A 144,179-nucleotide genomic window follows, 5' to 3' on the forward strand; every position below is an offset into this window, starting at 1 on the left:
AATGTGAGGTATAGATAGTGGTGATGGTTACACAACATTGTGAATATACTGAATGCCACTAAATTGTACACTTCAAAAAACATGAAATACTTGAAGATAAGTATGCACAAAATATGTATAAAACCTACACAATGAAAACCTTAAAACACTGCTGAGATAAATTAAGGACCTAATAATTGGAGGGTTATGCCATATCATAAATTTTAAAACTAAATATTGCTATGATGTAAATTATCCCCAAGATGATCTACATGATATAATGCAAATCCAATAAAAATGTCAGCAGACTTTTTTGTAAAAGTTGATAAGTTAATTCCAAAGTTTATGTGGAAATGGAAAAGACTAGAATAGCCAAAACTATTTTGAAAAACAAGAACAAAATTTGAAGGTTTACAATAACTGACTTTAAATCTTGCCATAAGCTTCAGTAATCGAGACAATGTGTTATGAGCATAAGGATAGACACAGAGGCTGGGCGCGGTGGCTCATGCCTGTAATCCCAGCACTTTGGGAGGCCAAGGAGGGTGGATCACTTGAGGTCAGGAGTTCGAGACCAACCTGGCCAACATGGCAAAACCCTGTCTCTATTAAAAATACAAAAATTAGCCAGGCATGGTGGCACATGCCTGTTGTCCCAGCTACTCAGATAGCCGAGGCACAAGAATCGCTTGAACCCAGGAGGCAGAGGTTGCAGTGAGCTGAGATCGCACCACTGCACTCCAGCCTGAGCAACAGAGCAAGACCCTGACTCAAAACAAAACAAAACAAACAAACAAACAAAAAAGAATAAAGACCAGTGGACAGAACAAAAGAACAGAAATAGACCTACACACCTATAGTCAATTGACTTTCTACAGACGTCTCAACATAATTCAATGCAGGAGAAATAGTCTTTGCAACAAATTGTGCTGGAATATCTAAACAGCCGTATGAGAAAAATAAAATAATCTTGACCCATACTTTACATCATGCACAAAACTTGAGCTGGAACATAGTGCTACACATAAAAACTAAAACTATAAATCTTTTAGAAGAAAACGTGATCTGGTAGTTGGCAAAGATTTTACACAGGACACAAGAAATCCATACAGCAAGTCCTCAGATAATGTTGTTTCATTCAACATCACTTTGTTATAACATTGATGAGAAAAAAAAAAAAAAACAAAACTGATTCCCGGCCAAGGCCACTGTCTATGTGAAGTTTGCACATTCTTCCCCTGTCTGTGTGGGTTTTCTCTGGAAACGCCGGTTTTCTCCCACATCCCAGAGAAGTGCACTCGGGTTCACTGCTGTGCCTAGATTGTCCCAGTCTGAGTGAGTGAGAGTAAGCGTAGGAGGGTGGGTGGGATTGTGTGAGTGCACCCTGCGATGGAATGCTACCCTGTCTGTCCACCCTGAGCTGCCTGGATAGGCTCCAGCCACCTACAACCCTGAGCTAGAATAAGTGGGTTGGAAAATAAATAAAGGAATGAATACAAATTATTGTAAAACAAAAATTCAGGCCGCACACAGTGGTTCACGCCTGTAATCCCAGCACTTTGGGAGACCGATGCAGGCGGATCACTTGAGGTCAGGAGTTTGACCAGCCTGACCAACATGGGGAAACCCCTTCTCTACTAAAAATACAAAAATTAGCCAGGCACAGTGGCACGTGCCTGTAATCCCAGCTACTAGGGAGGCTGAGGCAGAGGTTTCAGTGAACCGAGATTGCACCACTGCGCTTCAGCCTGGGCAACAGAACAAGACTCCATCTCAAAAAAAAAAAAAAAATTCATGAAGTCTGTGATCGTTATACAAATGCATGACAAACAATTGTAGAAAATCAATTGACTATACGTGTATAGGTCTATTTCTGTTCTCTTATTCTGTCCATTGGTCTTTATGTCTATTCTGGTTTTTTTGTTTGTTTTGTTTTGTTTTGAGTCAGGGTCTCGCTCTGCTGCCCAGGCTGGAAGTGGTGCAATCTCAGCTCACTGCAACCTCTGCCTCCTGGTTTCAAGGTCTGAAAGCACTCAGCAAACACTCGAGATTTGCTCTGGTTTGTTTCTGCACTGTGTGGCAGTAGGAGGTGCTCCTTCCAATGTTCACTTTGGAAACATTTATTTCTAAATTTAACCCTCCACCTAAGACAGCTATCACTCACTGATTCACGAGAAATTGGGTAAATAATGATCTTCCTTGTTTTTATTAATCTTTCTTAAATGTATGTATAGCTCACATTTATTTCAATGTTTAATACTAGAAGTGTTTGGTGTCTTTATTTAGAAGTTTAGTGATGTTTTCCTGTCTGGATATATGCTGTGGGAGCTTAACTCTTGTTTATATCAATTAGCCTATGGTAAAACTGATTTTATTTTATATCACTTTGCTTAAAGTAGAAGAACCTACCAACAACAGTAAGAACTAACATACTTTGAAAGGAAAAAACTGATTGAATCAGATTTTTTCAAATTGAATGTCTTATTCTTTGAAGGAAACTATTAAGAAAGGGTAAAGACAAGCCACAAACTGGGAGGTATTTATAATTTTTTTTAAATTTTATGTCCAGAATATACTCTAACAGCTCAATAAAAAACTCATTTTTTTAAAGGACAAAAGATTTTAACAGGCACTTAACAAAAGACAAAGTATAAAAGATCAATATGCACATGAAAGATGCTCAACATCATTAAATCACAGGGAGCTCGCGTTACATAAAATTAGAATGATTAAAACCTAAAAGTCTGACAACTGCCAAGTGTTGGCAAGGATGTGATACAACTGGATTTGCTATGTATCAGTGGTGGAAATGTAAAAGGGTCAACTACTGTGTAAAACAGCTTGGTAGTTTCTTTTTTTGTTGTTTTGGGGTTTTTTTGTTTGTTTGCTTTGTTTTGTTGCTTTTTTGTTTTGTGTGTTTGTTTTTGGTTTGTTTGTTTTGAGACAGAGCTTCACTCTTGTGGCCCAAGTTGGAGTGCAATGGCACCATCTCGGCTCACTGCAACCTCCGCCTCCTGGGTTCAAACGATTCTCGTGCCTCAGTCTCCCGAGTAGCTGGGATTACAGATGCCCGCCACCACACCCGACTAATTTTTGTATTTTTAGTAGAGATGGGGTTTTGCCATGCTGACCAGGCTGGTCTCGAACGCCTGACCTCAGATGATCCACCCATCTCCACCTCCCAAAATGCTAGGATTACAGGCGTGAGCCACCATGCCCAGCCTGGTAGTTTCTTATAAAGGTAAATGCACAATTTACACAGAAGCCAGCAATTCTACTCTTAGGTATTTTCCCAAGAGAAATGAAAACATATATGCACACACAGAGTTGTACATAAATGTTCACAGCGGATTCGTTTATAACAGGCAAAAAAAAAAAAAAGGAAATGATCCAAATTTGCATCAACTGGTGAATGAATAAAAAAAGTAATATATCTCTACAATGTAGTACTATTTACCAATGAAAAGGAATGAATGATACACACAACAATATTTATGAGTTAAAGAAGCCAGACACAAGACAATACATGCTATATGATGCTATTAATAAGAAACTCTAGAAAAGGCAAATCTACAATGTAGTGTTAGAAATCAGATCAGCCTTTTCCTGGAACCAGGACTGGGGGATCGACCGGAAAGAGCATAAGGGGACTTTTTGGGGTGATGACACCACTCATCACTTGGATAAACACACAAATAATGGACTCAAGGATAATCCTCAAGAGAAGGAATATGTCATTCCAGAAGGAGGCATAAGAGTAAAAGGGAAGCAGGCCAGGCGAGGTGGCTCACACCTGTAATCCCAGCACTTTGAGAGGCCAAGGTGGGAGGATTGCTTGAGGAGGGGTTCAAGACAAGCCTGGGCAACATAGCAAGACCCTGTCTCTACTAAAAATAAAAATTTTAAAAAAATTAGCTGGGTGTGGGGTGTGGGGCTGTAGTTCCAGCTACTCAGAAGTTTTAGGTGGGAGGATTGCTTGAGTCCAGGGGTTTGAGGCTGCAGTGAACTATGATCATACCACTGCACTCCAGCCTCAGGGGACAGAGTGAGACCCTGTGATATAGTTTGGCTGTGTCCCCACCAAATCTCATCTTGAATTGTAGTTCCCGCAATTCCCACATCTTGTGGGAGGGGAGGGACCCAGTGGGAGATAATTGAATCATGGGGGCAGTTTACCCCATATTATTCTCATGGTGGTGAATCAGTCTCATGAGATCTGATGGTTTTTTGAGATGGAGTCTCACTCTGCCACCAGGCTGGAGTGCAGTGGTGCGATCTCAGCTCACTGCAACCTCTACCTCCTGGTTCAAGTGATTCTCCTGCCTCAGCCTCCCAAGTAGCTGGGACTACAGGTGCACGACACCACACTCAGCTAATTTTTGTATTTTAGTAGAGATGGGGTTTCATCGTGTTGGCCAGGATGGTCTCGATCTCTTGAGCTTGTGATCTGCCCACCTCACCCTCCCAAACTGCTGGGATTACAGGCATGAGCCACTGTGCCCTGCCGGTCTGATGGTTTTAAAGGGGAAACCCTTTCACTAGGCTCTCATTCTCTCTTGTCTGCTGCCATGTAAGACGTGCCTTTCACCATGATGGTGAGGCCTCCCCAGCAACGTGGAACTGTGAGTCCATTAAACCTCTTTTTCTTTATAAATTACCCAGTCTTAGGTATGTCTTTATCAGCAGCATGAAAACGGACTAATACACCCTGTCTCAAAAACAAAGAAACAAACGAACAAAAAGAGAAGTGGGAATATCCATGAGAAGAAAATGTTCCCTGTGAGTGTTCATTGTCCTGGAGGGGTGAGTAATGAGAGGAATCACAGCATCCTAAAAGAGGAATCTGACTAGAGAGTTATGCCAGCAATTTTAACTGAAAAAGAGGAGAGGAAACAGAGGAGAAGTGAAAGAGAAAAGTGTGAGGGAAAAGGAAAGAAAAGTGGAGGAGATGACGGAGAAGAAGAAAAGAAGGAGGAAGAGGAAAAGGAAGAGAGAAGTGATGGGAGAAGAGAAAGAAATGGAGAATACACATCAAAAGAGACCAAGGTGCTCTCTTACACACTAAAAATCTCCCTCTCCTGAAGCCACAGTTGGTTTGGGCACAATTCAGTGTGGTGCTTTGAAATATTGTGTATCCCATTTTTTTTTAGAATTAAAAAAGAAGAAAAAAAGAGAAATATTGTGAAGCCTTCATTGGTTGATAATCTTTTCTTTTCAAATCTCTGAAGCATGGATTAATACTACTTAAAAGAGGTCTACCCAGCCATTGAATGCAACGAATCTCTAGGGATTTTGGTAGGAGTTCCAGTCCAACAAAGTGTGACAGTAGATGCTGTGACCCACCAGAGTCCCGGAACATGATGTTTGCTTGGCCCACTTGTTTGGGCTTTGGACTTAATTCTCATTTCCTGTGACTTTCACCCCACTCACCCTCAAGGTCTGTGTCCTGTGCTGAACGTCACCAGCTTGGCCATGTTCCGAATGCCTTTGTCAGCCCCCATCATTCCCCTGGGTGCCAAAGCTCACTGCCTATTTCCTGCCATCACCAGCCTTGGATGGGATACAGTCATGAATGTATGTGTATTCCAGAATCATGGCACAGTTCTAGCCAATGGCATGGTGTTGCCTGCTGTCTGGAACCTCCAGCTGCTGTACACCACCCTCTGGGTTAGATATCTGAGTTTTTGGTTCTTAGCAGAATCAAGCCAGAGCATGCCAAGCATCTGAAACCCGGCGTCTTAACCTCCGTGTCTATGTTTGGTGGAATGGCCTCTACAACTGGGCAGGTGCTCCTGCTGACCTATAAGCTATACCTGAGGAAATGGGGCACCTTCTACTCTAGCTCACCCTCACCTCTGTGGTCTTGCCATACTGTTCCAGTTTTGTTCTAGATCTCCCTCAAATTATGATAGCACAAGGGTTACATCTAAATTAAATGGTTTTAGCCAGTTGCAGTGGCCCACATCTATAATCCCAGCACTTTGGGAGGCTGAGGTGGGTGAATCACCCAAAGCCAGGAGTTTGAGACCAGCCTGGCCAACATGACAAAACCCTGTCTCTACTAAAAATACAAAAGTTAGCCAAGCACGGTGGTAGGCACCTGTAATCCCAGCTACTGAGGAGGCTGAAGCATGAGAATTGCTTGAACCCGGGAGGCGGAGGTTGCAGTGAGCCGAGATTGTGCCACTGTACTCCAGCCTGGGTGACAGAGTAAGACTCCATCTCAAAAAATAAATAAATAAAAATAAATTTTAAAAATAAATGACTTTTAAAAAACAATCTGAAAAGTCCAGTTTATTTCTAATTTAGTAGTCATTTCTGAGGATTAAAAAAATCTTCAGAAAAATAAACAAATGCAACTGATAGTGCTGTATTTTTTTCTGATGGGTGACACTTAATTTCAATTTGGCCAAGTGCATTGGCAAGAGAGCACCAGCTGGCAGAAAATGAGTTGCCTACCATGGAGGTGCAGAAAAATAAAATGCAGAGAGGATGGAATGACATCCATTACTGTTATTAGAGATGTTTGAGATTTCACAAGAACAAATTACTCTCATAAAAAAAAAAAAACAGGAAACAAGGTGAAGATACAAAATCATTTGGGAAAAATGATGTTGGTACCTTTTTGGAACAAATATATGAATACATTTTCAGGTGGACACCAATGCACTTGTTAGGACAGTATATAATTGAACTTTATACCACCTATTTTAAAGGCAAATGTGCTAATTATAAGTTAAAACCTCATAATAGTTCTTCTATAATTGTTCACAGGGATGAATCATAGTGGTTCTCAACTAGTGCACTTAAGGCCACATTTTTAAATAAGGGAGTTTGTTTTAAAATCCAAATTCCTTGTTTCTAATGCAGGAATTTGACTTCAATCATCTGGATTAGGGCCCAAAAATATACACTTTTAACAAGCACACTAAGTGATTCTATTGAGTGTGGTTTCTTTACAGGCTGAGAGAGATGCTTTAAGTCTCTGCAAGGTGCCACAGTTCCTTCTGAATCATTAAGGAAGAATGAAATTGTTTATCTTCAGATGACTTTTAAAGTTTGCAAAGCTAGTAATCCCTATATGAGTCACATATAAGAGCTCTTAGCAATCAGTGTACTTTATAAGAAAACAATTCAATCCCCAAGCATGTAGGGTGATTCTGCTGCCCTACCACAGGCACCTGTTACTAGGAACAGGTGTAGGGAGACTTGCTATTGCCTAATGTCTACCTGCCCACTATCCAAAGCAAGTCTCAGAACACGTGGGTTCTGGTTTCTCCTCTCACACGGAAACCACTAACCTCATCTGCTGGTTCAGTTCTGTGTCCTCCCCAACCAGACTCCAGACACCCTCAAAGGAGTACCCTAGCTCTAGCCGTCAGAGGAATGAGCCCTCCTGATATCTTTAAATGTCTTCCTAAGGCTTTCAGGAGCAAACTTGATTCTCTCCAAAGCAAACTGGTAACTCAGAAAGCACCAACTCTTGCCTTTTAGCTCAATTCCATCACGCCTTCTTCAGATAGGTATCTATAGCTAGACTCCAGCCCCTCCTTCTCAGCCATTTACAGCAGTGATTCTCAACCTTGGCTTCTATTAGAGTCATTATAGAAGAAGACCTACCTGGCTTGCTGCCACCAAAGACTGTGCTTCCACAAATTCTCCAATAAATCTCCGTCTACCAACAACAATAACAACAAAAAGAATCATTACAGAAGCTTTTAAAAATATCAATGCCTAACTCTCAACACAAACAAAAATTAACTCAAAATATCAAAGACCTAAATGTAAGAGTGAAAATTACAAAACTCTTAGAAGAAAACAAGGGTGTATGTTGAACTTAGCAATGGATTCTTAGATATGAGACCAAAAGCACAGTCAACAAAATTAAAAATACATAAATCAGACTTCATCAAAATTAAGAACTTTTGTGTATCAAAGAATACTAGCAAGAAAGCAAAAAGACAACCTACAGAATGGGAGAAAATATTTGCAACTTATACATCTGAGTGTATAAAGGTCTAGTATCCAGAATATATAAAAGAACTCTTACAACTCATTAAAAATGACAAGCAACTCAATTTAAAAATGGGCAAAGGATTTGAATAGACAGTTCCCCAAAGATACAGAAATAGCCAAGAAGCAGATGAAAAGATGTTCAACACTAGTCATTAAGAAAATGCAAATCACCATGCACAGTGGCTCACATATGTAATCCCAGTACTTTGGGAGGCCAAGGTGGGCGGATCACCTGAGGTCAGGAGTTCGAGACCAGCCTGGCCAACATGGTGAAACCCCATCTCTACTAAAAACACAAAAATTAGCCGGGCATGGTGGCTCACACCCGTAGTCCCAGCTACAGGCATGAGAATCACTTGAACCTGGGAGGCAGAGGTTGCAGTGAGCCAAGATCCTGCCACTGCACTCCAGCCTGGGCGACAGAGAAAGACACTGTTTCAAAAAAAAAATATATATATATATATATGCAAATTAAAATCACAATGAAATACCAACTTACATCCACTAGAATGCCATATTTAAAAAAAAAAAAGGAAAATCACAACTGTTGGCAAGGAGGTGGAGAAACAGGAACATTGCTGGTAGGGTTGTAAAATGGTGCAGCCACTGTAGAAAATAGCTTGGCAGTGCCACAAAAAGTTAAAGATAGAGTTACCATATGACCCAGCAACTCTACTCCTATGTATACAACCAAAGTAATTGAAACCAGGCATTAAAACAAAAATTTGTACATGAGGCTGGGCACGGTCGCTCACATCTGTAATTCTAGCACCGTGGCAAGCGGAAGCAGACAGATCACCTGAGGTCAGGAGTTCAAGACCAGCCTGGCCAACATGATGAAACCCCGTCTATACTACAAAATACAAAAACTAAGCTGGGAGCAGTGGCTCACACCTGTAATCCCAGCACTTTGGGAGGGCGGGGCGGGCGAATCGCTTGAGGTCAGGAGTTTGAGACCAGCCTGGCCAACATGGTGAAACCCTGTCTCTACTAAAAATACAAAAAAATAAGCCAGACGTGGTGGTGGGTACCTGTAATCCCAGCTACTCAGGAGGCTGAGGCAGGAGAATTGCTTGAACCTGGGAGGCGAAGGTTGCAGTGAGCCAAAATCGCACCACTGCACTCCAGCCTGGGCAACAGAGCGAGACTCTGTCTCAATAAAATAAAATAAAAATACCAATACAAAAATTAGCCAGGCCAAGTGGCACACACCTATAATCCCAGCTACTTGGGAGGTTGAGGTCAAGGGATCACCTAAGCCCAGGAAGGTCGCGGCTGCAGTGAGCCGAGATCGCGCCACTGCACTCCAACCTGGGTCACAGAGTGAGACTCTGCCTCAGGAAAAAAAAAAAAAAAAAAAAAAAGTACATGAATGTTCATAGCAGCATTCTGCATAGTAGCCAAAAAGTGGATACAATCCAAATGTCCATCAGCAAATGAAGGGATAAGCAAAATGTGGCATATCCATACAGTGGAGTATTATTCAGCCATGGAAAGGAATGAAGTGTTGATAGATGCTACAACATGGATAAACCTTGAAAACGCGCTATGAGAGACAGCAGACAAAAAGTCACATTTTGTGTATTATTCCATTTATATGAAATATCCAGAAGAGGTGAATTCATAGAAACAGAAAGCAGAATTTTTGTTGCTAGAAGCTCTAGGTGGAGATGGAGAGTGGCTTCTTAAGGGGTACAGACTACCCATCCCATAACTATGGAACTAGAGAGAGGTGATGGTTGCTCAACACTGTGAATGTATTAAATGCCACTGAATCGTTCACTTTAAAATGGTTCATTTTGTTATGTGAATTTTACAATTAAAAAAAAAAATCCCAGGCCTGACATGGCAGCTCACGCCTGGAATCCCAGGACTTTGGGAGGCTGAGGAGGAAGGATTGCTTGAGCCCAGGAGTTTAAGACCAGCCTGAGCAACATAGAGAGACCCTGTCCCTACAAAAAATGCAAAAATTAGCCTGGTATGTTGGTGTATGCCTGTAGTCTTAGCTACTCAGAAGGCTGAGATGGGAGGATCGCTTGAGTCGGGGAGGTGGAGGTTGCAGTGAGCAGTGATTGTGCTACTACACTCCAGTGTGGGTGACAGAGTGAGACCCTGTCTCAAAAAAAAAAAAAAAATCCCAGTGTGGAACCCCAGACCCATTAAATCTGAATTTCTGGAGTGGAGCCCAGGCATGAGTACATCTTAAAGCTGTCTGGGTGGTTTCAATATGCAGGCTAGGTTATGAGCCACAGATACAGTCGCTGGCTAGTATACATCCTGCCCTTCCGAGAGTCCAGTGGGATTTGAAATTGGTAGCATTTGTCTGGTGCATAGAAGTGTCCAGGCAACATTCTTTTTGTGTGTATACAACAGGCGTTTTGTCTGGCTTCCCGGCTTCTCCAGGCCTTGCCAATCCTCCCTCAAGGAGTTGATGTCATTGCAGAAATTTGCCTAATCTCCCCCGTCAGCTGCAGCCTGCTTTGTCCTATCACATCACCTCTTCCACCAGTCCTGAAGCCAGCACACAGATGAGTGACTATGGTCCTGATAGGCTTCTCTGCATTCTGCTCTGAAGGAATTCTTCTAGTGACCAGACTCTGCAGTCACTTCTCACATGGTCTCTGCCATTTGGCATTTATGTGGCTGCACAGAATCTAAGCCTTTTCCTTTCAGGAACTCCACACTTGTGAATCCTGAAAATGTCAGGACTGAAATGCTGGTAGCTGAAAATGCCAGGTACTCCCTTGCTGCTAGGGTAAGGGTGCGTCATTTGACTTGGCCAGTAATAGGAGACCACCCCAGACTTTGAAAAGAGCTAGTGATGCAGAGGTGCAACAAGAGCTGGAGGCCTCCCTGGGGGAAGTTGCTGGGGTCTCATTGGTTGGTGTTCAGTGCCAGCAAGATCAATGGTCCAAGCTCTGGGATCCTGTGCTCAGCAAGATGGCATCAATGTCCACCAGTTCAGTGCGTGATTGTGGGCTGAGATCTGACCACGTGGCCTCTGGTATTTTAATATGTTCATTTGATTCTGAAATTAGTCAGTGATATGGTTTGTTTCTGTGTTCCCACCCAAATCTTATGTGGAATTGTAATCCCCAGTGTTGGAGGAGGGGCCTGGTGGGAGATGACTGAATCATGGGGCCAGACGTCCCCCTTGCTGTTCTCATGATAGAGAGGTCTCACGAGATCTGGTTGTTTAAAAGTGTGTAGCAGCCAGGCACAGTGGCTCACACCTGTAATCCTAGCACTTTCAGAGGCTGAGGTGGGTGGATCACCTGAGGTCAGGAGTTCGAGACCAGCCTGGCCAACATGGCAAAACCCCGTTTGTACTAAAAATACAAAAATTAGCCAGGTGTGGTGGCACACACCTGTAATCCCAGCTACTCAAAAGGCTGATACAGGAGAATCACTTGAACCTAGGAGGTGGAGGTTGCAGTGAGCCAAGATTGTACCACTGCGCTCCAGCGTGGGTGACAGAGCAAGACTCCATCTCAAATGAATGAATGAATGAATAAATTAATAAATAAAAATGTTTAGCACCTCCGCCTTCTCGCTCTTCCTCCTGCTCTGGCCATGTAGGATGTGCCTGCTTCCCCTTTGCCTTCCCCATGATTGTAAGTTTCCTGAGGCCTCCCCAGCCATGCTTCCTGTACAGCCTGTGGAACTGTGAGTTGATTAAACCTCTTTTCTTCTTAAATTACCCAATCTCAGGTAGTTCCCTCTAGCAATGTGGGAACGGACTAATACAGTAAGTGCTGTATGTATGTAGACCTTTCTCTGTTCGTCTCCCTGACGTCTCCCCACTTTCCCACCTAACTTTGGCCTAGACTCTTTGGGCTTGGCCTTGGTGGTACAGGGCACAGAGAAATGCCCTCATGCTCTCTTGTGTCTCAGTTTCTGCCAGCTCTGAGTCTCATCAGGTGTGGCTTCCCCCTTGCTCTCAGCAAGCCACCTGTTCCTCACTAGGGGACACGTGGGGAACAAGAATACTAGCCTGAATGCCAGAGCCTTGGAGATCTTCGTGAAAACAGTGCTGCTGGTCAAACATCCTAATCCACTCAGCCCTCTGCTCACTTCTGTAACCCTTCATTCATTCAGTAGACGTTGTTGAGGCCCTACTGCATGTCACAGACTGTTCTAAGCCCTTGGATGAAACAGTGAACAAGACGAGGTCCCTGCTCACATACCAGTTAGATTTTAGGCAGGAAAGACAAATAGCCAAATTAATTCTGAATGTTGATGAGAGCACTGAAGACGAAGAGGAGAAACGGTGGCACATATGAGCGGGCAGAGGGGGCAAGCAGCACCCTGCCTACATACAATGGGCAGGGGCGCCATGTGAGCTGAGGCCTGCAGCATGAAGAAGCTAGGCAAGTGGAGACCTGGGAGAAGAGCATTTCAGACGACAGCTAACTGAAGGGGGCCACACGGTCTTTATTTTTTATTTTTATTTTTTGATTCAGGGTCTCGCTCTGTCACTGAAGGGCTAGGCTTCAGTGCAGTAGTGCGATCTCAGCTCACTGCAGCCTTGGACTCCTGGGCTCAAGCAATCCTCCCACCTCAGCCCCCTGAGTAGCTGAGACCACAGGCACACACTGTCACACCCAGCTAATTGTTTTTTTCTTGTAGACGCAGGGTCTCACTATGCTGCCCAGGCCAGTCTCAAACTCCTGGACTGAAGCAATCCTCCTGTCTGGCCTCCCAAAATGTCAGGATTACAGCCATAAGCCCCCATGCCTGGACTGCCACACATGCTTTGTCTCTTCCCATGGAGAGGTAGGTCTATGGTCAGCCTCTTGAATCTAGCTGGGCTCAACTGCCTTGACCAATAGAATATGGCAGGATTGACTCTGGGACAGTTTCTAGGCCATAAGAGACCAGCAGCTTCAACTTCCTGTCTCTGGGGACCCTACATCTGGGAACCCTGAGCCACCAGATGAGAAGTCTGACTCTCCTGCTGGAGAGAACACACACAGAGTACCCAAAACTGCCTGGAGAGGGCAAGGGGTCCAACCTTCCAGAACCTTCCGGACATCCCTATGGAGAGACTGGGATGTGAGTGGAACTGTCTTAGAACCTCCAGACCAGACCCCCACCCCCTGCTCAGTACCAGTCACGACTCACGTCCATGCCACATGGAATAGAAGTATTGCCCAGCTGATCCTTTCCCAAATTCCTGATCCTCAAAATCATCATGATAAATAATAAAATAGTTGTCATTTTAAGCCACTATATTGTGGGGTGATCTGTTCTGCATCAACAGAACACTGTGACACAGTCCAGGGGAACCACTGTGCAAAAGTCCCAAAGCAGAAATGAGTCTCAGATTATTCAAGGGATCAAAGTAAGACCAGTGTGGCTGAGGCTAATAAAAGGATGGAGAGGAGTAGGAGGTGAACTGGGCAGGCTGAGCGGGATGGAGGTCCGCAGCCTGGTAGCCATGCAGTGGGCAGCCATTGGAGGGATTTTAGGAAATGCATGCTGTCGTCTGCGGGGGTGCAAAAGTGAACAGGAGCAACCAATGAGGTTGTTGCAACTGGCGAATTTTCCGGGTTGGGAATTTGGCCCAGTGTTGGGAAACTTACCTTCCAACACTCACTGACTTCCTGACCTTTGTTGCAGCTCAAGCAGCTGGTCCTCTGCCTTGACTCTGTAACTTATCCTTTGCTTTGCATCTCAGTTCTGCCAATGGTGCCTCTGTCTGACTCAGCTTCCCAGCCTTCTTCTTTGGGGCCAGCCTGTCTGCAGACAGCACAAGCCCTGCTTCCCTTTCTTCCCTGTGATGAAATAGACCTGGTGCCCATGCAGGAGGCCCAGCGTGGCCCACTGTTGCTGTGAATGGGGATAGGTCCTCCTGATTTTGGGGTTCAGTATTAGGAAGCTCCCTCACCTCCAGACACCAGCCAAATCCTTCAATAGGAGCATTATCAATAAGAAAGATGATGTTTTGCCTCTGCTGCCTGATTCCTGTCTGTCAATTGAATTCAAACTTAGGTGGAGAAGGGCACTGTTTATTAGGACCTGAATCCCTAACACCTGAGATCCTGCAGTAATAATCAGCCTGGTAGCCACAGTGTTCCCGGAATTGCTTAACTCACGGGTTATTACCTGCCCCATGCCTCTCTGATGGTGACCACCTGGTCACCAACAGTATCCCAACTGGATTGTCACATCTTTCCTGTGTCTAGACTGTTCCTTTGTCATGTGACATCCACTTGTCCTGATGCCTGCCCTGTCACCTCTGGTTGGATTTCCTAACAGTGTTGCTGGCTTCACAGCCCAGCAGACATCACTTAAGTCTAAAAGTGGGTACTAGACTTCCTTTGATTAACACCGACTGGGCCAGCTCCTTTAGCTCTGTCTCCAGGTGGACTGCAGTGGTTGTGTCATTCACATGCCTGAGCCCCTCCCATTGGCCAAACCCACAGCCTGTTGACCTATGAGCTCCCAACCCCACAACACAGGCAGGAGACAGCAGCACAGAGTTCTCAAGTTCTACCAGGTCCCAACTCTGTGTTCTTTGGCTGGTCTCTTAACCTGTCTGTGCCTCATTTCCTTGTCTGTAAAATGGGGATAGTGATCATAGCATCTACCTCATGTTTCTGTGAGAATTGAAATAAGACCTGTAAAACACTCGGCATCATGCCTGGCACATACTAGGAACTCTGTAGACATCAGCTGATACTAGGCAAGCCCTCTCTGCCTGTACTTTCAGGATTGGCTTGGAATATGGGTGGAAGGAGGTGATAGAACAAGGAGGGCAACAGCTACGCACAAAGAACACAGATTTCACATTAGGACCAGAGACAACTTCATGGAGAGCAGAGGCTGTGACCTTTCATTTATTCTATCTCCAACACATAGCTTGATGCCTAGCACATAGTAGGTGCTCAATAAATGGTTGCTGAATCATCAGACAATTGGGCATGACTGGGGAGAGGCACCTCACAAAAATGCCAGGAATGGGACACCGACCAGAGATGAGGGCTTTAATACCCGGTCTCTTCCCTTTTCCCTTCTAAGCGCAGCTAGGGCAGACCCTCCAGGTCAGTGGGGCCCTGTATTTCCACAAGTGGCTGGAGCCTCGCCAAGCTCTCCAGGATGTCAGCCCCAGGCTGTGCACCCTCGAAGGCAGTAGGCAGTGCTGTTTTCCTGGAGGGCTGGGATGGGCATTGTAATGAGAAATAGAAACCTGCAAAAAAAATAAATAAATAAAGGTATGCCAGGCCTTCTTGTTTGGGGAGCTGGTGCCATTTCCAACGAGCAGTGTGGCAGTGGGAGATAAGGCAGAAATGTGAATTGCTATTGTGCTTCACTCCACAAGCAACTAGAGGGGTTTTCTGCAGGGTGCTTTGTAATACCAGGTGGCAACAATTATCATGAACTCAGAATGGGTGAACAATTAAGTTCTTCCTTTCTTGCTGGTTCCTGTTTTACTTGAACTTTCCTTCCATCCAACAATGCCCACCACTTGCTATCAACAAATCAACAAAAGCCTGCATGTATGAATGGAGAACACTGAGGACAGAGTCTCGGGCTGTGTGTTCTTGGCTCTACTGCCAGCCACTACTCTGGGTTCTGATCAAGCCATTCTCCCTGCCTCTGCCTCAGTTTCCCTCCTGGTGACCTTGTGAGTGGTCTCTGAGGCAGGTAGAGGCAAGGAGGGTTCTGTCACGGGGTGTGGCAAGGATCAGTTAATATTAATGCTATTTTTTTTTTTTGAGATAGAGTTTCACTCTTGTTGCCCAGGCTGGAGTGCAGTGATGTGATCTCGGCTCACTGCAACTTCTACCTCCCCGGTTCAAGCAATTCTCCTGCCTCAGCCTCCCAAGTAGCTGGGACTACAGGCATATGCCACCACGCCTGGCTAATTTTTTTTTTTTTTTTTTTTTTTTTTTTTTTTAGTAGAGATGGGGTTTCGCCATGTTGGCCAGCCTGGCCTCAAACTCCTGACCTCACATGATCCACCCACCTCAGCCTCCCAAAGTGCTGGGATTACAGGCGTGAGCCACTGCACCTGGCCTGATATTAATACTGTTTTTAAGCCCTGGATCTGCATGTCTCCTCCTCTGGGCGATTACCTCCTGCATGCTCTAACACTCTGCCTTCACCTCCTTACATCTCGAAGTCCTAGTAGAATGTCCCACACACAACATGTGTAATTACACATTTGTGGCTCATTAAGATGATAAGATTGTTCTCCTCCAAGAACCTTGCACCCACAATTTCATACCAGCTTCACAGTCTCCAAGCTGTTCACCAATGTCTTCTCCAGTTCTTGGTCTGAGTATGTTTCTTGTTTATTCTTCTCAACCACCCACTACCTCCATGCCTCTTACTCTTGCCTCAGGAAGTTCCACCAGTCCTTGTCACCTGGCAGTGACAGAGGCAGGAAAACAGCTCCTGCCCAAAGCTGGGGCAGTGCAGGAACTTCCCCTTCCAATGCTGTCAGCCAGGGGAGTGAGTGCAGAGTCACCCATAGCAGGTCGCATGTGGGAATTGGGGTGCGGTGTCAGGTGCTGGCCATGCACAGAATCTGGGGCTCTGCTTGCCCTGGAGTTGCTGATAGACGCGCAGGAAGTTGTGGCTGCAATGAGAGTGTCAGCTTTTCTCCCACTGATCGAGGACACAAACCAAGCCCACCGGTGAAAACTCTGCAGCCTCCATTCGAATGAACACAGATGTGGCAGCTTATCTTCCCTGGGGTCCCACAGGAGACTTAACAGGCTTCCCTCGGGCTGTGTCTACTGAAGTCAGTTTGCATGATGCTAGAACTGTCGACCCATCTCTGTAAAAACTGCTGTTTCTACGGGTAACTAACATCCCTCAAAAGTAAGCTCCTATCTAAAATGTTTAAATAACTTTTGTTTCATTATAAACGTTGAAAAACTACAAAAAGACAGAAGAAAAAAAATGTATCCAGAATCTCATCACCTGGAAACAGCCTCCTAGTAGATTTCTGTCTTTCTCTTCTTTCTGGTGGGTGCATTTCAATGCCATTAAGATTGTGCAGAAGCTGGACATGGTGGCACATGTCTCTGTAGTCCCAACCACTCAGGAGGCTGAGGTGGGATGATTGCTTGAGCCCAGGAGTTTGAGGCCAGGGCAACATAGTGAGACCCGTTTCTACAAAAATAAAAAATAAAAAATTACCTGGGTGTGGTGGTGCACACCTGTAGTCCCAGCTACTCAGGAGGCTGAGGCAGAAGGATCACTTGAGCCCAGGAGTTCAAGGCTGCAGTAAGCTATGATTGTGCCACTGCCCTCCAGACTTGGAGACGGAATGAGACCTTGTCTCAAAAAAAAAAACAAAACTTAAAATTTAAAAAAGATTATGCAGTATATAAAATTATACATCCTACATTTTAAACACCATTTCTCTAAATGTAAAAGTAATAGGCCGGGCGCGGTGGCTCACGCCTGTAATCCCAGCACTTTGGGAGGTCGAGACGGGTGGATCACGAGGTCAGGAGATCGAGACCGTCCTGGCTAACACGGTGAAACCCTGTCTCTACTAAAAAATACAAAAAAATTAGCCAGGCGTGGTGGCAGGCACCTGTAGTCCCAGCTACTCGGGAAGCTGAGGCAGGAGAATGGCGTGAACCTGGGAGGCGGAGCTTGCAGTGAGCCAAGATCGTGCCACTGCACTCCAGCCTGGGGGACAGAGAGAGACTCTGTCACAAAAAAAAAAAAAAAAAAAAAAAAAAAGTAATATACATTTACTATTTTAAAAGTTTGAAAAGCTTTTAAAATGCAAAGAAAAACCATAAGAGTTCTGCCCCCCTCCAGAGTTAATCACTGTTAACATTTTGGTTTATTGCCTTAAACTCTATTTTAATAATACAATGTTTACTTGTTTTTAAGTGAATGACATGGAAAGATCCACAAGTCCTAAGTGGACAATCATATAAATAGGGAGTTAGTTGCGTAGGAAAATACATATGTGAGTTGGTAAACTAAAATATGAACAGCGGCTGTCTCTTGGTGGTAGGATTATCTAGTGATTTTTACTTTCTTCTTTTGGCTTGTCAAAAGTTTCCAAATCTTCCACAATGAATATGAATTTAGTAGTAAGAAAAAAACCCACAAAATTATTTAAGACACAGATATCCAGATTCACAAGTGTGTTTCCGAGCTGGGTCTTCCTTGCCCCAAAATCTCATCTCTTCTCTTCTTACTCATGTCTGGAAGCCAGCCTTAGGTGAAGAGTTTGGCAAGGCTGATGCTGGCAGAGAGAGGAGGGCAGGACAGGCAGGGCAAAATCCCTTGGCTTCAGGGCACTTCACCCTACAAAATCTGAAGGGCTCCATGTCCCTCCAGCACACACAGGACCTGAGGGGCTGGAGCCGTCTCCACAGCAACCGTAGGATGGAGCGAGGATGCCAGAAGGATGGGCATAGGGGATGGAGTCACTGCGGAGACAATGGAGGGAAGGGCACATAGGGAGAATAAGCATTTCGATGCATAGGAGGAATGAACTCTGTAGGGACCTATGGCTGGGTAGATGAGGAAAGTAAATTCATATCTTATATCTCTGCACATCAGCTGTTTGTATAAAACAATAGCATGGTGGCTGGGTGCAGTGTCTCACACCTGTAATCCCAGCACTTTGGGAGGCCAAGGCAGGCAGATCACCTGAGGTCAGGAGTTCGAGAGCAGCCTGGCTAACATGGCGAAACCCCATCTCTACTAAAAATACAAAAATTTTCCGGGTGTGGTTGCACACGCCTGTAGTCCCAGCTACTCAGGAGGCTAAGGCAAGAGAATCACTTGAACCTGGGAGGTGGAGGTTGCAGTGAGTCAAAATCATGCCACTGCACCCCAGCCTGAGCGACAGAGTGAGACTCCATCTCAAAAAAAATAAAATAAAATAATAGCATAGTCACTAAATGTATTAACAATATTAAGAAAAAGAGGGACATGATGATATATTTGTCAATGATTTATTCATTTACTTTCCATGTCATTCTCTTGGCCTTGTTCTTAGAAAATCTTTCCAATTTCAGGCATTAGGCTGATTGTCAACACTAGTTTACGCTGATTGGTAAGTTTTTGTCTCGTTCTGTGTCTACATACATACAGGTATCATTATCTATACTTGTGCTACTCAGAAAATGTGCTGCTTTTTGCAAAAATATTCACGCAGAATTCACTGTTCACATCTGAAATCTGTGATTAGCCATATGCATGCCTGAACACTGAGCATATTAAGTAGCCCTGAGCCCAGGTTGCAGGATGGAGCATGCTAGACTGATTCTACTCGCTCCTAGAGATTAAGCCCTTCAGAGTTTCCATGTTACACTCCCCTGGGCACCTGGGGACACCAACATTCTGGGTCCCAGGACAGATAGAATCTTGAATACTTGTAACCTATTATTTTATTATTGACTCATTGCTGTACATGTTCACTGCCTGGTATCAAGAGAAAATGTAATTTGTAACTGATATCTCTCTATAATGTTGTGTACTTCCTACAAAGAGACCCACTGATGAGTTCATTAACTGTTATGTAACTGATGCTTTACATTGCTTTATTTTATTTAGAAATTCTTAGTGGGCTTTTATATGAGTGTTTTAAAGTATTTTAGTGTTTTTTTTTAAATTTTCAGAATAAAAATAGTTGAGGTTTTAGGCAGCCAAGAAAGCACTATTATTTTTCCCACTTAAAAAGATAAGGGTCCCAGGCTCCAAAAGATTGTTATTCGCACAATCTCAGGAAAGAATTAGATTGAGATATCAAGGGATGGCTGCATTTTAGTGAGAAATTGGAAACTGTATTAAGGCTTCCTGGTCAAATGGCATTTTCCCAACCCTTCTTGAGCTGTTTTTCTCTCTTCTTACTTCCTGGCTATTGCAGGAGGGTCCTCCCAGTTTTTATCTCTGTAATTTCTTGGGACTCTGGGGCTATATTACTGTCTACCTTGGTCCTTAATGGCTGATCCCTGAAAGTCCATTTGACTTCTAATGGAGGAGTCTACAGGCTAGACATGAGTAATAAATGGTGGTGGTTTGCACGTTGCATAACGAAGAACTGAGTGAGTGCCTGTGGGAAAGGAAAGGCAGCCCCTCCACTCTCCCACAGCTACCTTCTCCTCTCTCACACACACAAACATGTGCATACATGCACTCTTGTCTTTGTGCTACAAACAGCAGCATACGGAGTTAAATAGCATTAAAGAAACCAGTTGGCCAGGCGCAGTGGCTCATGCCTGTAATCCCAGCACTTTGGGAGGCCGAGGTGAGTGGATCACCTGAGGTCAGGAGTTCAAGACCAGCCTGACCAATATGGTGAAACCCATTCTCTACTAAATACGAAAAATTAGCCAGGTGTGGTGGCACACACCTGTAATCCCAGCTACTTGGGAAGCTGAGGCGGGAGAATCGATTGAACCTGGGAGGCAGAGGTTGCAGTGAGCCGAGATTGTGCCATTCATTGCACTCCAGCCTGGGCAGCAAGAGCGAAACTCCGTCTCAAGAAAAAAAAGAAAAGAAAAGAAACCAGTCAATCCTCCTGGCCACTGGTAAAGGTTGTTATCACAGGCATCATGTGTCAGTGATAACTGCAATGATCTCACTATTTTCTCATCAAAATAGAATGTTCTAACAACAACATGGGCAGAAATAGCCTTAAAAAAAAAATCACACTAATCCAACAACATCTGACTTACTTTTTAGTCAAATATTCATTTAGACCAAAACTAATAACATGATTTTTGTATCCCCTTTCCCCTGAAAAATCCCACCTTTCATCTTATTTTTGAAATATTATGTGTGTAATAAAGTGCATTCATTTCTATATAAAATGTTTGCATGTTATATGTTACTCCAGGCAGTGGCAAACTATAGCCTGTGGGCCAAATTCATTCCACTGACTGTTTTGGTACAGCCTTCAAGTTAAAAATAGTTTTTACATGTTTAAATGGCTGGGGGAAAAAATCAAAACAGGATTTTGTGACATATGCAAAATTATATAAAATTTAAATTTCAATGTCCATAAATAAAGTTTGGTTGGAAGACAGCTATGCCCATACATTTACATATTGTCTATGGCTGCTTTTGCACTACAATGCCACAATGGAATAGCTGCAACAAAGACTATGCGGCCCACAAACCTCAAATATATTTACCATCCGGTTCTTTCCAGGAAAAGTTTGCTAACTCCTATGTTAGTCCTTTGAAATATGCAACAACAAAAATCAAAATGTTGTTTGCATAATATTAGTAGAATACACGTGACCAAGGTAACCATGCCCCAGAGCATAAACAATCTTAAATCAAGAATCTGAGTGGCTGGGCACAATGGCTCACACCCATAATCCCAGCACTTTGGGAGGCTGAGGCGGGTGGATTGCTTGAACCCATGAGTTCAAGACCAGCCTGGGCATCATAGTGAGACCCTGTCTCTACAAAAAAAACATATTTTTAAATTAGCTGAATGTGGTGGCACACGCCTGTGGTCCCAGCTACTCAGGAGACTGGGGTGGGAAGATCCCTTGAGCCCAGACTTCAAGGCTGCAGTAAGCCATGTTCGGGCCACTGCCCTCCAGCCTGGGCAACAGAGTCAGACTCAAAACAGAAGAAAACAAATAATCTGAGAAATAATTACCCTCTCTCGATTTTGTTTACCTGCAAAGAAGCTTTCCTGTGGCAAAAGCTGGGGACAAAGCCTTACAGAACTCAGAAGAATTCACACACATGTCATAGTGATTTGAAAACTACGTCCAATGCATTGAGGTACCAGAAAAGGTTACTTCTTTGTTTCCTATAACTTTTACTTCACTGTTGCTTGAAGGAGAAAAGGGAAGAGGTCGGAGAGGAAGAGGTTACGAGCTTGCCAGGTGAATATAAATCAGTCTTTTCCAGTTTACCACTGCCTTAGTTGAGTTAGTGGTCTCTTTTTGGTAAAATCATCTTTCAAGATTTCTGTGTCCCTCCCATCCTCACCTGCCCTTCCATTCATGTAGGGAAAAGCTTCCATGAGCTTAGCCACAGGACAGGAGGTCTCGGATGCAACGGCAGGTCTCTTACACAGGAGTCAAAGTTTCTTGTCCCACCTGGTCGTGCCCTGCTCCCAACTCCACCATCCTGGCTCTGTCTGACTCCCACTGGTGTTGCAAATGCTCTGAATCTTGGCAATGTCCTCCCTCCTCCCCTGACCTGGTGTCTAACCACAGCCTCTGCCACAGGGTCACAGGTGCCCTGGGTGATGCCCTGGGTAGCCCCATAGCAAGTGTTCTGGCTCTCACTCAGCTCCTTTCTGCATTCTCCACTAGGAGCCCAGCAATACCTGCAGGATAGTGGCATCTCCATTCTCCCTGTCTTCCCCCTTCATTCCGCCCTTTCTAACCCACCACCTGGGTGGCATGTGCTGGATGCAGCAGTTCTCTGGGACTTGATATTTCCCCGGTCTATCCTGAAAAAGTAAGGAACAAAGCCGCTGCTCTGGGATTCCTCCAAACTGAAACAAAACAGAGACTGGATGAGTGCCTGTAGGAAAGGAAAGACAGCCCCTCTGCTCTCCCAAAGTCAGCTTCTCCTCTCTCTCTCACACACACATGTGCACACATGCACTCTTGTCTTTGTGCTACAAACAGCACAATAAGTACACTACAAACCAGGTACCTGGTTATTTTACCTCTTGCCTCCTCTTCCCATTCTGTCAGCGCCTCCCTTATGAAATAATCTGCATTGTCTCTACCAAAGGCTTATATGTCTAAACTCCAGCCCTAACTTTCCACCTATAAAGGGAGCTTTTAAAATTCAGAAAATAAACATTATCTCTCCCCATAAAGTCTGCATTTCAAAACTGTTATTTCAATATGGAGTCAATGAAGTCAGCTTTGCAAACCAAAGCCATCAATGACCTTTTTATTCCAGGCACTGCCCATCCTCACCTACCCTGCCGTTTATGGCTTAGCCCTAATGGCGGAAGGCTGTGGAAGAACAGGATTTATGGGGGTATGAAAAATGCGTCCATTCAATATTTCAAAATATTATTCCTGTTACCCTTGCTAAGTGAAAATTCTTTGTAACATTTTCATTCTTTTAAAAAAATTACATTTTGCCTCAGCATAACTCTTTGGTCTCAGCTGTTATCTTAGTTGTCTAGGGCTTTCATAGCAAAATACCACAGACAGGGCAGCTTAAACAACAGAAATGTGTTTTCTCACAGTTCTGGAGGCTGGAAGTCCAAGATCAAGGTGCCTGCAGGGCTGGTTTCCTCTAAGACCTTGCTCCCTGGTTTGCAGATGGCCGCCCTCTTGCTGTGTCCTCCCACGGTCCTTTCTCTGTGCCTGTATCCCTGGTGTTTCTCTATGTTTCTAAATTTCCTCTTGTTGTAAGCACAGTCAGATTGAATTAGGGCGCATCCTGGTGGCTCAATTTACCTTCATCACGTCTTCAAAGGCTCCATCTCCAAATACAATCACATTCTGAGGTAATGGGAGTTGACTTTAGTACATGAATTTAGGATGAGGGGAGCTGGAAGGGGGCACAATTCAGCCCAAAACACAGGTTACCTCTCATTTGGGTTGCTGCCCGTCTTCACGTTTAAATGGCACTCTCCCCGTGTGCTTGCCTGTATCCAAACTTCCTCTTCTTATAAAGACATCAGTCATATCAGACCACAGCCCACCAAATGACCTCATTTTAACTTGATTACCACTGTAAAGACCCTATAAGGTCACATTCTGAGGAGGTTGGGACTCCACATACCTTTTTTTTCCTTTGGTGGAGGAAGGGACGCAATTTGGCCCAACAGTGAGCCAAAGAGTACACAGTGTCTAATATTCCAGACAAAGTTGTTTGGGTTCTGGGCATAAACTTCTATTTCCTCAGAATAAAAGCAAAAACAAATAAGCCAAAAACATTTTTCAACATACCCAGGCTTTTATATGTTGCAGGGAAGGGAGTTTAGAGGCCCGGCAGCCAAAAGGGTCCTGCCCATGTCCACCCTCCACTGCCTGAAGGTGAGAGACAGTGAATAGAAACAAAGCAAAGCTCCCACAAAGTGGCCAAGAGCCACGAAGACACAGCTGTGGCCAGGAACCCAGGAGGCCAGATAATCTCAGAAAGAAGAGAGATTATCATCAGGCCTGGCACAGTGGCGCACACTTGTAATCCCAGCCACTCGGGAGGCTAAGGCACAAGAATTGCTTGAACCCAGGAAACACTGAGATGGTGCCACTGCACTCCAGCTTGGGTGACAGAGAAAGACTGTTTCAAAAGAAAGGAAGAAAGAAAGAGAGAGAGAGAAAGAAAGAAAGAGAGAGAGAGAAAGAAAGGAGAGAGAGAGAGGCAGGGAGGGAGGGAGGGAAGAAGGAAGGAAGGAAGGGGGAGGAGGAGGTGGAGGAGGAAGGAGGGAGGGAGGGAAGGAAGGAAGAAGAAAAGAAAGAAAGAAAGAAAAAGAAAAAGAAAGGAGATTATCAGCCTGGGTGACAGAGAGAGACTGTTTCAAAAAACAAAAAAAACAAAAAAGAAGGGAGATTATCATCAGAGCTTAGACAGAAAGAGAGTCCGACCCCATTAGACCTGCAGAATCAAAATGTCTCAGGAATCCAAGAGTTTCTAACCCCCAAGGAGATGCTGATGCTGCATTTTAGGACCACTCCATCACCTAAAGTGGAAAAAGGCACAGGTCACATCTGCTTCCTCTGTAATTGTTCAGCCCTAATCTCATTTAAATTCTTTCCCCATGTTAGCTCCCAAGATAGGGAACCTCCCAGAATACACTAACAATATAGTTGACCCCATTTTCAAAATGGCAAAATTGTGGCCATCTCTCCAACATTATGAATGAACTGTTTGGGAGAAGGGGGTGTCGCCTCTACACACTTTTTGAAATCTACACCAGTTTTTTTCTGATTGAACCGTTTCTCATAATCTAAAATTTTGCAAGATTTAAATATGTTTTCAATACAACTCTCTCACAAGTGATCATTTTTACAACATTTCCTGTGACCAAGAAATAACCGAGATATGCCTCACACTTGTGTTACATTCACTGATTTTTTTTTTATAACAAGGTGGTACTCGAAATGGGCAAACCAATCTTTCTTTTTTTTTTTTTCTTGTCTGAGATGGAGTCTCGCTGTGTCACCCAGGCTGGAGTGCGGTGGCATGATCGCAGCTCATTGCTGCAACCACTGCCTCCCAGGTTCAAGTGATTCTCCTGTCTCAGCCTTTCGAGTAGCTGGAATTGCAGGCACATGCCACCACACCCAACTAATTTTTTATATTTTTAGTAGAGACGAGGTTTCACCATGTTGGCCAGGCTGGTCTCGAACTTCTGATCTCAAGTGATCTGCTCACCTCAGCCTCCTAAAGTGCTGGGATTACAGGTGAGAGCCACTGCGCCCAGCCCAAACAATCTTTCTATATGTTCATCCCCGTAAACCTGCTCACAGCCAACATTCACCAACATCACACAGACATGACTTTTTTTTTCAACAGATCTAACTGACAGGTGAGTTCCAAAGGGTAACAGGCCTCTGTCTTAACATCTTCAGTGATTTTAAATGTGCATCTAAAGAACAAGACACAGCCAGTTGGATGAGCTGTGTGCATGGCCATAGTCTAGCAAATGCAAACACAAAGAGTGGTGCTTAGCTTCACTGATGACATAAGTTTAGCACTATGAACCAGAAGTAGCTTCAAAAACCACTGACTTTGCTCCCCAAGCCAGAGCATTGGCTTGATTACTATAATTACAGCAGGAGATAAAAATCAGTATAGTCTACCATATGATTCCATGTATATAATATTCTCAAAATGACAAAACTGTAGAGCTAGAAAACAGATTACCGGTTGTCCAAGGGTAGGGATGGTGAGGGGAGTGTGAGCAGGACCTTGAGGACAAGGCTTCCAGGGAGGCACTCTTGGGACCTCCACTGCTCTGCACCACCTCAAGCATCTGCTCCTGCATTCTAGCACGGTGCTCCTTGGCCATCCCAGCTGTAGGTTAAGCAGAACCAGGCGCATCGTGGGCTGCCACTCCAGAGAGCACAGGGCGTCCACATGGTGCTAATTCTGCAGGCTCACAGAGTTTAGAACTATGGGGCTATGGCAGCCACCTTCTAGATTTCAAAGGGTGCTATACACAGCTGGGGGTTCCAGGAAGAAACTTGCTGCAGGAGAGTAGCAGCCATGTGAAGTCCCCACTAGGGCAATGCCTAGCAGAGCTGTGGAGCGAGATGACCACTGAGGCCCCAGAATTGTAGAGCTCTCAGTGGGTAATGCCAGCCTGAGAGAGCTATTGGGTGGACTGAACCCAGTAAAGCCATTGGGGTGGGGCTGCCTCAGGCCTCGGGGGCCCAACTACTCCCTGAACGGTGCCCACAATGTGGGTCATGGAGTCCAAGGAGATTATTCTGGCACTTCAAAATGTAGTGTTGTTTTCCCTCTTGGGTCTTGGACAAACTGGGGAGCAGTTACCCTTTACTTCTTGTCTATTTCTCCCTTTTGGGATGGGAACATCTATCCTATGCCTGTCCCGCCATTGTATTTTGAAAGTAGATAACTCATTTGATGTCACAGGCTCGCAGCTAGAGAAAAATTTGCCTCAGGATGAGTGGTGCCTTGAGTCTCACCCACATGTGATTTAGATGAGACCATGGACTTTGGACTTGAGTTGATGCTGGAACACATTCATGTGTTGGAAACTTAATCCCCAATGCAACAGTGTTGAGAGGCGGGACCCTCAAGAGACGATGAAGTCATGAGGTCTCTGCCCTTATAAATGGACAATGTCCATGTGGCAAGAATGAGCTCATTATTTTAGGAGTGGCATCCTTGTGAAGAATGAATTAGGCCTTCCTCCCGAGCATGTTTTCTCTCTCTCTCACCATGTAATGCCTTCTACCATGTCATGATGCAGCAAGAAGGCCCTCACCAGATGCAGACCCTCAATCTTGGACTTCCCAGCCTCCAGATCTGTGAGCCAAATAAACTTCTCTTATCTGTAAATTACCCAGTCTGTGGTATTCTATTATAGCAGCACCAAATGAACTAAGAATGACATGACACTGAGCTTTCACTATGGTTTCTACTGGTCCTTGTTCAAGAACTTGAGTAGATTGACAGGGATGTGAGTGTATGTGTATGTTGTGTATGTGGGTTGTGTATGTACATGTATGGTGTATGTTTGCGTTGTGTGTGTGCACGATGTGTGTTTGTGTGCTCCTTTCTTGAGTCAGTGTAATTATTCCTGTCCCCTCTGTGGTCCACAGCTGTAAGAAAATACCCTCACACAGCATCACCATGTTGTGTTTTTCTAGTCCTTCTCTCACGCAAGACTTCAATCTCCTTGGGGCCAATGATTGTGTTCATCTATGTGGGTCAGCTCCAAGCACAGAGCTAGAAAGCATTTGAGTGAAGGAATATTGACATAGGGAGGAAGTGAAAAGACTACATTTTCCAAGCATGACATTACATCCTTCGCACAGTGCAACAAGCAGACAAACTCCAAGGCTCCATGTTAAACACACACACACACACACACACACACACACACGCACACCACACAATTGGTTTTAGCAACAAAATTTCAGCCCATTTAAAACCTTTGGTGTTATGTTCTCACTCATAAGTGGGAGTTGAACAACGAGAACACATAGACACAGGGAGGGGAACATCACACACTGGGGCCTGTTGGGAGGTGAGGGGCAAAGGGAGGGAGAGCATTAGGATAAATACCTAATGCATGTGGGGCTTAAAAACCTAGATGACAGCTTGATAGGTGCAGCAAACCACCATGGCACACGTATACCTATGTAATAAACCTGCGTATTCAGCACATGTATCCCAGAACTTAAAGTAAAAAAAAAAAAAAAAAAAAAAAACAAATCTTGTGGTGTTATATGTTCTCAAGAAAGACTTTGGGGCTGATCTAAGGAAGTGTGAATATTAAATAGGCAGTTGGTTAAAAAACAATATCTGTAATACTTCCTGCCTTTTTATTCAGAAGATATCAATATCTGAGTGCTCCCAGCCAGATTCAGGTCAGTCTGAAGCAAGAATGTGAAGTAAATACAGTGTGGTCCCAAATTCCCATTTATATGATGCTTAGGATTTGTGCTGGAATCAATCGTTTCCTTGAATGCTGAAAATATACCTTCAATTTTAGGTGATTGCCTAGAAACGATCTGATCTCAATTTGTTTGTTATGCCCGTGCCCATCATGAAAGCTAGAAAAAATTAGTATTAGGAAAATCCAACATTGCAGACAGGTGCAAACATCCCTGCCTGACTGCACTGACCAGACCTAACAGGCAGGTAGTGACCAAAGAGCCAACAGGTTCAGTGACTTGAGGATTCTTGTTTGAGGGAGGTGGGACTGGTCGCATAATGTTATAAAGGCAAGGCAATATTCACAGTCAGTCAACAGCACCTCACTTCCAAGGATATTCCCTCATGGCTGGTTATTTGTCTGTGACTATAGTAGATAAATGGCTCTCAGCTCCACTAAGCCCAATGCCCCCTTTCAATAATAAATGTTTTATATTACTCCCTTTCCTAACCTGAAATAAAATTAATAGCTTATTTATGCTACCTGCATATAATTTTTTTTTTTTTAGATGGAGTCTCACTCTGTCGCTCAGGCTGGAGTGTAGTGGCACGATCTCAGCTCGCTGCAACCTCGGCCTCCTGAGTTCAAGCAATTCTCCTGCCTCAGCCTCCCAAGTAGCTGGGATTACAGGCACCCACCACCAACATGCCCAGCTAATTTTTGTATTATTAGTAGAGATGGGGTTTCACCATATTGGCCAGGCTGGTCTCGAACTCCTGACCTCGAGATCTGCCTGCCTCAGCCTCCCAAAGTGCTGGGATTACAGGCGTGAGCCATCACGCCCGGCCCCTGCATATAATTGTTTAATCATAATGTCTTAATTGGGAATAAAAAGCAATGTAAAACATAAAAACATATAAACTCTTACAGTATGTAAAGATTTGAACACTCATTAGAAAACATATTAAAGTGTCAAGTGCTTATGGTCATGTTGAATGTGGCAGTTCTAAGTGCAGACCCATATATGCAAATTTCATTGATGATTCGAACACCTCATATGTGGCCTTGTCACTGGTGATGGTAATTTTCAATATGATGAACAGTTCTTAGTAAAGTTTTTGACGAAACAAAGGACAAATACTCTATGATTCCACTTATTTGAGGGACCTGGAATAGGCAAGTCTGAAGAGACACAAAGTAGATTAGAAGTTAGTGGTGTCTGGGAGGGGGAGGACGGAGAGTTATTGCTTAATGGGTACAGAATTTCTGTTTGGGGTAATGAAAAAGTTTTGGAATAGATAATGGTGATGGTTGCACAACATTGCAAATGTCATTAATGCCACTGAATTGAAGTGGTTGAAATGGTAAATTTTTGGTTATATAGATCTTATCATATTTTTGAAATACCAAAAAAAAACCTTGGAGAACCTTTGTGTTTATACATAAGATGGAGTTAGTTCTAGCTCAGAGAATGAATAAGAAATGGTCTTTCACCTACTGGAATATCCAACGGGATGTTTGAAAGCACGCAAGACAATTTCCTGCACTTCACGGGATATCTAGCATCTCTGGCCAATGCCGCTAAATGCCAGTAGGGCTACCCTTTATTGATAAAAATGCCCTACCAAGTTCCAGCCATTCCCAGGAGGGAAATATTGCCCATCTTGAGAACCACTGAGACACAGAAAGTGAGAGCCAGGTAGGTGTCTGGGTTCTGGTCAAGTGAACGCCTGCAGTCCTCGTGGGAATTAGAGTGCTCTGCAAGGAACCAGCAGAAATGTAGTTCTTTGAGGGATCAACGTGGAGGACGAGGAGATGGGGAGGAAGGATACAGCAATGTCGCATGAAAGCCGCTTCCAGTTCCCATCCCTGGTCCCTGGTTTCTTGGGCAGCAAGACTCATTGCAGTCCCCTGCCAGAGGGTGAAGCTAGAGAGCCTTGCACATTTGCCAGTCCTGTCAGTTGGCTCAGGATTGAGGCAGGGCTGACTCAGCCCTTAGAGATGACACAGCAGTGCAGCTGACTATGACAATGACAATAACAGCTACTATTTATTAAATAATTGGCAAGGCTTTACTATTTTTTTTTCATTTAATTTTAGCAACCAATTATAGGTGTGAAAACAGGTTCACACAAATGCAAGGAGCCTGGTCAATCAAAAATCATTGACACCTGGCAGGGCACCACCGTCACAGAGATTCCCAACCAAGAAATGCAAATCTCCCGCTGTTGCTGAAGTCTCACTTGGCAGCTTTCCCAGTCCAGTGGCCACAGAGCTCCTTCTCCCCTCTGCGTGGCTTGTGGGGATTTCAGCTGGGAGGCTGAGTGCAGTCACAGGGCAGTAGGTTTACCACTTCCCCATCAGCCACTGCCCTCCCTGCACCCTCTCCTCTTTCTTCCCACCACAAGGATGAGTTTGATAGAGTCGCACTCAACCCACCCCATGATGCCATCTCAAGGGTTTAAAGCCTGACCTAAGAAGTAGGGACTTCTCACGAGATGCTTGGCAACCCCAGCTGCAGGGCCTGGGATCTCATACTGTGGCTGCCAGAATGAATGTGCTGACAGAGCTCCCCCTCCACTGCATATAGGGCTTACTTCTTTTTGTTTGTGTTTCTTGAGATGCAGTTTTAGCCTGTCGCCGAGGCTGGAGTGCAACGGCCCAAGTTCAGCTCACTGCAACCTCCGCTGCCTGAATTCAAGCGATTCTCCTGCCTCAGTCTCCTGAGTAGCTGGGATTACAGGCACGTGCCACCATGCCTGGCTAATTTTTGTTTTGTTTTGTTTTGTTTTTCTTTTTTAGTAGAGATGGGTTTTACCATGTTGGTCAGGCTGGTCTCGAACTCCTGATCTCAGGTGATCCGCCCACCTCAACCTCCCAAAGTGTTGGGATTACAGGCGTGAGCCACTGAGCCTGGCCTGGCTTACTTCTTTTTGTATTCCTGAGGCTTTTTGCTGACAGCTGGCTTGGGATCTCAGGCACAGAAGCAGGACTCAATGTCCCTACTGTTACTCTTTCTACCCCTTTACAGGGTCCCTAAGTGCCCACCCGATGCTAGTTTCTTTGCCTCTCCACCACCCCAGAGGACCCTTTGATGTTGTCCCATACCTTTAACCCTTCTTCTGCCACACCCTCAACTCCTAGCCCTTATAGAACTCTACTGCCAACGGCACTGGCTGCTCCCTCAGTTATTTTCTTTCTGTGCATGAAATCTTCATGAGCAGAACCAAGTCTTCTGTGTTCTTTAAGCCCTTGCCCATTCTCCACTGTAATTAATGCAATAATGGGTACACGACACACAATAATTAGGGCAATTGCCTTTCGTTCACACTTTCACAGCATCTCCTTTGATCCTCACCACAACCTCGTCAGGCAGGTATTATTGTTGTTCCTATTCCACAGAGGAGGAAATGTGAGACCTGAGTCACAACCTGGAATGAGGCAGAACCAGGTCTTGACTTCGGTCCTCTCACCCAAGCTGCAGTGCCCTCAGCAAGGGACCGGAGCACCTGCTGGGGAAGCCTCTGAGTGAGTCTCCTAACAAATCATCATATTGAAAAGCACAGTGTCCAAAGTACTTTAGCAGTTCCTTTAAAAAGTAACAAGATTTGTACTTTCTCCCAAAGTATTTAAATAACTTCACATCCATGAACAGTTGGAGGTATAGGATTTCAGTAAGTCTCACAGAGCAGGTGTTATGTTTCCTATTTAACCCAGGGAGCAACGGAGAAGATCATTGCTCTCTAAGGGTCCCATTCTGCGTCTCTAGACAGGAAAGAATGAGAGAGGCCCTGCTAGAGGTGGCCCATACCCCTTCATGCCCCTGTGTAGTAGTTGGAGCCAAGGAACAATTACAAAAGGTACAAGAGGCTGGGCGTGGTGGCACACACCAGCAATCCCAGCACTTTGGGAGGCTGAGGTGGGAGGATCGCTTGAGCCCAGGAAATCGAGATCATCTTGGGCAATATAAGGAGACCCTGCCTCTACATGAAATTGAAAACTTAGCCAGCTGTGGTGGCGCTAGCCTGCAGTCGTGGCTACCAATCGCTTGAGCCCAGGAGGTTGAGGCTGCACAACCTCCTGGGCTCAAGTGATCACACCATTGCACTCCAGCCTGGGCAACAGAGTGAGACCCCATCTCAAAAAAAAAATAAAATAAAAATAAAAGATACAAGACACAGAGTTCAGAGGCAGATACACAGATCCAAATAAACAAAGTGGAATCAAAATAAAACAATGTAGACATTTATAGCTATAGGAATTCCTGGAGTCAGCAGCCAGGAGTTTGGGAGTCCAGTTCCTGGTGGGTGAGATTCAGTGTTCTTCAGGTCCAGGCTAACATGGCCATCCACACTGCTACCAGGGGCTTTCTGTGTCAAAATGCAGAGGCTGAACCACCAGGATCATCACAGAGAGCAATGCACAGAACCAAGTGGAAAGTCCAAAGCAAATCATGAGTCGAAACGGGCCCAGTGAACAGGAAAATCCAGATGTGGATTTGGCAAACCAATGGAGCAAGCAGAGCCCTAGCAAGTGGAAGAGAAGTAGGGCTTGGAGTCATCACCAATGCCCAGCTCCTGGGCAACGTTGTGTCTCATTTCTCTTCCTGTCCATAGGGTAAGGCTTTGTTAGCCAGGATTCAGGGGCCAGCACTGTGGATGAGAAGTTTTAGTAGCTGACTCCAGGAGGACAGAGAGCAAGTTCACACAACAAACAGGTGATGGCACCTGCAAAAGAGCGCTAGCTTCAAAAATCAGTTAGATTCCTTTCTCTTCAGCCAGTTTTGAAGAGGGCAATTATCAAATGTCAACATTCTAATTGGTCTCCAACACTCCTGCTGTGGTCTGAATGTTGGTGTCCCAAAAAAATTCCTATGTTGGGACATAACCCCCAGTGTGAAGGTATAAATAGGTGGGGCTATCTACAGCTATACCAACCTGAATGCATCTGATCTCACCTGGTCTTGGAAGCTAAGCAAGATAAAGCCTGGTTAGTCCTTAGATGGAAGACTGCCTGGGAATACTGGGTGCTGTAGGCTTAAAAAGAAAAAAAGAAGTGAGGCCTTTGGAAAGTTCTTAGGTCATAAGACCTCTGCTCTAATAACTGGGATTAGTGACCGTATAAAAGGGGCAAAAGGGTGTGTTTTTGACCCTTTCACCATGTGAGGATGCAACAAGAGGCACCATCTTGAAGCAGAGGCGCTGAATCCGCTAGCCCCTTGATCTTGGACTTCCCAGCCTCCAGAACCATGAGCAATAAATTTCTGTTATTAGGCTAGTCATGGTGGCTCACACCTGTAATCTCAGCACTTTGAGAGGCCAAGGCAGGAGGATCACTTAAGGCCAGGAGTTTGAGACCAGCCTGGGCAACATGGTGAAACCCTATCTCTACAAAAAATACCAAAAAAATTAGCTAGGTGTTGTAATGCCTGTAGTCCAAGCTACTCAGGAGCCTGAGGTGGGAGGATTGTTTGAGCCCAGGAGGTGAAGGTTGCAGTGAGCCAAGATCCTACCATTGCACTCCAGTTTGGGCAACAGAGTGAGACTCTGTCTCAAAAAAATGATAGTAAAATAAAAATACATTTTGGTTGTTTATAAATTATCTAGTATAAGGTTTTGTTTGTTTGTTTGTTTGTTTTTTGTTTTGTTGTTGTTATAGCAGCCCAAATGGACTAAAGGCAACTCCACAATGAGGCACGATTACTCTTCCTTCCTGAAACCTTGGGATTATACATTGCCACTATAGAAAAGAAGCACCTTTGTACAGCTTCTAGAAATTCAAGCTGGAAATGCTCCCAGAGAGAATAGTAGGGTCAACCTCATATCCCTGGTCAGGCTGACCCCCATCCCCCTCCCAGCTCAAATACAACCTGAGTTATGTTCAAAGGAGATCTCAAAGCAGGATCAAGCCTTTTATTACTTTCTTCCAGTATTTTTTATTCTTATTAAATACATGATATTATAAATAAACTAATAGGACTCTAAAGGAACGGAAAAATTTGTCCCACACTATCAACACTCCAAGTTGAACTGCTTTTTGTTGGTTCAAGTTCATTTTCGTTTCATTTCATTGGCATGTATCATTTTTATGTAGTTGAAGTCAATGTCATGTACAGTAAAATGTATTCTCTTTATCACTTACAATTAAATCCTAAGCACTTTTTTATGTTATATGGGGTCCTCACAATTGTTATTGGCTCTGTATATCTCACAAGAGGTTATACTGCATAATTCACCCAGTCACCCAGCAATCCTTTTAGATTGCTTTCCGTTTTTCAATGTTGGACCTAATGTTACAGTGAACAGTTTAGTGCATTACTCAGATCACCACTCTTGAAAAGAGTCTGGGAGCCTAAAAGAAGGTTGAAGGTGAAGTACTGGCAATTTTTCAGGCACCTCTTTCCACAAGATGATATGCAATGGGCATGGGCTGGTTCTGGCCTAGTAGGGAGAGAGACAGGGGCAGCAAGAAAAATGGACGATGCTGGGTTTGTTCTACAGTTGACCTCAGACAGTGGTACTCATCTTTTTTAGAGAGAAGTGAATGGGCAGCAGTAGTTGTCTTTTTGAGGAAAGGTCTTACGAGGCCTGGGGCAAAGATGGGTCACTTCCTGGTCCAGGCGTGAAAACCACAGTAGACAGGAGTCGGGGAAATACAAAAATGGCCCATAAGTAGCATTTTCATGCAGATGGGGCAGCAGAGGCAGAGTGAGGGGCAACCCGCTAATGGCTGAGGCCCCACGAGCAGGCTGGAGCAGGGCAGAAGGAGACTTGGTCCTTCCCACATGCAAGACACTGGCAGAGACCTCCCAGAACTGATGGAGGGACTCTGAGGCAAGGGCTTAGCTCCTCCAGTTATGTAGTTGACCCAGTGAGCGTGTGGACTATAGGCATCAATGTTAATGGGTTCTCATCTGTACCCACAAGCCAGACAGGCTGGAAAGAGTCAAGGGTTTGGATAGTTTTCCTTTTGGGTTATTTTCCTAGGATAGCTTCCCAGAAGCAGGATCACTGGGTTAAAGGGCACCAAAGCTTTTTTCCTGTGGAATTCCCATAGTCAGTTCTCAGGCCCAGCTTCCATGTTCTTCTTGTCTTCCCTGCCCTAGTACCAGGAACTCAACCCCATTTTGGTTTTTATTTTGTTTTTTGTTTGTTTGCTTTGTGTTTCTTTGTTTGTTTTGTTTGTTTGTTTTTTGAGACGGAGTCTTGCTCTGTCACCAGGCCGGAGTGCAGTGGCATGATCTTGGCTCACTGTAACCTCTGCCTCCAAGGTTCAAGCGATCCTCCTGCCTCAGCCTCCCGAGTAGCTGGGACTACAGGCATGCGCCACCACGCCCAGCTAATTTTTTGTATTTTTAGTAGAGACAGGGTTTTGCCATGTTGGCCAGGATGGTCCCGATCTCTTGACCTTGTGATCCACCTGCCTCAGCCTCCCAAAGTGCTGGGATTGCAGACGTGAGCCACTATGCCTGGCCTGTTTCTTTGCTTTTAAGGCAGAGTCTCACTCTGTCACCCAGGCTGGAGTGCAGTGGAGCTATCTTGGCTCAGTACAACCTCCGCCTCCTGGGTTTGAACAATTCTCATGCCTTAGCCTCCCAAATAGCTAGGATTACAGGCATGTGCCACAACGCCCGGCTAATTTTTTTGAATTTTTAGTAGAGACTGGGTTTCACCATGTTGGCCAGGCTGGTCTTGAACTCCTGACCTCAGGTGATCAGCCTGCTTCGGCCTCCCAAAGTGCTGGGATTAGGGGCGTGAGCCACCGCGTCTGACCTCGACCACTTTTATTTTCTCTTTAGTGCTGCCCCCTCCCTCTTCCCCATGGGGAGCTTCTCCATCCAAGACCACCTCTGACCCTCACGCTTGAAATATCTGCAGCAACTCTGTGTTATGAAAGTATTAGTAACAGAGTTGCATGTACTGCTAATACTACTGTGATTTTCTTTATTTTAGCCTATGTGCATAAGGAAAGGAAATGCTAGATCTCTGAGAGAGGTTAATAAAAAGAAGATGTTGTTCCCCACCTCACTTCCCTTGCTGGTTATTAAGCCAGTCCCCCATTTTCTCACTTCTCCTAAAGACAAATTCTGAGTCCATTTCATTTTAAGTATTACTGCAAGGGCACAATACAGTTGTAACTGAGATGTTTAAAACAAGGGGAAAAGCACACAAACATGAAAATCTTACTAAGTTTTGAGGGGCTCGCTTCTGTTTTTGTTTCTGAGGTGAGGTCTTACTTTGTCATTCAGGCTGGATTGCAGTGGTGCATTCACAGCTCACTGTGGCCTCAAACCCCCCTGGTTCAAGTGAACCTTCTGCCTCAGCCTCCTGAGTAGTTGGGACTACAGGTGCTGTATTAGTCTGTTCTCATGCTGCTAATAAAGACATCCCTGAGACCGGGTAATTTATAAAGGAAAGAGGTTTAATTGGCTCACAGTTTCACAAGGCTGGGGAGGACTCACAATCACAGCGGGAGGCAAGGAGCAAAGTCACATCTTACAATGTGCCAGGCAAGAGAAGCACTGAGCAAAAGGGGAAAAAGCCCCTTATAAAACTATCAGATCTCATGAGAACTCACTCACTGTCATGAGAACAGCAGCATGGTGGTAACCACCCCCATGAGTCAATTAACTCCCACCAGGTCCCTCCCACAACACGTGGGGATTATGGGAACTACAAGATGAGATTTGGGTGGGGACACAGCCAAACCATTTCAGGCACACACCACAATACCTGACTAATTTTTAAAATTTTTTTGTAGACACAAGATCCCGCTATGCTGCCCAGGCTGATCTCGAACTCCTGGGCTCAAGCAATACTTCCACCCCAGCATTCCAAAGTGCTAGGATTACAGGTGTGAGCCACTGTGCCTGGCAATCTTACTAAGTTTTGATAGTCACAAACCCTCGCTTATGATCCCTGATTCTTTCTCAAGATGGGTACTAGCTAACTATCTGAGACATCAGATGCTGTTAACCTAGGGTCCATGTTGAAGATTCAAGGAGTCTATATTGGTCAGGGTCTGGCTTGGAAAACTAAACACCACCAGTTACGTTAACAGAAAGAATAAAGGAACTGATTAATTGGATATTGGAGGACTGAAAGACAAATGAGAGATACCACTTCTATCAGAAATCATAACTGCAGGTTGGGTGTGGTGGCTCATGCCTGTGATCCCAGCACTTTGGGAGGCCTAAGTGGGTGGATTACTTGAGGTCAGGAGTTTGAGACCAGCCTGTCCAACATGGGGAAACCCTGTCTCTGCTAAAAAATACACAAATTAGCTAGGTGTGGTGGCACACGCCTCTAATCCCAGCTAAGGCACAGGAATCACTTGAACCTGGGAGGCAGAGGTTGCAGTGAGCTGAGATTGCACCACTCTGCTCCAGCCTGGGGGATAGAGTGAGACTCTGTCTCAAAAAAAAAAAAAAAAAAAAAAAAGAGAGAGAGAGAAATAGAGAGAGTTTGAAAACTACAGCTCTTGCATTTAGCATCTATATGCAGACACAGGAAGTGCACTCAGCAGGCATTCCTACTAGACTGAGTATGCCCGGCTTTTGCATTAGTCAGAAGGAACCAGCTAATACTCACTCAGATGAGTTTTTAGAGAAGAGTGTTATGTATGGGGCTATTGATGTAGGTAGGATTTAGGGAACCCAGGGAGAGATACTATGGCACCTGGGTCCATTACCATCCATAGATTTGTATATAGTTTGGATATTAGTCCCCCCAAATCTCACATTGAAATGTAATCCCTAGTATAGGAGATGGGGCCTGGTGGGAGATATTTGGGTTATGGGGGCAGATCCCTTATGGCTTGGTGTTGTCCTCGCAATAGTGAGTTTCATAAGATCTGTCTTAAAGTGTGGCACCTCCCGCCACCCCTTGCTCCCTCTCTGGCCATGTGAGATGCCTGCTTCCCTTCACCTTCAGTAATGATTGGAAGCTTCCTGAGGCCTCCCCAGAAGCTGAGCAGATGCCAGCACCATGCTTCCTGTAACAGCCTACAGAACTGTGAACCTCTTCTTTATTAATTACTCAGCCTCAGGTGTTTCTTCATAGCAATGCAAGAATGGCCTAATACAGACGTCAAGAAGGAAAGGGAAGGAGTATCCAGAATCCAGAGACGATGGGTTTATTGAGTGGGTGCTTGACCACAGCTGAAGCCTTTGGAGAGGGATTCAGCCAATCTGAGAATGTGTTAGGGAGGCCAGGAGAGTCGATTCTCTTACCATGCTCTATTCAATTCCTTGCAAGTACCACCCAGTGGCCAAACCCAAGCAGAAGCCAGAGGCAAGGAATATACTGATGTTGCCCCAGTGGTCAGCTAGTAAATAAATATTTAACAACAAGCTCTGAGACATGTATGTGTGCATGCATGCTTACTTGTAGTATTTGCCAGTGTCCATAGTGTAAATATTCCTACCACAGTCACCAAACACGGAGTTAGGAGGAGATGCATACAATCAGTTCTTGCAGGCTCTAGTGCTCCACTGAAGTAAACAGATGGGGTCAGCCTCCCACAGCACAGACAGAGTAGAGAAGGATGGAGAGTGGATCTGGAAGGGCAAACAAAACAACCAGTGCTGCTGCAGCTGCCGACATCAGGCCAATGGTTCTGACATCTGGAGCTAGGACATCAGGGCCTCCACCTTCACCATCAACATATCTGTCATTTCCAAGGCTAATAGAGGATGGTTAAGGAAAATAAGGACTCAGCAGGTTAGTAATGTAGGAGAGAAAGGAGATGAGACAGGGAGAGAAAGAGGGACAGATGTCAATTCCATTCTAAGCTAAGGCTGGGAAAGACCTGCATTCTTCACAGATACCATGCTGTAAGCACAGAGAGGTGAAGGGTAGGGAGTTGTGCTTCTCCAACTTCAATTAACTGGTAGCTCAATAGTATCTTTCAGACAGCTAGGGGTGGATCCCATGGTGAGAGAAAGAGTGGCATGTTAGAAATGGTGTTCCAAGCAGAGCCAGGACATAATATACCATCTGGCACTGAGCCCAGGTCTCAGGAAGAGTGGCACACTAGAAATGGTGTCCCAGGGTGGGGCCAGGATATAATATGCCATCTGGTACTGAGCTCCAGGTCTCAGAGGTCATAATATCCTCCTGTTACCTGCTGGCTTACAAGTGGCACGGAGCCATTAAACCAATGGTTCATGACCTCGTGTGGGCCCATGTTGGCTGAGCCATTGCTGAAGAGACTGGGATTCTGTGATGCTTAGGACCAGCTCTCTGGGTCCTAGTGCTGTTCTTCTGTATGTAGAAGCACACCCAAGTCTCTGGGTAAAAAGCATTGTGACATAAGAGCCCCACAGCCACCCCCTGCCCACCAGCACAATCACGACTGATCTGCCTGCCACCACCATTCTCCATGTCAATGTCGCAAGTTCTCCTTCCAAGACTAGAAGAACTGGCTCTGTAAATTCTTCTTATCGTATGGCAGCCTCCTCATCCTAGCCTCAAGGCGCAAGTTCATAGAGATTGGAGCACAGATAATCTAAGTGAGAAGCACTGAGCTATCCTCCAGATAACCTCCCCTTCCCAGGTCCCACCCCCAGCTTTCATGTGGTAATTAGGAAAACAGGTACCTGGATGGGGTGACAGGGGTTTGGGCTTGATGTCCCAGGCAACAGCACCATGATCTTGCCACGCAAAACTACAGGTGTAGAAACTGGCCCAAACAGAGCCAGGTGCAAAAGACGACCCCTTAACCATTAAAATTTTACTTTTAATGGACAAAAGTAAAATGCCCCCCCTCTCTCCCACCTACCGTAGCTTTAACAGTCTCCATTTTCCTCTCAGAATTATGCACTGCTGAACTGGTGATGGGTATTTCTATTGACAACTTCCCCACCTTAAGATCCGAGGAGGTTTCTAAAGCATCTTTCCCTACTGTTTACATGAAACCAAGGACACTGGGCAGACCTCCCATCAGAGCATTGTTAAAGAGAATACAAGTGTCATAGCACCTATGAAAATATTCTGGGCTGGGCGCAGTGGCTCATGTCCATAATCCCAGCACAGTGGGAGGCCAAAACGGGTGGATCACTTGAGGCCAGGAGTTCGAGATCAGCCTAGGCAACATGGCAAAACCCAATCTCTACTAAAAATACAAAAATTAGCCGGGCATGGTGGCTTGCACCTGTAATCCCAAAGTGCTGGGATTACAGGTGTGAGCCACTGCACCCGGCCTATGGCAGTTATGTTTTATAAAGCCACTAAAACATGACGCTGCAAGTACTGAGCCATTGCTGCTAAATGGAAAAAAACAAAAACAAAAACCAAAAACAGCATTACATGCTTATAAACCTCTTTCTGGTCATATGTTCATCAACTGATCAGTATATAACCTTGCTTTATGTGTGTTTCTGTTTGGAGACACCTTATTTAATATATGTTGCTGATTCATTAACCTTGAACTCATGGTTAAAAGCACTGTAACTTATGCCTGAGTGAAGCTTATCTGACACATGTATTTTCTCAATAAGGTACAGCACAGCCTTCTTGTGCTTAGGAACACTAGACATCTCCTCAGTGCTATGCTTGGGGACCATCTGAAACAGTGAAATCACCAACAAAAGACACAAAAATGCAAAAAAAAATACGGAACTAAATAGACTACAAAAAGCGTCCTTGTTTACCGTGTGAGAGCTGAAACAAGAGGCAGATTATTGTCTTGGTCCACCACAGCTGGGAACATGGGTGTCAGGTTACCCAAATGTTTCACCACTCTGCACATATCTGAGTATGACCATGGAAGCACCATGAGTATTGACTGATTTCGAAGTTACAAATACATGTTAGTTAGTAGGTGAATTTGCAAGTACAGAATCCACAAATAATGAGGACCAACTGAACATACAATAAGACAGTAAATAAAGCATTTAAAAAGAAAATAAAAATAAAATACACATTTAAGATATTCAGTGTTTTCAAAGGCAAATGCAAATTACTGTGATAGCATTAATCACCTATCAAATCATCAGAATAGATTAGAATGTTGGTAAGCATGCAAATATCCGCTAATTCTCTTGAGAGAAAAGTCACAGTGAATAACCAAAAGCCTTAAAAATGTTCAGATTCCTTGACCTACCATTGGAAATCTAGGAATTCTAACCTAAATTAATAGGCAGAGATGTACCCCAATATTTAATTACAAGAATATTTATCTCACAAAATGTATAATAGCTAAAGAGAAATTATAATTAGCTTAAAAGTCCTGTAATAGAGAATTGGTTAACTAAATTATGATAGCTCTAAAATGAAATACCATGCAGTCTTCAGGCAGGGCACGGTGGCTCACACCTATTATCCCAGCACTTTGGGTGGCTGAGGCAGGCAGATCACTTGAGGCCAGGAGTTCGAGACCAGCCTGGCCAATATGGTGAAATCCTGACTCTATGAAAAATACAAAAATTAGCTGGATGTGGTGGCACATGCCTGTAGTCCCAGCTACTTGGGAGGCTAAGGCCCAAGAAGTGCTTGAACCCAGGAGGCAGAGGTTGCAGTGAGCCGAGATTGCACCACTGCACTCCAGCCTGGACAACAGAGCAAGACTCTGTCTAAAAAAGAAAGAAAAGAGAAAGAAATATTATGCAGTCTTCAATCAGAATGTTGTAGAATGATATTAAACACTTGGCAAGTTGCTCACTCTAAAAGGCTAAGTTCACTTTTAAAAATTAGACCATAGTTTATAGATTTGATTCTATTTTTATGTGTAAAAAGGGGAAAAGGTAAGACTCCTAATTATTTAAATAATTGTGAAAAAAGACACGTAACTACTTTAAAGGTAAACTTCTTAACAAAATCATAGCAAATTAGGATGGAATACAAGTCTATTTAAAGAATTAATACTATAATGCCAATATCTTATTTTGATACTAAATCAACTATGTTAGTCAGCAAAAAGACAGATACCAGTATTATTTGAGTTCTCACCCATGAGATTGGATAAAGAAAAAAGTAACCAAGACATGATTATTCAAAGGAAATAAATATCATTACTTATATGTTATTTATTTGTGTACCTACAAAATCCAACTGAATCAATAAAAATCTTATAGAAATAATTAGAAAGTTAGATTTCTGACAAAACTAAATACAATAAGCACACAGTATGAGAGCTGAAACAAGAAGGCAGATTGGAAATCTAGGAATTTTAGTCTAAATGGTCAATGATGTAACTCCAAGATTTAATTATACAAATAGTTATCTCAACAAAATTTATAATAGCCAAAGAGAAATCATAAGCAGCCAAAAAGTCCTATTCTAAAGAATTGGTTAACTAAATTGTGATGCCTCTAAAATGAAACACTATGCAGTCTTCAATCGTAATGTTGTAGAATGATATTAAATGCCAGAAGGATGAAAAGATGTGCAGCATGCCTGGTCATTAAGGAAACGCAAATTAAATCTGCAATGGTATATGTGATGGTTAATACTGAGTGTCAACTTGATTGGGTGGAAGGATGCAAAGTATTGATCCTGCGTGTGTCTGTGAGGGTCTTGCCAAAGGAGAATAACATTTGAGTCAGTGGTCTGGGAAAGACAGACCCACCCTTAATCTGGGTGGACACCACCTAATCAGCTGCCAGAATGGCCAGAATATGAAACAGGCAGAAAAACGTGGAAAGACTACACTGGCCTAGCCTCCCAGCCTACATGTTTCTCCCACACCAGATGCTTCCTGCCCTCGAACACTGGACTCCAAGTTCCTCAGCTTTGGGCCTTGGACTGGTTTTCTTGCTCCTCAGTTTGCAGATGGCCTATTGAGAGACCTTGTGATCAAGTGAATTAATACTCTTTAATAAACTCATATATATATATATCTCCTATTAGTTCTGTCCCTCTAGAGAACCCTGACTAATACAGTAGGCTAAACTATGATGTTTGGAAGGTAGGTGTGTTAAATGTATTTTCAACTTATCATATTTTCAACTTACAATGGATTTGTTGGGGTGTAACCCATTGAACCTTGAGGAGTATCTGTATATACATTTTTTCTACAGTTATCATAGAGCAATACAATTGTTTTATATTTAAGGTTAGCAGTGCATTAGATTCTTCTTATTTTTCTACATAACTTTTATAAAAATAGATGTTACGGCCATAGAAAATGCCTTTAAAACCTTGAGCCTTGGCCAGGTGCAGTGACTCACACCTGTAATCCCAGCAATTTGGGAGGCCAAGGCAGGTGGAACACTTGGGTCCAGGAGTTCAAGACCAACCTGGACAACATGGCAAAACCTTGTTTCTACAAAAAAAAAAAAAAAAAAAAAAAAAAAAAAAAAAAATATTCTGATATGGTGGCAAGTACCTGTACTTCTAGCTACTCAGGAGACCAAGGTGGGAGGATCACTTGAGTCCAGAGTCCAGGAGGTCAAGTCTGCAGTGAGCCATGATTGCACCACTGCACTCCAGCCTGGGTGACAGAATGAGACCCTGTCTCAAAAAAAAAAAAAGATAGTCTTAATTTACTCTTAGCTATTTCTGTTGTTTCCAACTATTCCCAAATAGATAATGCTGGTAGAAACCTTTTCATGACTATAGTTTTTCTGGTCTGCTAGATTGCTTTTTGGATGATGCCTAGGAGAAGGATTTTGAGGCTGCAGGACATGAATGCTCTTATGCCTCTTGGCTATGTGCACAAACACTTACCAAAGGTTCAAGCACCTAGTAGGTGCTCAATAAATGCTTGTTGAATCCCAATAGGCATGCTGGTTTCCAAATGACCATGCTGACAGCAGTATTTGAGGTGTGTTTGTTTTCCTCTTCAACAACTGGATTGGTTTGGGCAGGTTGTTTAACATTTTTAAGCTTCAGTTTCCTCAGCTGTAAAAAGAGTAATCACAGTCTAATTTTATTTTGAACTTCCCATCCCTTCTCTCTGGAATATCAGGGAAATACCTTGGCCAAACATGGCAGAGGAAGGTCCCTCTCTGCTTAGTCCCACTCAGACCCTGTCCAGTGCCCCTGGTTTTGCATTGCCCACACAACATCCCCTTTGTCCTTCACCTTCATTTCCTGGCGTTATTGCTCTAAATCCTAATGGCAAAGTTCTCACAACACAGTCACTGCCTGCTTTGCCTCCATACAGCCAGGGTTGACATGGACTCATCTCTCTGTTCTGCTCTGTGGTAGATGAGGAGGGCTGGATGTTGCTCTGGATGGGTGGGATGGAATGGAAGCATATTCCAGTTCAGGGAGAACCTAATTGGATTGAGGGACCAGGACCTTCAAAGGACCTCTTCAACATGTAGAAGCCAGGACTCTATACCACTTGCTGCACTGCATTATCAAACATCTTCCTCTGCACTTACTAGCCTGAGAGTTTGTTCATGTGAATGATGCTCTTTTAATGGTTCCCATAAACCTTTTTTTATTTTATTAGAAAAATATATTTTTTAAATATATGTATATAGGATAAAAAGTCATCTAGTACTACCAGGTTTTCTTGTTTGTTTGTTTCTCATTTTGCTTTGTTTCTTTGAGACAGAGTCTCACTCTGTTGCCCAGGTTGGAGTGCAGTGGCGTGATCTCGGCTCACTGCAGCCTCCACCTCCCAGGTTCAAGCGATTCTCCTACCTCAGCCTCCCAAGTAGCTGGGATTACAGGCGCGTGCCACCATGCCTGGCTAATTTTTGTATTTTTTGTAGAGATGGGGTTTTGCCATGTTGGCTAAGCTGATCTCGAGCTCCTGACCTCAGGTGATCTGCCTGTCTCAGCGTCCAAAAGTGCTGGAATTACAGGCATGAGCCACCACACCCAGCTGTACTACCAGGTTTTTAACAAAAAATGTCAACTATGTCCATCCTTCCTTATTCTCGACTGCTGCTTCTCTGAAGCAGCCGCTCTGAACTCTTTTAACCATTGTTTCCCTAACAGTTGCCTCTATATTTCTAAATAAGCTTTTAAGAATTATAGAATGTCTTGGATCTGGTTTTCAGCAAGGCCAGTATTATTTGTTAGGAAGAAAACAAATTTATTAGAGGATTTTAAGTAGCTTACAGTATTTTGGACATTCTGAAAAAAGAAAAAAAAGATTTGAAGCTGAACTTCCAGAAATAATGCCCCAAGTCATGCCACATATTAGCCTGGCAGGGAAACTGCAGCTACTGATACCAAACCCACAACGCCAGGTCATCCTTAGATGGAGCCCAGAGGTATCTCAATCAATGTCTGTGTAGGAGCCCTATCAAGGTATATGTCTATGTAATACACAGGTAAACTCAAAGTCTTATGGCACAATGCCCTATAGCATCCCTTCAAATTACTTCTGCCACCTCCTGTACCAGCCTCTCACCCAGTGCATTTCCTTTTCTTTCTTTCTTTTTTATTTTCTTGAGACAGGGTTTTGCTTTGTCACCCAGGCTGGAGTGCATTGGCACAATCACAGCTCACTGCAGCCTTGACCTCCCAGGCTCAAGTGATCCTCCCACCTCAGCCTCCCCTGTAGCACGGATTACAGGCATGTGCCACGATGCCCAGCTAATTAAAACAAATTTTTTTTTGTACAGACAGGGATCTCACTATTTTGCACAGGCTGGACTCGAACTCCTGGGCTCAAGAAATCTTCCTGCCTCTGCCTCCCAAAGTGCTGGGATTACAGGCATGAGCCACCACACCCACCCACATTTTCTTTTCTTGCTCACTTTTCCCAAGTGTGTATGTATATTGGTATTACCTAGCTGTAAGCTGAAATGTGACATGCAAAGAATTATTACCTTCTCACAAAGAGCTTTACAAGCCAGGGTGTGGCTTACATACTGTCTACTGTTAATGTATTAATCATTGTTATTTTAAATTGCTGCTCAGATAATGCCAACCTTCTTATACCTGTCTGGTTCTGATGCTCATTCTGTATACTCAAACTGTGGGTGGGTGGGGGGGTTTGTTTGTTTGTTTTTTGTTTTGTTTTGCCTTTTCGTGTGCCTTGCAATTTTTTGTTGAAAGTAGACATGCTATACTGGGTTAAAAAAAAAAAAAACCTGCTGTAAGTCGATCTTTAGTGGTATGGTGGTAAGGTGTGGAGGGAGGGGAAGCACTCTATGGTCCCATGAACAGGTCTCAGTCTTTTAGGAAGCTTGTACCTCTGGACTGTGCACTTCAAGTGTGCTTCTCACTTTTCCCCTCTTAGGAGGAACGGGATGGCTAGAGGGAGCTAGAGTTGGGTATTTCCCTTTCCCAGGTCACTTAGGCTCTGGTGCAAGAGGTTCTCCTGAGAGCAGACCTTGTGAAGAACAGAGTGCTCTGACATATTTCACCATGGTTTCTTTTCTCTTCCCCTTCTGGAAGCATGAGGCGATTTTTTTTTCCTTTGATCTTCACTCTGAGAACACCTTAGAGCCACCGGAATTAAAACTCACAAAAGTGGGAGTGCTCCCCTCTAAGACTGGTCACCTCCCTGAAGGTTTTTACTCTCGACTTGTCCACTCTGAGTCTCCAGCAATTCGTTACTTACACTTCAGGTTTCTCTACTTGTTTCTGCAGAAGTTTCTGCTCATGGGTTTCCCCTGGAGTAAGCTGTGGTTCTCTGTACCTGCCTGTCTGTCTCTCCAAGCAATATGACCTGTGACCTTAATCCTCTGATTGACCCAAGAAGAGTTGCTGAATTGTAGTTTGTTCAGCTTTTTACTTGTTAGGACAGAGTGATGGCTTCCAAGCTCCTTACACGCTGGACTGGAAACGGGAGTCTTCTCCTAATGGTTTTGAATGTTCTAAAATATTTCTCTGCCAGGTGATGATGAATAAAGCTAAATAAACCCTAGGCAACCTGGTGGATTCATTTTATATGTGTTTACTATGCTTTCTTTGAGACTACCTGAAAGATTAGAAATAACATGGGCTTTGGACTTGGACAGACCTGGTTTGGAAACTTGATGTGACTAATAACTCCCTGTGTGACTCTGGATATGTTATTTAATAATCTCTCTGAGCCTCAGTTTTCTAGTATGTCAAATGGAAATTGGATTATACTCCCTATGGAATTTCTATAATTACTGATGAGTCTCTTCTACCCTTTTGTTTCCTTAAATTTCTTTTATGCTTTACTATTCTAGGTCACTTCTAGTTACCGTCTTTCCTGCTTCTTCTTTCTTCCATGTTAAGCCTTCAATGTCATTCTTGTCTGCCTGTAAGGATATAATCTACAGGTCGATGCTTTAAATCATGTTCTTAGGCAAAATAAGCATCCAGGAAACTCTGGCATAAGCTTAGATCTGGTTGAAATTTACAAATTGGTGATTTCTCTGTATCCAACCCATTTTCTTTTCTGAATCACTGGAATAATGTGATGCTCCCTTTATTTTCCATTGGTACAAATTAAATGATGTTAAGTAGCATCTGGATTTCAATGTCCACAACAGTGTTGAGTGTATTTTTGAGGATGGAGTTGGGTTTGGTTATACAAATTCCACAGCTTCTTTCCCCCCGAGGCTTGCTAAGTGAAGTGCTTAGACTCTTGGAGGTTCCTCATTAGGGAGACTCCAGGACACACCCAGATGAGTACATTTAGTTTGTTTCTAGCAAACCTTCCTTGTTAGATGAGCTAAAAGGTCAACTATTTATTAAGGTGGAGCAACAATGAGGTGAGCCCTGGCTGAGTCATGGGCTGGGAGTTAGAACACTTTGAAGCTGGTAATGGTTAGGCTCAAAGTCAGTTGTATTTCTTCCTGTTGCTGTTCCAAAGGCATGAGGAGAAGATGAGAACCAACAGGAAAAACAGCAAATGATGGGGAAGAAGACAAAAGGTAAGGAGGAAAGAAAGACAAGAAGGAAACCTGAAAGTTACAGAGGACTCATTGTATATCAGGAACTGTCTTATGCATTTCACATTGTTCTCTCATTTTCTCCTTAAAGCCACCCTCTAGAGTAGCTATTACTACGTCTATTTCCGGGTGGAAGTAAATATGTATCAGAAAGATTGGTCAGGTGTGGTGGTTCATGCCTGTAATCCCAGCACTTTGGGAGGCCGAGGTAGGTGGATCCCTTGAGGTCAGGAGTTTGAGATCAACATGGCCAATGTAGTGAAACCCTGTCTCTACTAAAAATACAAAAAAAAAAAAAATTAGCCAGGCATTGTGGCACATGCATGTAATCCCAGCTACTCAAGAGGCTGAGGCAAGAGACTCACTTGAACCCAGGAGTTGGAGGTTGCAGTGAGCTGAAATTGTACCACTGCCCTCTAGCCTGGGCAACAGAGTGAAACTCCATCTCAAAAAAAAAAAGAAAAGAAAGATTAAGAAATCACCACCTTCAGTCACTTAACAGGTAAGTAATGGAGCTAGGTCTGGGATTCAGGTCGTTGGAATCCAACCCCAAAACCTTCTTCCTTGCATTCTTCCTTATTTTCAGCCAAGCTGTTTGTCTAATATCTGCTTTGTGTCACATACTGTGTGATAGGTGCAGTGATATAATTTCGAAGATGCCACTCTCAACTCCCAATATGACATGTTAACAGTCTGGTAGGTGACTGTAACACTGAAATAGTTTCCACATGGAGCGTCGAGTGCCTTAGGTATGTATGAGGGACAATGGAGATTTTCAGGGAGGAGTAATCAGTGCTGGCTGGGGAAGTGGGTCTGCAAAGAGATGAGTGTGGGGAGGTCTCCCAGGTGGAGGCAGCAGGATATGCAACTCATTAGGGCATAAATCATTATGCACGTCATGATGGTGGGAACACAAGGAGTGAGAAGAGGAGCAGTCAGAGGGGAAGTCTGGAGTCTGACCATGGCGGGCCTTGTGTGCCAGACCAGTGAGTTTAGGCTTCATGATGAGGGTGATAAGGAAATGCCTTAACAGATGAATAACTTGATGAAAGCCATCATTTAGACAGGCTCCTCTGGCAGCATTGCAGAGCATGGGCTGGAAGGAATTGAGAGCCTATGAGTCCAGGTGATACCAGGGTAGGTCCCCAAACGCTGGTGGGACTTCAACCCCAGCCAGTGTCCAGGCTCTTGACACCATCATGAGAAGAAAGTCAAAGATAAGTCAGAAAATAGTGAAAGTATGGAAATTTATTGCAAGTGAAAAGTACATACTCAAGAAAGGGGAGTGCAGGCATACTCAAGAGAGAGTCGCACATAAAGGAGTTTGGGACTGCTACCTTTATGGGTTTCTTTAACCAAGGTATGGAATAGTCATTAAAATTCCTGGAAAAAGATGGAGATTTCTTGGAACTGTGGTGCCATGCCACGCATTTTTACACCAAATATACATGTTCCCAAAACTCTCCTGGCACTGGTGGGTGTGTAATTGAGTATGTTAATGAGCATATAATAAGGATCTAAGTGAAACCTAGGTCGAATCCAGCACCATGTTGGGTCCAGTTGGTCTTAGCCTGCTTGGTCCACACATGTGTTTCAGGGTCTTAAGCCCATAGCCTCTAGTCATGTGAAACTGCTATCTGGAGTTTTTATTCCCCTGTGATGATGCTATATCATTCCTGTCTGATAAGGGGAGTTCTGAAGCTTGGATGAAACTTCATAGTTGTCCCAAAAAGACAGGGATCAGGCCTTTGTAAACCACATGGGTTCAAGTTCAAAAGGAAAGAAAGAAACTTCAGGTGAGCTTGAGAGACCCCAATTAACTGCAAGGTTCAACACATGACAGATAACAGGCCCTGAAGGAATCAAAGTATTTTACCTCAAAATATATTTCCTTGACATATTCTGAAATGGCCCCACAAAGCTGTCTCTTGTGAGGGAAATTTGCATTCCATAGAGAATCTCCTTCCCTTAATAGGAATTTTCCCAGAAAGTCTAAGATTTTTTAGGGTCTGATAATAAACATTCACCATTTATTCGCTCTGAAGCCTGCTACCTGGATGTTTCATGTACATGACAAGAACTTTGGCTTCCATAGCCCCCTAATCTAAACTCAATCATTTCTGGCGAGGCACAGTGGCTCACGCCTGTAATCCCAGCACTTTGGGATGTCAAAGTGGGTGGATCACTTGAGGCCAGGAGTTCGAGACTGGCCTGGCCAACATGGTGAAACTCCATCTCTACTAAAAATACAAAAATTAGCCAGGTGTGGTGGCACATACCTATAATCCCAGCTACTTGGGAGGCTGAGGCATGAGAACTGCTTGAACCCAGGTAATGGAGGTTGCAATGAGCCAGGATCGTGCCACTGCACTCCAGCCTGTGTGACAGAGCAAGAGTCCATCTCAATAAATACATAAATAAATAAACACAAGCATTTCTTTATGATGAACTCAACTTTTCATGCAAAGCTTAACTCTTTCACCCATTTGCAATCAGGAAATCTTTGAATCCACCTATGACCTGGAAGCCCCCATTCCTCTCCATTTTGAGATGTCCCAAACCAATATATACCTTGCAAGTATTGATTTGTGTCTTGCATTGGAATTTCTGTCTCACTTAAAAGTATAAAACCAAGCTGTAACCCAACAACCTTGGGCACATGTTCTTGGGACCTCCTGAGGCCATGTCACAGGCCATGGTCCTCAAACTTGACAAAATAAACCTCTAAATTGATTGAGACCTGCTCAGATACTTTTTGGTATACACTTAAAAGAAGAAAAGTTGTGGAGAAAGAGGAAGGGAGGAGACCGTGGTCATGGATGTGTTGGAGTTTAAGGTTTTAGAAGCAGAGACATTCCTCATGATGAAGGCGCTACTATGACCATGGGAGTAGGTTTCAGGGAGGAGAAAGTTGGAGTTCATTGCCATTGAGTTAAAGCATTAAGAGGCTAGGGTATTAGTTGTGTTGCCCATGCAGATATTAAATTTACTTAAGATGGTAGTAGATGCTAAGGTGGGAAGAAAGATTCAACCAGGTGTTAAAGTGCACAATGAATGTAGAAGTACAATGCTCACTTTGGTAGAATATTAATGAGAAAAGTAAAAGGAGGAGTAATAAAATGGCTGGAACCTAAAAAAATAAGTGATTTTGTATGAGGAGGTAAAAATAATGTCCTAATAAAATTATTAGGGAGTTGAGAGAATGCAAACACCACCACTAGTGTCCATATGAGAGAATGAGTGGCTTCCATTAAAAATAGTTCTAAGGAGGCCAGGTGTGGTGACTCATGCCTGTAATTCTAGCACTTTGGGAGGCCAAGGTAAGAGGATTACTTGAGCCCAGGGATTTGAGACCAGCCTGGGCAATACAGTGAAATCCTGTCTCTACAAAAAATAGAAAAATTAGCCAGGTATGGTGGCATGAGCCTGTAGTTCCAGCTACTTGAGAGGCTGAGGTGGGAGAATCATTTGAGCCTGGGAGGCAGAGGTTGCAGTGAGCTGAGATTGCACCACTTCACTCCAGCCTGAATGTCAGAGTGAGACCCAGTCTCAAAAAATAAAATAAAATAAAATAAAAATAAAACAGTTCCAAGGAATCGATATCCTTAGGGAAGAGACAGTATTCAAAAAGTCATGGGAGTAGAGAGAAAATTCCAGAAAGATAATGTCCTCTTGGAGGTTATTTATAGTGAATATGGTATTTTCTCTTCTGTTTCATTGACTGTTTTTCTATTATCGTGTCATTAATATGCTGTTTAAATTATCATAGCTTTATAATAAAATTAAATTTCTTGTCTTTCAAGTACAATTTTGTTGTTCTTATCCTTCCCCTACCCTCAATTTCTTAGCTATTTTCACTTAATAAAATTATTTCACTGTTATTCTGATGAGAAATTGCATTAAATGTGTACTTTTACTTGGGTATAACTGACACCTTTATCCTTTGTTGTAGGTCAACTTCCCTGGGAAGCCTACTCAGAAGGAGATTTGTATAAGTAGATTTATTAGGAAGAATCCTTGGGATTAATATGTGGGAAGAAGGAGATGGGATTAGGCAGAGGAAGCGTTGAACTGTAATGAAGTCATAACAAAGTAGTTGATCCCATGGAGATAGAGTTCTAGTGCTAAAATGGAACTTCATAGTTGCCCCAAACTGAGGCAAGGGGACCAGACCCTTGTAAAAACTTCCTTCCCCCCATTGACCAGTCTCACTAGAGGTGAACTACCCAGCAAGAAGAGGCCTTAAGCTTAAGAGAGGTGGCTTTCATTGAGGGAGATTCCTGGAGAACAAACGAGCTATAAGCCATTGGCAGCCAACACTCTCAGCAGCAAAGGGAATGATGCCTTGGTCTCGTTCCAAGTGGGGAATCTCAGTAGCACATCACAGCATCCACTACACCCATTTAAGTCTCTTCATGAGTATATTGCGTCTCTTGTTCATTCAAATCTGTTTTTTTCTGAAGATTTTCAAAGATTCGAATGGTTACAAAAGCAATCTCCTGATGGGTTCCTCTTTCCCACTGAACAGACAAAACCAATTCACTAAGACTGTGGTATTGCAGTACAGAAGAAGTGTAATTAAAGCAAAGCCAGCCAAGTAGAAGGACAGAAATTTTATTATTACTCAAATCAGCCTCCCAGAGAACTCAGAGGCTAGGGTATTTATGGATAATTTGGTGGGCAGGGGGCTAGGGAATGAGTGCCACTAACTGGCTGGGGATGAAATCATAGGGGGGCTGAAAAGGGTCCCTGTGCACTGATTCTGCCTCTGGATGGAGGCCTTGGGACCAGTTGAGTCATGATTCACAGGTCCAGGTGGGGCCAGTTGGTTACCAGAAACCAAAAGTCTGAAAAACATCTCAAAAGACCAATCTTAGGTTCTACAATACTGATGTTACCTAGAAGAGCACTTTGGGAAGTCACAAATCTTGTGACCTCTAGCCACACGACTCCTTAGCAGTAAGGGATTATAGACACTATGCCTACATTTTAGCAGAATTCAGCTCCCCAGTAATCCTAATTTTGTGGTCTTTCGTTAGTTTTATAAAGGCAGTTTCAGTCCCTGAGCAAGGAGGGGGTTAGTTTTAGGGAGAGACTGTTATGATTATTGCCTTCAAGTTAAACTGTAAACTAAATTCCTCCCATGATTAGCTTGGCCTATAACCAGGAATGACCAGGGACAGCCAGCCTGTGCAGCCAGAAGCAAGATGGAATCGGTCATCTTCTCACTGCCATAGTTTTTGCAAAGGTGGTTTCACAAAGACTTACATAGGCTTTTCCAGACAATCTCTATCACACTGCTTATTAAATTTATTATAGATTGTTTTGTATGTTGTATAGGCATGGTGAATAAGACATTTTTTCCTTTATATGTTCTAACTGGTTATTCCTAGTATGTAAAAACAGTATATAGGTTACTATGTTCATTTATTTGTTTATTTACCTTTTTAGCTTTAGTGAGGTATAACTGACATACAATCAGCTGCACATATTTAAAGCATGTACTTGGATGAATTTTGACATATATATATATTTATAAGAATATCACCACAATCAAAATAACCAACATATTCATCATCCCCAAAAACTTTCTTATGTCTCTTTGTCATCCATCTCTCTCTGGCACCAGCCCCTGACCCAAGGTAACCATTAATTCCCCTTCTGGCCAATTAGTTTACATTTTCTAGGACTTTTTTAGTGATGGAATCATACAGTATGTATGATTTTTTTGTCAGTCTTTTTGTCTGTCTTCTCAGCATAATTATTTTGAGATTCATCCATGTTGCTTCATGTAGCAGGAGTTCATTCCTTTTTATTGCTGTATAGTATCATGTGAGTATCATAGCATATCCACTTACCTGCTGATGGACATTTGCTTGTTGTTTCCAGTTTTAGGCAATTACAAATAAAGATGACATTAATATTCATGTACAAGTCTTTGTGTAGACATGTGATTTCTTTTTTCTTGGGGAAATACCTACAAGTGGAATGTCTAGGTCATATGAGAGGAATGTGTTTAATGTTTCAAATGTTTTCAAAACAATTGCATCATTTTACATTCCTACCAGGAGTACAGAGTTCCAGTTCTTCCATATCCTCTGCCAATGTTGAGTGTGGTGAAACTTTTAAATTTTAGCCATTCTAGTGAATACTGCATTAGTATACTATTTAGTCCATTTTCATGCTGCTGATAAAGACACACTCAAGACTGGAAAGAAAAAGAGGTTTAACAGAGTTACAGTTCCACAAGGCTGTGGAGGCCTCATGATCATGGCAAAAGGCAAGGAGGAGCAAGTCACATCTTACATGGATGGTGGCGGGGAAAGAGAGAGCTTGTGCAGGGCAACTCCCATTTTTAAAACCATCAGTTCTCGTGAGACTCATTCACTATCACAAGAAAAGCACAGGAAAGACCTGCCCCCATAATTCAATCACCTCCCATCAGGCTCCTCCCATGACATGTGGGAATTGTGGGAGTTATAATTCAGGATGAGATTTGGGTGGGGATACAGCCAAACCATATCATTCCACCCGTGGCCCCATCCAAATCTCATGTCCTCACATTTCAAAACTAATCATGCCTTCCCAATAGTCCCCCAAAGTCTTAACTCATTTTAGCATTAACTCAAAAGTCCACAGTCCAACCCCTCATCTGAGACAAGGCAAGTCCCTTCCACCTATAAGCCTGTGTACTAGTCCATTTTCATGCTGCTGATAAAGACATACCCAAAACTGGGAAGAAAAAGAGGTTTAATTGGACTTACAGTTCCACATGGCTGGGGAGGCCTCAGAATCACAGCAGGAGGCAAAAGGCACTTCTTACATGGTGGCAACAAGAGAAAATGAGGAAGATGCGGAAGCAGAAACCCTGGATAAAACCATCAGATCTCATGAAACTTCTTCACTACCTTGAGAACAGTATTGGGAAAACCGCTCCCATGATTCAAACTATCTCCCACCATGTCCCTCCCACATGTGGGAATTATGGAAATACAATTCAAGATATTTGTGTGGGGACACAGCCAAGCCATATCAGCCTGTAAAATCAAAAGCAAGTTAGTTACTTCCTAGATATAATGGGGGTACAGGCATTAGGTAAGTACAGCTGTTCCAAAGGAGAGAAATTGGTGAAAACAAAGGGACTACAGGCCCCATGCAAGTCTGAAATCCAGTAGGGCAGTCAAATCTTGAAGCTCCAAAATTATCTCCTTTGACTCCAGGCCTTGCAGTCGAGTCACACAGATGCAAGAGGCGGGTTCCCATGGTCTTGAGCAGCTCTGCCCCTGTAGCTTTGCAGACTACAGCATCCCTCCCAGCTGCTTTCACAAGATGGTGTTGAGTGTCTGCAGCTTTTCCTGCAGCTGCAGCCTTTCCTGGCACACAGTGCAAGCTGTCAGTGGATCTATCATTCTGGGGACTGGAGGACCATGGCCCTCTTCTCATAGCTCCACTAGGCCATGCCCCATTAGGGACTCTGTGTGGGGGCTCCGACCCCACATTTTCCTTCTGCACTGCCCTAGCAGAGGTTCTCCATGAGAGCCCCACCCCTACAGCAGACTTCTGCCTGGACATCCAGGTGTTTCCATACATCCTCTGAAATCTAGGCAGAGGTTCCCAAACCTCAATTCTTGACTTCTGTGAACCCACAGGCTCAACATCACGTACAAGCTGCCAAGGCTTGAGGCTTGCACCCTCTGAAGCTGTGGCCTAAGCTGTACCTCAGCCATTTTTAGTAACAGCTGGAGTGGCTGGGATGCAGGGCACCAAGTACCTAGACTGCACACAGCACGGGAACCCTGAGCCTGACCCACAAAACCATATTTTCCTCCTAGGCCTCTGGGCCTGTGATGGGAGGGGCTGCCATGAAGACCTCTGACACTGGAGACATTTTCCCCATTGTCTTGTCTTAACATTCAGTTCCTCATTACTTTTGCAAATTTATGCAGCCAGCTTGAATTTCTCCTCAGAAAATGGGATTTTCTTTTCTATCACATTGTCGAGCTGCAAATTTTCCAAACATTTATGCTCTGTTTCTCTTTTAAAACTGACTGCTCTTAGCAGCACCCAAGTCATCTTTTGAATGCTTTGCTGCTTAGAAATTTCTTCCACCAGATACCCTAAATCATCTTTCTCAAATTTAAAGTTCCACAAATCTCTAGGGCAGGGGCAAAATTCTGCCAGTCTCTTGGTTAAAACATAACAAGAGTCACCTTTGCTCCAGTTCTCAACAAGTTCCTCATCTCCATCTGAGACCATCTCAGCCTGGACCTTATCATTCATATTACTGTCAGCATTTTTGTCAAAGCCATTCAACAAGTCTCTTAGAAGTTCCAAACTTTCCCACATTTTCTTGTCTTCTTCTGAGCCCTCTAAACTGTTCCAACCTCTGCCTGTTACCCAGTTCCAAAGTTGCTTCCACATTTTTGGGTATCTTTCAGCAGTGCCCTACTCAACTGGTACCAATTTACTGTATTAGTCCGTTTTCATGCTGCTGATAAAGACATACTCTAGACTGGAAAGAAAAAGAGGTTTAATGGACTTACATTCCACATGGGCTGGAGAGGTCTCACAATCATGGCATAAGGCAAGGAGAAGGAAGTCACATCTTACACGGATGGTGCCAGGCAAAGAGAGAGCTTGAGCTTGTGCAGGGAAACTCCCATTTTTAAAACCATGAGATCTCATGAGACTCATTCACTACCATGAGAACAGTGCAGTAAAGACCCTATCCCATAATTAAATCACCTCCCACTGGGTTCCTCCCACAACACATGGGAATTGTGGGAGTCACAATTCAAGATGAGATTTGCATGGTGACACAGCCAAACCATATCACCTACCCTACTTAAACATGCTCAGAACACTTTCAGTATCCAAAAAATTATATGAGATAGTCAACACTTTATTATAAAATAGGCTTTGTGTTAGATGATTTGGCTCAGCATCACAAGAGAGTATCATTCCGTATATCACTTGCCTGGGAAAAGACCAAAATTCAAAATTCAAAAAGTGTGGTTTCTACTGAATGTGCCTCGTTTTTCCACCATCGTAGAGTAAAAAAATTGTAAATTGAACCATTGTAAGTTGGGGACTGTCTGTGTATATGCTAGGTCAAGACTGGAAGTGAACTAAAATGAAAGTAGTTGCTTTAGGTGAGTGGGTTTATAGCTGATTTTTTTCTCTTCTTCTTTCTTTTCGCTTCTCCTTCCTATCCTGAAACAATTTAGCCCTAAAGCCATTAGGAGGGGCAGAGTAAGGTAGGTGGGACAAGGTGGGTGTGGGGATGGGGGCACCAGAGCAGAATTCAGAGCCCAGCAGGCAAGAAGTGCATGCATGTTTGGCACAGGGTGCCTAAAAGGAAAGAAAAAACAATTCAGTTTTTCTCTATCCTCAACACTTCTGACAACAAATATATGGGTTTTTTCCATGCCAAGCAGTTCTCCAATTTTCAGCAAAGACATCAACTGAGTGTCCTTCAATTTTGACACTAATTTTCTGGAGTTAACATCTGCTGTGGTTTATTCGTCCCCACCAAAACTCACGTTGAAATTTGATCCCAAATATGGTGGTGTTTGGTATATTAGGAGATGTTTGGTTCGTCCTCATAAATAGATCATAGCCTTTCCTGGGGGTGGGGAGTGGGTGAGTTTTCACTCTGTTAGTTCTGTGAAAGCTGGTTGTTAAAGAGAGCCTGGCACCTTCTGCCTCTCTCCCACTTCCTCTCTCACCATGTGATCTCTGCACACGCCGGCTCCCCTTCAACTTCTCTGTGAGTGGAAGCAGCCGAAGGCCCTCACCAGATGTAGATGCCCAACCTCGAAAAAAGACTGAGGCAAGTCTCAATCAATTTAGAGGTTTATTTTGCCAAAGTTGAGGATGTACCTGGGTTGTAGGGGAAGGGGGCAGTGACCACGAGTCACAGGAGCATCTGTGATCTGTGACTTTTCTGAGAGAGTTTTGAGGACTTCAATATTTAAAAGGGAAAGAGCAACCAAGAGGTGAAGGAGGAAAGAAATAAAGGAGGGAAGGTAGGCAATGAGGCAGGTACATTCTGAGAAGGCTTTGATTAGTGCTCACTGAATCTACATTTTACATGTGAAAAGTGGAGGTAGAGGAGCAGTCAATTATGCATTCATCTCTTGCGCAGTAAATCTACATTTTACATAAGATAAACAGAGTAGAGGAACAGTCAATTATGCATTCATCTCATGCTCAGTAAATCTACATTTTACATAAGATAAACATAAAATAGAGGAAGCAGTCAATTATGCATTTGCCGTGGGGTGGGTGGAGGGATGGCTCTGGTCTTGTCCTTGTCCGGTACCTGTGAATATAAGCTATTAATTTGTATTGTCAGGATGAAATTCAACAGACCTCTGTTTTAGGATTAGTTAACTGAAAGATTTGAGGGCCCACAAGGAATTTCCTTGAAAGCAATTTGTGAAAGCACTACCTGGGGAGATATGTGGCCTTTGATCACTGCAGCTAGATAGATGGTTTAGGAACAAACAGAAAGGCAATTTTTTTGTTGTTTTGTTTTTTTGGGGTTTTTTTTATTGTTGTTGTTGTTTGTTTTTTGCATAACTCAGTTTCCAAGCTTAACTGTCCCTTTGGCATAGTGAGTTGGGGTTCCAACATCGTGTTTTTCGTTCACAATGGCAACACAAAATAGACTAAGACAGCATCAAATCCTGCAAGTTAAAGGGCTCAGTCCCACAAGACTGCTCCCACTTCAGATGCTAGTCACAAGTCCCAGGTTAACACCTGCACTTCTGGCTGAGTTGGCTACATAATGGGAGTTCCCATGACCCCCTCCTCTGGTTTGATAATTTGCTATAAAAGCACACAGAATTCAAGGAAATGTTTTGGTAACTATTACCAGTTTATTCTAAAGGTTATGGTTCAGGAACAGCCAAATAATTATCTAAGGCAATGTCCTTGTTTGTAGGAAATGTCCACTTAAATACAGTAGTCCCCCTTTACCTTGGTTTCACTTTCCATGGTTTCAGTTACCCATGGTCAACAGCAGTCAGAAAATATTAAATGGAAAATTCCAGAAATAAACAATTTGTAAGTTTTAAATAGCATACCATCATAAGTAGCATGATGAAATCTTGCACCGTGCAGCTCCATCTTCCTCAGGATGTGACTCTCCCCTTTGTCCAGCAAATCCACACTATAGGTGTGCCCCATCCATGAGTCTCTTAGGAGCCACCTTGGTTATCAACTGTCACAGTATCCCATTGCTCAGTTTCAGGTCACCTTTGTACTTAATAATGTCCCCAAAGCACAAGAGTAGTGATGCTGGCAATTTGGATATGCCAAAGAGAAGCCATAAAACTGCTTCCTTTCCATGAAAAAGTAAAAAGTTCCTGACTTAATAAGGAAACAAAAAATTATATGCTGAAGTTGCTAAGATCTATGGTAAAAACATATCTTCTATCCATGAAATTGGGAAGAAGGAAAAAGAAATTCGTGCATAGTATACATAGGATTTAGTACTATCTGTGATTTCAGGCATCCACTGGGGGTCTTGGAACACCTCTTCTGCAGATAAAAAGGGAATACTGTACTGTATTAGTTAGCTTGGGCTGCTGTAACAAAATATCACAGACTGGGTCACTTAAACAACAGAAATGTATCTTCTTAAGTTATGAAGTCTAGAAGTCCAAGATCAAGTTTCTGGCAGGGTTGGTTTCTCCTAAGGCCTTTCTTCTTGGCTTGCAGATGGCTGTCTTCTTCCTGTGTCTTCTCATCATCTTCCTTCCGTATGTGTCTATGTCCTAATCTCCTCTTCTTACAAGGATACCAGCACGTTGGATTAGGGCCCACCCTAATGGCCTCATTTTAACTTAATTGCCTTTTTAAAGACCCAATCTACAAGTACAGTCATACTGTGAAATACTGAGGGTTAGGGCTTCAACATATGAATTTTGGAGGGACATAGTTGAGCCCACAGGTATCAAAAGGCTGATGAAGCATTATGTCAGCAATTCACTCTCAAATGGTTCAGGAAAAATAAATTATTTGTACTTTATTTTCAACTTCTCTGTAAGCTTGCTTTGGATTAAAACAACGAAAAAAAATGTGCTTAAATGTTGTTCCTGTATTCTTTCTATAATACTCTAAGACAAAATGAAGGCAAGAGAGTAATCACGTTTTATAAAAATGCAAATGGAAAAGTGTTAATTCTATCTGAAACATGATAAAGCTCTGTTATTTAAAAAATGCTCTTCAGTAGCATACTTCATGCCTTGGAGATGCCGGATGTATGACATATGGAGTAATAGATATGCTTTAATGCCACATAACACAATCACAATGGACTCATCTATTTCAGGTCTCTGGTGGATTTCCCTCACACAGTTGAGCTCAGGCATTTTGCAGGATCAATGTGTTTATTTCTAAAGTGGCATCTTCCATCATTTTACAGCTCCTTCAACAGGCTACCAGCTGTGTGAGCCTCCCACATAACCATGAAGTATATTAACTAGCAACAGAAGGAAGAGGATAGGAAAAGGAGGTATAAGGGAGAGTTCAATTTCACGTCACTGGTTTTTGCCAAATTATAACATTATGCCATATGGTGTATGTATGATAGTGTTGGATCTGGAAAAAGCAGGTGGAGTTAAAAACAGAGGAAGATGGGACAGGATGGAAATCAAAGAGTAGCACATGCATAAAGGGATCACAGCAAAATGAAACTCGCTGGTGAATAGCAAGATTAGATGCAAAACCACCAACCCCTTCTCACGCCTTGTCAATAGCCTCCTTTCCTATGTCCCCAAATGCACCACCTTCACAGTCAAAGTTCCTGATGCTCACTTACACACTGTGATCTCACGTGCTGCAGCAACATTCCCTGGTCAAAAGTATTTTCCTTAAAGACCTCTTGCTCAAAGTATAAAATTCCACTGTAAAAGAGGTAAGTAAATGACTGAGGAAATCACTGTGTTGGCCAGGTGTGGTGGCTCATGCCTGTAATCCTAGCACTTGAGGAGGCCAAGGCAGGAGGATTGCTTGAAGCCAGGAGTTAGAGACCAGCCTGGGCAACATGGCGAGACCCTGTCTCTACCAAAAAAATTGTTTTAAATTAGCTGGGTTTGGTGGTGCATGCCTGCAGTCCCAGCTAATCAGGGGCTGAAGTGGAAGGATCGCTTGAGACTAGGAGGTCAAGGCTGCGGTGAGCCATAAATGCACTGCACTCCAGCCTGGGCATCTCAATCAATCAATCAATCAATCAATCAATAATTTAAAATGATGTAAATATAATAAGAAAAAGTAGGGAATTAAGACTTCCATGGCTACAAAAATACAATTAGATGGAAGAAATAAGATCTAGTGTTCAGTAGCAAAATGGGGTGACTACAGTTAAAAAAAATTTATTGTATTTTTCAAAATAACCAGAAAAGTGGAATTGGAATGTTTCTAACACACACACACACACACAAAGATAAATGCTTGAGGTGATGGGTTATCCCTATTACCCAAATTTGCTCATTACACATTGTATGTTTACATCAAAATCTCACATGCACTTCCATAAATATGGACAACTACTATGTACCCATAAATATTTTTTTAAAAAATTTAAAGAGACTTCTGCTGCCAAGTCATCTTAGTGTGAAGAAGTTTATGAGCACAATCTCTGCAGGATAGTTGCCTGAAGTCAGGTCTGAGAGAAGATCAAATCACATTTAGTAAGAGCCGAGACTAGTTCCAGCATCCACTCTGGACAAATGCCTCTACTCTCCTGGGAACGGAGAAGAGTGATGCTTCTCCTCTTCCCTGCACCCACCAATGATCAGGGAGGCTGCATCAGGCAACATTCTGCCAGCATCGTCTGCCTTTTCCAGGTCTTCATTTATTCTCTTTTATGCTTCATCATGACCCGTCCCACTCCAATTCCTAACTCAATTAAGATTTCATCTGTCCTTTAAGATTCAACTAAAATGTCACTCATGCTATGAATTCCTTTCCCATCCTCCCCGCTGCTTTCCTACTTTTTTTTTTTAAAAAAAAAAAAAAAAAAAAAAAACCTTTTAGCATCTGATTTCAGCATTCAGTTGTATACTTGTCAATTCTCTCATCAGACTATAAACTGCTTTAGGGCATGAACACTGTCCTACTCCTTATCCCATACCCAGTTCCTGCTGCACTGCCTGGAACATGCAAGCATTTAATAAATATTTGTTGAATTAAATAGACTCAGAGTTAATGAGACTTTTGATTTTCCAGGGCTTTATTTACACATTCTTTTCCCACTACAGTATAGGAAGGCATTGAACCAAACATCCATGGGAACAAGTCTCTTCATGCAGTTAAACAAGTTTCAAAAACATTAATTAAAAAGCATTTTCCCATTAACAGGAAAGAACAGATCCAAAGGCAGTAACTCCATCCTCACATCCCTAGTTCATTAAAATGCATATGCGTTTGTGCCACAGATTTGAACATAAACTTGAAAATCAGTTCCCCTTAGCTTTGTGAGCTCTGAATTACATTTCCTTCCCCATTTGCTTAACATCAATGACACCCAGAACAATGCCGGGAAAGGGCTCTGGATGTTATCAGCGGCTGCAGGGGAACCAACCTAGGAGCCTGAACTGGGGGCCTGGCCAGAACAGAAAGTACATTTTAAAGGACTGAATCTATCACTCTTATTTGTTGTTTGAACCAGGCTCTGAAAGGTATGATTCTAGATTACAGAGATTTTTTTCAAACCAATGCACTAGAATTTACAATAATCGAATGTTCTCCCCTCTGAAGTCCACATGCTTATTCTATGTTGCTCACAATGGTTTGACATTTCTCTGTGGGTTTGCTTCCTATTCGTGTCAGACGAAACTTTCTTTTAAATCTGAAAGAGGACTGGCATGGTGGCTCACCCCTGTAATCCCAGCACTTTGTGAGGCAAAGGCAGGCAAATCGCTTGAGTCCAGGAGTTCAAGACCAGCCCGGGCAACATGGTGAAACCCTGTCTCTACAGAAAATACAAAAATTAGCCAGGCATGGTGGCACACGCCTGTAATCCCAGCTACTTGGGAAGCTGAAGCAGAAGGATTGTTCGTGCCGGGGATGCAGAGGTTGCAGTGAGCTGAGATCATGCCATTGTACTCCAGCCTGCCTAACAGAGTGAGACCCTGTCTGGAAAAAAAAAAAAGAGAGAAAAAAAAAGAAAGAAAGAAAATCTGAAATAGCATCTTCCATTTGGGTTATTCACATCCTTTCACCAACCTTCACTCCAAATGATGTGCAGCTGATTTCAAAAGTGAAATCTACTCTAAAATGACAGAGTATGACCACTGAGAACAGGTGAGAGAATATACCTCTGACACTGCCATCTACAGCAAATGTCACCTTGGAAGAAGCATCCAGGGCGCCAAGCTGATGTTGTAAAGGGGGATAGTACTCATTTAGATATTCCAAATTCTGGCATTTTATTTTTCAGTCAGGCTCCTCCCCTTCACCTGTAAAATGATCTGCAAACTATGATCCCATCTCTGAAAGAAAAACAATGCTCTATAGGGATTCAATAAGAAGGAGATGTAAAAAGGTTTTGTCCCTGAAGAGCAAAGCATCATTTGTTCATCATTCATGTATTCACTCGACTCCCATTTACAAAGCCTTGACTCTAAGTAAGGGTTGCTCTGGGAGCTGAAGATACACAGAAGCATGAGGCTGAGTTCCTGCCCTCTCTAAGTGTTCATAGGCTGGGAAGAAACACAGATAATTTCCACACTCTTTCACTGTTTCAGTGCTTTCAAGGATGCATGCACACAGGAGCCCAGAAGCAGAAAGGTGGGGAGCTGAGCCTGAATGGGAGTCTGTTGAAGGTGGTGGGGAGAACAGGGTGGACTTTTGAGAGTAGAGAAAACACTATGTAAATATCAGCTCTAATTGCCTTTAAGGCAGATCACACTCCAACATCCTCATCTCAGGCTAAAATCTCCACTCCAGAATGGTTACATATAGGTTTTCCGAAGTCTAACAGAGTGAAATCTGATGATACATGCAAACAGCTACATAATTAATAAAATGTAAGTTATCATTCTATTTCCTCTGCAACAATGTAAGTCAACATTCTATTTTCTCTGCAACAATGTAAGACATCCTTGCAACCCCCCTGGAAACAAAAACTAAAAACTAAAAATAAATAAAGAATAAAGACATCCCAAGTTTTTGCCAAGGTAGAAATGAAGATGAACAATGTTTGCCTCTCCCTGGGTCAGATTATCTGCTGAGTTAGACTCTCCTCTACTAGCCCAGGTGCTTTGCTTGTACTGTGGGGCAGAAGGAGGTGGAGGTGGAGCATTGTTTCTGCCTTCCAATCATACTTCCTAATGGGGAACTGCCAATTAGCCTGATTCTCAGCCTTGGCCCACCTCCTTCTCCTTCTGAGGTAGCAGCACTCACTGCCCCAGGTCTTAGTCTAGAGTCAATCCCACAAGTAACCCAGGCCCACATCTATGAGATCTCAGTCATTTCGCAGTTAGCCCAGCACCCGCCTTGTCCTTGTTCATCAGATGCCTGCACTTGCAAATTATTCTCTCAAGCTAACCACCAACTCGTAACAAACTTAACGTATAACCACACCAAGACACAGGCATTATATTGTTCATTTTACAAATACGAAAATTGAGGTTCAGAAAAAAATAACTATCCAAGATCCCATAGTCAGAAAACCATGGAGTCAGGATTTGAATCCAGGTCTATCTCATTGCAAAGGCTCTGCTTCCTCTTCTACTTCTTCTGGCCTCGCAGTAACTCACTCTGTGACTCCCAAATGAGTTACTTCACCTCCCTGAGCCCTATTTTCCTCATCTACAAAAGAAAATATCCACACCAACATCTGTTAAATTATTCACTCATTGTGTTCTCATGTCTACAAGTTCATAGGTATGGACCAAAAAAGTGAGGACAGGGAGATTTTACAGTCAAGTACATTCGAAGAAACTGATTTCAACAAAGGTCAGTATATTTGTTTCCTTCAAGACTTCAAGACTTCTCAGAGCCTTTAACATAATGATATGTTTTAGAAACTTTTGAGAAGGGATATATATATATATTTGAGACAGGGTCTCATTCTCTCACCCAGGCTGGAGTGCAGTGGCACAATCATAGCTCACTGTAGCCTTGAACTCCTGGGCTCAGGCGATCCTCCCACCTCAGCCACCTAAGTAGCTGAGACCACAGGCGTGCACCACCATGCCTGCATAATTTTGTGGGGTTTTTTTGTGTTTGCAGATACGAGGTCTTACTATGTTGCCCAGGCTGGTCTTGAACTCCTGAGCTCAAGAGATCCTCCTGTCTCAGCCTTCCAAAGTGCTGGGATTACAGGTGTGAGCCACCACACCCAGCCTGGCAATTATTTTATTTTATTTTTTGTAGAGACAAGGTCCCACTATGTTGCCGAGGCTGGTCTCAAACTCCTGGGATCAAGCAACCCTCCTGCCTCAGCCTCCCAAAGTGCTGACCAAGAAGGGCTATATTCTTATTTCCTTTATTCACCGTGGAATACCGTTACCGATGGAACACTGGTTTGGGAAACACTGCACGGGATGATACATAAGAGGTTTCCAATTCCTGCATTCACTGCCCAGACCCCAGAACCTCTGATTCTTGCCCTAATCCTACACAGATTTAAAGACCTCTAGGGAAGCTAAATCTATGATGTTTCCTCATGGCCTCCATTGAAGATGCAGAATCTGTTAAGCCAATTAATAGTTAATAGCTAATTGATTCTGTAGCTAGCACAAACAGGCTGCCTTTCCATTTCTTCAGTGGTGGACACAGTGAAATCCAAGGCAGAGCTGCTTGCACAGGCACTTTTCCTACCTAGACAACTGTCGCTGGCTTCATGCCACTGTTTACACATGGTCATTTCTTTCTCTCTAAGCACTTAGACTTGGATTCGTTTTCATAAACTTAAAGCTGCTATTTGGGGATTTGTTTTTGTAACTCTAATTTGACTTAGTTCACAGTGGAATACTCTCCATTGCATCTTTCTAAATGGAGAACTGCCCATTTCTTTGGATTCAGCCCAAGTACAGTGCTATCTAGATGGAGGGGGCTGGGCTGAAACTTTTTAAAAGGGCTCTTCTAAGCCCAGGATTCTGTAATTCCCAGTTTTTCATCCTACTCTTCATGTTTTTCCAGCACCTTCAGAAACTTAGAAAATTTAAAAGAGAGAGCTAGAAAAAGAGGAAAATGAAAAGGAAAAGAAGGAAAGAAAGTTCTGGCTTTCCTACCTGCCTATTGCTTGAAACTTCCTAGCCCCTTTATTAAAAAGTAAAAAGTGAAGCTGTTAAATCCAGGGTACCCCTAGCAACAAGATGAGAACCACTGTTTTCATTGTTAGGAGGCTAGATTCTATTCAACTTGCTCTTAGCTTTTTAAAACATAATGGATAAGCCACAGCAATTTTATCTGTTTCCCCAACTATAAAATGGGATAATAATCTCTCTAACCTTTTTCTTCCATCCTGGAATTGTCCCCAAGATGAAATTTGATCCTGTAAACTTGCTTCAGTGAAAGGCACTACACAAACAAAAGTGGTAATTATAGAGTTGCTTGGTAAAGCAGCTTTGCATTGTAAGCATGTGAACCCACCCCAAATATCATATTGGATTTTGCTCCTTTGCTGAACACCATATAATAGATGAAGTTCCCCCTTTCCCACTGAGAGGATGCAGGGCTTCTTGGAAAAAAGGCTGATGTCAGGTCTGGAGCACCCTCTCACAAGAAGATGGCAAGGAAATTAACAAAGACTATAAGAGTTGTTTCAAAAAAATCAAGAGAGGGCCCAGCATGGTGGCTCACACCTGTAATCCCAGCACTTTGGGAGTCCGAGATGAGCATATTGCTTGAGGTCAGTAGTTCGAGACTAGCCTGGGCAACATGGCAAAACCCCATCTCTACTAAAAATACAAAAAAATTAGCTGGGCCTGGTGGCACACTCCTGTAATCCCAGTTACTCAGGATACTCGGGAGGCTGAGCCACAAGAATCACTTGAACCCAGCAGGTGCAGGTTGCAGGTTGCAGTGAGCCGAGATCACACCACTGCACTCCAGCTTGGGTGACACCTCAAAAAAAACAAACAAACAAACAAACAAAAACTAAGGGAGGCCAGGCACGGTGGCTCATGCCTGTAATCCCAGAATCTTGGGAGGCCAAGGCAGGTGGATCCCTTGACTCCAGAAGTTTGAGACCAGCCTGGGCAACATGGCAAAACCCCAACTCTACAAAAAATTTTAAAATTAGCCAAGTGTCATGTCATGTGCCTGTAGTTCCAGCTAGTCAGGAGGCTGAGGTGGGAGGATCTCTTGAGCCCAAGAGGTTGAAGCTGCAGTAAGCTGTAATTGCGCCACTGCACTCCAGCCTGGGGTGATGGAACCAAGAGCCTGTCTCAAAAAGTAAAAATAAAAAATAAATAAAAACAAAGGATAACTCCAATAAGCTCCCATTGTTCAAAATTGGAAAAATTCAAGCTTCAAAAAGAATAATAACTAAAATGGTGGAAAATATACACGTTTAAATTTGCCAGTTTGGCCGAGTGCAGTGGCTTATGCCTGTAATCCCAGCATTTTGGGAGGCCAAGGCGGGCAGATCACTTGAGGTCAGTTCAAGACTAGCCTGGCCAACATAGTGAAACCCCATCTCTACTAAAAATACAAAAAAAATTAGCTGGGCATGGTGGCCTGTGCCTGTAATCCCGGCTGCTCAGGAGGCTGAAGCAAGAGAATCACTTGAACCCAGAAGGTGAGATGCAGTGCACCAGCCTGGGTGACAGAGCAAGACTCCGTCTAACAAAATAAAAATAAATAAATAAATAAATCTACCAGTTTATAATAATACTTTCAAAACCTAATCTGTGAGTAATATATTCATTTTCATGATTGTAACGATGGTTTCACAGGCATATAGATTTGCCAAAACTCATCAATTTACACACAGTTTATGTCAGTGAGACCTCAATAAAGCTATATTAAATAATTTAATTGGTTACTGTTAGCTAACCAATTTATTGCTGATAGTAATAAGCCAACTCATTATTTTGAAAATTAGTAATAAAGGAAGAGAACTAAGCATTTTTCTTTCCAATTCAAAATGTACTTCAGAACAACCAAATAGTAAAGAAAAGTTTCTCTTTATAGATATAATTCCATTAATAAGAAATGAAGTAACCTCTAATAAATTAATGACTCTGAGTATAGATCATGAACAACTGCTTACAGCACAAAAACAGGCCATCAGACATCATCTGCCCCCAGTTAGAAGAAAACACCACCACCTATAAAGTTGTCTTGCCAAAGAAAACAAACCCCATTCTGATCAAGCCTCCAGATCTAGCTACCAATTTACATAAAATGCAGAGATGAGAGGAATCTGTTAAATTATACATGAGGATTTGATCAGAAAAACTCAGTGTGAGAGCTCCCCAGAACAAAAGACCCGACTCCACCAAATAACTTGCAAGAGAGAGACAGAACCTATAAGTTTAAAGATATGTAAAAGACGTATCAACCAAGCACAATATGTGAGCTATATTTAGATCTTGATTCAGAAACACAAAAATTTTAAATCTGTGATATTTATAGAACAATTGGAAATTTGAGAATGGATTCACTACTTGCCATTAGGAAATTATTGTTTATTGTTTATGGTGTGATACTGCTATCATGTTTTTTAAAAAAGATTCCTTATATTGTAGACATATTGAAATATTTATGGATGAAAACATATGATATGCAATATTTACATCAAAATCATATGGGAGGGTAGAAGAGGGTAAAACAAGGTGGGCAATAAGTTGATAGGTGGATGGCAGATACATTGATGTTCATTATGCTGTTCTCCCTACTTCTGTATGTGTTTAAAATATTCCATAATAAAAACTGTCTTTAAGAAATAATAATCCACCCACTTGGCAAGTTAGCCAACTCTCTTATACTTCTATCCAGCAGAGAAATTGATCCAGTAGCAGCAAACCCCTGGGGCTGTTCATGTCTATTAGTAGTTAGAAAATGCTTTGAGGTTTAAAGATGAAAGATATCATATAATTGTAAGGGATTATTTCTTTATTAAACTCAATAAATGACACAGTAAATTTGGAAATCCAGATCTGATCACCACCTAACTCAAAATTTGGGTCATGTGAAGGATGAGCCTCCTGAGAAATGTCCACAAAGGACCAATGATCAAAGGCTGATTCAATGACATCCTTTCCTATATAAGACACCCCCTTAGATAGAGCAAATCGGAGGCAAAATTATAGAGAAAATTAAGTTCACCTCAGTGCCCCACTCCATCTTCATTTTCAAGACACTTATTCTGCCTCTCCTATTCCCTCCTCTAGGCTCCTGATAAACTCATGCTAGACCTGAACAACCAAAATTGCTCTTCCACTCAAGACTTCATTCATTCATTCATTTATTCATCCATGCTACTCAACAAACATTAAATGAGTGCCTACTCTGTGCTGGTGATATGGTTTGGATTTGTATCCCCGCCCAAATCTCATGTTGAATTGTAATCCCCTATGCTGGAGAAGGCACCTGGTGGGAGGTGACTGGATCATGGGCATGGTTTTTCCCCTTGCTGTTCTATGATAGTGAGTGAGTTCTCACAAGATCTGGTTGTTTAAAAGTGTGTAGCACCTCCCCACTCTCTTGCGTCCTCCTGCTTCGGCCATGTGAGATGTGCCTGCTTCCCCTTCACCTTCCACCATGATTATACGTTTCCTGAGGCCTCCCCAGCCATGCTTCCTGTGCAGCCTGTGGAACTGTGAGCCAATTAAACCTCTTTTCTTTATGAATTACCCAGTCTCGGGTTTTTCTTTATAGCAGTGATAGTGGTGCAAAAATGGACTAGTATAGCTGGGAATACAGATACAAATAAAGTCCATCCCAGAAGAGCTTGTAGGCAATCAGGGCAGCAAGACATTTAAATGAATAATTACAGCACAACCACATGAGCTACAGATAGCATGCGGCGGGACCAGAACAGAGTTGTTACTAACTCTTTCTGGGAGGATCTAGGAAAGTCTTACAAAGGCAGTGTCATTTAATCTTTCTGCAGAAAGTTGAATGGGTATAGCCAGAGGAAAAGGACACTCAAGGCAAAGAAGTAGCATAACCAAAGTCATGAGAGAGCCTAGACACAACTTACTTGTTGATGGAGAAGGTGAGTTTGCAGGGTTGGGGGAGCCAGATCTTGAAGAGCCCTGTGCACTGCACAGTGACCTTGAACTTGATCCTGGGAACCCAGGATGCTTTCTAAGGAGAGAAATGCCTCCTTCAGAGCTGTGACACTGCAGTGACCTTGAACTTGATCCTGGGAACCCCAGGATGCTTTCTAAGGAGAGAAATGCCTCCTTCAGAGCTGTGACACTGCAGTGACCTTGAACTTGATCCTGGGAACCCCAGGATGCTTTCCAAGGAGAGAAATGCCTCCTTCAGAGCTGTGCCCATGTACTTGTTTGTGGGTCATGTTAAACTACAAACTCTTTGCATGGACCTGTTCTGTCTTGTAAACCCAGTTCCCATCACAGATTTAGACCTTTTGCAAGGGTCAGACTTAAAGTCTGTAATTTCCTTTTTCTTTTTTTTAAGACACAACTATAAACAATGCTTTGGAAAGAAGCCCAAGGAAGGAAAAAAAAATAAAAGAGGACTCTTTCCTTTAAGATAAGTCTAGTTTGGCAACATGAGTTAGTCTAACCTTTATTCTCACTCAAAATTCTGGGATGCCCCCCTTCATAAGTATCCTTTGAGAAAAACTGAAAAAGGAGTTACAGGTCAGGAGTCACATCCTGGACACAGAAATTAAGATTCTTGTACAAAGGAGAGGAGGAAAATGTAAGCTCCAAGTCCTCCAAAAAGAGGGTAAAGAGAGCTCACCTTAACAGCAGAAGGATCCGCATCCTCCTTATGGGATTTGATCAGGGGAGGAGGGTCACTGGTGCTGAGCAGAGAGTACTTCCCCAAGAAGCCTCCTTCCCGGCTCCTGGGAATTTGTTCTAAGTTGCTAACAAAGGGGGCTGTACATCTGAAAGATCAAGACTACCCCTGGGAGTTTGAAAATAACCATGCACCCTAAGGGAGCTGAGGGGCTAGACTGCCCACAGCTGGCAGGAAGGAAGTCCCAGGTGGAGGGGAGCTTCCGTTGCTTGGGTAGAAAGACTGCTGACCCTCAGGAAGTGGGTTTTCAGGGTCCAAAGAGCAGCCATGACTTGAGGTGTATTGGGCCTCAAGGGAAGGCCAGAGACATCCAGCCTTCTACGCGGGCTTTTGGGGGTCTCCCTTGGAGACGACTATGGAGCCTCCTGTGGAGAAGAGGCCTTTTCTAGGGTTCAGGAGGTGGATGCAAAACTTGTGAAGTCCCAGCAAAATCAGCTGGAAATTCCACCCCAGGGACTGGATTTCCTGCTCTGAATCACAGCTTCCCAGTAGAAGTTTTCTTAGATGTCTCTAAAGCTAATTCTCGGCTGGAGTTTGGACATATTAATGCCAGCTCAGACCTGTTGGACTACTGATGCTTTTTATCCCTCTGATAATACAATCCTGTCTTGCCCACTCTTCCTCCAACAGAGTGTTCTACCCCTGGATTTATCGCCACTGTCCAGCCTTAGCATTTGAAGCTGCATTAAACAGAGATAACATGATCTTGGGTACAAGCCATACATGTGACAACTTCTGTTTCTCTAAAATTACCCGCTTAGGTCCTTTGGCACAACTTGATTTCTATTTCCTGCCTTTATTATTCTCCTTCCTATTCATAGACATTTTGGAAATATGTGTGACTGTATTACTTTATTAGCAGTTACTGGCCATGGATAATTAATTTTTTTCTATTGTTCCATCATTGATAGCCATCATCTACTACCACTACAGCTTACTTACCAATTGCTGGGGTAGACACTAATGTGTGCATGACCAACTTGAACATTTTTATTGGTTGAATCCGCTTCTGGTCCAACTACTCTAAATATCAATCAGTGATGTATTGACAACTGGGCATGATAATCACTCACAAGTTAAAGTTGTGATGCACAAAGTTTGCATTTTACATTGCATCTAACAGCGTCTTTAAAATTCTTTTATACTCTCTGATCTTCAACAAAGCTGACAAAAACAAGCAATGGGGAAAGAACTCCCTATTCAATAAATGGTGCTGGGATAACTCTCTAGCCATATGCAGAAGATTGAAGCTGGACCCCTTCTTTATACCGTATACAAAAATTAACTCAAGATGGATTAAAGATTGAAATATAAAACCCAAAACTATAAAAACCTTGGGAGATAAGCTAGGCAATACCATTCTGGACATAGGAACACGCAAAGATTTCATGATGAAAATGCCAAAAGCAAATGCAACAAAAGCAAAAATTGACAAACGGGATCTAATTAAACTAAAGAGCAACACATTGTTGGTGGGAGAGTAATTTAGTTCAACTATTGTGGACAATATAGTGGACAATATATTGTGGACAATATAGTGTGACAATTCCTCAAAGACCTAAAAACAGAAATACCATTTGACCCAGCAATCCCATTACTGGGTGTATACCCAAAGGAATATAAATAGTTCTATCATAAAGACACATACATGCGTACGTTCACTGCAGCACAATACAAAGACATGGAATCAATCTAAATGCCCATCAACAGTAGATTGGATAAAGAAAATGTGGTACATATACACCATGGATGTATTTTGGCATGTATACACCATGGATGCACCACTATTCAGCCATAAAAAAGCAAGATCATGTGTTTTGCAGGAACATGGATGGAGCTGGAGGCCATTATCCTTAGCAAACTAATGCAGGAGCAGAAAACCACATACCGCATGTTCTCACTTATAAGTGGGAGCTAAATGATGAGAACACATGGACACATAGAGGGGACAAACAGACAGTTGGGCCTATGAGAGGGTGAAGGATGCGAGGAGGGAGAGGATTAAGAAAAATAATGAGTACTAGGCTTAATACCTGATAATCTGTACAATAAACCCCCATGACACAAGTTTACCTACATAACAAACCAGCACATGTACTCTGAACTTAAAAGTTAAAGAAGAAAATGTATGATAAATTATAGTTAACCATAAAAAAGCTGACTCTTTCTCATTAAAGTTTCCATCAAGAAAAAATTAAAAAATTTCAAAATAATATCTGTTGTAAACATATTGGAATGTCATATTTCTAAGATTTTTTAAATTTGTGATAAAACAAACTCAAAAGTTGCTTTTTAATGGATGGGAATTGAACAAATATCTCATGTTTGCAAGGAAATGTTTTCGTTTTTTTCTGTGATTGGTCTACATTAGAAATACATAGGACTCAGGGATCTGGAATTAAGTGTTTAGGTTGCTTCAGTGCACAGCAACCTTTGAAAAGTGTTTTTGAAGGGCCGGGTGCAGTGGCTCACACCTGTAATCCCAGCACTTTGGGAGGCTGAGGTGGGTAGATCACGAAGTCGGGAGTTCGAGACCAACCTGGCCAACATAGTGAAACCCCATCTCTACTAAAAATACAAAAATTAGCTGGGTGTGGTGGCACACGCCTGTAGTCCCAGCTACTCAGGAGGCTGAGGCAGGAGAGTCACTTGAACCAGGAGGCAGAGGTTGTGGTGAGCCGAGATTGTGCCACTGCACTCCAGCCTGGTGAAAGAGTGAGACTCCATCTCAAACAAAAAAAAAAAAGAAAGAAAAGAAAAGAAAAGTGTTCTTGAAATAGTACTTAGAGGGTCTGGAAGAAAAGGGAACACACTACTCTCTGAGCACAACACACAAAGTATATGTGGGAGTGGGGGTAGCCCAGAGAGTTGAGATAATTATCCACAAAGAATTTTGACTGAGAGCGTAATATATTATCTGGCTATAGATCAGTAACAGATTACCCCAAAACTTAATGGCTTAGAATACCAATAAACATTGTCACACTGTGTACCATTTCTCATGGTTTCTGTGGGTCAAAGACACAGGAGCACATCAGGTGGGTGTTTGTGGCTCACGGCTCATGAAAATCTGTGTGATGTTGTTACTTGAGATCACAGTCAAGTTGACAACCAGGGATGTAGTCAGTGAAGGTTTGACAGGGGCTAGAGGATATGATTTCAAGTTTCATCATTGGCAAATTGGTGTTTGCGCTTGCTATTGGTAGATCTCAGTTCCTTGTCACATGGCCCTCTCCAGAGGACTGCTTGAGTGTCCTCACAACATGGCAGCTGGCTTTCCCAGAAGGAGCCATCCAAGAGGTAGCAAGGTGGAAGTCACAATGTGTTATTATTTCCTAGCCTCAGAAGTCACACACCATTGGCCAGGCGTGGTGGCTCATGCCTGTAATCCCAACATTTTGTGGGGGATGGATCGCCTGAGGTCACGAGTTCAAGACCAGCCTGGCAAACCTGGTGAAACCCCGTCTCTACTAAAAATACAAAAATTAGCTGGGAGTGGTGGTGTGTGCCTGTAATCCCAGCTGCTCGGGAGGCTGAGGCAGGAGAATTACTTGAACCCAGGAGGCAGAGGTTGCAGTGAGCCGAGATCGCGTCACTGCACTCCAGCTTCGGTGAAAGAGTGAGACTCTGTTTCAAAAAAAAAGGAAGTCAGACACCATTATTTCTGTAATATCCTATTAATTATACAGGTCAGCTCTATTTGGTGTGGGAGAAGACTGCACAGGTGTTCGAATGCCAAGGGGCAAGAATCATTGAGGGCCTCTTTCGAAGCTGGTTACCACAATAGCCCAGATATATATCAGCCCCTCAATATTTCCAAGTCTTCTACCTTGCTAGAGTTTTCTTGCGCTTCATAATACAATTTTTTAAATCAGCTCAAACACTCATCCTAGATATGGTACTATATATGGCCTGAATGCTTTTGTTCCCCCCAAATTCATATGTTCAAACCTAACTGCTAATGTGATGGTATCAGGAGATGGGGCCTTTGGGAGGTGATTGGATCATGAAGGCAGAGATCTGCCTTGCCACTTCATCCATGTGAGGACACAGCAAGAAGGCATCATCTATGAATTAGAAAGCAGGATTCCACTAGACACTCAAGCTGCCAATTCCTTGATCATGTACTTCCCAGCTTCCAGAACTCTGAGAAACAAATTTCTGTTTTTTATAAGCCACCCAGTCTACAGTATTTTGCAATTGTTGCCTGAATGGACTAAGACAGAAAATTAGCACTGAGAAGTGGGGGTGCTGCTGTAACAAATACCTTAAAATGTGAAAGTGGCTCTGGACCTGGGTAATGAAGAGAGGCTGGGAGAGTTTTGAGTTGCATATTAGAAAAAGCCTACTGTGCAATGAATGGACTTAAAGGGTAATTCTGTTGAGGGCCTAAAAAGAAAAAAGGAGAACTGTAGAGAAAGCCCCAAACTTCTCAGAGAATATTCAAGTGGTTATGATCAGAATGTTGGTAGAAATATGGACAGTAAGGACCATTCTGATGAGGTCTCAAATGGAAATGAACAATATGTTCTTGGACAATGGACAAAAGCCTATCTCTGTTATAAAGTGGCAAAGAACTTGGCTGAATTGTGTTCACATCATAGTGTTTTGTGGAAGGTAGAACTTGAGCAATAAAATAGTATATTTAGCTGAAGAAATTTCTAAGCAACTTGTTGAAGGTTTGTCTCGGTTTCTTTTGAATGACTATAATAAAATGCAAGAAGAGACAAATGATTTAAAGATGACATTTTTAATCAAAAGGAAAGCAGAACTTTAAAATTTGGAAAATTCTCAGCCTATCCATATTGAAGGAAACGAGAAAGTATGTCCAAGAGAGAACAAGAGTGTGGCCAAGCAACCAATAAGGAGACTAATATGGATCTGCCATCTCAACAGAGGCCAAGTGTTATTTAACAAGGCAATGGAATAATTGACCCTGAAGGCGTTGGAGTTCATTGGGGTTGACCCTTTTATCAGAAGCCCAGAGTATAAGAGCTTAGGATGGGGCAGAACAATTTCAAGGCTCTGCTCCCTGCATGCAGGCACAGTGCTGCTCAGCCACCCTAGGAATGGCTCCAGTAAGCCCAGTTGCAGTACAGGCTGTGGTGGTTACCTCTCTGGAGGGCACAGAAAAGTCACCCTGGGTGGCACCTGTGTGGTGCCATCTTTGCCAGCAGTTGGCATGCATGAGCCATGGGGGAAGGGCTACCTCCACTTAGATTTTAAAGAATAGAGTCTCTTGGGTGTATGACTCAGGTAGAGGGCCACTATGAGGGCAGGGCAATCCCCAGTGGAGCCATGGGAGCAAAGCTGCCCTCATGACTCTAGACTGATAGACTCACGTGCTTGCAATTCCAGTATGGGAGAGTCACAGACAAGCAACTCCAACCCACGTAAGCTGTGGTATGGGATGCACCTAGCAAAGCCATAAGGGTGGGGACACCTGGGACCCAACTCCCATGACAGTGTGTTTAGAAAGCAGGACATCAAGTCAAAGAAGATTATTATTATTTCTTTTTGACAGGGTCTGACTTTGTTGTCCAGGCTGGAGTACAGTGGCACAAATACTGCTCACTGCAGCCTCAATCTCTAGGGCCCAAGTGATCCTCTCATCTCATCCTTCTGAGTAGCCAGCATTACAGGCATGCACCACCACACCCAGAATTTTTTTTTTTTTTTTTTTTTGTAGAAAAGAGGTCTCACTATGTTGCCCAGGCTGGTCTTGAGCTCCTGGCCTCAAGCAATCCTCCCACCTCAGCCTTCAAAAGTGCTGGAATTACAGGTCTGAGCCACCGCACCTGGCCAAGAAGATTATTCTTGAGGCTTAAGATTTAATGTTGTTTGCCCTGTTGGGTTTTGGACTTACTTGGGAACTCTTACCTTTTTCTTCTTTCCTATTTTCCCCTTTTGGAATAGGAATGTCCACCATGTGCCAGTCCCACCACTGTATTTTAGAAACACATAACTTGCTTGATTTCACAGGTTCACAACTATAGGGCAATTTACCTCAGACTGAACCATACCTTCAGTCTCACCATATTTGATTCAGATGATCTTTAGATGAGTCTTTGGTCTTAGACTTTAAAGTTGAAGCTGGAACAAGTTAAGACTTTGGGAGTAATTGCGGTGGAATGAATGCATTTTGTACGCAAAAAGGACATGTATTTTGGGGAGCCTAGGATAGAATATCATGTTCTGGGTGTTTGTGTCCCCTCCAAATTCGTATATTGAAACCTAGTCATCAATGTGATGGTGTTAGGAGAGGAGGCCTTGGAGCGGTGACTAGGTCATTAGGACAGAGCCTTCATTAATGAGATTAGTGGCCTTATAAAAGAGGCCCCAGAGAGCTGCCTTGGCCCTTCCACCAGGTGAGGACACAGAAGGGGACCCAGGAAGATCAGAAAGGAGGCCCTGCTGGCACCTTGATCTTAGACTTCCAGCCTCCAAAACTGTGAGAAATAAATTTCTGTTGTTTATAAGGTGCCCAGTTTATGGTATTTTGTTATAACAGCCTGACTGACAAAGGCATATATTGTAAAACCAAGTGCCCATCCCAACATCTGCAGGGATTCTTGGAGTGGGAATGGGAGGTGATGAGGCGGCCTGAAGTTTCTCCTAGTCACTTGCGGCTTAAAGGGCTTAGAAGCAGGAGCTCTGCTTTGCATTTTGCCTTCTCTGTGCTGTCCTCTTCTGCACCATCTCATCCAACTCATCACTGCCTCCAGGCCATCAGTCCTCAAGGTACCACCAACTCACGGCTGTGTGAAGGACACGCCAGAGGAACATGAAGTGTGGTGGGCTCAGTGTTTTATGGGATGCCACAAATAGCCTAAAATTGAACATTAATCTCTTCAGTTCTTTTCTATCGTTTTGAGGCAGGGTCTCTCTCTGTCGCCCAAGCTGGAGTGCAGGAGTCCGATCGTAGCTCACTGCAGCCTCCAACTCTGAGCTCAAGTGATCTTCCCACCTAAACCTCCCAAGTAGCTGGGACTAATCTCTTCAGTTCTTAATGCTGTCTTAGACATTCCTAGTACTGAGGAACTGTCCCTTGCAACCCTCTGCTATGGTCTGAATGTTTGTCGACCTCAAAATTCACATATTAAAACCTAACGCACAAGGTGACAGTATTAGGAGGTGGGGCCTTTGGGAAGTGACTAGGTCATGAGGGTGGCGCCTTTTGATTGGATTGTGCCTTTATCCCTGGATATTAGAGTTCCCTTGTGCCTTTTGCCCCTTCCACCATGTCAGGACACCACAAGAAGGTGCCACCGATGAGGAATAAGCCCTCACCAGACACTGAATATGATGGCACCTTGATTTTGGACTTTCCAAGCTCCAGAACTGTGACTGATAAATTTCTGCTGTTCACAAGTTGCCCAGTCTAAAGTGTTTTGTTATGGCAGCCCGAATGGACTAAGCACAGTCTTGGTCAGTCTCTAGTTTCAAAGCCCCAATGCCCCACATTGGACCCAATGACACAGAGCCCAGATCACCTTAAAGAAAGGGCCTATTGTCCCCACTGTGAGAATGGTGAGTAGACAACCTCCACCTGTCATCCCTTCCATGGTCTGCCTCAGTTGCAGTACCACTTCACCCAAGGTCACACCCAAGGTCATCACATGAGGTGGCTCACGTCGAGTGACTGATAAAGGAGGACATATGAAGGCCCAGCCATTTCAGCCCAAGTGGGGACAACTCTAACGGCCATTTCAGCCCTAGATGGCCCCATAGGGTCTCCTGAGGTTGTGAGGCCTGCAACAAGGCTCAGCCTCTTTTCTCCTATAATCTTGATCCCAAGGGCCCTCTTTAACAGACATCCTGGTCATTAAACTCTGTCTCAGGATCTAACTCCTAGAAAACCCAAACTACAGGCTTGGCGTGGTGGCTCACGCCTGTAATCCTAGCACTTTGGAAGCTGAGGCAGGTGGATTGCCTGAGCTCAGGAGTTCGAGACCAGCCTGGGCAACATGGTGAAACCCCATCTCTACTAAAATACAAAAAAATCAGCCAGGTGTGGTGGCATGAGGCTGTAATCCCAGCTACTTGGGAGGCTGAGACAGAAGAATTGTTTGAACCTGGGAGGTGGAGGTTGCAGTGAGCCAAGATCATACCATTGTAATCCAGCCTGGGCGACAGAGCGAGACTCAGTCTCAAAAAGAAAAAAAAGAAAAAACAAAAGAAAAGCCAAACTACAACACCCCCTGCTATGGTCTGAATGTTTTTTGCCCTCCCAAAATTCATATGTTGAAATCCTAACCCCCAACATGATGGTATTAAGAAGTGGGGACTTTGGGACGAGGCACAGTGGCTCACACTTGTAATCCAGGCACTTTGGGAGGCTGAGACAGGTGGATCACATGAGGTTGGGAGTTCAAGACCAGCCTGGCCAACATGGTGAAATCTCATCGCTAATAAAAGTACAAAAATTAGTCGGGTGTGGTGGTGTGCACCTGGAGACCCAGCTACTCGGGAGACTGAGGCACGAGAATCACTTGAACCCAGGAGGTGGAGGTTCCAGTGAGCCGAGATCACGACTTTGGGAGGTGATTGGGTCATAAAGGCGGAGTCCTCATGCTTGGGATCAGTGCTTTTATAAGAGAGATTCCTCTTCCCCATCCACTATGTGAGAGCACAACAAGAAGGTGCTGCCTATGAACCAAGAGGAGATCTCCCCAGACACTGATCTTGGACTTCCCAGCCTCCATAACTGCAAGCAATAAATTTCCTTATTTATAAGCCACCCAGTTTATGGCATTTTGTTATAGCTGCCTGAACAGACTGAGACATCCTCTTTTCCCTAGAGTCCGTCCAGAGTTTTCTCACTCCTCAAACCCAAAATTCTGTTCATTTCCTTGCAGAGCCAATTAACGGAGTCTGACTCACACCTTGCCCTGGCCACACAGGCCCTCAGTTCTAATTTTTCAGGTTCAAGCTGGTCCCTCGGGATCTTTGTTAAGCAGATCATTCTGTACCCTAAGAATTCCAAACTTGGATGTTAAAGCAGTGATATTTTGGCTCTCCTAACTTGAGGAGGAGGAAAGTGAAATAGGAGTGTCTCCATGTGACTTCCAGGCCTCCCACACCCTGTCTGAACATCAGCCTCTATTTCATCTCAGTTCCTGGTTATACCCAGTCCCTGCCTTCTCAGCCAGCCAGCCCTCTCTTCTCACCTCACTCCCCACACACCTTGTTTGCTCCCTGTTTGCATATGAATCTTGACACCTGCTCCTCTCCCTCTGCATCTGCCTCTCCCAGCCTTCCCACTCCAGAGCTGAGCTGACTCCTCTGCCTTCTTGTAGCCTCAGTCTTGCCCAAGCTGCAGAGCCCATCCCAACTGAGAAAAAAAGGGCAAAAAGGACTTTCATGGCTGCAGCTCCTTAGCATGAAGAATTCTTCCTATTGCGTGGATGTGTGATGTTTCAGGGTGAAGCTAGCCCCAGCTCACAGCTTTTGGGGCTGGTTTTTATCATACCTCTGAGTCCTGTAGATGAATCTTTGATCCTGATCCCTGTTTCCAGTTCTGCCTCTGCCCCAGCCCTGTTAGACAGGGCCAAGCCTTGTTTTTCCAGTCCCTCAGCCAGAGTGTGGGCTCCTGCTCTGCTTCCCATAGGGAGAACTGATAGATCCCCCTTCACTGCCTGCCTGCCGAATTCTCAAACAGGGGCTAGTTCCTGCATTCCCCATAGCAGCACCCTCTGAGACAGCAAGCTCCCCTGGTAGCTTGCTTTGGACCTTTGCTCAAGTCTAATTCACATTGCATACAGCTGTCCCTAGGCTGATGTCTTCAGACTCCTTAGCTAACCCTGTACCTCGCCCTCCAAAGTGGGCCTCCAAGAAAGAATCACAAGTGAAGGTGGCTTCATCCCCTTGCACACTATTGGTGGGAATGAAAACCGACGCAGCCATTATGGGAAGCAATATGAAAGTTTCTCAAAAATTTAAAAATAGAGCACCATAAGATCCAGCAATCCCAATAATGAGTATCTACCCAAAGGAAATGAAATCAGTATATCAAAGAGATACATGCACTCTTATGTTGGCTGCAGCACTGTTCACAATAGCCAAGATGTGAAAGCTACCTAAGTGTCCATCAATGGATGGGTGGGTAAAGAAAACGTGGTATATATACATTATGGAGAACTGTTCAGCTTTAAAAAAGAAAGAAATCCTGTTATTTGTGACAATGTGGATGAACCTAGAGGGACATTGTGCTAAGTGAAATAAGCCAGGCTCAGAAACACAAATACTGCATGATCTCACTCATATGGGGAGTGTAAAAAAAGTCAAACTCACAGAAGCAGAGAGTAGAGGGATGGTTACCAGGGGCTGGAGACAGGGAAAATGGGGAGATGGGGAGATGTTGGTCAAGGGGTGCAAAGTTTCAGTTATACAGGAAGAATAGGTTCTGGAGATCTAGGGTACTGATAATGAATATAGTTGACAATATGGTAATGTATATTTGAAATTTGCTAGACAGGTAGATCTTAAGTGTTCTCAAGACCAAAAAAAAAGAAAGAAAATGATAGCTATGTGTGATGGCAGATAAATTAATTAGCTTGATTGTGGTGATTATTTCACAATGTGTGCATATATCAAATCATCACATTGTATACCTTAAATATACGTAATTTTTAATTTGTCAATTATACTTCAATAGTGCTAGGAGAGAAGAGGAAGGAAACTCTTTCCTCTTCCTAAACTGCCTTCCTTCATTTTATTCAAAACCCACCTATTTTTCCTCGACTGTTTCCACCCACAAAAATTTCTACTTCTCTCAATTCCTCTCATGCTTAAAAACAGAACCACAGTTTAGGGTTTAGTACATAATTATATCCTTCTTATATTTACTCACTGCCTTGTGTGTGTCATGTCTCACCAACTAATTTGTAAACTCATTAAGTGCAGAGGCAGCCTCTATACAATGCTGTGTTCATATTAGGCTGACTCATTCATTCATTCATTCATCAGGTATTTCAGGAACTACCATGTCCGAGGCATCACTCTAGATACAGAGATACAGGAGCTAAGGCAGCAAAAATAAACAAAGTCCCTGCACTCATGGTAGGAAGACAGACAATCAAATAATTACATAAATCAATGGACAATTACCTTACTCTAGGGGGCTGTCATGGGAAACAGGATGACAGTTCCTCAAAAAAGTAAAAATAGAATTGCTATATGATCCAGCAATCCCACTTCAAGGTAGATACCCAAAAGAATTGAGAACAGGGTCTCAAAGAGATATTTGCACGCCCATGTTCACAGCAGCATTATTCCCAATAGCTGAAAAGTGGAAGCAATCCAAGTGTCCATTGATGGAAGAATGGGTAAGCAAAGTCTGGTGTATCACGGAATATTTAGCTTTAAAAAGTAGGAAAATTCTGACCCATGCTACGACGTGGATGGAACTTAAGGACATTATGTTTAGTAAAATAAGCCACTCACAAAAACCCAAATACTGCAAGATTCCACTTACATGAGCTCCCTATAGGACTCAAATTCATAGGGACAAAAAGTGGAACGGGGGTTGCCAGAGGCTGGAGGAAAGGGGAAATGGGAGTTGGTGTTTAACGGGTGCAGAGTGTCAGTTCTGCAGTAAGAAAGGAGGTCTGGAAATAGACGATGGTGATGGTTGCACAACAATGTGAATGTACTTACATCTGCTGAATTGTATACTTAAAAAAATGGTTACGATTGTAAACTCTAAGTTAAATGTATTTTACCACAATGAAAAATAATTTCAGAATAATAAACAAAATTAAACCAGAGGAACAAAGGTAAGGAAAGGCTGTCCAGAGGAAGCAATGGCTGGGTTGAGTTCTGAGGACGGAGTGAGGGCTGACGAGGTTAGTGGGAGCTCTGCCCTTCCCCACCCCTGAGTGTATCAGCTTACACAAATCACTGAACTGGCAACCCACCTTGAACTGCCTGGCCCAGGCCAGTGCTTACAGGCAGATGTTCCTCCCAAGGGATGGAGCTCATTCGGTAGCCCTCTGCACTGGGGCTAAAGAACGATGTATGGGAGTAGAAGCTTTCCACTACTATATCCTGTAATTGAATGTCCTTGATACATGAATGACACTTCAGGTTTCATGCTATTTTGTTTTCCAAGGGCTAAACCAGCCTCTCTAAAACCCTAGTATTCATCCCAAGATTCATCGGAGGAGATTGTCATAGGCAGATTTCTAGGTCCTGTCCCTACACCCCATTCTGATCCAATAGGCTTGGTGTGAGGCCCGGACATAGATATTGTAAGTAAGGTACCTCCTCCAAGTGATTTTAAAGCCAACCTTTCAGAGACTACACATTTGTGAAATTCTGAAATGGATCTTTATTGATTTTGTAAGCTTTAAACTTCTGACTTGGAGCACTGTTATTATTGTTATTAATTTGCCACTTGTTTGTAGGATTGGGAACTGAACATTCATTTGGGAATGGCCTCACTATCTGAAGAAAATAAACAGTACAGGTAAAGACACATATTCCCATGATGCCTATATCTCAAACTACTTTACAGACAAAATTACCCTCTACAACTTTCTGGGAAACAAAGAAGCATACAGCTGCCTATCAGTATCCATGTGCGACACCATTCCAGGGACTCCTGCAGATACCAAAATTTGAGGATGCTCAAGTGCCTGATATCAAGTGGCATAGTATTTGCATATAATCTACACACATCCTCCTCTATACTTTAAGTCATCTCTAGATTATTCATAATACATAATACAACATAAATGCCATGTATATAGTTGTTGTGCTGTATTGTTTAGGGAATAATAATAAAAAAGTCTGTACATGTTCAGTACAGACACAATTTTTTTTCCAAACAGTTTCGATCTGTGGTTGGTTAAGTCCAGAAATGCCAAACCCACAGAGGGCCGACTCTAATGCCCCATTCTATAAATAGATGAGTGAAGGCAGGCACAGGCAGTAATACAACTTATATAAAAGACAGGATTGTGGCTGGGTATGGTGGCTCACGCCTGTAATCCCAGCACTTTGGGAGGCTGAGGTGGGTGGGTCACTTGAAGCCAGGAGTTCAAGACCAGCCTGGCCATCATGGTGAAACCCCATCTCTACTAAAAATACAAAAATTAACCAAGCATGGTGGTGCACATTTGTAATCCCAGTTATTTGGGAGGCTGAGGCTGAGAATCACTTCAACTCAGGAGGCAGAGATTTGCAGTGAGCTGAGAGTGCAGTGCACCACTGTACTCCAGCCTAGGTGACAGAGTGAGACTCGGTCTCAAAAAAATAAAAAAATTAAAAATTAATAAATAAATAAAACCCAGGACTGTGACATGATCTGGCTCTCAACCTGCCTTTCTATGTATCAGAGTTGGTTCAGCCCACCAGCTCTGCGGGGCCTTGATTCTCTAGGGGCAAGGCTGTCAAAGCCACTTGGTTCAAGCATGCACAGGATCTGTTTACTAGCTTATTAGCCCAAGCTATTAAAATGTGTTCCTGGAAATCATTATTAAGTGAAAGTGGGCATATTTTGCACTCCATCACCCTGAAATCATTATATTCCATACCACCCTGCAATGATGATCACAGCTGACCCATGACCCTGCACAGTTCTAAGGGGGAAATCTTGCTCAGTCAGCGAAGGAAAATTATTCACTATTCTGTGTGGTTACACCATGAGCTAAACTTGACAGAATCATATCTCTTTGAAAACTGGTAACAGGTATATAGTAATGATGTATTATTAAATAGCATGTTTGTTTTATAAACCCAAGCATGCCAATCATGGCAAGCAGTGGTCCAGTTGCCCCTCTCTGCTACTGTATGACACTGTTCATTTCACTAGGGCTCTGGATGGGACTGGATATGTGTGTAATGAGCATCTGTGCAGACTTTGGAACAAAGAGCATTCTGTTACTAAGCAGGGGCTATGGCTTTGTTTTTGTTTGTTTGTTTGTTTTTGGGGTTTTTTTCTAGATCTTTTACCTTTGCAGAAAACCCATTGTCCAGATGTTTAATTTCTATGATTTTTAACACTTTCTAAAACATTCACTGGCTTGACCACTCAATCCTTACCATCTCATTCACTGGTGTCTTATCTCCCTCGTGGGTCAATAAGCAACCTAGGAAAAGCCAGGATTAAATTCTAAGCCTCCTGACTCTTTCCACCATAATGTTCCACGTGTAAAAATCACCCCACGCCCGAGGAACTTGCCACTTTTTAATAATTTTATGATACAAGATAGGATGATGGTCTGCAAAACATGTCCAATCATTCTTGAAGTCTGATTAACTGGTGTTTGAATCCCAGTTCTGTCAGCTGGGCTGCTTCCATCCACAAGTAACAGAAACAGTAAATCAAATCCTTAAAAATAACGAGTATGTTTGCCTGTTCTCAGGACAAGAAATCCAGAGGTACGTTGGCTCCAGGTAGCTCATTAGTGCAGTGCCTCAATGATATCATCAATGGTCCAAGTTCTTTCCATCTTTCTATCCAACCCCAGGCATGCATCCAGACTCAACATCCAACAGAAGAAAAGACTAGTAACATCTTGAGCCTAGTTTTCTTTATCTGCAAAATCGTTTTAACATGTGTGTGTACTTGACGCAGCTGTTGTAAGAATTCAGCAAGCCCGAAGCAGAGCACATGGCCTGGAGCAGATGCTCAGTATGTGAGGATTGAACGAGATCCGACACAGCCTTGCAGAGGATGTTATCTGAGTAAGTGTCTGGGCCCTGGAATTCTCCCACTTGGATTTGAAACCTGACACCAGGCCAGCGGTGGCTCAAGCCAGTAATCCCAGCACTTTGAGAGGCCGAGGCGGGTGGATCGCTTGAGGTCAGGAGTTCGAGACCAGCCTGGCCAACATGATGAAACCCTGTCTCTACTGAAAAACACAAAAATTAGCTGGGCATGGTGCCGGGCACCTGTAATCCCAGCCACTCAGGAGGCTGAGGAAGGAGAATCGCTTGAATCCAGGAGGCGAAGGTTGCAGTGAGCCGAGATGGCACCACTGCACTTCATCCTGGGTGACAGAGCGAGACTCCAGCTAAAAAAAATAAAAATAAAAATCTGATACAGCCACTTACCAGCTGAGTGAGTTGGATAGATACATTTACAATATTTCTAGGCCTTTTTCTTCATCTATAGCATGAAGATAATAACAGCACCTAACTTAAAGGGTTTGGAGGAAGTTAAACACAATGATGCCTGCAAAATGATCCCTGACACTGAGCCTGCTACCTGGGGACTGCTCAGTAAAGTGGAGCAATCATTTTGATTATGACGATAAGCAGGAGAGCAAAGGGGGCCATAGCTTGGTGATGTAAGTTGAATTTACTGGGTCCTAAAGATGCACTTGGAGAGGGAGTCTCACTCGCCTACCAAAGTGAAAGTCTCTAAACCAGGCACCCGGGTTCATGCACCTAGCTTACCAACAGCCTGGCTCACCCAGCAACTCGGGAGGCTGACATGGGGGGATGGTTTGAGCCCAGGAGCTCAAGGCCAGCCTGAGCAACATAGCAAGACCCCAACAACAACAACAACAACTCTGGTGGTGGGATAAGGCAGGTAAAGTGAGACCAGGGCTTTAGTAAAGCCTTCAGTTACCCAGGGGAAGGTGAAGCCTGAGTTGTGGTGATGAATCCGGGAGGCCTCTGCTGGGATCTTGTCAGGGCGCTAGAGCTGCCTTTGCTCCAAGGCGAGGCGCCGGCAGCAGGGCAGGGCAGGGCAGGGCAGGGCAGGGCCGGGCCCCTGGAGCACCGTATGTAGCAGTGTGCGAGCGGCGACGACAGCGGGAGCCGGGCGTGGCGCCCCCGCGTCCAGACCAGACCCTGGAGCAGTTCCACCCCAAAGGATCCGGGCACCTGGGGAAGCGGGTCCCGCGGCCAACTGGGAAGCCTCCCCTCCTCCCGCTGCTCTACCCGCCGTGCAGGAAGCAAAGCACGGATTTCTACAGGCTGCTTTCCCTTGAAAAGGCTGCGCGCGAAGCCTCCGCTGAGTCCTCCGACTTCGTGACCTGAATGGTAATCTCGCTTAGAATGAATTCTAGTATTTGCTATTACTCTAACTGATTCCATGGTCAGCCTCGCATTCCACCCAGTGAGACGCTTATGGGAAGGGTCAAATGGCTTTAGGGACTCACAGGCTGACTTGGTTATTCACAGAGAAGTAAATGTTTTGCTTACCCAGAAGATGACGATTCTAGGCTTGGGTGGTGCTGTGATCCCACTCCAGGAGGGCACTCCACCGATTCTCTCCTCTGGCACCTCCAAAAAGTAGTTATTTCAGAGGCAAAGGGTGCGGGCTGCCTGGAACACACATTAACAAATCGTTTGAAGAAGGCATAGTGCTAAAGATGTCGGTGCCACAAAACCAGGCCGGTGGCTAGTTTTATAAGGGCACAAGGGAGTCAAAAGTCCCAGGTTCAAATCCTGGGTCTCCACTTTGGCTAGAGTAAATTCCCCAGCTCATTGGACGTGCAATCATTTTGTCTACAAAATGCCATTCCACACCCTACGCCAAGGGTGTAATAAAAAAATGACCAGCCATTGAGGAGCTGAGGCAAAAGAAACAACAAATCATCAAGACTGATACGTCGTCTTTATTTAAAAATTTGAGGTGGCTGGATGATGATAAATTACTTAATAGGTACAATGTACGTTATTTGGGTGTTGCATATCCTAAAAGCCTTGACTTGACCACTACACAATCTATGCGTGTAACAAAATTGCACTTCTACCCCGTAACTTTGTACAAATAAAAATGAAATAAAATGTTGGTCATTTTCTCATCATTAACTTTTTGCATTTATTTATTACCTTAAATATGGGATTGAATATTATTCATCTTGATTACTGAGTAAGGGTGTTTTGGGGGAGGCACCCCCTTAAATTTTGCACAAGATAAAATAATGTATGCAAACATGCCAGGAACTCTATAGACTTTCCATAACGTTGGCCAAAGGAATGCATAGAGAATTGGGGGCTGAAGTTCGGGGCTGGGGGCCACATGAACACATTCTCTAGGCTGTTCGCGTATTGGACCCTTTGACACAAGCTCATTTCATACCCTGACGGCTTTGAGTTAAGCGTTCACTTCTCCATCTTTTTCCAAGGCTGCATAATTAAATGTAGAAAGATGATGTTCCCCGGTTCTCCGCAGGCTGCAGTTTGCAGGCACAGTAGCAAGGATGCTTCTGCTATGAGTCATTTGAATTCTTTCTCCTGCTGCCCCTTTCCCACACACCTGCATGTGGGACAGCAGGCAGACTTGATGCACCAGCTGTGGGCAATGGGCAGAGCGGCACAACATGTTTTCCTGTGTGAGCACCTTGGGGCAGCTGGGGAATCCCTGAGAGTCCTGGCCTTGGGGGCACCAAGGTTGGAGGGGTTCACAGAAGCTCACTGCAGACCCATGCTGGCACCTTAGTAATCCAGATACTTTTTTTTTTTTTTTTTTTTTTTTTTTGAGACAGGGTCTCAGTCTGTCGCCCAGGCTGGAGTGCAGTAGTGCAATCTCAGCTCACTGCAACCTCTACCTCCCAAGTTCAAGTGATTCTCCTGCCTCAGACTCCTGAGTAGCTGGGACTACAGGCATGCGCCACCACACCCAGCTAATTTTTTTGTATTTTTTGTAGAGACGGGGTTTCTCCACGTTGGTCAGGCTGGTCTTGAACTCCTGACCTCAAGTGATCTGCCCGCCTTGGCCTCTCAAACTGCTGAGATTACAGGCATGAGCCACCACGCCCAGCCCTGTGATTTAGATACTTTTGAAGCTTGGTCACCATCTTTCAGGGTAGGGAGAGAAAGTGGAATGACAGAGGAGAGGAAAAACTGATTAGCAGTGTAAAATAGACACTGAAATTCTTTACTGTTGGTTTCCTTTTTGGAAAATGAAATGCTGTTCGGAAGGTTTCATTTTTTTAAAAAAATGACTCTAATCTTATGTTTAACCTAGAAAAAAGTATTTAGAGCTTAGCAGTTTAAAAAAATAACTCCTTGATATGTAACGTTTTATAAATGAGCTGTCTGTTGAACAGAATTGGTCTTGGAGTACGATGACATAAAGTAGAATGGATGGCGTGTTTGCTTGTTTCTGAGAGCTTAATTGAATCCGACTACTGAGTTGGTAAGGACCTACTTAAAACAGCTCCCACTTCAACTCCTCAACTCATCTCTTCCTTCTATTCTTGTCCCTTTATTCTCTACTCTTCCCCTCTAGGAAAAAGGAACAAATCAATCACTGAGTCCTTGCTATGTGCCAAGTCCTCTGTTAGGGTTTCCCATGTGTTACCTAATTCTGTGCTCAAAGGGTGCTGTGAAGTAGACAATCTCATCGTCATTTGAAGGATGAAGGCACAGCCCACTTCACCCAGAATCTAATGGCTGCACCGGGCTTAGCCAGGCCTTCTGGTCTTTCTCCAGCCCAGCCCCTCACCCCAACCACCATTTCAAATGCTGGCTTCAATTCTGCCATAGTCAATAATTAGATTAGTAGATAATAGGCATCCTACAAAATGTTGTGACACCCAAATACTTCTTATGTTATTAATCTCCATCTATTTTGTTTGAAAGGTAAGAGGTTTCATATTTTGTATGAAAGGTAACATTAATTCCCTGTGCTCCAAATGAGAGAACAGAAGTGTCTTGAGATGAGCACTGTCTGTAATCATTAACTGGATGAACACAGGTCCCAATCCTGACAAGAACCCTGTTCCTCATCCAGCAGACCCCGCTGCACAAAGGGCTCCCCCTTTCTTTGGGGCTGCTTCTCCTGAACAAAATGAAATGCTCTGCGTCCACGGCAAGCAGAGAATATCAAAGGACCAAGTACACAATATTCGGTGATCAATTTCAGGGACAGCAACCATCTCTTTGCAGTTCAGAGGGCAGATTTAACAGGGGCTCTGTGCACGTGTTGGGAAAGGCACAGAGAGAGGGAGGGAGAGGTGTGAGAAGGGAACAGAACATTTGAGAAAAAGAGCATGAGCGTGTAGGTGGAAGAATGACACCATTTCTTCTTTCGTTTTGGCCTGGGATGAAAAACACAGCGTCATCACTTCTGTTTCCCTCAGTGTAAGATGTGAAGACATTAATGACAGTTCCTGCGTAGGGTGGGAGAAACACAGAAGGGAAAAACAGCTATGTGCCTTCTCCAGAATGGAAGATGTGAGAGACCCTGCAATTTGCCTGCCTTAAACATCCATCTGTCCCTTCCTTCTTTGTATCAGAACCCCAATTTTTAGCTGAGCAAGTTCCTGCCTAGCTGAAACACTTCCTTTCCCAGCCTTCCTTGTATAAGGTGTGGACATATGTTCAATTTCTCACCAAAGAGATGTCAGTAGGAAGATATGGGACTTAGAAAAGTCTATTTAAAAGGGAAGGGAAGCTCTTCTCATCTCCCCATTCCTCTATTTGCTGTCTTGAACACAGATGTGATGGCTGGAGCACTAGCAGTCACCATGGGCCATGAGGCCATCCTAGAGGTAAAGTTGGGAGGACTCTCTAATGGCTTTGTGAAACTGTCACACCAACCCTAGAATGCCTAACTTTAATCTTTTACACGACAAATAGAATTTTCTCTTACCTAGGAAATATAGGGGGTTGAGGGGAGAAATGTTTCCACTACATGCAAATGAATGTAATCCTAAATGATAGGGAATTTCTTTCTTTCTTTCTTTAGAGACAGTGTCGCTCGTTGCCCAGGCTGGAATGCAGTGGTGCAATCTCAGCTGACTGCAACCTCCACCTCCCAGGTTCAAGTGATTCTCCTGCCTCAGCCTTCCAAGTAGCTGGGACTACAGGTGTGTGCCACCATGCCCAGCTAATTTTTGTATTTTTAGTAGAGACGGGGTTTCACCCATGTTGGCCAGGCTGGTCTCAAACTCCTAGCCTCAAGTGATCCACCCACCTTGGCCTCCCAAAGCACTGGGATTACAGGTGTGAGCCACCACGCCCAGCTGCTAACTGATAGAGAATTTATGCTGAAGCAACACAATCCCATTTGGCTAGGAAACTTTCTTTTCCCAATGCATAGAAAGATACCGTGGCCAGAAGAAGAAAAGGTGTGTAATGAGTCTCACCTTTCTCGCATTATTAAAATGTCCCATCCATTTCCGAGGCCAGAATAACTGTATTGGCGCCAGAGTAACTGTATTGACTGACTAAATATTTCCTATGCATTACTCATGTGCCAGGCACAGGAAGGACTCTGCCCAGAGAAGTCCCTCCCCTCTTGTTTCACAATAACTTAATAAACTAAGTCAAGGCATCAACAGCTTTTCAGAAGGCACCCAGTGCCTCCCTGGCACTGCAAGAGAGAACTGAATTCTAGAGACAACCGATTATTAATTCAAGAGACAACTGATTATAGTTGTCACTGACCCTGGTGAGAGGATTAAGTGATATTAATACACCCCAAGATGTCATGTACTTTCCTCTTTTAAACTTAATGCTAACCTGGCAATCGATATCATTGTCCTCAATTTATGCATGTATGAACTGGAACACAGAGAGATTGACCTACTTGCACTTAGAAAGCCAGCCAGTGAATCTCTAGGATACAGTAGATATTTGCTAAATATATGTTGAATAAATGAATAAAAAACTGCGGTGTTTCCACTGCCTTGCCAAGCATAAATGTAAAAGACTAAAACATATGTTAAAAAAAAAAAAAAAAAAAAAAAAGCTGACACATGGAACATTCCTCTTCCCAAATATCTTTGGAATGAATGAATGAGAATGGCTGTAGGTGTTGCCCTGGAAGGATGAGGATGGTTTATCTGCTCTGGACTTCATGCAAACAGCTTTATCAATCAACCCACTAACCAATCTTCTAGATCCTACCACACTGCTCAGGTTCTTCCTGTGATCCATGAACTGCAGCCCAGCCATGGCACCAGAGAGAAATAATAAGACACACTCCTGCCCTCAAGTGTTTGCCGGCAAGAAGAGAGGCTCCACTGTGGATACTCTGGGTTTTAGATATGACTCCGCTACCAGGTATGTGACCTTAAGTAAGTCACTCAATCACTCAGCCTCAAATGCTTTATCTGTAAGTTAGGGTTTTATGCAACAAATAGAAGCCAGCGCAGTGGCAAGTGCCTATAGCCCCAGCTATTCAGGAGGCCAAGGCAGGAGGATCGCTTGAGCCCAAGAGCTTGAGGCTGCAGTGAGCTATGATTGTGCTGCTGCACTCCAGCCTCTGCAACAGAGTGCAACCTTGTCTCTTAAAAATAACAATAAATAAGAATAAATAAATAAATAGAGACTACGCATTATGCTAGCCATGGAGGATGCAGAGAGAAAAGACATAATACTTGTCCTTAAGGATCTGAGTCCAGTGAGGTAAACTACAGATGAACAAGATATAATGATGTGGTTATCTGGTAACATGCTGTTCTGCCCCTGAAGTCTCTAATTTGGGATGCATAAAAAGTACCCCAACCTGGCTCAGAGGAAGAAGTGCAAGAGCTTCTCTCCATCCTACCTGTACCCCTAGCACTGCCATTCTGATGGATTTCCAGTCCTCTTTTTTTTTTTTTTTTTTTTTCAGACAGAGTCTCATTCTGTCACCCAGGCTGGAGTGCAGTGGTGCAATCTCAGCTCACTGCAACCTCTGCCTCCCAGGTTCAAGCGATTCTCGTGCCTCAGCCTCCCGAGTAGCTGGGATTACAGGCGCCCACCACCATGCCTGGCTAATTTTTGTACTCTTTGTAGAGACAGGGTTTGACCATGTTGACCAGGCTGGTCTCAAATGCCTAGCCTTAAGTGATCCACCCACCTCAGCCTCCCAGAGTGCTGGGGTGACAGGCATGAACCACCGCACCCGGCCAGGAACTTCTGACTCTCCTGGCATTGCAAGGCAGTGTCCCCTCCAGAGGCCCTAAGGCTGTTGTTGGCTCTTAGCGGTGGCCCCAGCATGATCCCACTTCCTGCCCACCCTCCCCCCGCCCCATCTCCAGCACTTCCTAGGCGGTGAGTGCTCAGGAACGGAGGCCGGATCCCTGTCAGAGCCAGTGTCCCCTCCCCTGCTCCCATTCCTGTAAACCCTCATGAGTCCTCCCAAAGCATAGTCAGTCCTCCCTCCCCAGAGGCCTAATTTTACTTCTTTTTTCAAATGATAGGTTTCCAAGGCCTACAGCAACAGACATTAGGACAAAATCCAAGACTTCAGTAATACAAAATGGAGAATCCAGATTTTAAAGACAGATGGTCTTCCTTCCCAACAAGGGAAAGAAAATGATTTTACTTGGGTTGGCCCAGTACCAGTCAAGACGCGCCACGGTAGGTAACATTCCAGCTAAACTCTGAGGATGACGAGCTATCCTCAGACAATAAACGATATTTTGAGCATTTCCAGCACTACGTGCCAGGCAGGCACTGCACTAAACGCTTTACAGCTCAGCTCGTTAATCCCCCTCAGACAATGCCACAATAGAATCTAGAATCCACTGCATTTTACAGATGAAAAAAATAGATACGGAGAGTGATGTGACTTTCCCTACGTTCAGTTGATTTGAATCCAGCCCATTGGCCTCCAGGGCCCACACTTCTAAACACTCTTCTCTGAGCCCTTTATTCCTGGCTTTGAGGATCACACCAGATGTTCTTTCCTTGGCTTACAATGCCCCTTAGTCTAAGCAGCTCCTACTGACTCCTGGGTTTTCACTTGTATTAGTCTGCTGGGGCTGCCAATGCAAAATGCCACAGACTACAGGCCTTAAACACCAGAAATGTATTTTCTCATAATTCTGGAGTCTGGAAGTCCAAGATCCAGGTGTCAGCAGAGTTGGTTTCTCCTGAGCCTCTCTCCTTGGCTTGTTGACAGCTGTTTTCCCCTGTGTCCTCACATGGTCATCCTTCTGTGCGTGTGCCTTCCTGGTGGCTCTCTTGTGTGGCCAAATTTCTTGTTCTTCTAAGGGCCGCAGTCAGATTCCATTAGGGCCCACCTAATGGCCTCCTTTTACCTTTGTCACCTTTGTAAAGCCTCTATCTTCAAGTACAGTCACATTCCGAGATACTGGGGATTAGGATTTCAACACATATTTTGGGAGGGAGGACATAATTCTGCCCAAAACACAGGTTAAATCTCATTTCTCAAGATAAACATGACCTCCTGGATGAGGTTAGGTGTTTTTTTTTTTTTTTTTCTTAGAGTCGATGTCTCTCTCTGTTGCCCAGGCTGGAGTACAGTGGTGAGATCATAGCTCACTGCAGCCTCGAACTCCTGGGCTCAAACTATTCTCCCACCTCAGCCTCCCAAGTAGCCGACATTACCGGTGTGCACCACCACACCCAGCTAATTTTTTAATTTTTTTTACAGGTGGGGTCTCACTATGTTGCCCAGGCTGGCTGCAAACTCCTGGGCTCAAATGATCCTCCTGCCCTGGCATCCCAAAGTGCTGGGATTACTGGCACGAGCCATCACACCCAGCTGGTTCCTCCTATTAAATGCTTCCATAGTGCCCCATACATGTTCCTCTAGCATTTAGAACTACTATAATTAGTATTTAAATGACTATTTGTTTGATATCATCTCACCTGAAAGACGTAACTGCCATGAGGGGAGTGATCATGGCTGTCTTGTCCTCTTGATGTCCCCTGTTTCCCAGCACAGTGCTTGACATCTGATGGGCACTGTCTTAGCTCAGACTGCTATAGCAAAAATGCCATAGACGGGGTGGTTTTAACAAAAAAACGTTTATCTCTCACGGTTCTGGAGGCTGGGAAGTCCAAAATCTAGATGCAGGCAGATTCAGCATCTACTGAGGGCCTGCTTCTTGGTTTTCAGAAGGCTGGTTTCTTGCTGGTGTGCTCGTGGTAGAGAGCAGAGAGAAAGAAAGCAAGCTCTCATATGTCTCTCTTCCTCCTTCTCCTCCTATCATATGTCCCTTGTCCTCCTCCTCTTCCTCCTCCTCCCCCTCCTCTCCTCTCCCTCCTTCCCCTCCTCCTCCTTCTTCTTCCTCCTCCTCCTCTCATATGTCCCTCGTCCTCCTCCTCCTTCTCTTCCTCCTCCTCCCCCTCCTCCTCCTCCTTCTTTTTCTTCTTCTTCCCTTCTTCTTCCTCCTCTTCCTCCTCCTCCTCCTTTTCCTCTTACTCTTCTTCTTCTTCTTCTTTTTAGAGACAGGGTCTCACCCTGTCACCCAGACTGGAGTGCAGTGCAATGATCATAGCTGACTACAGCCTCAAACTCCTGGGCTCCAGAGATCCTCCCAACTCAGCCTCTCAAGTTGCAGGGACTATAGTCATGCACCACCACTCTGGGCTAATTTTTTAAATTTCTTATGGAGACAGAAACCTCAGTATGTTTCCCAGGCTGGTCATGAACTTCTGGGTTTAATCAATCCTCTTGCCTCAGTCCCCGAAAGTGCTGGGATTATAGGCGCAAGCCACTGCACCCAGCCTTGTGACTCTCCTTTTTTTTTAATGTTTAGGTTTGGGGGTTCATGTGAAGGTTTGTTACATAGGTTAACTCATGTCATGGGGTTTGTTGTACAGATTATTTCGCCACCCAGTTATTAAGCCTAGTATCCTGTAGTTATCTTTTCTGTTCTTCTCCCTCCTCCCTCCACCCTTGAGTAGACCTCAGTGTCTGTTGTTTCTTTCTTTGTGTTCATAAGTTCTCATCATTTAGCTCCAAGTGTCTCTTCCTCTAAGGGTGCTAATATCATGAGGGCTCCACCCTGATGACATAATCACCCCAAAGTCCCCCCTTCTAATACCATCACATGGAGGATTCAACATAGGAATTTGGGAGGGGCACTGTCAGCCTAGACCAGTTATGCAATTTTTAAATAGAGTGTGGAATAAGGTAAAAAAATTTTTTTCAGTTGCAAAGCATCACGGAACCACTAGTTATTATTAGGATTTTTTTTCTTTTTCTTTCTTTCTTTTTTTTTTTGAGACCAAGGCTTGCTCTGTCACCCGGGCTGGAGTGCAGTGGCACCATCTCGGCTCACTGCAACCTCCACCTCCCAATTCAAGCAATTCTCCTGCCTCAGCCTCCTGAGCAGCTGGGACTACAGGCGCGCACCACCACACCTGGCTAATTTTTGTACCCAGCTAATTTTAGTAGAGATGGGGTTTCACCATGTTGGCCAGGCTGGTCTCAAACTCCTGACCTCAGGTGATCCGCCTGCCTTGGCCTCCCAAAATATTGAGATTACAGGTGTGAGCCACCATGTCTGGCCAGGGTCTTTTTTAAAATGAAAGAATATTACCACTGGAGTCATCCTAGGGATTATTTCATTTTCTCACAATAATGAGGAGATTGTTGCCAGCAAAGAAACCTTAAGAAAATTGACACTCTGCCACACAGCACTTTGTTTTTCAGGTTGGGTAGTAACCAGATAAAAGTATAAGCTCTTATTTTCTTTTAAAGCAGTGCCAGAATCAGCTCATACCAGCTCATGAGAGCCTATTTTTAAATCTTCAGTTATTTTTTAAGTCAGCTGTTAAACATAGACATTACTCAAACTTAAACACTATAAATGTATAATTAAATACATATTAAGAAACAAAGGAAATACTTAAAGTTGATTGCTTCTTAATTATTTTACCACATTTGCTATGGGCTGAGTCATGTCCCCCTCCCCTAAATTCCTGTGCTGAAGCCCTGACCCCCAGTACCTCAGAATGTGACTGTATTTGCAGAGGGGTCTGTAAAGAGTTGATGAAGGTAAAATGAGGTTATTAGGGTGGGCCCTAATCCAATAGGATAGTATCTTCATAAGCAGAGGGAATTTGGTCACACAGAGAGACCCCCAGAGGTCCACGTGCACAGAGGGACAAGCATGTGAAGAGACAAGAAGACAGTGGCCATCCGCAAGCCATGGAGAGAGGCCTCAGGAGAAACCAACCCTGCTGACGTCTTGACTGTCAACTTCCAGCCTCTAGAGCTGTAAGAAAATAAGTTTCTGTTGTTTAAGCCCCCAGCCACACACCGGTACCAGTTCATGGCCTGTTAGGAACCAGGCTGCACAGCAGGAGGTGAGCGGAGGGTGGGTGAGCGTGACTGCCTGAGCTCCCGCCTCTGCCTACTGTCAGATCAGCGGTGGCATTAGATTCTCATAGGAGTGCCAACTCTGTTGTGAACTGTGCATGCGAGGGATCTACGCTGCATGCTCCTTATGAGAATCTAACTAATGCCTAATGATCTGTCACTGTCTCCCATCACCCCCAGATGGGACCATCTAGTTGCAGGAAAGAAAGCTCAGGGCTCCCACTGATTCTACATTATGGTGAGTTGTATAATTATTTCATTATATATTACAATGTAATAAGAATAGAAATAAAGTGCACGATAAATGTAATGTGATTGAATCATCCCAAAACCATTCTCCCCACCTTTGGTTTGTGGAAAAATTGTCTTCCATTAAACCAGTCCCTGATGCCAACAGGTTGGGGACTGCTGGTTTAAGCAACCCAGTCTGTGGTCCTTTATTATGGCAGCCCTGGCAGAGTAATAAAACATTTTACTATTACCTATACGCTTGAGGTTGTGAGTCCTACTGGATGTATCAGGTGGAAAAACTGTGTGATGGTGAGCTGCTGGGCATCTCTTCCCAAGGCTGTGCTCAGTACAGGTAGCTTGAAACTCACCGTGGTAGACACATTTACACCGTGGAAATTGACAAACACCGTAAACCAGAGCTTTTTCTCTCAGAGAACCCAACGCGCAACATATATCAGCAAAACACTACCTCGAAAGAGCCAAGGAGAGAAGAGTGGGAAGGAGGGACTGATCAGAGAGAAATGTAAGAAAAGGTTTGACTTTTCTTTCACCCATTCACTTTAGCTGACTCTGCTAGTTTCCTACCCTGTATCCACCTCCCCTTCCTGCTGACCAGCAACACCCAGACTTTGTTTAGGATAGTACTGCTGTCAACTAAAAACACTTGCCTTCCCAAACTCCCTGGGAGCTGGGTATTGAGTTCTCTGTTGCTTGCAGCCTAAGTGTATTTCTGAGTGCTTTATCTACACACTAAATGAAATATGAAACTGAAAACCACTGTCTCTGACAGTAGGTAATATGTAAGCACTAGGGACAGAAAGCATTCAAAAAGAACAAGTGAGCAATGCTCTCTAGGTGTCCACAAATTGCCTTAGCCAAGTGTCCAAGTCCCAGTTCTCCAGGACTGAAAAAATGGAAAATCATAAACTTTCAAATGAATGATGAGGTAGAAGCTGGAATTTGCAGTCGGGCCTAGTGGCGTGTGCCTGTAATCCCAGCTACATGAGAGGCTGAGGCAGGAGGATCCCTCGAGCCCAGGAGTCAGAGCACAACCTGTGCAACATAGTGAGACCCCATCTGTAACCAAAAAAAAAGACAAAAAGAAAAAAGAACCTTAGAATTTGCAGTATTAATTTAAAGAAAATAAATTCCTTATGCCTCTTATACAACTGTAAAACCAAGGCAACATACATGTTAAGTCCTAACCAAGATATAAACCCAATAATATTTTAAACTAACACAATAGATCCTGTTTTGCTAAACTAACACATATAAAAATAGCCCGTAGCCTGAAGTCCAGCTCTTTAATTGGCCTATATTTTGACTTCCATTGGGCAGAGAACCTCTGTTTACATAGTTTAGTAAACACAATGGCATTAATAATTTCAAGACTTTGTTTGCTAGTTCAAGATAACCCGACCCCATTGCTTAGCCAAAACTCTGCCAACAGGCACTCTTCAGTGTCAGTTTAATGTGGTGTCATTTGATCTCTGCAAAACAGTCTTGTTCATTTGAACATGAAGTTAACATTGCAGCTTTATTGAAATCTGCACTAAATAAGTATCTAATCTAATTATTGCTGGAATTGGTTACAGAAAATTTCTTCATGGTGCAATTACTACTACACCGTAGGTAATGAACTGCTGCCAAGCTGGTGTGCTCAGCGATGGATTCCACGTAGAACATCTGATTGTTCTGCAAAGACAAGACAGATGCCCTGACCCAGGGCTTTTTGAGGGCACATGCCCGTTCTATTTTAGGATAAGTAATGGTTTCAGCCAAGCTCGTCCAACCTGCAGCCCACGGGCCTCTTGCAGCCTAGGACAGCTTTGAATGCAGCCCAACACAAACTTGTAAACTTTCTTAAAACTTTATGAGTTTTTTTGCAGTTTTTTTTTTTTTGAGCTCATCAGCCATCATTAGTATTCGTGTATTTTATGTGTGGCCCAAGACAATTCTTCTTTGCATGTGGCCCACGGAAGCCAAAAGATTGGACACCCCTGATTTAAGCCATGTCCGCCACAGCCCCATCCCACTTTCCCTATTTGAACAACTAGAAAACTTTCATTTGTAGCTGTGACATTATTTGAGGCAGTATGTTGTGGATGGTTGAAATTGTGGCCCTAGTATCACAGTGCCTGAGTTCAAATCTTCGCTCCACATTTTACTAGCTCTGTGGTCTTTGGCCAGTTACTTACCCTCCCTGTGCCTCAATTTGCTCATCTGAAATAGGAGTAAAAAGAGTATAATCTTCGAGAGTCACTGTCAGGATTGCACAACATAATAGAGGAATTTAGAAGGGTGCCTGGCACACAGAACAAACTCAGTACAAGCCTGCTGCTGCCACAGCTGCTGCTATTGTTTGTCCATTACTTGGTATGAATTCAAACATGGACACTTCTGATATTGCAGCTCAAGCACCAGCACCTTCCGGAAGCTTTTCCTTACATATTTATTCCTGGACGGTTGGAAGTCATCGCCCTCCTCTGAGTCCAGCTGTGCCCTGTACAGTCTTCTATCACAGAATATGTAAACTGTAAACATTCTTTTTTTTTTTTTTTTTTTTTGAGATAGAGTCTCACTCTGCCACCCACGCTGGAGTGCAGTGGCACGATCTCAGATCGCTGCAACATCTGCCTCCTGGGCTCAAGTGATCCTGCCACCTTTGCCTCCCTAGTAGCTGGGACTAGAGGCACCCACAACCACGCCCGGCTAATTTTTCGTATGTTTTTGTAGAAACAAGATTTCACCATGTTGCCCAGGCTGGTCTTGAACTACTGAACTCAAGCAATCCACCCACCTTGGGCTCCCAAAGTGCTGGGATTATAGGTATAAGCCACTGTACCCAGCCTATAAACATCAGTGACATTTGTAGGTTTGTCTCCACCACCTGGACCACAGGTTCCCACTGCCAGAGATGAATTCTGACCAGTCTTTGTATCCCACCCAGTTCCTGGAACAATGTCTAGCACATTAGCTGTCATCAGTAAATTCTGACAGAAGAAGAGAGAGAGAGGGAAGAAAAGAGGAAGGAAGGAAGGAAGGAAGGAAGGGAGGGAGGGAGGGAAGGAAGGAAGGACTAGAGGGTCCTCCAGCCTTTCCCAGGAGATTTATATTTCAAGGGAATCTGAACCTTATAAATCAAGCTTGCAGACTAGCAGGCTTCCTCTATCACGAAGGGACCATTTGGGGTGAAGGTAGGAACAGTATCCGCCTGCTAGAGTCTGCTCCCACTGGCTCCCAAGAGCTGATTATGCACGACTCTTCCCAAGCCCACATTCAGAGCCAGGGTTGGGAAGTCTGAAACTGACCAGTGGTTAGGAGACATTTACACCACGGAAACATTTCCCAGAGCCAGCTGTTCAGCACTTCCCAGCACACCACGGGCAACAAGGCTTCTCTGTGACTCCGAAAGCAGTGAAATTTTGCATACTGAGTGGTAGAAAACTGTGGGGCACAAAGGGGATCTGAAAGCAGAGGCCCCATCTGCCCACAGCAGAGGCCAGTCTGGGTGGGCGCCAGGCCTCTGTGCATATGCGACATCCTGGCCCTGGTCACGTCTCTTGGGCCGCACCTTTATCATCCTCATCGAAGTCATCACAGAAGCATCCATGGAGATGTTTATCTTGTGATTGCCGATTGTTTCTAATCTATTAAAAGTCAACTAATAATAAAACTCATGATGTTAATGACTTACTAGTCATAAACCCAAACAATGGAACAAACTATTTGCTTAATATTTTTATGAGAGAATGTGCACGTGACCTTGCAGCTTGGTGCCAGTTACATTTCTATTTACATAGAGACTGGGGACAATTAGAACGTTTATCTCACTTAGTCACTGGTCACTCCTGCCCCCTACTTTCCCCTCCCTCTTCCCAAAAGAAATGAAAAAACGTTTTCATTATAAACTGATATCTGTTGATGAAAGCAGCTATTTTTAAAAAATGATGTCATAGAGCCTAGAATGCTACATTGTTCTGAGTTCAGAAAACACTCAATGGATTCCTTAGTTGTTGCTCTTGCTGGAGGTTAAGTGAATGCTGAGTAACCCCCCCACCCCACACACACATCTCGTCCCTTCTACTCATTTTCAGAACTGTTATTTGACTCCTCAGGAAACTTGTTTATATTTTTCATAAATAATATATGTTTTTATATAGTGCACACACATGTAACTATCGTTTTCATTCTTTAAAGACATTCAAAATTCCTTATTTAGTTTTTGAAACAGGGTCTTGCTCTGACACCCAGGCTGGAGTGCAGTGGTGCCCGATCATGCCCAATCATGCCTCACTGCAGCCTCCACCTCCCAGCTCAAGCAATCCTCCCACCTCAGCCTCCTAAGTAGCTGAAACTACAGGCTTGTGCCACCATGCTGGGCTAATTTTTAAATTTTTTTGTAGCGATGGAGACTCCCTATGTTGCCCAGGCTGGTCTTGAAATCCTGGAGTCCAATGATCCTCCTACCTCAGCCTCCCAAAGCACTAGAACTACTAGGTCCGAGCCACTATGCCCAGCCCAGATTTCCATTTTTCGTAAACTCCAATTCAGAATATTCCTGTTATGTAAGCCTTTTTTTTTTTTTTTTTTTTTTGAGACAGGGTCTCACTTTGTCACCCAGGCTGGAGTGCAATGACATGATCACAGCTCACTGCAGCTTCAGCCTTCCAGGCTCAAGCAATCCTTCCACCTCAGCCCTGGTACTGCAGGTGTGCACCACCACGCCCAGCTAATTTTTGTATTTTTTGTAGAGATGGTGTTTTACCACGTTGCCCAGCCTGGTCTCAAACTCCTGAGTTCAAGCAATCCACCTGGCTCAGCCTCCCAAAGTGCTGAGATTACAGGAATGAGCTGCCGTGCCCAGCTATGTAAGCATTAATCTGTACACTTCAGAAATGTTTACTTATTCTATAAACCCTGAATAAATCCCAAACACTAATTTATTTTCTATAGGATACCCTCAGATGTAGAGAATGTGATTTGTTTGTTTGTTTGTTTGTTTTGTTTTGAGACAGGGTGTTGCTCTGTCACCCAGACTGGAGCGCAGTGATACAATCATGGCTCATGGCAGCCTCAATCTCCCAGACTCAAGCAATTCTCCCACCTCAGCCTCCCAAGTAGCTGGGACTACAGGTGCATGTCACCACACCCAGCTAAGGTTTTATTTTTAACAAAAAGAAATAAAAAAGAATAACCTCCCCAACAACAACAAAAAAAGACATCAATCATGTAGCAACAAATATTTACTATCTCCCTGTACTGGATTAGAAAGTTACCTTTATAAGCCTTTTATCTAACTATATCCTTTCAAACAATATGAAGAATAAATCAGCCTTCTGCAAGAATAATATTTTATAAGAGAAAAATCTCTTATATTTTGAATGCCTGTGACCCCCGAGATCGCATGTTTAATATGCAGGGATGCTGTGTTTGTGTGACTCCAGTAATGTGTGCATTATAGGCATGAACTGCTGAGAAATTGAATTAGTGCTTGTGACAGGGACTGGAGGGATATCCCAGAAAACTCACAAGCAGTCAGTTAGCCTTGCCTGAATCCTCTTCAGTGTGCCTCAGGTTTAATTTCACACACACACACACACACACACACACACACACACACACACACACCCCTCCACTCCCTTTCTTCCAAAACCTTTGCCATACCTTGCAGCATCCCCACTCCACGGTCACTGTACTTTCCTATATTTGCATTTTCAGCCTCCTGCTTGAGTGGATTCCCAGCTCATGGCTTTAGGTTAAACCTCGCTGTCTCCTGAGTCTTTCAAGTGTGGCCACTCATCCTGCCACACCACAAAGCCCTGGAATCTGGAGAGGGACTGGAGCCCCTTCATGAGCTTGTGTTGCTTGCAAATTAATAAAGGCAGGAGGCAAAGAAATCCTAGGAAGATAGGGGTGGGTCCCCGGTGAAACCCCACCTTCAAGCCAAAAACAGCCTAAAACCCGCAGACCAGAGTGAGAACTTCTATTCTTGTTTGCCTGCTCTCTCCTGATTGGTTCTTTCTGAATAATGCCTTTCAACCAATCAAATGTTGCCTTTTCCAATACTACCTATGACCCACCCCACCCCCATCCTGTGCCTATACAGATCTCAGACTCAGTCGGTAGAGGGGAGACAGGGAGACAGCCTGACTTCAGGGAAGAGAACTCCCGACTTCGGGGGAAGATGACCTGCCCTTCCCATTCCCTCTCCAGCTCCCCTCTCTACTGACAGCTGTTCCATTGCTCAATAAATTTCTCCGCCCTCACCATCCTTTAATCATCAAGCGTCACCTCATTCTTCTTGAGTGCTGGAAAAGAGCTCAGGACCCACCGAGTGTGGGTACCCAGAAAGACTGTCACACTGGCCCTTTGCCCTCACTGGCAGAGGGCAGCTCCCTCACACAATGGGGCCAGGGACTGACCGAGCTGCTAAAACACCACCGTCCATCTGGCTATGGATGGCAGAACTAAGAGAGCTAATTAGCATACTAACACCCCTTCTGGGGCTTTCAGGTGGTGGGTACCCCTGCCTGGGCACTGCCACGTTCCTCTTGAGGTAACACTCCTGGTCTGGCCATGGGCCCTGCATGGAGCTTGCTCCTGTGGTGGGCTGGATCCCACACTCGCTCACTCACGTGTTCCCACTTGCAAGGGGCTGAGCACAGCAGGCTGAGTAGATGGGGCGTCCCTGCTGGGAGTCTGGCAAAGGGGCAGAGAAAAATCCTGCATCAAAATCATTACTCCTTCGCTTTTATGTGAAGGCTCCTACTCATGCCATCTGACCCTACCCAGTGACGCCATCCACCTGCATGCCTGTCACTCCTCCTCATCGAAGACCTCATCCATGGCTCCTGGTCTCTCTTTGAGCTGAGTTCTGCTTTGGTTTGGGTAACTTTACTCTAATTCCGACAAGCTGCCCAATGTCTCAACTTCCTGAATTTTGCAGCTCCAGCATCCTCTCTTCCAAGCCACTTCTGACATTCATTGTTGTATGCCCACATCTGTTCAACCTCTGATGTTTGGGATTCAAACATTCTATCATCCATGCTTATTCTCTCATTTTCAGTGCCTTTGTAGTTGTCTATGGTGGCAATACTGATTGCCCCAAACCTTAGCAGCTTAAAACAACAATTTATGAGCTCACACAGTTTCTGAGAGTCAGGAATCCAGGAGCAGCTTAGCTGAGTGGTTCTGTTTCAAGGCCTCTCAGGACATTGCAGCCAAGATGCTTACCTATTTCCTCCATGGCTCACTTACACCCCTAGCAAGGTAGAGTTGGTTGTTGGCAGGAGACCTCAGTTCCTCACCACGTGGGCCTCTCCAGAGGGATTCTTGAGTGTCTTCAAGACATGGCAGCTAAGTCCCCCCAGAGCAAGTGATCCAAGAGACAGCACAATGAAGCCAGAGTGTCTTTATAACCTGGTTCCTTCTGATTTTTTCTCCATGTTAGAATGGAAGCACCAAGTCCAGCCCATGCTCAAGGAGAGGTGAACTAGGCTCCATCTTTTGAAGGGAGTACCAAAGAATTTATGAACATAATTGAAGCTATCACAATCTAGACCCCATCTGGTCCATCAGTTCAACTACTCTTCCTTTCTTAGTCCCACTACACCTGTTCTCTGATTCACTGAGATTTTTCAATCCTCAAAATTTCTTTTTTATTTATTTATCTTTTTTTTTTAAGATAGAATCTCTCTCTGTCACCCAAGCTGGAGTGGCGCAATCTTAGCTCACTGCAACCTCAGCCTCCTGGGTTCAAGTGACCCTTGTGCCTCAGTCTCCCAAGTAGCTGGGATTACAGAAATGTGCCACCATGCCCGGCTAATTTTTGTATTTTTACTAGAGATGGGGTTTCACCATGTTGCCCAGGCTGGTCTCGAACTCCTGGCCTCAAGTGATTTGCCTGTCTCGGCCTCCCAAAGTGCTGGGGTTACAGGCATGAGCCACTGCACCCTATCAAAATTTCTAATTTCTATGGGTAGCTGGATGCAGTGGCTCACATCTGTAATCCTAGCACTTTGGGAGGCCAAAGCAGGTAGATCACCTGAGGTCAGGAGTTCAAGACCAGCCTGGCCAACATGGCAAAACCCCATCTCTACTAAAAATACAAATATTAGCCAGGTGTGGTGGTGGGCACCTGTAATCCCAGCTACTCAGGAGGCTAAGGCAGGAGAATCGCTTGAACCTGGGAGGCAGAGGTTGCAGTGAGCCAAGATCATGCCACTTCATTCCAGCCTGGACAAAAGAGTGAAACTCCATCTCAAACATAATAATAATAATTTCTATGGGCCTTTTCCATTTTTATTTCCCTTCTGCATACAGTTGAGACCCCATCTGGTCCATCAGTTCAACTACTCTCTTGCCAATATCCTCTTTTTTTTTTTTTTTTTTTTTGAGACGGAGTCTTGCTCTGTCACCCAGGCTGGAGTACAGTGGCGCGATCTCAGCTCACTGCAAGCTCCACCTCCCAAGTTCACGCCATTCTCCAGCCTCTCCAGTAGCTGGGACCACAGGCGCCTGCCACCGCGCCCGGCTAATTTTTTATATCTTTAGTGGAGATGGGGTTTCACCGTGGTCTCGATCTCCTGACCTTGTGATCTGCCTGCCTCAGCCTCCCAAAGTGCTGGGATTACAGGCGTGAGCCACCGCGCCCGGCCTATCCTCACTCTTTTATTCACTCTTTTATCATCCTTGTATAGCCTCCATTGTTGGGGGTGGGCTTTGGTTCCATCCAACTGTCCACCCAGCCTCCATCACCCAGACAGGGAGCACTGATGGAGCCGATCACACCCAGGGTCTGCTGAACAGTGCCCACAGCTTCCAGTGTTCAGTGGGCCTTCAACACAGCACAGCCTCCTTCTATTTCCAAATCAGCAGTCTCCGCTATGGTCGTTTTGAGCATTGCCCATTTTCCCTCAGTCTCCTTCAACACTGTGACCACATTCCCCCTTGGTTCCTTACCTCTCAGACCTCGGACAGCGCCCCTCATCCTCCTAAGCTTGCGTCTAAAACCTTCGCAAGGGTCCTACTCCTCACTCTTCCTCTTCGGTCACAGATGAAGCAACAAAGAGGTGCTGTGGCAGGCCAGCTGTCACTAACACAGGCCTCCGTAACAACTGTTTCAGCACTGACTGAGTGGTTAAGTTAAATATTAAAAGCTGAGAGAGCCAGCACCCTTATCCAAAGGCTGGGATGTAACAAAATCCACCCAGAGCTTTGCCTAGGCCTTTCCTGGGCCTTGGAGCATGATAAGATAATGAAGAAACTCCGAACAGGACCCGTTTAGGATTTAAAACATTTTATTGGGGGTCTGAAGAAACTCTCCAGGCCTCCACAAACAAGTTTATTTGGGTTCTGAAAGAACTCCCCTAACCTCCATGATTTAGCAGGAGACAAGATAAGGGTAATCACCCCAGCACCTGGACCCATTTAGATTAAGTAAATTTACTGAGGCTCCAGAGGAAGGTCTTCAGGACTTAGTTATAGACGAAAAGAAGTTAATCACTTATGTCTTTAGATGGACGCACACTTAAACACGTAGGCATATAGCTTAGAAGGGATCTAAGCTCTGGAAAACTTTGTCATTTTGAGTTGGTCTGGCGATAATTTCCAGGCCTTCTCCCTGTGACCGGCTACAGAAATAAACTCTCTTCTCTCCCAGTTCATCTGTATCTCATTATTGGGCCGTGAGAATAAGCAGCCTGACCCTCGGTTTGGTCTGGGAACAGTGCATGATGAAGACCCAAGTCTCCTCGCGGCAGACACTTGAGGAAGATGTGTTAACAAAAGAAAAAGCAATGAACCTGAACTCCAGGTCCTATCACTTCCCAACTCCCCCCGCCCACCACCTCAAAGACCTCATTGCACCTCTGGTCCTCTCTCTGCCCTGCATCTTCCCTCCTTACACTCGCTCTTTCCCACCAGCATTTAGACATGCTCAGGCCTCGTCCACCTTAAAGAAAAAGCTTCTCCTTTGGTCCACATCCTCCTTAGGTTCACATGCTGTTGTTTCTCTTTATACATGATATTTTTGAGAGAGTGGCAGAGAGGGCTACATTCACTCTCTCTGTTCCTTACCTAATTTTCTTTCTGGAACCCATTCAGCACTCCACTAAAACGGCTCTTGCCAAGGTCACTGCCATGGTGCCAAAGCCGTCTTCTTGCCTCCTCATCTTCAAGGTCCTTGCAGCATTGACACAGGAGGCCACACCACCTGCAAAGGTTCCTCCCCGGCAGTTTCCCTGTCTTCACATTTTCCAACCACTGCTCCTGGCAGGCTCCTTCCCCCTGGCCTGTGAATGCTGGAGTTTCCCTGGGTTTTGTCTGTTCCCCTCCTTTTTTTTTTTTTGAGATGGAGTTTCGCTCTTGTTGCCCAGGCTGGAGTGCAATTGGCGCCATCTCGGCTCACCGCAACCTCTGCCTCCCGGATTCAAGCGATTCTCCTGTCTCAGCCTGCCGAGTAGCTCGGATTACAGGCATGTACAGCCACACCAGCTAATTTTGTATTTTTAGTAGAGACGGGGTTTCTCCATCCCTACAGTCGGTCAGGCTGGTCTCGAAATCCTGACCTCAGGTGATCTGCCTACCTTGGCCTCCCAAAGTGCTAGGATTACAGGCATGATCCACCACGCCCGGCCCAGTTCCCCTCCTTCTTAGCTTGCACAGTTCATTCATTCCCATGGCTTGTTGATGAATCACAAGTCTATATTCCTAGTTTGTATTTCTTTCTTACTACCTACTAGACATGTTGTCCTGGAGATCCCATAGCCCCTGAATACTCAATAAACAGGCAATATAGTAAGTGATTAAAAGTAAGGGTTCTCGGGAGGCGGAGCTTGCAGTGAGCCAAGATCGCGCCACTGCACTCCAGCCTGGGCGACAGAGCCAGACTCTGTCTCAAAAATAAAATAAAAAATAAAAAAATAAAAAAATAAAAAAAGTAAGGGTTCTAGGCCAGATGGTTTGGTTCAAGTCTTTTTTTTTTTTTTTTTGGAAACAGAGTCTTACTCTGTTGCCCAGGCTGGTCTGCAGTGGCCCCATTCTGGCTCCCTGCAACCTCTGCCCTTCGGGTTCAAGCAATTCTCCTGCCTCAGCCTCCCGAGTAGCTGGGATTGCAGGCGCCTACCACCATGCCCAGCTAATTTTTGTATTTTTAGTAGAGATGGGGTTTCTCCATGTTGGCCAGGCTGGTCTTGAACTCCTGACCTCAGGTAATTCACCTGCCTTGGCCTCCCAAAGTGCTGGGATTATAGGCGTGAGCCACCATGCCTGGCCCCTGGTTCATCTCTTGGCTTATTATTAGTGATGGAGCTGAGATAAATTACTTGATCTCTGTGAACCTCCACCTCCTTACGTGTAAAATGAGGGATAATAAGAGATCCCAACTCATTAGTTAACTGGGTAAATAAGTCAATTAATGTAAAGTTATTGGCATGGCCTCTTACTGGCCTGTGATACTAGGGCTCAGTAAATGTGAGTTATTATTGTCAGAATGAAAGGAGACAATGAGTGAACAGCACGTGGCCCATAGTGAGTGTGGAGAAAATATTGTTTGGTATCATTACATCCCAACTTGAGCTTATTTCTCTGGACTTCTTTGTCTCACTCTGAAAAGCCTGCTACCCTCCAATGTTCCCTCGCTCTGCAGATGGGGTCTTTATGCTCCCATTTTCCTACACACACACCTCCCCGCCATATCCAAGCAATCACCAGGTTCTAGCTGCTGGGCCATATTAATCCCTTGCCAATCAATCTACTTCTTTCCATCCCTGGTTCCAGCCTGTAAGTGTCTTGTTAGGGACTGAATGTTTGTGTTATCACCTCAATTCACATGTTGAAATCCTAACCCACAATGTGATGGTATTCGAAGGTGGGGCTTTCGGATGGTAGTTAAGTCATAGGAGTGGAGCCCTCGATAATGGCATTAGTGCCCTTATAAAAGAGACCCCAGAGAGCTCCGGAGCTCTTTCAGCCACCTGAGGACACAGTAAGAAGACAGCGGTCTCTGAACCAGGAAGTGGGCCCTCACCAGATACCAAATCTGCTGGTGTCTTGATTTGGGGTTTCTCAGCCTCCAAAACTGTGAGAAACAAGAAGCTGGGGACGATTGCAACACCTCTTCCTTGCATTAGGGCAAAGCTTCCTCCTGATCTCTCTGCCTCTAGTCTTGTCCCTGGCCAATCCATTCTTCACACTGCAGCAAGAGTGACTGTCCAAAATGCGCATCTAATCCAGTGATTTCCCTGAGGGCTTCGCTTTGCCCTCGGGCTGAAGTCCAATTATCTAATTGGATTGCAAAGCTTGTTAAGGTATGAACTTTGCTTTCCTCTCCAGAGTCAACTCCCAACCTCATTTCACTTTGTTTCTAGATACTGCTTTCTGGAGCCTCTGTATCCAGTGTTTTCTTCTAGAACCTCCTCACCTCACCACCCGGGTCCTCCAGCTCACTGCTTGGATGTCACTGGCACTAGGAAGTTTATCTGATTGCCACCAAACTAGATTAGGTGGTTGCCTCCAATTTACTCTCCTAGAAACATGTGACTCTGCTGACAGTTATCACACTGTTTATAATTGCCTGTTTGTTTTCCACCTTTAGACCATAAAAGTCACCAAATAATGGTTAAATGCATATATGGGCAACAAACGAACAGCTGCTCTTCATCCTAAGTGGCCTGTGACACTGTTAGTGACTCTTGCAACAACGTGGGTGGCCCTTTTCCAACCTCTCCCTAACAACATATGTGCAATGCACCACCAGGCGTACAGGCAGGAAATCAGGAGAGCTGAGTTTAAGTTGTGTCTTTGCCATTTACTAGCTATGTGATCTTGGTAAAGCCACTTACACATTTTGAGTATCAGTTTCCTCATCTAAAAAGTGGGGAAAATATGTCCAGGCACAGTGGCTCATGCCTGTAATCCCAGTACTTTGGGAGCCCAAGGCAGTGGATTACTTGAGGTCAGGAGTTCAAGACTAGCCTGGCCAACATGGTGAAACCCTGTGTCTACTAAAAATACAATTATATATATATATATATATATACACATACATACATACATACATATATATATACATACATATATATATATCAGGTGTATACATATATATATGTATATATATGTATGTATATATATATATATCAGGTGTGGTGGTGTGCACCTGTAATCCCAGCTACTCAGGAGGCTGAGGCACAAGAATCATTTGAACCCAGGAGACAGGTTGCAATGAGCTGAGATCATGCCACTGCACTCCAGCCTGGGTGACAAAGCGAGACTCTGTCTTAAAAAAAAAAAAAACAAAAAAACAGGGGGCGGGGTGCAGAATAAGCTCCAATAATGTCTATGTAGCTTTGTAAACTGCAAATCACCACGTGGTGCCAATTCCAACTCTTTCCTTTTTTCGGTTCTTGGTTTGCCCTCTTTTCTGCCTCATACTCTCTCTTGCTTTCCTTTTCTTCCCCCTCCTCTTGTCCTGCAGGGACCCCTAAGACTTGGCTGATGGCCTCTCTCTCATGGTTATCAGAGCACCCAGGGACAGAGGGTTACCATTCATTGAGGAGGAGCCCAGAAGAGTCTAGAACTGGTCAGCCAGGACGCAGAGTCTGAGCTAACACTGACTCCTGGAGTGTTGCTTTGTCATTTATTCACTAGAGGCCTGCTTCCCCCATCCTTGAGATGCTCTGTGATTTTCACATAGAATTCCCAGAGCGGCGCCTTGCTTCTCATCCTAAACACTCAACATCGTTATCATTCAGAGACCCCCTGCAGGAACTTTCCCTTCTCTGAGTCAAATTTTTCTGCAACAACTAATGTAGCATTTAAAATGAGAAAGTTAGAAATTTGAGGATTCCTCTTAAGGCAAACACAACAGCTGGAGAGAGAAGAAACAAAGTGGTTTTAAACACTTCATGTGTGCTAGGAGTGTTACATATATTTATTTCATTTATTGACAACTGTGCAGGTGCATATTATTTTCTTCTTTTTATAGATGGGGAAACTAAGTTTGAATATATTATTTGCCTGAGAATACATAGCTGGTAAATGATAAATTCAAATCCAGTTTAGACTCCATAGCCGAGGCTTTCTGTAATAGAAAAAGTGTTTTTAATTCACTTGTTGTCAAATTTCTCCTTACCAGCAATTCAGAAATTACTTTTTCCCTCTTTCATTGCATATCCTAAGCCCATGTCAATTCTAAATAATCTGCCTAGGCTATAGAAGTATTCAACTTAAACTGTGGGTTGACTAAAGGCCATAGGGGACTCATGCCAAGAAGCTAGAAACTTGAGAATGGTATAAGCAGGTCACTAGCTCTCTGTGGTCACAGCTACTTACTATAACTTCACTATTCTTAGAAACAACAATATAAGGCTAAGACGCATGCTAGTGGCCAGGAGGGAGATGATGGGGTTAGAGAAGAAGGAAAAAGGGGAAAGGCTTTCCAGTGTGGTCCAAAGCTGAGATGGTGGTCAGCAACTCATTCATTGATTACTGCATAACATACAATGCAGTTAACTAAATGGGGTGTCAAAGACCATAATGCTTTAGAAATTCAGAAAAGGAGGGTCCAGTAGAAGACAGGATAACTGCAAAAGGCCTCAGCTGGCCAAGCACTATGGTATTTTTTGGTGGGTTCCTCACTCCTCTCCGGAGTAAAGTACCTCGTTACGTACCTTTGCAGCCACTCTCACTGAGCGAAGGAATCTATTTCCCCACCTCTTAAATCTGAACTAGTCTTGTGACCTCCTTGACCAAGAGAAGGAAGCAGGTATGGCTACCTGCCAGTGCTGAGCCTACCCTTCAAGAGATCCACTCTTGTGGAGCTGTGCTGCTACCGTGTGAATTAGCCAGGGCTAGCCTGCTGGATGAGGAAAAACACATAGCCCAGTTGCCCCCATTAATCCAGCCAATGGCCAGAGTACTCTGCAGCTGATTGAAGGTGCATAAGAGAGTCCATTGAGGAACAGAAGAACCAGCCGGGCATGGTAGCTCATGCCTGTTATCCCTACTGTTCTGTAATCCCTACCTACTCTGTTCAAAAGTACTGTTCAAAGGATTTGGGGTACATCATTAAACAAAACAGAAAACAAATCCCCATCCTCTTAAACTTTCATTCCATTTGGAGACACAGATAAAAAAGTAATAAATCTAACAAATAAATGATACTGGCCAGTCGTGGTGGCTCACACCTCTCATCTCAGCACTTTGGGAGATCAAGGCAGGAGGATCACCTGAGGTCAGGAGTTCGAGACCAACCTGGCCAACATGACAAAACCCCATCTCTACTAAAAATACAAAAATTAGCCAGATGTGGTGGCACACACCTGTAATCCCAAATACTCAGGGGGCTGAGGCTGGAGAATTGCTTGAACCTGGGAGACAGAGGTTGCAGTGAGCTGAGATCGCGCCACTACACTCCAGCCTGGGCAACAGAGTGAGACTCCATCTCAAATAAATAAATAAATAAATGATACCATATGTTAGAAAGTTTTAAGTGCTGTGGAATAACTAGAACTGAGTGAGGGAGTAAGAAACGTGGAATGGACTATGAATATCAGTTTTAAATAGGGTACTCAAGGTAGACACTTTGGGAGGCCAACGCAGGAAGATTGAGCTTAGGAGTTTGAGACTAGCCTAGACAACATAGTGAGACAGACCCAATCTCATATATATATATACATATATATATATATATATATGTATATATATATGTGTATATATATGTATATATGTATATGTATATGTATATGTATATATATGTGTATATATATACACACATATATATAAAATGGAAGAACCATTCACTGGGCCCAGCATAAATTTCTGATAAGCCAATTGAGAAATAAATAAATGGTGGTAATTTTAAGCCTCTAACTCTTGATGTGGTTATTACATAGCAATAGCTAATGGATATAAGCACTTTAGAGCCTCAATATGAGCCTGTTTCCTCATCTGTGAAACTGGGATAAGAATTTTTTTCCCACAGACATTTGGAGTCACTAAGCTAATAGGACACCTGCAATAAATGTTGCATCAGAATAAGCACAAAACCCTACAAACAAATATTACTAATTCATTCTGAGAATATCCCTCATTTTCCCCACCTCTCATCTAAGGAAAGCACAGCCCTCCTGCTTTCCAGCCAGGCAGGTCCTTGTATATTCTACTGGGGTTGTGTGAAGCAAATTCAGTATTCCCCATCCCTAGATCTAGTCAATTCAGCAGCAGGCAGATTCTGCAGGATTGAACAGTTCAATGTGCATGCCCAAGTGAGTTTTAAGGACGACAGGTTGATTTTGGCTTCCTGAACACAATTTAAATTGATGAGATCTCAGTGAATTCTTTCTCCCAATCCTGGGGAGGCGGGGGCGGGGCGAGGGAGGGTGTTCAGATAATGCTTTAATCACATTGTGAATAAAAACTGTTTGCCAAGCTCTGATACTGAGAAGGCACTGGATTTTCCCAGCTGAAGAATCGTGGGCTTATTCAGTAAGAGTCCTTTCAGAAACTAAGGAAACTGTCTGTTCCCACTTTAGTTGTCAATAATTCCTCTCTAACCTCTCAAAAGCAATCAGTCAACAAGTATTTGTTTAGATCTGAGCTATCTGCACCATCCTAGGTGCTTGGTAAAAAGTGAGAAAGTAGAAGCCATAGTATCTCATTCGTTCATTCATTCATTCATTCAACAAATACTCATTGAGCACCTATTCTATTCAAAAATACTGTTCATTCTGAGCACAGTAGCTCATGCCTGTAATCCCAGCACTTTGGGAGGTGGAGATGGGCAGATCACCTGAGCTCAGGAGTTTGAGACCAGCCTGGGTCACAGGGTGAAACCTGTCTTTACTAAAAACACAAAAACTTAGCCAGGCATGGTGGTACACGCCTGTAGTCCCAGCTACTCAGGAGGCTGAGGCAGGAGAATCACTTGAACCTGGGAGGCAGAGGTTGCAGTTAGCTGAGATCACGCCACTGCACTCCAGCCTGGGTGACAGAGCGAGACTCCGTCTCAAAAAAAGGACTGTTCAAAGGATTTGGGGTACATCATTAAACAAAACAAAAAACAAATCCCTGCCCTCTTAAACTTTCATTACATTTGGAGACAGATAAAAAATAATAAATCTAATGAATAAATAAATGATACCATATGTTAGAAAGTTTTAAGTGGTGTGGAATAACTAGAACTGAGTGAAGGAATAAGGAATGTGTAGTGAATGATGAATATCAGTTTTAAATAGGGTACTCAGGATAGGAGTTTTGCCAACCTCACTTGGGAAAACCACACAGCTTACATGGAGTCAGTGGTAGCAACTGGGGTGGAGAGAGCAACTGTGAGTTCAGAAGATGAAGAAAGCCAAGAGAATCTGTGAGGCACACAATATGTATCTTTAAGACACCGCTGGTGCACTGGGGCCAGCTCGTACAGGCTCACTAGAGCCAATTATGCACAACCCTTCTAAACTCGGGGTTCAATGTTGTCGTATTGGTAGCTTGCAACCAATCATGTTAGTAGCTTGGTGGGAGGATTTACACCATGAAAAATGGCAAACCCTCCAAATCAGAGTTTCCTTTTTTTTTTTTCTTTTTAGTAAGAGTTCAGTGTTTAAACATTTTGTATCATACCACTAATTGGACCCCACCTCCAACCATACCCTAGGAGGGTGAATTGGTTTGGCTGTGTCCCCACCTAAATCTCAACTTGAATTGTATCTCCCAGAATTCCCACGTGTTGTGGGAGGGTCCCAGGGGGAGGTAATTGAATCATGGGGGCTGGTCTTTCCTGTGCTATTATCGTGATAATGAATAAGTCTCATGAGATCTGATGGGTTTATCAGGGGTTTCTGCTTATGCTTCTTCCTCATTTTTCTCTTGCCGCCACCATTTAAGTAAGAAGTGCCTTTCACCACTGGCCATGATTCTGAGGCCTCCTCAACCATGTGGAACTGTAAATCCAATTAAACCTCTTTTTCTTCCCAGTCTTGGGTATGTCTTTATCAGCAGCATGAAAATGGACTAATACAGAGGGCTACAAATGTATGTCCTTTAATAAAAAGCATAGAGGGCAATCAAGTGTCACCCAAAAAGGGAGATCACCATGGCAAAGTTTCAGGGGAAAGTTTTTGGGAAGAGGGTCTCTCAAAGAAGCAGCCAAGCTAATCTGTATAAAGGAAGAGAAACAGAGCACAGAATGGGTAGAAAGGGATGATTCCATGGGAAAGGCATGGAGGTTGGGCTGACATGGTGTGTTAGAAAATCTCCACCAAGAAAACACCCAACTGACACTGAATTCAGCTTCTTACCAAGTGGGATGGGATGCTTTCCAAAATTGAACTAAAAATTACCTCGTCTTTCACGCCCCCACCAAAGTCATTCCTAGCTCTCTGAAAGCTTTGCAAACCTTGATGAACACAATCCACATGTATCTTCAGGAATAGAATCTGGGCTCAGCATCTGTTTGGAGTTCTCTGAATTTTTCTCCATGGAAACATGAGCTGGTAAATAGACACTAAAACGCTGAATGTCTGGGTTCTTTCCCCATCTCTGGAACTGCTTTGCTCAGTAACATTGGGCAAGTTGTCTCAATACTGAATTTCCCCACTTGAAAATGATTAATTTACATTCTTCGCTCCTTGTTAAAGATGAACAATATCATCTTTGGGAAATATTTTAAGCTCTTCTAAGAAAGACATAAACAATTATATGTGTATGAGAAATAGAATAATATTATTGTTATTACAAATAAAAATACAGATATCCTCCAAAGGCTGAAAAAGGAGAGCAAGCTCTATTAACTCTTTCTGTTGTCAGGGAAGCCTCCTCCTCCAGATCATAAATTTACCAAAGCAATTCCCCTCCCTGGCTATGGTATACCAGCCTCCAATCACTGGTTCAGAGTATCAGGCTAGCCAGTCATAGGAATGTGGGCGTGAAGGCAATACCCTGCTCAGATGCCATGGTTGGGTGTGCCATTTATCCTCCCTCCAATCCTCTCTCCTTCACAGCACTGTTCTTTCTCTGTGGCACTCCAGCCCTGATGAGGCCACCAATTTGCTTTGCCTTACTTGTACCATGCCTCCAGCACAATTTGGCATGCCTGTAGCTCTTTAAATTATTATTATTATTATTATTATTATTATTATTATTATTATTATTATTTTAGAGATGGGGTCTTGCTCTCTCACCCAGGCTAGAGTGCAGTGGCACAATCATAGCTCACTGCAGCCTCAAACACCTGGGCCCAAGCAATCCTCCCACCTCAGCCTCCTGAGTATCTCGTACTACAGACACACCATAACACCTGGCTAATTTTTTTTTTTAATGTTGAATAGATGGGATCTCATTATGTTGCTCAGGCTGGTCTCAAAACTCCTAACCTCAAGTGATCCTCCCTCCTTGGCCTCCCAAAGTGTTGGGATTACAGGTGTGAGCTACCATGCCTGGCACTAAATTCTTGATCACCAACATCAAATGGGCATCAAGACCACTCAACAAGGTTTCTGTGCTTTCCTAATGAAACTTTTATTCTTCTCAACACAAAAGCTGTCTCTTACCTTCTCTAAATCTCCCTCTACCCTCAGATAATAATCTTACCTTACTCCTAATTTATAACGTAGAACCCACCAAAATGGCCTCACTTTCCTACCACTAAATCCGTAGACCTACCTGCCACTATACCCATCTCTTTCCACTCCTCTCGCAAGGAAGAAAGAGTCCCTTCTCCTTCCATAACCCAGTTCCAAGTGAGTCTTCAATTTCATCTCTCATTTCTTCCAAGACTCCAGACCACTGTTGATTACCTCTCTCTCTTTAGTCTTCAATCTCTTTTCTTGATTATTTCTGTGAACATTCTAAGATGTGCCAGTAACTACTATCTTTCATATTTAACTTTTTATTTTTAAAGTAATGTGTGTGTGCACACATGCACACTGTGTGTGTTTGTGTGTGCATGGAGTGGGTGGGGGGAAGGGAAACAAAAATGGAAAAATGTTACAAGTTGTTGAATCAAGGAAGAATATACTAAGGTTTGGGCGGTTCTTGTAACTTTTCTCTAGGTGTGAGATTATTTCAAATGCCCCTTTCTCAGAGGTCTTCCCTAACTACCAGATATAAAGTAGTGACTTAGTATTGTTTTCTCAGCAGGTAACTGTTCTTTTTAGGCATAGATCTTACTATACTATGGAGTTCTAGGCACACAGCAGCTGTCTCAGCCATGTTCAACCTGTGACTCACATGTGACCACACATACCTGAGAGACAGTAGGAGTAGACCCAGGGCCCGGATGAGCAAGAGACATGGGAGACCCTCGCCTTGGGCACCAAATGTACAGGGCCACCAAAAACTCAGAAATCAAGACAAGTAATATAAAATTTTATTTAATAAAATTTAATAAAAATGTAAAAAAGACATGTAATATAAAATTTTAATATAACAATTTAAAAAGACAAAACAGGCTGGGCACAGTGGCTCACGCCTGTCATCCCAGCACTTTGGGAGGCCAAGGCGGGCAGATCACTTGAGGTCAGGAGTTTGAGACCAGCCTAGCCAACATGGTAAAACCCTATGTCTACTAAAAATAAAAAAACTAGCCAAGCTTGGTGGTGCATGCCTGTAATCCCAGCTACTTGGGAGGCTGAGGCAGGAGAATAGTTTGAAAACAGGAGGTGGACAGTGCAGTGAGCAGAGACCATGCCACTGCACTCCAGCCTGGGCGACAGAGCAAGACTCCATCTCAAAAAAATAAATAAATAAATAAAATGACAAAATACAAGAAAAAAAAAACACCCATGGTGATCCAAATATCACAATTATAAATAAAGACGAAAATCTGAACTTGTACTTTCATGACCCTCTCCCAATCACCCCACCCTAATCCTAATGCTGTTTCCTTTCCAATAAAATTTTATTTATAAAACCAGACAGCTGGTGAATAGTCCATGGTTTGCCATATATACACACACACACACACAATATATTTAATATAATATATATAATATATTATATATTATATATTATATATAATATATTATATAATATATTATATATAATATATTATATAATATATTATATATAAATAATATATAATATTATAAATTATATATATAATTTATATATATATATTATTTATATATTATATATATATTATATATAATATATTATATATATATTATATATATAATAAAATATATATAAATAATATATAATATATTATATAATATATTATATATAATATTATATAATATATTATATATAAATAATATATAATATATTATATATAAATAATATATAATATATTATATATTACAAGATTATAAGATTAATTTTGATGACTGAGGTTTGGGGGCCCCCTTAAAATTTCCCTCCCTATAGTCTTAGCCCTGGGTGGATCCCTCTATGATGAGGGTCTAAGGAGCCTCCAGGAAATGAGTATAGGTGCATACATTTGTTCAAAGACAGTGGGTCACTCTTGGAGAGGAAGGCAGTTCTGAGCTCACACAGTGCCTGTCAGTCACTGCTGCTCGGCCTAGTGGATTCAAGCACCCCTCCTTTGTGGCTGTCTGCACCCTATTTACACTTTGCAAGCTGCATATTCAAATATTTCACTTTACTGAAACTATTAATTTATAGGCTGCACACTTCTTAAAGGCCAAATCACATCTTTTCTCCTTAGCTCTAGAGCCTGGGCTATAATAGATACAAGGGGGTACCTGGTGATTCAAAACCTGACCTTTTCATGTGACGGGAGGTCAACCAATGGACTTCATTCATGTACTTACCTTCACTAAGGGCCCCCTGGTCTGCAGAGCTGTTTGTTGTTTTTGTTGTTGTTTGGAGGAAGGTAAGAAGACAGGAAATAAACACATCTGCAAGCGTTCAAAGGCCCTTTTGAGAGTCAGCAAATGAATTGAGACCTCAATTCTTCTCTTTTTAAAGTTCAACATTATTAGGAACTCTCTGATAAAGTAGACATTTGTAGAAAAATCCTCAGAGGAGGCTGGGCGTGGTGGCTCACACCTGTAATCCCAGCACTTTGGGAGGTGGAGGCAGGAGGATTGCTTGAGGCCAGGAGCAACATAGTGAGCCTGAGAGATCAACCTGGGCAACATAGCAAGACCCCACCTCTAAAAAAATAAAAAAATTAGTCAGTGGTGGTGGCACATGCCTGTAGTCTCAACTATTTGGGAGGCTGAAGTGAAGGAATCAATTGATCCTAGGAGTTGGAAGCTGTGGTGAGTTGTGATCTGGCCACTGTGCTACAGCCTGGGCAACAGTGAGACCCTGCTTCTAAAAAAAAAAAAAAAAAAAAAAAAAAAAAAACGGGAAAGAAGAATCCCCAGAGTAGTACTACCACAAGGAGAAGAGTTCTGAACTGTGGGCTAAACCTGTGTTCTTGGGGACTTGCTGCCTCCTAAGAGCATGTCTAATGTCCTGAAACACCTCCAGATCCAAGCTTCTCAGCATTAGGGTCTTGCTTTGGAATAATGCCTGAGTGTCTAAGTGTGAATTAAAAGAGCTCTAAATTAGAGTCCAAAGTTAAGGCACCAGTGCCATTGGTGAGAGATCTGGACAAGCAGCGCATCCTCAGCATCATGGATGAGCACCCACGGGAGTGAGAGGGACCAGCTTTCATCAGCACTAGTGAGTCTGTGAAGCAGTGCCAGTGGTACACTGACTCGGCTACTGTTCTCTCTGCCTGGCAGACTAGTCTAGCATTTGGGGCTGAGCAGGTGTCTGATGCTCTAAGACAAATCAGAGATGCCTCAAGAGGGAGATGTAATTCCTGCTAAGTTGGGCACGTGGGATCTTCAATGATTCATTGGAAAAATGGAGAGATGTGATCACATTTGCACATCCAGACTGCTGATACAGATTATGCTAGCTTTAGTAGATATTCGATAAAAGTTTGATGCACAAATGCTTGTTGTAATTTCTTCTGCCCCATTCATTGTCTAGGTCTACTTTTTACCCCAGAGGATACTAGCAAATTAGAGGAGAAAGGGCTACATAATGAGAAGGGAGAAGAAGGTAGCTTAGAACTATGATTATATCCACTGGCTATGAGCTTCCTTTAGATTAAAAATGTTCTTATTGATTTCAGCAGGGATACATTTACATACCATTGTTCCTCAAATCAGCAAGTATTTATTGTGTACTTGTACAAAGTGAAACTTCGCTCCAAAAACCTTGCCTATTATAGTATTTAGAATTCACTGTCAGTCATGCTTCATTACTATGCAGGATGAATCATAGACCAGCCTCTCTGTGGTATCAAGAAAAGAGGTTACAGTAAAATAGAGCCCACGTATTTAAATATCTAGATTTTCTTCCCTGTTCAGACACAAAAAGGTTGTGAACAACCAGTGATATTCCCAGTCCCAGTTATCTTCAATTATACAATAAATATGCAATGATCTAATTGGGGCAGATCCCGGTCTGATGGGGTCTGAAGCTTATACAGTTTGGGGGGGGTCCACTTTCAGATTAAAAAAACATAGAAAACTAAAATTTAAATTGGGTATGAAAATGAATGTTTACTCAAAATGAGAAAATAAATCACAACAAATAGCAATTTGTTAAATCTGATTAATCCAGAAAAGGAATCAAAAAATCCAGAAAAGGGGCTGGGCACAGTGGCTCACACCTGTAATCCCAGCACTTTGGAAGGCCGAGGTGGGCAGATCAATTGAGGTCAGGAGTTTGCCAATGTGGTAAAACCCTGTCTCTACTAAAAATACAAAAATTAACTGGGCGTGATGGCACGCGCCTATAATCCCAGCTACTCGGGAGGCTGAGGCAGGAGAATCAGTTGAACTCAGGAGGCAGAGGTCGCAGTGAGCCGAGATCGCTCCACTGCATGCCAGCCTAAGAGACAGAGCGAGACTTCATCTCAAAAAAAATAAATAAATAACAGAAAAGGTAATACAATATTTTTAGCAATTTGCTGGCTAACATCCCTGTATAATACATTTTTCCTACTTTTTTACTGCATTGTCTTTGATCACTTCTTTGTAGGACAATTATTTTGTTAAAATATATGGAGAGAATAGAAGGATAAAACTCTTTTTTCTCTACCATGGTTCCTTGAAATTTGCTTCTTATTATTAATAATTCCAAGCTCTAGAGCTGTTGTTACATTTTTAAAGTGCTTAGCAAATATTGCTCATTTTCCACAGACTGCACATTGATGCTACATTTCAAGACCTGTTTCTCCTCCACTTTCCCCATGCTCCTGGGGCTGGATGTTGTGGGACATTCATATCACGATATCCTCTAGCCCCACACCTTTATGTCACTGCACCTGAATGGCTAGGAACAATGTGAGCAGATATGGAAGGGACTAAAAACACAGAAACATATCTCACTAAACCCAGATTAAATGCACTCACAAATCAACTTCCACTGAGCTGTATTCTCCAAATGCTCATGGCCATTCTACTACCACCAACACAAGGAGAAAGGTGACAGAGGGCAAGAAAAATGGGATGCACAGCAATGCTGACCAATGACAGCTAAAATGTCTTTTTTTTTTTTTTTAAGTGAGACAGGGTCTGGCTCTGTTGCCCAGGCTGGAGTGCAGTGGTGCAATATGGCTCACCACAGCCTTGAACTCCTGGGCTCAAATGATCCTCCCACCTCAGCCTGCCAAGTAACTGGGACTACAGGCATGTACCACCATGCCTGGCTAATTTTATTGTTATTTTTCATAGAGACAGGGTCTTGCTATGTTGCCGAGGCTGCTCTTGAACCCTGGCCTTAAGCAATCCTCCTGCCTCTGTCTCCCAAAGTGCTGGAATTACAGGCATGAGCCACTGCACCTGGCTCTAATAATATCTTAATTTTTAGTATTTTACTAAAGTGTGTGACCACATGAACACATTGCCCTGAGGCATAGTCTTCTTTAGCTTGACTGTAAATCTCCCTCTGTGGTGGTATTTCATCAGCTCCTACTCTTCTTCCCTCACCACATCACCTTTCCCACCTCAGCTCCCAGGTCTGGGTGCTCTTTTGTGTCCTCATGCACTTACAGACTCTTTTGTTGCCAACCAGACCCAAAGTTGATTTCTCCACTGATCTCCTCTTCCACGTCATTGTCCCCAGTTTCTGGGATGGACACCTGCTTTGTCCCTGCTGTCATACTCTGTATTTTTTTTTTTTTTGAAACGGAGTTGCCCAGGCTGGAGTGCAGTGGTGTGATCTCAGCTCACTGCAACCTCCGCCTCCCAGGTTCAAGTGATTCTCCCGGCTCAGCCTCCCGAGTAGCTGGGATTACAGGCACCCGCCACTATGGCCGGCTAATTTTGTATTTTTAGTAGTGATGGGGTTTCACCATGTGAGCCCGGCTGGTCTCAAACTCCTAACCTCAAGTGATCCACCCTCCTCAGCCTCCCAGAGTGCTGGGATTACAGGAGTGAGCCACCACACCCAGCCTCTTACTCTTGAGAGTTGCTTCTCCCAGAGCCTGGAATTCTGACCATTAACCCTAGCATGGTGGTGGGTCCACTTTCTTACAGAAAGGCTCTTAGCAAGGGTCATCACTGCCACTGCTGGACTCTGAAGTTCAGCTGCCCCAGACACTCCCCTCACTTGTACTTGGCTTGGTAGATTATGGGAGCCATAATCTACCAAGATTATGCTCTTGTTAGATTATGCTAGCTGCTCCCTCTTAGAAGTGCTAGGAACTGCTGGGTACGGTGGCTCACATCTGTAATCCCAGCACTTTAGGAGGCCCAGGCGGGTGGATCACAAGGTCAAGAGTTGGAGACCAGCCTAGCCAACATGGTGAAACCCTGTCTCTACTAAGAATACAAAACTTAGCCAGGCATGGTGGTGCGTGCCTGTATCTCAGGTACTTGGGAGGCTGAGGCAGGAGAATCACTTGAACCCAGGAGGGAGAGGCTGCAGTGAGCTGAGATCGCACCAATGCACTCCAGCCTGGGTGACAGAGCAAGACTCTGTCTTGGGAGAAAAAAAAAAAAAGAAGTGCTAGGAACTACTGTTTGAACAGCAGTGGAGCACGTTATGCCCTTTGGACCCTAAACTTTGGACTCAGTTCCTTGTAGAGGGATCCTCAGATGTCCCCAACCATAAGCTCTGTCATGGCCCAATTTCTGAGCCAACTGAAAAGCTGGGAATGCTTTAGATAACCTCAAGCCTACTTCACTTCCCATCCTCCCTTAGGAAAGCGAAGGCGCTGACTTCAGTCACCTCTCATTCTCTCTTTCACCCACTTGCAACCTGGCTTTTAGCATACTGCACCGTTCCACTCCCGGAAACCCATTACCTCAAAGGTTTCTAGAGGTGGCACTCAAGTGGCTTTTTCAACCCTCGTCCTCTCTAATTTCCTGCCATGCCCAAACTATTGACCGCTACTTATTAAAACTCTTTCCCTTGGTTTCCATACTACCTGCATTCTCATCTGTCCCTCTGTGACTCCAATTTCTTCCTTAGATTCCTTCCCTAAGCATCCCTTAAAATCAGGCCTTCCCCACGGTTTGCCTCTCCATACACTCTTCCTTCCAAATGATCTCCCTGGCTTCAGTGATAACCTCTAATGATGACTCCTGAATCTACACGTGGAGCTCTGGCCTCTCTCCCAGACTCCAGCCTGTATTTCCCGACTGTTTTTTAGATATGCCACATGCATGTCCCACTTGAATTCAAACTCCCCGAACCGATGCTGAACTCCTAATCATCACTCAGCAAACACTCTTCTTCCTGTGACACCCCCCCAACCTCGTCTTCTTGAATGAATGGTATTACCACTTACCCTGGGCTAGCAATCTCTAGTTTTCTCCCTCCTTCTTGCAGCGAACCTGCTAGATCAGGTCATGTCAAGTCTAACTCCATGACCCCTCTCAAGTCCATCCTCTCTATTCCATTTCCACGGCCGTCTTTCCAGTCCAGCCACCAGTTCTTTGCATGGAGACTCTCACAGTGGGCCCCTCATTGATTTCACTGCCTCCAAGTTACCCTCAGTCCAATTTCTCCTGCATACTATTGACTTCCATCTTTCTGCAACACAGATCAGTTCATGTACATTTCCTATTCAAAAAAAAATGTTCATACTTAAAAAAACCTCCAGACTCCTGGATGCGGCCATGAACATCTTCTTCATGTGCCTCCAACTTAACTCCGCTGCCTCATCTTCCTCGTAATCCCCATGCACAGCACGACTGAGTAGCCTGCCCAGACCTCTGACAGCCTGGCACCACACACACCCCTCCCATGCAATCCTCTCATCCTTTAAACCAGACATTCTTCTTCTTTTTCTTTTTCTTTTCAGAGAGGGGGTCTTGCATGTTGGCCAGCTTGGTCTTGAATTCCTAGCCTCAAGCAATCCTCCTGCCTCAGCCTCCCAATGTGATAGGATTATAAGCGTGAGCCAAGTCATCCGGCCTTAAACCAGCCAATCTTCTTAATCCAGGGAACCATCCTCTCCACAACGTTGGTCTGGAATGATGTAAGTTTAGGGGATTATTTTATAGTTCACATGTATGTATGTATGTATGTATTTTTTTATTTTTATTTTTATTTTGTGATGGAGTCTGGCTCTGCTGCCCAGGCCAGTGTGCAGTGGCACTATCTCAGCTCACTGCAACCTCCGCCTCCCAGATTCAAGTGATTCTCCCACCTCAACCTCCCAAGTAGCTGGGACTACAGGTGCGTGCCATCACACCCGGCTAATTTTTGTATTTTTGGTAGAGACAAGGTTTCACCATGCTAGCCAGGCTGGCCTCAAATCCCTGACCTCAAGTGATCCACCCACCTCAGCCTCCCAAAGTGCTGGGATTACAGGTGTGAGCCTCACACATATTTAGATGGCGATCTCTCTCACCTATTAATCAGCAAGTTTTCCCGGGGCAAGCAGCAGGTCTTACTGCCACTGTTTTTCTGCATCCTGGGTGCAGTTCTGCTGCTCTCAGCAGTTGTGCCTCTGCTTATCAGCTCATGATGGTTACTGTGAAGGCTGAACTCATGTGGCATGGCTGGGCTGCTTGGGGGAAAGGGCCTGGGCCTGCCACCAAAGAGACACAGCTTTTCAACTGAACTATATCACTTATTAATGGTACAACTTAGAACAAATTTCTTACCCGCTCCTAACCTCAATTTCCTCATCAATAAATCAAAATAATGGTAACCTGACACAGAATAAGTGACATGATATATACAAGAGTGTCTGGACATAGAAGGCTCTCAGTTATGGATTGGATTCGTTATGCTCTCCCTGCCAAGCCCACCTCTGTTTTTCGTTTTTGTTTTTTAACCTGAAAAAAAATCACAATCCAAAAAACAATAACGATTTGAAATTTTAAAACTAAAAAAAAAATCGAGGGGATAAAACTAGTAGCTAATATAGAAAGGTGATAAGTGCTATAAAATTTGTATTATAGTGCTTACCACATCATATTATAATAATTTATGGGCTGTGTGTCTCTTCTGTGAGCTTTACAAGGAAAAGGACTATGACCTTTTATCCCTAACACCAGAACAGGTCTTGGCATGGAGGAAGCATTCAGGATATGCTTATTGTCTACTTGAAGAGCAATTTCACAATATCTTTCACGAATTACATTGCACCTACCCTTTGCCCTAAATATTCCACTTCTAGGAATTTATCTTACAGATAAACTTGTACAAGTATGCAAAGAGATAAGGGTCCCAAAAAATGTGCATTGTGACATTGTACATAATAGCAAACCAAACCAACCAACAAATCAACAAAAACTACTTTTTTTTTTTTTTTTTGAGACTGAGTCTCCCTCTGTCACCCAGGCTGGAGTGCAGCGGCGCGATCTTGGCTCACTGCAAGCTCCGCCTCCCGGGTTCACGCCATTCTCCTGCCTCAGCCTCCCAAGTAGCTGGTACTACAGGCTCCCGCCACCACACCCAGCTAATATTTTGTATTTTTAGTAGAGATGGGGTTTCACCGTGTTAGCCAGGATGGTCTCGATCTCCTGACCTCGTGATCCACCCGCCTTGGCCTCCCAAGGTGCTGGGATTACAGGTGTGAGCCACTGCGCCTGGCCAACAAAAAATACTTTAAATGTCCATAATTAAGGTCCAGTTTAAAAAACAAATAAAGACATACCAAGGAATACTATGTAATGTTTAAAAAAAAAAAACTGTGCAGTAGATCTCCAGATACTGGTATGAAGAGGTGTCTAATAACATATTGCTAAATGAAAAAAGCCAGCTGCATAGTGCAAATACACACACACACACACACACACGTGCCTCTATGTGCAAGAACAATTTCTTGAAGGATATATGGGAAATTGTTTCTAGTGGTTACTTCTATAGACTGAGACTAAGAAATCAGGAGTGGGAGGAACGATTTCCACACTCACTGTATATCCTGTGTACAATTTGAACTTTTTACCATGAACAGGAACTAATTTTAAAAAATAAAAGTTAAATGTAAATCATGAAATTAGCAAAAAATATTTGTTGAATAATTCGACTTTGGGCTTGTGTAGCCTTTGTGTGTTTGATTATTAATTTCTATCAGCAGGATGAAGAAAGTGATAGATGTGCAGGCTCCTTTCGTTTCCCTTGATGTAAGTTCAAAGACCATAAGGAACAATTTAGGGAACACTCAGTTGCACAGCGGGAGTCCCTTGTGGTTTATCAGTGTCACTAAGAGCACCAGATGCATTTATAATCCCATCCGTAAGTGTCGATTATAGCTTGTTCTCCATGATCAGTTACCAGCCCCGTCTTACACTCTGTTAGCAGAAAGCACATCCTCACCAGGACAAAAGGGGGTGTGGAGAAAATCAGCTTTGCTGATTGTCTCTGCAGACTTCACTGCACTTTCCCTGGGAGCCGTGTGCTGCCTTAACAGTTGGCCCAGAGCTGGCACTGCATAAAGGAGAGGAATCTATAGCAGCGAGAGGTGGTGATTAATTTTAAGCTGTCATGGAAAATGTTTTTGCACTCTAATGTCAGAGAACTGTATTATTATTATAGGTCTAACGTTTTCTTGCCAAAGCTGTGTGTTTGCTCTCAGGATACAAAATGAATACAGAAAGCTTTCTGGTTGGCTCTCAGTAGCATCTTTTGGAGAAGGGAGAAAAGGAAGGCTGCCAAACTAGCCAGGTTCCACAGCAGCCCTCATGGGGCAGGTCCTTCCCCACCTGCCCCCTCTCCCTGCCCCAGGCTGGAGGAATCCCTGGCCACTCCCTTCTGCCCTAAATGTTGTCCAGCTGAATACAGTTTTGCTCTCTCAGCCATCTGACCCACAAAGTCTACTGGAAATCTCAGATAGGGGCAGACACCCTGGAGAAGCAAAGGATAGAGAAAGTCAAGATTTGATAGAAAAGAAGACAAGACTGTAGCCGCAAGTAGGGAAAAAAAAATGGGCCGAGAGCAACAAGTCCACGGAGGTCTTTAAGATCCATGCCATCTGGGTCTGAGTCAGAAACAAGTACAGCAAACATGTGTGCCCTACCACCACTCTCCCTTCCTGCTATACACACAGAGGGAGAAAGAGAGGAGGAGGAAGAGGGAGAGAGGCAAGAACTGACTAGCTTTTGGACTTCGATACAATATTTATTTCTTGCATAATCTGCCAGCAAATTAGATCAAAGAGCTGTCGGTTTTTTAAATCATGCAATTCATTAAGGGAACAAACTTTAAATATACTTAGTCTAAAATAACATTTACCAAGAGGCAGGATTGATTTATCTAGCTAGAGCAGATCTAGGAACTGGAAGAGAGTACAAAAAAAAAAGAGAGAGAATCAGAATACTGACTTTATAGCACTTTCAAAAAACTTGAGATAATCATGTTAATAAAAATGGCTATTTATTGAGGTCTACCCTGTGCCAGACCAGGCACTTTACAAAGTGTTTATCTGTAATCCTATCACATAGTAAATATAGTTATTCTCATTTTTCAGATGAGAAATCTGAGAATTGGAGAACTTGCAAAGGGCACCTCACAAGTAAGTGGTGAGTACTGCCCATCTGTCTGCCTGTCTGCTTGTCTGTCTGTCCACTGGACCAGGCTGCTCTGTGGTATGCACTATCAAGAGGGATACATGCAGTATCCAGTCTACATAAAAAAAATTTTTTTGGCAAGGTGCAGTGGTTCATGTCTGTAATCCTAGCACTTTGGAAGGCGGAGGCAGATGAATCACTTGAGCTCAGAAGTTCAAGACCAGCCTGGGCAACATGATAAAATCCTGTCTCTAAAAAAATACAAAAATTAGCCAGGCATGGTGGCGTGTACCTGTAGTCCCAGCTACTTGGGGGTGCTGAGGTAGGAAGATCGCTTGAACCCAGGAGGTCGAGGTTGCAGTGAGCTGAGACAGCACCACTGCACTCCAGCCTGGGTGATAGAGTGAGACCTTGTATCAAAAAACAATTTTTTAATTGATTCATAATATTTGTATACGAATATTTGAATATGTATATATGTATAAGGTGCATGTAATATTTTGCTACATGCATAGAATGTCATGATCAAGTCAGGTATTTGGGATATCCATTACCTCAGGTATTTATCTTTTTTTTTTTTTTTTTTTTTGAGATGGAGCCTTGCTCTGTCACCCAGGCTGAAGTGCAGTGGAGTGATCTCGGCTCACTGCAACCTCCACCTCCTGGGTTCAAGTAATTCTCGTGCCTTGGCCTCCTGAGTAGCTAGGATTACAGGCATGTGCCACCACACCCGGCTAATTTTTGTATTTTTACTAGAGACAGTTTCACCGTGTTGGCCAGGCTGGTCTCAAACTCCTGACCTCAGGTGATCCACCCACCTCAGCCTCCCAAAGTGCTGGGATTACAGGAGTGAGCCACCATGCCCAGCTGGTATTTATCATTTCTATGCTTTGGGAACATTTGAAATCTCTGCTAGCTGTTTTGAAATCCACAATTTATTGTTGCTAACTATAGTCACCCCACTCTGCTATTGAACATTAAAATACATTCCTCCTATTTAACTGTACGTTTGTACCCATAAAACAACTTCTCTTCATCTCCCCAGTACCAGACACAGACACAGACACACACACACACACACCATTTCCAGCATCTGCTTTCTATCATTCTGTTCTCTACCTCAATGAAATCAACTTTTAAGTCTCACATATGAGTGAGAAGATGTGAAGTTTGTCTTTCTGTGCCTGGCTTCTTTCACTTAAGATAATGACCTCCAGTACTATCCATGTTGCTGCAAATGACATGATTTCATTCTTTTTTGTGGCTGAATTGTATTCTACTGTGTATATGTACCACATTCTCTTCACCTGTTTGTCCACTGATGGGCACTTAGGTTGATTCCATATCTTGGCTATTGTGAATAGAGCTGTAATGAACACGCAAGTGCAGGTATCCCTTTGAGGTACTGATTTCTTTTCTTTTGTATAAATGCCCAGTAGTGGGATTACTGAATCATACGGTAGTTCTATTTTTAGTTTTTTGAGAAATCTCCATACTGTTTTCCATAATAGCTGTATTAATTTACATTTCTGCCAATAGCATATAAGCATTCCCTTTCCTCTGCATCCTTGAGAGCATACTATTTTTTGTCTTTTTAATGACAGCCATTCATTCTAACTGGAGTAAGATGATGTCTCATTGTGGTTTGATGCTGAGCATTTTCTCATATACCTGTTGGCCATTTGTACAGTCTACATTTTTTTTTTTTTTTTTGAGATGGAGTCTCACTCTGTTGCCAGGCTGGAGTGCAGTGGCGCAATCTCAGCTCACTGCAACCTCCCCTTCCTGGGTTCAAGCGATTCTTCTGCCTCAGCCTCCCGAGTAGCTGGGACTACGGATGCATACCACCATGCCTGGCTAATTTTTGTATTTTTAGTAGACACAGGGTTTCACCATGTTGGCCAGGATGGTCTTGATCTCTTGACTTCGTGATCCACCTGCCTTGGCCTCCCAAAGTGCTAGGATTACAGGCATGAGCCACTGCGCCCGGCCCAGTCTACATTTTTAAGCCACTCTTAGATTTAAATGTTTCTTTTTATAGCTCCCTTATTCAACCATTGATAGAACCCAGGTCCTAACTAAAGCTTTAAAAATATATATATATTGTTGGCCAGGCATGATGGCTCATGCCTGTAATCCCAGCACTCAAGTGAATCACTTGAGGCCAGGAGTTCAAGACCAGTCTGGCCAAAATGGCGAAACCCCGTCTACTAAAAATATAAAAATTAGCCCGGTGTGGTGGCTTGCATCTGTAACCCAGCTACTCAGAAGGCTGAGGCATGAGAATCGCTGGAACCTGCGAGGCGGAGGTTGCAGTGCCATGATCACACCACCACATTCCAACCTAAGCAATAGGGCAAGACTCCATTTCAACAACAGCAACAAAAAAAAGGGTTCTTGTAGCTATACCAGTACTGGCTACAATAAGCCAATAGCAGAAGCTGACTTTGTACCCGTGAAGCATTGCTATGTTTCATGGAAATATTTGGCTTTGATGGAAGCAGATTGAAAGCCAACTCTTATACATATTACCTGCTACAGTGTCTACAGCTATATCTGTGTCTGGTGGAGCCATAGCTACCTCAAGGTAGTAGGAGAATAAAATGACATACTGTATACCACCACTTCTGGATCTCTCCTCTGGGCTCCAGAATCACGTAACTGATGCCACTTGGATACCCTACATATGCCTTTAACTCATCATGTCCAGAACTGAGCTCAGCATTTTCCCCTAAACTAACTTCTTCTGGGTTTCCATCAGAGAGAATTGCCCCTCCAGTAGTAACTGGGTGAGATCCCTAAATTCCTATCTCCCACATCCAACAGTCACCAAGTCACATCAATTTTACTCTTAATGCCTCCGACGCACCCACTGCTCTCTCTGTATCACTACAGTCTTTTTTTTTTTTTTTTTTTTGAGAAGGAGTCTCGCTCTGTCACCCAGCCTGGAGTGCAGTGGCGTGATCTCGGCTCACTGCAAGCTCTGCCTCCCGGGTTCACACCATTCTCCTGCCTTAGCCTTCCGACTAGCTGGAACTACAGGCGCCTGCCACCACACCTGGCTAATTTTTTGTATTTTTAGTAGAGACGGGGTTTCACCGTGTTAGTCAGGATGATCTCAATCTCCTGAACTTGTGATTCGCCCGTCTCGGCCTCCCCAAAGTGCTGGGATTACAGGCGTCAGCCACCGCGCCCAGCCCACTACGGTCTTAATTTGGGGTGTCATATGTGACCCCACTCCTGCACCTGCCCCTCCCCTCTGGCCTCCCTCTTTTGAACCTTGCCCTCTCCAAATCATTCTCCACGTTGATTTCGGAGAATGTATTCTAAAGAGCATATCTAATGATGCCATTTCCTGCTTAAAATCTAATGACCTCCCTAATTGCCTCCAGATATATTTGTCATTGTTGTTGTTGTTGTTGAGACAGGGTCTAGCTCTGTCCCCCAGGCTGGAGTGCAGTGGCACAATCATGACTCATTGCAGCCTCAAACTCCTGGACTCAAGCAATTCTCCCATCTCAGCCTCCAGGGTAGCTGGTACCACAGGCACGCACCACCATGTCCACCTAATTTTTTTGTAGAGGCTGGATCTTACTATGTTGCCCAGACTGAGCAGTAACAGTTGAGCTCCAACTCAAACTCTTGAACTCAAGCAATCCTCCCACCTTGGTGGGAATTGCTGGGACTACAGGTGTGTGCCACCATGCTCAGCTAATTTATACATTTTTCGTAGAGACAGGGTTTCACCATGTTGCCCAGGCTGGTCTCGAACTCCTGGGCTCAAGCAATCCTCCCTCTTTGGCTTCCCAAAGTACTAGGATTACAGGTGTGAGCCACCTCACCCAGTGCAGATATATTTGTTTAATAGCTTCAGTAAGATGTAATTCATATATCATACAATTTACTTTCTTTTTTTTCTTTTTTGAGACAGGGTCTCGTTGTGTCACCTAGGCTGGAGTACAGTGGCACAATCACAGCTCACGGCAGCCTCAAACTCCTGGGCTCAAGCATTTCTCCCATCTCAGTCTCCTGGGTAGCTGAGAACGCAGGCACACACCACCATGACTAATTTTTTTTTTTTTTTTGAGACGGAGTCTCACTCTGTCACCCAGGCTGGAGTGCAGTGGTGCGACCTTGGCTCACTGCAACCTCTGCCTCCCGGGTTCAAGTGATTCTCCTGCCTCAGCCTCCCAAGTAGCTGGGATTACAGGCACCCATCACCACACCTGGCTAATTTTTGTATTTTTGGTAGAGACGGGGTTTTGTCATGTTGACCAAGCTTGTCTCGAACTCCTGACCTCAGGTGATCCACCTACCTCGGCCTCCCAAAGTGCTGGGATTTACACACGTGAGCCACCGTGCCCGGCCTAATTTTTTGCTTTTTTAGAGATAGGATCTCATTATGTTGTCCAGGCTGGTCTTGAATTCCTAGGCTTATGCAATCCTCCCGCCTTGGCCTCACAAAGTGCTGGGATTACAGGCACGAGCCACTGTGCCCGGCCTAATCTTTTGTTTTTTTAGAGATAGGATCTCATTATGTTGTGCAGGCTGGTCTTGAATTCCTAGGCTCATGCAATCCTCCCGCCTTGGCCTCGCAAAGTGCTGGGATTACAGGCGTGAACCACCTCATCAGAGTACCCATTTAAAGCCCACAATTCAGTGGTTTTTTAGTATATTCACAGACTTCTACAACTATCACCACAATCAATTTAGGTATAATCAATGTTTACTGTCATTACCTAAAAGAAAACCCCATTCCCTTTATTAGTCACTCTCTACTTCTCCCCAACACCCTTATCCCCTTACCTACTGTTCTGTCTCTGTGGATTTGCCTATTCTGGACATTGCATATCTAGAGAGTCCATACAGTATGTGATCTTTTGTGACTACTTTCACATGGCACAATGTTTTCAAGTTTCATCTATGCTGTATCATAGATGAAAAAGGAAAGCTTCATTCCTTTTTATGGCTGAATAATATTCCATTGTTTGCATAGACCACATTGTGCTACTCCAGTCATCATCCACCAATGGGCATTTGGGTTGTTTTCACTCTTTGGATATTATGAATAACACTGCTATGAACATTCACTTACAACTCTTTGTTTTTATTTCTCTTTCGTTTTATTTCTCTTAGCTAGAGAGAAGTAGAATTGCCAGGTCATAGGGTAAGTTGATGTTTAACTTTTTAAGAAGCTGCCAAATGTTTTCTAAAGAGGCTGCGCTCCCCCCACCGCACTCCACCAACACAAGCCACTCAACATGGTCCTTCCTAATCTAGTTGCAGCTTGTTGTACCACCTTCATCTCTACTGATGCCCCTACTCAAACTGGATACTTCAAGTAGGCCCAACTTCACCAGCCCTAAAAAACAAATACTCCGTCTCACTCGGGCTTCTATAAACATGGTTCCCTGTGCCAGGACTACTCCTCCCCACCGTAATCTCCAGGCTCACGCCCACGTGTCCTCAGACTCAGTTTCCTTGGCATGTCTTCCCAGGTCCTCCACAAGACTGGCAAGGCCTCTGTGCTCCCTCATGTGCCCTGAGTTTTTGTGCTCCAGTGGCTCTTCTCATATGACAGGGTCATCACCTATGCGCTGGTCTTTACCTGATAGTGTTTGGATTTGTGTCCACACCCAAATCTCATGTCCACTTGTAATCGCCAGTTTTGCAGGTGGGGCCTGGTGGGAGGTGATTGGATCATGGTGGCGGATTTCCCCCTTGCTGTTCTCACGAGATCTGGTTGTATAAAGTGTGTGGCACCTCCCCCCTCTCTCTTCCTCCTACTCCAGCCATGTGAGACATGCCTGCTTCCCCTTCAAGTTCCGCCATGATTGAAAGTTTTCTGAGGCCTCCCCAGCCATGTTACCTGTACAGCCTCCAGAACTGTGAGCCAATTAAACCCTCCTTTATAAATTACCCAGTCTCAGGTATTTCTTCATAGCAGTGCAAAAACGGACTAATACATTATTCTTCACCAAACTGTAAGCTCCCTGAGGATAAGAATTACACCATTTTCCTCAGCCAAGAACAGTTCCTGATATGTTGGTGGCTCTCCATAAATATTTGATACATGGATAAAGCCCCCAGCATATAGTAGGCCGTCACCCTCTTCCCTACTATATTGAAAGTGTGATGCAAGAATCCAAAACTTCATTCTTTCCAAAGAAAATCGTTCCCAAACCATCTTGGAAATGCACAGTCTGATTTTAAAAATAAAACATTTGTAGTTCCTTCCTGATTCTGTTTTGTACGGGCTAATAATAAAATGAGTTGGCATTCCTTGGGTATATATCAACTAACAGTAGAGGGAGCCAAGCCAAGAATGTGCTAGGTAGTGGGTAGGAATCTGCATGCAATTAAAAATAGGCCATGTGTAATAATGGAGGAAAACTACTCAAATGGTCAGCAATTAGGAAATAGTTCAATAAATTCTGGTATTAGATAGATAGATTATATTGCCATTAAAATCATAAATATGGAAAGGTTTATTCAAAATAATCCTAAAAATAAAACTAGGACACGAATTAGAATATGCACTTTGATTACAAGTATGCAACACTGTGTATGTATAATCTCATAAAACCCTATTCGTTCCAGGTATTTTGTAGTAAAATTTAAAATTGGGGATTTTTTATCAGTTTTTTTTAAGCTTTTGTTGTAAAAACCTATGACAAATAATTGTCATGCATTGTTTCCAAAGTGTATATCATAAAACGGACATAGTGAGCTTTTTGATCTAAGGCTCCTAAAGGTACTGTTTATAATTTGTTGGATGTATACGACACATTGCATTCCTTAATTTAAAAATATATATGTATAGGCTGGGCATGGTGGCTTACACCTGAAATCCCAGCACTCTGGGAGGCCGAGGTGGGCAGATCACCTCAGGTCAGGAATTCAAGACCAGCCTGGCCAACATGGTGAAGCCCTGTCTCTACTAAAAATACAAAAATTAGCCGGGTGTGCTGGCAGACAGCTGTAATCCCAGCTATTCAGGAGGCTGAGGTGGGAGAATCACTTGAGCCCAGGAGGCAGAGTTTGCAGTGAGCCGAGATCGTAGCACTGCACATTAGCCTGGGCAACAGAGCGAGACCCCCTCTCAAACAAACAAACAAACAAAATATATATATACACACACATACGTATTTATATATTAATGTACGCATGTATGCATGTATGCTTACATGTATTTATTTCATAGTGCTCTTAGAGAAGGCAAAATGTTTTCACATTTTCTTTGCACTTTGCCTCCAGTACTTCTGGGAGTCAGACAGAACAGGAGCTATTGTATTATCCTCTCTTTATCCATTTGACTTTACACACAAACTGAAACTGACTTGCTCAAAGTTACATAGGGTATTAGTTTGCTCTCACGCTGCTAATAAAGACATACCTGAGACTGGGTAATTTATAAAGGAAAGAGGTTTAATGGACTCACAGTTCCATATGGCTGGGGAGGCCTCACAATCATGGCAGAAGGCAAAGGAGGAGCAAAGTCACATCTTACATGGCGGCAGGCAAGAGAGCATGTTGCAGGGGAACTCCCCTTTACAAACCCATTAGATCTCATGACACTTATTCACTACCATGAGAACAGCACAGGAAAGACCTGCCCCCATGATTCAATTACCTCCCACTGGGTCCCTCCCATGACACATGGGAACTAGAGGAGCTACAATTCAAAATGAGATTTGGGTGGGGACACAGCCGAACTATATCACATAGTTAGCAAGGATCAGAACCAAGATCAGAGCCCACTCCACACTAATACAACCTCCTTCACTCTGCCCAGAAACCTGAGCAGGAAAGACTCCATGGACTCAGGATCAGCAAAGTTCCTTGCCAAAGAAGCTTGCACAGCATCCTGCCCTAGGAGATGCTCAAGGAGCATTTGTTCAAAGGATTGACATACATCAATAGCTTGATGGGTCCATCAGTGAATAGGAATTTAACAGATCACAACTAATCAGATAAAATTCTTTGGCACTCTCTGGTGTCAGTCTTCACCAAACTCATATCATTGCTACTTTAAATGTTTTCTCTAAAAATATTTCATTTGTTCATTCAGCAATCAAATATTAGACAACCACTAAGTATAAGAAGCTGTGTTAGCAGCTTTAGGAGTCAAAGAAATAAAATATCATTCTTGCCTTTAACATAGTTACAATCCACTAGGAGAATAAGACTTTCATTTTATTTGTTTATTTATTTTTATTTTTTTGAGACAGAGTCTCACTCTGTCTCCCAGGCTGGAGTACAGTGGCCCAATCTTGGCTCACTGCAAAATCCGCCTCCCAGGTTCAAGCAATTCTCCTGCCTCGGCCTCCTGAGTAGCTGGGACTACAAGTGTGTGCCACCACACCCAGGTAATTTTTTGTATTTTTAGTAGAGACAGGGTTTCACCATGTTGGCCAGGCTGGTCTCAAACTCCTGGCCTCAGGTAATCTACCTACCTTGGCCTCCCAAAGTGCTGGGATTATAGGCATGAGCCACCGTGCCCAGCCAAGACTTTCATTTTTAGAAATGCTATAATACCTAGCAGAATATAAGGTAAAGAGAGATATAAACAAAGTGTTCAGAGGAAAAAGAAATGGTATTTTGTTAAAAGAATAGAGGCAAATTTCATGGAAATGTGGCATTTCAGCAGCACTTTGAGTGACGGGTACAATTTCACAAGAGGCAATGGGGGAGGACATTTCAGGGAGAAACAAAGTGGTTTCTTTTTTTTTTTTTTTTTTTTTTTTTTGAGACAGTGTCTTACTCTGTAGCGCAGGCTGGAGTGCATTGGTATGATCTCAGCTCACTACAACCTTCCACTCCCAGGTTCAAGTGATTCTCCTGCCTCAGCCTCCCAAGTAGCTGGAATTACAGGCACCCACCACTACGCCCGGCTAATTTTTGTATTTTTAGTAGAGACAGGGTTTCACCATAATGGCCAGGCTGGTCTCAAACTCCTGACCTCAGGTGATCCTCCCACCTCAGCCTCCCAAAGTTCTGGGATTACAAGCGTGAGATACCACGCCCAAAGTGTTAGCCAAGGTACTAGATCAAAAAACTTTGCAAAAGTGAGGATCTTAGGAACACTCCACGTCCTTAGAGAAACACATTTCAGCTAAAACGTATTCTCTTTTTTCCACCATCGCCTTTTCTAGTCTCTTTGTCTGACATAAGACAGACAGTTCCTTAGTCATCTCATCTGACTTGCGCAGGTGCTAGAGATAGAGTCACAGATACACAAGAATATACTGGAAGGCTGTGTCTGTTAATTTGCTCCCTTTGATGAACACAGTAGAAAGTATTATATTATTAGCCATGTTTTGCAGCAGCATGTGAAACAAAGGTGCAGAGAGACTGGGAACTTTTCAAGGTCACAGAAGGAGCCAGCTGGAAGGAAACCCTAGAACCACAGCTGCACCTCTCCAGAGGAGGCTGTGTGGCACATCTTTGTGAGGGGACAGTGTGTTCCCACCCAATACCCTCTGCACCCTTTTGCCAGGGAGCTCAGCATGCTATGCAGACGTTATTTAATGAGTTCTCTCAGCCCCATCGTGGTTGAAGTCGGGTGAAGGCATGTTTGTATTCTTTTCTCAAATTAACAAACTGAAGTCCACAGGGTATCCTAGCAGTTCATCTGAGAGCAAGGAATCTGTGTGAGAGTTAAGCCAACAACTGACCCAAGTGCAATGTTTTGTTTGGCCCTTGTGTTAGGACCAAATGTTGGCTAGAGAGGTTGGAATGTGGGCCGGGCATGTTTAGACCCAAATTCTGATCCCAGCTCCACTATATGCCTGCTGTTTGAACTTGGTCACTGGCTCAACCTCTCTGAGTGTCGGTTTCTGCATCTGTAAAATGGATACACATCTGTAGCTGTCACATACATATTTTGAGTGGTAAGAAAAAGATACAAGAGCGTCCCCTCAAAACCATGAAAAATGTTTACTTTAGGGGAAAGAGTAGAACTGGTAGGCTTCTATTTGGCTTGATGTACTTCTTTTTCATTTGGAATTGCTTACAAGAATCTGGACAGCAAATAAAAGATAAGAATAATAACAATGTTATAAATTACCATATAGGCTGGGCATGGTGGCACACACTTGTAATCCCAGCACTTTGGGGGCTGAAATGGAAGGATTGCTTGAGCCTAGGAGTTAGAGACCAGTCTGGGCAACATGGTGAAATCCCTGACTCTACAAAAAATACAAAAATTAGCCAGGTGTGGTGGTGCACACCTGTAGTCCCAGGTACCTGGGAGGGAGGCTGAGGTGGGAGGATCACCTGAGCCCAGGAGTTCAAGGCTGCAGTGAGCCAAGATCTCACCACTGCACTACAGCCTGGTCAACAGACCAAGACCCTATCTCAAAAAATAGTAATAATAAAAAGAATTTTTAAAAAATTATTATATAAAAAATCTACACGGTAATTTCCAAATACTACCTTCCCAATAAAAGTTAATTTTAGGCCAGGCACAGTGGCTCACACCTATAATTCCAGCACTTTGGGAGGCCAAGGTGGGCGGATCACAAGGTCACAAAGACCAGCCTGGCCATTATGGTGAAACTCTGTCTCTACTAAAAATACAAAAATTAGCCGGGCGTGGTGGTGGGTGCCTGTAGTCCCAGCTATTCAGGAGGCTGAGGCAGGAGAATGGTGTGAACCCGGGAGGCGGTTGGGCCACTGCACTCCAGCCTAGGTGACAGAGCAAGACTCCAACTCAAAAAAAAAATTTTAATTTTATATGTAAAAAGTAATCATTATGTCCTGTGGCAAATATGTCCTGTGGTAGAATATAAGACAGAAAATCAAGGAACTATAAGAGCATAACAGTTTCTAATCAAGATTCAGATTCTTTGGGAGGTAATGGATGGTATAGAAAGAACACCCAGGCACCTAGCTTTAAATCCCATCACTGGCCAGGCACGGTGGTTCACCCCTGTAATCCTAGCACTTTGGGAGGCCGAGGCAGGCAGATCATGAGGTCAGGAGATCAACACCATCCTGGCTAACATGGTGAAACCCCATCTCTACTAAAAAAAAAAATACAAAAAAAAAAAATCCCATCACTGCCACATCCTTGCTATGTGACATTGGAGAAGTCACTGAGCCTCTCTGGGATTCAGTTTCTTTATCTGTAAATGGAGATTTAAAAAATTTTACCTTGTGGGGGCGCAGTGGGTCACACCTGTAATCCCAGCACTTTGGGAGGCCGAGGTAGGTGGATCATCTGAGGTCTGGAGTTCAAGACCAGCCTGGCCAACATGGTGAAACCCCGTCTCTACTAAAAGTACAAAAATTAACTGGGCATGGTGGTGTGTGCCTGTAATTCCAGCTAATCAGGAGGCTGAGGCAGGAGAATTGCTTGAACCCAGGAGGTGGAGATTGCAGTGAGCCAAGATCGCACCACTGCATTCCAGCCTGGGCAACAGAGCAAGACCCTGTCTAAATATATATATAATATAATATATATATTAATATATATAATATAATATATATTAATATATATAATATAATATATATTAATATATATAATATAATATATAATATATATTAGTATATATTATATATAATATATATTAGTATATATTATATATAATATATACTAATATATATTAATATATTTAATTATATTTAATATATATTATATATAATATATATAATATATATAATCACCTCATAGCTTGTCTAGAAGATGAAATGAGACAAACATTTAAGTGTAATAGAAGGCATTGATTATTACATTTAGTGTGGGCCATGGAAATGAAAAAAGACACTGTGTACACCTACAAAGCTTCTATTCCACCTGCTTCCTGCAGGTAGATTGCTCTGTAGAGTGTCTACAAGATTTTATCAGGGGAATCACCTAAATTGTTTAAGCTATACATGATTCTTTTGAAAATATCTTAACAGCAGCTGGGCACAGCTCTGCTCATGCCTCTAATTCCAGCACTTTCAGAGGCTGAGGTGGGCAGACCATTTGAGGACAGGTGTTTGAGGCCAGCCTGGGCAACATAGTAAAACCTTGTCTCTACTTAAAAAAAAAAAAAAAAGCTCAGCCTGGTGGCATGATCCTGTAAGCCCAGCTACTTGGGAGGCTGAGGTATGAGAATCACTTGTACCCGGGAGGCAGAGGTTGCAGTGAGCCAAGATTGCGCCACTGCACTCCAGCCTGGGTGACAGAGCAAGATTCCATCTCAAAAAAAAATTAACAGCAATCAATGAAAGCCAAGAAAGCAAATTGGGAACCAGCCAACGTGCATCCACCTTTAGATCTTTCTGAGCAAGACAGGGTTTTCAAGCCCACATATTTGTGGTTAAGTGCTGGCCTGTGCTTTCCTGGTACTTCCCGACTACGTGTTTCTCCACTGCACCTCTCAGTAGCAGATGTGTGTAAAGAGCCATAAACTCAGCAACAATAGGTGGGAACATGCTTGCTTTCCTCTGGCCTTCCTTGTTCTGATTAAAGGGTCCTTTATAGGATCTGGCAAGCGTGCTCTGTTTGGTGTACTAAGCAGACAGATATTTCTATAGGAAGTTCTATACACTGAGATGACCTTTCCTTCAAATCAGAGCAGGTGGCGACGCCCCACTCCCCAACTGCTAGGGCCTTTCTGAGTCTGTTTCCTCACCTCTGAGATGAAGCAGGCTCATCGTCATGAGGCAAAACATCATGGCTTGTTGAGAGATTTAAACCAGACAGTATCTATGGCCAAGGTTTTGCAAGTTGGAGACAGTAAACCATCTGGAAGAACATGCACAAGTTGTGAAGCTGAGGTGGGGAGATGGCTTGAGGCCAGCAATGTGAGACCAATCTGGGAAACATAGCAAGACCCTGTCTCTACAAAAAATTAACTGCACATGGTGATGCCTGCCTGTAGTCACAGCTACTTGAGAGGTTGAAGCAGGAAGATTGCTTGAGCCCAGAATTTCGAGGCTGCAGTGATCTATGATTGCACCACTGCAGCCTGGGCAACAGAGCAAGACTCTGTCTCTTAAAAAAAATTATATATATATAATATATATAATATTATATATAATATATAATATATATAATATTATATATAATATATAATATATATAATATATAATATATTACATATTATATAATATGTATAATATATTACATATTATATAATATATATTATATATAATACATATTATATAATATATATTATATATAATATATATTATATAATACATATACATATAATAATACATATATACATACATACAATTATACATACAATAATACATATTATATAATATATAATATATTACATATTATATAATATATATTACATATTATATAATATATATTACATATTATATAATATATTATATATATTATATAATATGTAATATATATAATATATAATATTATATATTATTATTATATATTATATTATATTATATATATACACACACACAAGGGAAGCTGAGATCCCTAACAATAGAACTAACTGCAACTACAGGATCAATTTCTTTGCCTAAAGAGAACCTTCATGAAAATGTTTCTAAAACTGAAAGAAAAAGAAGTATTTTGCTTTCAAATTTTATAGATGATTTCTTTTCAAAAAAAGTCTCTTACTCGTTTTGTCCTGAATCTCAATTTTACATTTTCTTGCCTGCTGGCTATTTTTTTTTTTTTTTAAGAAACATGATCTCACTATGTTGCCCAGGCTGGCCTTGAACTCCTGGGCTCAAGGGATACCTCCAGCCTCAGCCTCCTGAGTAGCTGAGGTTATAGGCCCATACCACAGCAACTAGCTTCACCCATATGCTTTGATGTCGATTCAGTGCTGCAGCCTGTGTTTCTGTGTTTTATTCATCCCTCTCACCTCTCCTCCTCTTTTCTTTCCTGCTGCTTCACCCTACCATGAACATTTCTAGGCAGTAAGTGGACATTCTGCTTCTGAGATGGGGGAGCTATATTGCTTAGATGAAGCTGAGAGGGAAGGTAGTGGCTAATTGCTGTGTCAATAGCAGCCTCTCTTGCTAGTTCTGTCTCTTAACGAAACCACGCAGGAAGACAAGAGCTTTTTTTTTTTTTTTTTTTTTTTAAGATGGAGTCTTGCTCTGTTACCAAGCTGGAGTGCAGTGGCGTGATCTTGGCTCACTATAACCTCCGCCTCCTGGATCCAAGCAATTCTACTGCCTCAGCCTCCCGAGTAGCTGGGACTACAGGCACGTGCCACCACACCCGGCTAATTTTTTGTATTTTTAGTGGAGACAGGGTTTCACCATGTTAGCCAGGATGGTCTCGATCTGCTGACCTCGTGATCCGCCAGCCTCAGCCTCCCAAAGTTCTGGGATTACAGGTGTGAGCCACCACACCCAGCCAACAACAGCTTTCTAATAAGTCTTCTCTTCTTTCATTTATTGAGTGTTTTCGGTTGTGTCAGATACCATGCAAAGCATCTTTCATTACGTGTTGCTTACAATCCTCACAGCACTCTGTGAGACAGGACTTTTATCTTCCTAACAGATAAGGAAAAAGAGTCTAAGAGCTTACGTGAATTGTTCAAGGCCAGGCAGCTCATTAATGACAGAATTGGAATTCAAATTCAGGTGCCTTCATCTTGCCAGGTGTGTTGAGAGGTAGAAGTGAGGGAGCAGTGTCAAGTCAAGAAGAGAGGCTCCAAGAGACTTGCTAGAAGATAAATACATGAGGGTCCCTTGAGCAGTGGGGATCCTTTCTCTGCTCCTGGGCAATACAAAACTTGAGTGGTGTTCCTAGCCATGCCCAAGGTTCCCATGCTATAATTAATTTTTAATAAAGAGCTGGCCAGGTGTGGTGGCTCACATCTGTAATCCTAGCACTTTGGGAGGCCAAGGCAGGAGGATCACTTGAGCTCAAGAGTTTGAAACCAGTCTGGGCAACATGGTAAAACCCCATATGTACAAAAAGAAAAAATGAAAATTAGCTGGGTGTGGTGGCACGCACCTGTGCACACCTGTAGTCCTAGCTACTCAGGAGGCTGAAGTGGGAGGCTCACATGAGCCCAGGAGGTTGAGGCTTCAGTGAGCTGTGATCTCACCACTGCACTCCAGCCTGGGTGACAGAGCAAGACACTGTCTCAAAAAAAAAAAAGAGAGAGAGAGACAGCGAGAAAGAAAGGAAGAAAAGAAAAGAAATAAATAACATAGCGGTTATCTTTTAACAGGTACTTTTGAAAATTTTACATGCTGTAATTAATTTATTCCTCACATAAACTCTATGAGTTAAATACAATAATTCTCCCCATTTTATTATATTTTAGAGACAGGGATCGCTCTGTCATTGAGAACTGGAGTTCAGTGGTGCGATCATAGCTCATTGTAACCTCAAACTCCTGGGTTCAGGCAATTCTCCCCAGTCAGCTGGGCTTATAGGCATGCACCACCACACCTGGCTGATTTTTTAAATTTTTTTGTAGAGTCAAGGTCTTGCTATGTTGCCCAGACTGGATCTCAAACTCCTAGCCTCAAGCGATCCTCCTGCCTTGCATCCCAAAGTGCTGGAATGACATGCACGAGTCACCACACCGGCCTCTCTCCATTTCATAGATTAAGAAACTGAGGCTCACTATTTAAACCAGGGGGATTTGGCTCCTGTGCTCATTTTTCTTTTTCTTTTTTTTTTTTTTTTGAGACGGAGTCTTGCTCTGTCACCCAAGTTAGAGTGCAGTGGTGCGATCTCAGCTCACTGCAACCTCCGCCTCCTGGGTTCAAGTGATTCTCCTGCCTCAGCCTCCCAAGTAGCTGGGATTACAGGCACCCACCACAGCACCCAGCTAATTTTTTTTTTTTTTTTTTTTTTTTTTTTAGTAGAGACAGGGTTTCACCATGTTGGCCAGGCTGGTCTTGAACTCCTGACCTCATGATCCACCCGCCTTGGCCTCCCAAAGTGCTGGAATTATAGGCGTGAGCCATCGCGCCTGGCTTCCTGTGCTCATTTTTCTAACCATTTTTCTGATAATTCTGTACTTCTGGGCCTGAAGGAGCCTGTAGATTATGTGATTCTGTATGTTAGCAAAAATGATCTGTGAGTGGGCATGTCCCAATGTCTTGAGGCTATGGAAGATCCCAGAACCTTGCAGTATCTGGGGAAGGGGTCACACCAAGGATGACTGAGGCTAATTTCTTGTCTGTAGAGCTTGATAGATGCTTAGTGTTGAAGTTAAAATGATTTAAAGAAAATACATTTGTGTGTGAAAAACAAATTCAGATATACCTTTAGCCACTGGCTACACCACCTGCTATTGTACGAGAACTTTTATTTGACCTGGTACAATCTGACCCTCACTGTCCACCCCTCTT

General features: G+C 43.6%; 1 long non-coding RNA gene across 1 annotated transcript; it reads right to left on the reverse strand.

Annotated features, from left to right (window-relative positions):
* Window positions 1-38,121: 38,121 nt before the first annotated feature.
* LOC134810737 (uncharacterized) lies at window positions 38,122-102,930 on the reverse strand. Its single transcript, XR_010159366.1, has 5 exons — window positions 102,613-102,930; window positions 86,898-87,020; window positions 43,669-43,842; window positions 43,328-43,452; window positions 38,122-38,558 (listed from the first exon to the last, which is right to left on the reverse strand). It is a non-coding gene; the product is annotated as an uncharacterized LOC134810737 (long non-coding RNA).
* Window positions 102,931-144,179: the final 41,249 nt, after the last annotated feature.

Source organism: Pan troglodytes, chromosome 7 (assembly GCF_028858775.2).
Source record: "Pan troglodytes isolate AG18354 chromosome 7, NHGRI_mPanTro3-v2.0_pri, whole genome shotgun sequence".
NCBI classification, from domain to species: Eukaryota; Metazoa; Chordata; class Mammalia; order Primates; family Hominidae; genus Pan; species Pan troglodytes.